This window comes from Tachysurus fulvidraco, chromosome 17, assembly GCF_022655615.1.
Source record: "Tachysurus fulvidraco isolate hzauxx_2018 chromosome 17, HZAU_PFXX_2.0, whole genome shotgun sequence".
Classification (NCBI taxonomy): domain Eukaryota; kingdom Metazoa; phylum Chordata; class Actinopteri; order Siluriformes; family Bagridae; genus Tachysurus; species Tachysurus fulvidraco.
In genome coordinates, this window is record NC_062534.1 from 23,040,216 (window position 1) to 23,184,394 (window position 144,179).

The 144,179-nt window shown below is 42.5% G+C and overlaps 6 protein-coding genes and 2 long non-coding RNA genes across 19 annotated transcripts in view; 5 read left to right on the top strand and 3 right to left on the bottom strand.

The window, feature by feature from the left end:
- Positions 1-26,696: 26,696 nt before the first annotated feature.
- kdm7ab (lysine (K)-specific demethylase 7Ab) lies at positions 26,697-60,289 on the top strand. 2 transcript variants are annotated; one of them, XM_027135096.2, is made up of 20 exons: positions 26,697-26,869; positions 35,558-35,643; positions 36,813-36,930; positions 37,677-37,837; positions 41,086-41,227; positions 41,312-41,498; positions 41,654-41,816; positions 49,155-49,242; positions 49,777-49,883; positions 50,002-50,093; positions 50,439-50,525; positions 52,390-52,632; positions 52,731-52,849; positions 53,732-53,910; positions 54,016-54,113; positions 54,540-54,721; positions 54,948-55,090; positions 56,701-56,768; positions 56,854-57,130; positions 57,523-60,289. In XM_027135096.2, the coding sequence occupies exons 1-20, from the start codon at positions 26,772-26,774 to the stop codon at positions 57,609-57,611; spliced, it is 2,727 nt and encodes a 908-aa protein (XP_026990897.2). In that variant the 5' UTR covers positions 26,697-26,771; the 3' UTR covers positions 57,612-60,289. The 2 variants fall into 2 exon arrangements, with proteins under 2 accessions (XP_026990897.2, XP_026990905.2); XM_027135104.2 differs by lacking the exon at positions 26,697-26,869 and adding an exon at positions 32,420-32,443.
- A 6,873-nt stretch (positions 60,290-67,162) lies between these two features.
- Positions 67,163-89,828, top strand: cnot1 (CCR4-NOT transcription complex, subunit 1). 7 transcript variants are annotated; one of them, XM_047802213.1, is made up of 48 exons: positions 67,163-67,362; positions 68,532-68,639; positions 69,116-69,214; positions 69,298-69,366; positions 69,461-69,515; positions 69,639-69,842; positions 70,016-70,184; positions 70,282-70,408; positions 70,540-70,650; positions 70,759-70,929; positions 71,208-71,335; positions 71,459-71,699; positions 72,023-72,142; positions 72,230-72,352; positions 72,435-72,586; positions 73,034-73,178; positions 73,282-73,483; positions 75,695-75,835; positions 76,186-76,310; positions 76,460-76,746; positions 77,135-77,219; positions 77,363-77,593; positions 78,217-78,357; positions 78,468-78,647; positions 78,748-78,864; positions 78,997-79,107; positions 80,023-80,100; positions 80,191-80,368; positions 80,580-80,710; positions 81,611-81,907; positions 81,993-82,133; positions 82,236-82,340; positions 82,435-82,554; positions 82,846-83,049; positions 83,146-83,288; positions 83,585-83,693; positions 83,828-83,997; positions 84,819-85,050; positions 85,270-85,518; positions 85,649-85,812; positions 86,131-86,248; positions 86,327-86,428; positions 86,515-86,688; positions 87,593-87,742; positions 87,913-88,093; positions 88,361-88,493; positions 88,627-88,761; positions 88,844-89,828. In XM_047802213.1, the coding sequence occupies exons 1-48, from the start codon at positions 67,261-67,263 to the stop codon at positions 88,920-88,922; spliced, it is 7,137 nt and encodes a 2,378-aa protein (XP_047658169.1). In that variant the 5' UTR covers positions 67,163-67,260; the 3' UTR covers positions 88,923-89,828. The 7 variants fall into 7 exon arrangements, with proteins under 7 accessions (XP_047658169.1, XP_047658170.1, XP_047658174.1 ...); XM_047802214.1 differs by having other exon boundaries at positions 82,849-83,049; XM_047802218.1 differs by having other exon boundaries at positions 77,363-77,569.
- Positions 89,829-90,833: 1,005 nt separating this feature from the next.
- setd6 (SET domain containing 6, protein lysine methyltransferase) lies at positions 90,834-95,876 on the bottom strand. The gene is made up of 9 exons (XM_027134689.2): positions 95,595-95,876; positions 95,406-95,492; positions 94,254-94,398; positions 94,032-94,173; positions 93,015-93,209; positions 92,797-92,923; positions 92,417-92,597; positions 91,837-91,979; positions 90,834-91,465 (listed from the first exon to the last, which is right to left on the bottom strand). Exons 1-9 carry the CDS (start codon positions 95,619-95,621, stop codon positions 91,109-91,111), a joined length of 1,404 nt encoding a protein of 467 aa, XP_026990490.2. The 5' UTR covers positions 95,622-95,876; the 3' UTR covers positions 90,834-91,108.
- Positions 95,877-101,559: 5,683 nt separating this feature from the next.
- On the bottom strand, positions 101,560-109,890 carry LOC113635605 (cytochrome P450 2F2-like). Its single transcript, XM_027135135.2, has 9 exons — positions 109,698-109,890; positions 105,164-105,323; positions 104,729-104,881; positions 104,459-104,619; positions 103,534-103,707; positions 103,308-103,443; positions 102,994-103,181; positions 102,768-102,909; positions 101,560-102,684 (listed from the first exon to the last, which is right to left on the bottom strand). Exons 1-9 carry the CDS (start codon positions 109,857-109,859, stop codon positions 102,488-102,490), a joined length of 1,473 nt encoding a protein of 490 aa, XP_026990936.1. The 5' UTR covers positions 109,860-109,890; the 3' UTR covers positions 101,560-102,487.
- A 1,582-nt stretch (positions 109,891-111,472) lies between these two features.
- LOC125139178 lies at positions 111,473-115,869 on the top strand. The gene is made up of 2 exons (XR_007138275.1): positions 111,473-113,678; positions 115,472-115,869. It is a non-coding gene; the product is annotated as an uncharacterized LOC125139178 (long non-coding RNA).
- Positions 115,870-121,947: 6,078 nt separating this feature from the next.
- LOC113635630 (cytochrome P450 2F2-like) lies at positions 121,948-131,345 on the top strand. 2 transcript variants are annotated; one of them, XM_047802240.1, is made up of 9 exons: positions 121,948-122,144; positions 127,875-128,034; positions 128,318-128,470; positions 128,580-128,740; positions 129,808-129,981; positions 130,074-130,209; positions 130,335-130,522; positions 130,600-130,741; positions 130,825-131,345. In XM_047802240.1, exons 1-9 carry the CDS (start codon positions 121,983-121,985, stop codon positions 131,019-131,021), a joined length of 1,473 nt encoding a protein of 490 aa, XP_047658196.1. In that variant the 5' UTR covers positions 121,948-121,982; the 3' UTR covers positions 131,022-131,345. The 2 variants fall into 2 exon arrangements, with proteins under 2 accessions (XP_047658196.1, XP_026990975.2); XM_027135174.2 differs by lacking the exon at positions 121,948-122,144 and adding an exon at positions 125,736-125,916.
- Positions 131,346-137,185: 5,840 nt separating this feature from the next.
- On the bottom strand, positions 137,186-138,633 carry LOC113635636. Its single transcript, XR_003438877.2, has 2 exons — positions 138,258-138,633; positions 137,186-137,713 (listed from the first exon to the last, which is right to left on the bottom strand). It is a non-coding gene; the product is annotated as an uncharacterized LOC113635636 (long non-coding RNA).
- A 190-nt stretch (positions 138,634-138,823) lies between these two features.
- Positions 138,824-144,179, top strand: part of LOC113635610 (cytochrome P450 2F2-like) — a 9,289-nt gene continuing 3,933 nt past the window's right edge. The window contains exons 1-5 of one of the 4 annotated variants that reach the window (XM_047802239.1): positions 138,824-139,006; positions 139,337-139,582; positions 142,611-142,770; positions 143,031-143,183; positions 143,293-143,453. In XM_047802239.1, the coding sequence (XP_047658195.1) occupies positions 139,421-139,582; positions 142,611-142,770; positions 143,031-143,183; positions 143,293-143,453 (636 nt within the window). In that variant the 5' untranslated portion in view covers positions 138,824-139,006; positions 139,337-139,420. Of the gene's footprint in view, positions 139,007-139,081; positions 139,583-142,610; positions 142,771-143,030; positions 143,184-143,292; positions 143,454-144,179 lie in introns of those variants that run through there. The other 3 variants (XM_027135155.2, XM_027135163.2, XM_027135148.2) reach the window with 3 other exon arrangements.

Consider the following 144,179-nt stretch of genomic DNA (forward strand, 5'->3'; position numbering starts at 1 on the left):
GAGGCCTGGGGGTTCTTCACATGGGGACAGGTGTCATTAATGACCTGAAATGTTCGCTAACGCAAACTGACTGAAAATGTAATCAAATATACAGCGCTCAGCTGGATTACAAAAAAAAAAAAAAAGTGCACTGATGTCAGTTCAGAAAATTTGCATTATAAATAATAATATATTATATTTGAATTATTTGACTTTTATTCATTTTTGTATTATTTAAATTATTCTGCTTTTTATTCCATTTTTCATCATTTAATTTATATTTTAAATCTCTGAAATCAGTGAATCGGTGACTCAGAGAGTTGACTTATTTGGAATCAACTCCTAGGACCTTCGATATGAACAAAAAGAAAGATGATGGATGACTTTATAGACTTTATATTTGTTTAATTCCAACTATTCAGCTATATGTTTTCCAACAATTCAATTCAAATTAAACACTAAATTCCTCACCGAAACCCTCAATTAATTCTTGTTTGTCGTGTTTACATGAGACAGATTAACTTTCTGAGTGTGGAATCGATTCCAAGCTTCGGGGACGACTCTTAATTTACAATTTAATGGAATCGACTCCCAGCACTTTTTATTTGAACTGAAAGCAAGATGAGAACTTTATGCAATTGCATTTGTTTAATTCCAACCAATTCATTTCAAAATAAAGGGCAACATTCACAATATCTCCCTAAATGGAACACTCAGATCCTATTTGGATCCGAGCCGTTTGCGTGAGGTGAATCATATTCTGTGAATGGAATCAAATTCAAAGCTTCAGAGACTTGGATTTTATTGCTTGGAATCGATCAGAGAGTCGAATTTTTAACCAACTTACTGGACCTTTAATATGAGCTGAAATCAAGATGTTGTCATAGCCCTGATTTGTTAAACACCAAACCGATTCCATTCATAATTAAAGCCAATGTCAGCTTTCCCGCTAACTGAAATAGTTGTTTTCCAAGTTGAAATGAGGTGAATCATGTTTTTCATGTACAATTGACACATGATTTGGTTTTGAGATTTAGTTTTCGATGCATAGAATCAGTGAATCAGACTCTTTACAACTGACACGTCTTGTCATCGGTACTGTTCGGGTAATGAATGACGAAATGTATTTCTACCGTAGTACAGATTTAGCCATCAGCCGATTGTCATTTACGTTTATTCGTTCATTCATTTTCTACCACTTATCTGAACTTCTCGGGTCACGGGGAGCCTGTGCCTGTCTCAGGCGTCATCGGGCATCGAGGCAGGATACACCCTGGACGGAGTGCCAACCCATCGCAGGGCACACACACACTCTCATTCACTCACACACTCACACACTACGGACAATTTTCCAGAGATGCCAATGTGGTAGCTCTGTGGTTAAGGTGTTGGGCTATTGATCGGTAGGTCATGGGTTCGAACCCCAGGTCCACCAAGCTGCCACTGCTGGGCCCCTGAGCAAGGCCCTTAACCCTCAGTTGTAAGTCACTCTGGATAAGGGTGTCTGCTAAATGCTGTAAAAGTAAATGGACCGGGGGAGGAAACCGGAGTACCTGGAGGAAACCTCCGAGGCATGGAAAGAACATGCAAACTCCACACACACAAGGCGGCGGTGGGAATCGAACCACCAACCCTGGAGGTGTGAGGCGAACGCGCTAAACACTAAGCCACCGTGCCCTTGTCATTTACCTTTTAAGGTAAAATTGTGACATGTAGAATCTCTCTAACGTAATTTCCGACACCTCGTGTGACATTTTAATCCTACCGGACCCAGACACCGTCGAGTCCTCCATCACGTTGGTTTAAATACGATAATAATTCACCTTCTCGTGAATATTTTCAGGCTGAAATGAGACGAAATGATTCATTTCCTGAGTTTATTATTACACCCAGGCTCAATCCGAGGAGAGCGATCTTGTGCGATTTGGTGTCAAAGCGAGCAGAGAAGGCCTTATGAATAGAAAAGGCGTTTCCGTGTCTCGTAATCTCAGCGGTCACTAATCGGAGCCATCGGGCTAACAGTCTTGTCACATTTCATTAGCCTCAGAGGTTAATCAGTGATAACAGGAAAAACGTGTTAGAAGAAGGATAAAAGGATGGAAGTATGGAAGCTCTTGTATTAACAGAAGCTTCTTAGTTTAGGTGAGGAGACAGAAAAGGGTTTCCTCATACAGACCGGCGGAGACGAGGAGGCCGGGCTTTCCTGTCACCACCAGCTAAGTGTTTGCTGAGTAATACGCATGCTTGACGAAGCAGCATCCGGGCATAAAGCCAGAGTCGATCTGCTGAATAAAAAGGGGATTTTCCGACATTAAACATCAGATGCCTAAGATAAACATCGTTTCTCATCTCGTAGATGATTCTCGCCTTTAAAGAGCGGTTTCATAAATTATACTTCTTCACTGGAGCAATAAAGAATAAGGAACAATGGAGCTCTATTGGAGTGAGCTCACCCAAACACGGCAGACTTGCAGCAGGCTGCATCCAAGAATCATACACCTTTAGCCTGCATGCTGCTACGACGCGAAACACAGAGAAGGCAATGGTACTTCGCTTCGAATTCTCCCTGCTGGGAGACGAGGAACAACATTACAATCCCTTCCAGACTTCACAGCATCTGTTAGAAATTACAGCCCCTTTACGTTCCATACGGCTATCAGGCGTTATAGAGCAGGATATATAACGGAACCGCGCGTTGCATGCCGTGACATCAGCTCTGTAAGCACGCCGTCTCTATAAACCTAGTAATAGCTGTGGTTGCTTTGGCAACAGTTTGGGATTGGGATTAAATCTCTGTAGTTCAAGTAGAGCTGAGTGTAGAAAGGAAAAGAAGTAGAAACCACACCAACGCTGAATTATAGTTATGATAATAACAACAACACAACGTATATACATGGGTTATAATCTCACCGGGTGACACCCTGCGACATGAGAGACGGTGACAGAATGTGGGTGAGAAGAGAAGAGAAGAGAAGAGAAGAGAAGAGAAGAGAAGAGAAGAGGAGAGAAGAGGAGGAGAGGAAGAGAATGAGGAGAAAGAGAATAAGAGAAGAAGAGAAAGCACACCGAGATAAGACTCTCTCTCTCTTCTCTTCTCTTCTCTCCTCTTCTCTCTCTCCTCTTCTCTCCTCCTCTCTCCTCTCCTTCTCTCCTCTCTCTTCTCTCTACTCATTCTCCCCTCATCTCTCCTCTCCTCTTCTCTGCCTCTTTCTCCCCTTTCCTCTTCTCCCTCCCGCATCTCCTCTCCTCTTCTCTCCTCTCTCTTCTACCCTCTCCTCTTCTCCACTCTTCTCCCCTCCCCTCTCCTTCTCCTCTCCTCTCCCCTCTCCGCTTCTCGCCTCCTCCTCTTCTCCCCCTCTCATCTCCTCTCCTCTCCCTTCTCTCCCCCTCCTCTCCTCTTCTCTCCCCTCCTTCCTCTCCCCCTCCTCTCCTCTCCTCGCCTCTCCTCACCGCTCCTCTCCTCTCCGCTCCTCTCCTCTCCCTCTCCCCTTCTCTCCCCTCTCTCCTCTTCTCTCCATCCTCTCCTCTCCCCTCCTCTCCTCTCCTCTCCTCTCCTCTCCTCTTCTCTCCCCTCCCTCTCCTCTTCTCCCCTCCTCTACTCTCCTCTTTCTCTGTCACCTCCTCTCCTTCTCCTTCTAGAGAAGAGAAGAGACTCATGCTCGCTAAGTGTTTTAGTGAAGCACTTATGATGAATGAAGGACTGCAGCTCTTAAATGTTTCGTTTTCAAGTCGCAAGAAAACAATCCCATCGTCGCCCGCTGCTGAACACAGTTACCGTGGCAACCAGCGTAGTAGGACAGGAACCGCTACTGGAGACGTCATAATACAGCGAGTCAGACGAAGAGCGGGAACTTTTTTGATAAAAACGTTGTATGGAGCTTAGAACCTGATATGTGAATAAAAATGTTGTTATTCGATTAAAAAATGTGTTCAAAAATTTCTTTTTTTTTGTCATTGAACCGAACTTCAATTCATGGGTTACGATTTCGAGATTTAAACAAACAAACAATAAATAAATAAATAAATAAATAAATAAATAAATAAATAAATACACCTGAATCCTAAATGCAAATCTAAAAAAAAATATGTAGCTAAAATAATAAATAAATATGCAACATTGTAAATTGCCACTAATTCCCAGTTCCCAAGAAACAGCTGATGTTATGTTATAAAAAATGCCTTTCTTTCTAAGTAATTTGAATAGAAGCAAACGTCCTAAAGGTAACTGTAAAGGGATAAAAAAAAAGAATGACGTATTGCTTCCTAAATAAAAAAAAGGTGTAAGGAATAAAACACTGAAAGGAATAAAGGAATACAACACTCGTTTTGGAACAGAATCATCCCAACATTTATTTAATTATTTCAAACACTTTTTAACATTTAAGAGTCTCTCTCTCTCTCTCTCTCTCTCTCTCTCTCTCTCACTCACTCTCTCTCTCTCGCTCTCTCTCTCTCGCTCTCACTCTCTCTCTCAATCTCTCTCAAGCGCTCTCTCACCCTCTCTCTCACTCTCTCTCTTGCTCTCTCTCTCTCACTCTCTATCTCTCTCTCTCGCACACTCTCTCTCGCTCTCTTTTTCTCTCACTCTTGCTCTCTCGCTCTCTCTCACACTCTCTCTCTCAATCTCTCTCTCACTCTCGCTCTCTCTCTCTCATGCTCTCTCTTGCTCTCTCGCTCTCTCTCTCTCTCTCTCTCGCTCTCTCTCACTCTCTCTCTCGCTCTCTCACACTCTCTCTGACGTGCTTGGCACCTACTATAATGATGAAAACCCAGACAAATGAATGCAAGTTGGAGTAAAAAAAACTAAGCTTTCCTTGGCGATGCTTCCTTTTTTATTTATTTTTTATGAAGTTTGATCACTACACGGTTTGAACCCTGGACTCAGCGAGATTCGTTCAGTAGTCACGTAAGTGAAAGGAAGAAAACATAATCGTATGGAGCTGCAGGGTTTGTAGTGCAAACGATACGTCTGGAGATCTCCTGGATCGCGGATGTGACTTTTTCTAGGCGTCTCGGAGCGCTCAGGATAAATATGTAGCGGAAACTCGGCCAGCGTTCCTGCGAGGCATTATTCATCCCGCGGCATGGGAAGTTCTGGGAAGCTTTTGGAGAGTTATTCATTTGTGTAGATGCTGAGCGATGAAACCTGAATTGTGGAGCTTTGAATTTAACACTCAGATGGTCAAATTTGACAATTCCTAATTGAATTGGGAACACAATTATTTTTTATTCATGCTAACACGTAAATTCTAAAATGCTCCCATTTGGAGGCCAAAAGAAGAAAAAACGCTCCTTCAAGTCCAAAAATTTCTATTCAGGAATTTGGTTTAGTCTCCACTCCGAGTTCAGGAAATGACGTCAAATCAACCTGGACGCTCACTTTCACTAAAATTCTATACCTTGTATATTATTATTATTATTATTATTATTATTATTATTCATTCATTCATTCATTTTCTACCGCTTATCCGAACTTCTCAGGTCACTGGGAGCCTGTGCCTATCTCAGGCGTCATCGGGCATCGAGGCAGGATACACCCTGGACGGAGTGCCAACCCGTTTATTCACTCACACACTACGGACAATTTTCCAGAGATGCCAGTCAACCTACCATGCATGTCTTTGGACCGGGGGAGGAAACCGGAGTACCCGGAGGAAACCCCCGAGGCACGGGGAGAACATGCAAACTCCACAAACACAAGGCGGTGGCAGGACTCGAACCCCCAACCCTGGAGGTGTGAGGCGAACGTGCTAACCACTAAGCCACCGTGCGCCCCTATATTATTATTATTATTATTATTATTATTATTATTATTATATTTTTCCACCATGATAAATATTATGTTTATTGTAAACTCTATTCTTCTTTTATTGTAATATCATTGAAATTCTGTTCTTAGTATGTTTTTGTTCTTTTTTATTTTGTTATCATTATTATTATTATTATTATTATTATTATTATTATTATTATTATTCATCAAATGGTAAATATTAATTTTTATTGTAAACTCTATTTTTTTAATATCATTTCAATGAAATTCTATTCTTAGTATACATTTTATTATTATTATTATTAATAATAATAATAATAAAAATATTTTATTATAATGTCATTTAAATTCTATTCTTAGTATACTTTTATTATTATTATTATTGTTGTTATTAATAACAACAATAATAATAATAATAATAAAAGTATACTAAGAATAGAATTTTAATGACATTAAAATAAAATAATAATTATTATTATCATTAATAATGATAATAATTATTATTATTATCATTATTATTATTATTATTATTATTATTATTTTATTATAATGTCATTGAAATTCTATTCTTAGTATATTTGTGTTGATTTTTTGGACTGTTTCTTTCTACTCTATTCCTAGACGGATGGAGACGAGGGTAAAAAGAAAAGCTAAAGGAAGATGCCGAGAGGAGGCGAGTTTCCTTTGCTTTAGTTTGGACTCTGTGTGACATCACATCCTTCTTTTCATGGCCTTGACCTCTTCCTCTGTGTGTGGGAGGCCCATGGGGCGGCAGAGCTGCTACGTCTTTTCTTCCCACTGTTATGATTTTAAGGATTGGGCGAGTGTGTGGTGTGTGTGTGTGGTTTGTGTGTGTGTGTGTGTGTGTTTGTGTGTGTGGTGTGTGTATATGTGAAGGCCTCCATTCGATAAAAGCTTATATGGTCTTTAAGTATAAGCAGACTTCTTTGTCTGGCTGCCAGAAGTCATTTATATCTCACGGATTAGAGGGAGTGAGAGTGAAGCCACCAGATCCGCCGTTTTTCCAAACACAGCGCCGGTGAAACAGAGCGTCGTTCTGAAACGGCTCCTGTGTGATCGGATGGAACCGAGGATGAGGGAAAAAAAAAAAGACACGATTTATTTTTATTTTAAGAAACGTCAAGTCGAGACGTCTGTCGCTGTCACGAATTACTGTACTGAAATGAACTAACCACAAACACACAACACATGAGAGACAGCTTTGATGTTTCTCAGACATTCAGATGCATTTGTGCAGAAGAGGTGTGAGAGTGTGTGTGGGTGTGTGTGTGTGTGTGTGTGTGTGGGTGTGTGTGTGTGTGCTGGAGGACATAAGTGTGTGAGGCAGTTCATGTCTGCTGCCTAGTGTAAGCTACACTACAGTCACACTTTCACATCCCCTCTAGATTTCATTCACAGATCTAAAAACTTCTTCTGTCTGATAAAACGTCATCACACATCAGACTCTTCGGTGCTAAAGTCTATTTTTAAATCGGATTCTTTTGTCCGGTCGAGTGCCGACGACTGAAGACTGAGAAGAAGAACTGAAGCTCGGGCTGAAGTCTTTTAAGCCGGGATTGTAGCTTCATGTAGCCAATCGGTGAGAGTTTAGTACTAGGATTATTGTTGGCTCAATTTGCCCGATCGGGTTTTTCTGAACATCAGCTAGTTTCTGTTAATGTAGTATCGTCAGATGATGTTTTTGTGAGCGATTTGGAATCTTCTGGGAACAGAGAGACAGTAGAGACAAGAGACAGTGATGAGACAGTGATGAGATGATTACAATTAAGATATCCTGTCAACTATACTGTACACTCCGACATCAACACCACAGTGAAGCTGATGATGATGATGAGCGACTCCAATTTATTAACAACCCTACGGCAAAAGACCTCAGGTATCTCATATCCCGATGAGCTTTGGTGAGATCTTGCTTCACAACTCTTGGAGATATGGAAATTTCAAGTACTTTTTTCTTTAATCCCGAGCGAACACATACAGATGGTCTGTATTCGACTTCCTGATGGTAGACTGACGACAGGTATCAGAGAAGTGTGTAAAGATGCAGTGGATTCTTACTCCACCTTGTACACTGCAGAAAACTGGGATTCTACATGGACTTCCTCACGTGGATGCTGAATCAATCACAGATCTGGAATGTGACATCACACTGGAGGAGCTCACCACTGCAGTGAGTCAGCCTGCTCAGGCCGGTCACCAGGGGTTGATGGGGTACGATCGGACCTTTATAAGATTCAACCACCTGCAGGACTTGTGCAAGAAGTACAGCGAACGTTAGTCAGTCTCTTCTGGTCAGGTCAGCACTGGTTCAGAACGTCTGTACTCGGGCAGTGGTGGCTCAACTGGTTAAGGCTCTGGGTTGTTGATCGGAGGATCGGGGTTCAAGGCCCAGCACAGCCAAGCTGCCACTGCTGGGCCCTTGAGCAAGGCACTCAACCCTCCCTGCTCCAGGGGCGCTGTATCATAGCTGCCCCCGCACTCTGACCCCAACCTCCTCCCTCATGCCCCGTTCTACTCTATTTACCAGTACAAGAAGTTTAGGGCCTGGTGGACATCAGATCCAGGATAATGACTTTTAGACTCTAGGCTGTTCAGAGACTCTTATACCAGAGAAACTATGCCTACAAATTCTACAGATCCTTGCTGGAGGCATGAAGGGAGCTCTTTTTCTCAAAGACGCCTGACACAGCAGCTGGTGCATGGCTCCTGGATGAGCCTTTGTTCAACAAATCCCTTTTGCTTTGCATTCAAGGCTGTTTTCTTCAGCAAGCCTGCGCTCATGTATAAGGACTCTAGATGCATGAAGCTGGGCCACCTGGACGGCATCGACCCAGGGATTAGATCACACCGAGTACCGCATCGACCCAGCAGCTCTTGCAGAAAGTACTGGGATTAGATCACGCCGAGTACCGGGCCGAGCAGCAGAGATATGGAGATCACTGCTTGTAGGCTATCCAGAGTTCCTGAATGGAGCACATGCTATTGTTCTGAGGATTAAAGGAGGCCATTATGACTTCCCTACAGTTGTCATCAGGGCTGCTGTGGAGGAGTGAGTAGAGGAGGAAGAGAGACTTTTGCTATCTTTTGCCACTCCAGCATTGGGCACCTTTTGAAATGGCTGGGAAAAAAGTGTGAAGGTGTGTCACGCATGGTCTTCTGTGGGGGGTCTATCCAGCAGATGGACTGAGATTTTGACAAAGACTCTGGAGGATAGTACATGAAGCTACAGCCACGAACAGACATCAGATGCGTCTCGAGTCTACGAGTCACTTCTTTACCTCTTTGCTGAGTTTAATTAAGCAGCATGAAAATCTTTTCACGTTGTTAGAGCACTGGCTTTCTGCCCTAATTATCAGCCTTCAGAAGAAGACCACCGAGCTAGAGAACTGGCACACTCTGGGCGCATGTTGTTTATTTTTCCGTCACACACACACACGTACACACACACGCACACACACACACACGCAGCAGTGACGGCCACACACGCGAGCGTCGTCTCTCTGAGCCTAGTCGTTCTCCGTCAGCTCCGCTCGGCTAACTGGCACGGATTATTAGCGATGATGCTGCACACATACTAAACATGGAGAGTTTAACTTAATGCTCACTGACTGCAGCTTCCTCAAAGCTAAAAAAAAAAACAACACAAACACACTGAAGCCTTTTATTCGGAAAACGTCGAGACAGATGTCAGGACGAGGTCGAGAGTTTCACGTTTCCGAATAAATAAACGTTATGCGTGTCGTGATGTCATGATATAATACCGTATGTCTCTTTTCTGTAGAAATAAATTCTGTTCAATAAATGTTCAATAAAAAAATGCACAATGTATTATATATAAATTGTAAATAAACATTATTATTAATTAATTATCTATTAATTTTTTTTTTTTTTTTTTTTCTTTTTACAGAATATTTTCTCTTTCAGAAACCCAGGTTTGTTCTGCACACCCAGATGTTTAGGAACTTTAGGTTGGATTTAAATACATAAATCTCACAATAAAGGAATACAGTGAATTAAATGTACGACTGGTTTTCATTTTAGCTTTTATCTCCATCATCTCGATCGTCTCCGTCTTCTCCATCATATCCAACGTCTTTGTCGTTTCCAGAAACTCCAACATCTCCACCACCTCCATCATCCCTATAATCTGCAAAATCTCCATCATTTCCATAACCTCCATCATCTCCATAATCCCCACCATCTCCATTATCCCATTCATCCATCATCCCTATAATCTGTGAAATCTCCATCATTTCCATAACCTTCTGACATCTCAATTATATCCAACACCTCTATCATCTCTATCATTTCCAGCATCTCCATCATTACCATAACCACCAACGACTATCTGTAATCTTCATCACTTCCACCATCTCCAACATGTCCTTCAATTTCATGGATTGCTGTAAGATTTTAATGATCTTTCATTTCCCTGCTCCATCTAACAACACCAACTGAGATGATCGACAACATGAGAATGACAACATGAGACTGGAAGCTCTGGTGAACCTCAGCATGAGACTGGAACCTCTGGTGAACTTCAGCATGAGACTGGAAGCTCAGGTGAACCTCAGCATGAGACTGGAACCTCTGGTGAACCTCAGCATGAGACTGGAACCTCTGGTGAACCTCAGCATGAGACTGGAACCTCTGGTGAACTTCAGCATGAGACTGGAAGCTCAGGTGAACCTCAGCATGAGACTGGAACCTCTGGTGAACCTCAGCATGAGACTGGAACCTCTGGTGAACCTCAGCATGAGACTGGAAGCTCAGGTGAACTTCAGCATGAGACTGGAAGCTCAGGTGAACCTCAGCATGAGACTGGAAGCTCAGGTGAACCTCATCATGAGACTGGAAGCTCAGGTGAACCTCATCATGAGACTGGAAGCTCAGGTGAACCTCATCATGAGACTGGAAGCTCAGGTGAACCTCAGCATGAGACTGGAAGCTCAGGTGAACCTCATCATGAGACTGGAAGCTCAGGTGAACCTCAGCATGAGACTGGAAGCTCAGGTGAACCTCAGCATGAGACTGGAACCTCTGGTGAACCTCAGCATGAGACTGGAACCTCTGGTGAACCTCAGCATGAGACTGGAAGCTCTGGTGAACCTCAGCATGAGACTGGAAGCTCTGGTGAACTTCAGCTGCAGGAGGGTTTAAAAAAAGTTCTTGCTATATCTATAACTCCAGTGTCCTGACTCAGACATACAGGCTGCTCCTGTCATATACGATTCATCCCTTGCCCTCATCCATCACTCCAAACACGACAGGAGCACAACAGAGCATGGCCGGTCTCCATAGCAACAGACCACGCCGTCTCCTGCACGCATTCATTAGCATAATCATTTTTTTGCCCGTCAGGGTGATGTGACAGCAGCGACAGGCTGGAGAAAGTCACACCGGGACGCTGAATGAGTTTGTTCTTTTCTCTTGCTGCATCTGCACAGCGTATCCTGCATGACCGGAGCCTTTATTTATCAATCAGGGGCCTTGTTCAAATACACACGCCGCCTGCCGTGGATCATGTTCCATGTTCGCGCTGCTCGTGACGCGTCGGTCCGCAAGCGACTCCGTGTCACCTGCGTCTGAAACCGATGACCGAGTAGAGATGTTTACACGGGGACGTACGATACGGATCCTACAGCTGCTTAGCTGCGTAGTAGAGTCATGTAGTTTAAATAAATAAATAAATAAATAAATAACACATATAATATTGTGGTTTGTCAAAATAACGTTATAAGTCATTTTGTCAGAGCTACTTTTGAAAATTAGTGACGTGACATAAGTGACGTGACGTACGGTTAAGTACGGTGACCCATACACAGAATTCGTTCTTTGCGTTTAACCCATCCAAAGTGCACACACACACACACACACACACACACACACACAGCAGTGAACACACACACACACACACACCGTGAACACACACCCGGAGCAGTGGGTAGCCATTAATGCTGCGGCGCCCGGGGAGCAGTTGGGGGGGTTCGGTGCCTTGCTCAAGAGCACCTCAGTCGGTGTATTGCCGGCCCGAGACTCGAACCCACAACCTTAGGGATTACGAGTCAGACTCTCTAACCATTAGGCCACGACTTCCCCCAGAATTACAAACAAAATAAAATCTGAAAAAAAAAATAATAATTTTTTTAATCTTTTTAAAAATTCCACATTTTTCCAAATGCCCTCTGTTATGCCGACCGTTTCTTGTATCGTGATGTGATTTTTTTTTTTGCTAAATCGTCATTTCCTAGTCATGATTTGTTTTGCGTGACTGCTGTAGTGTTTCCCAGGCTGTATAATCGAGTGGCCTTCACTACGGCTCACTAGTTTGTGTCCTTGTGTATCTGTGCTTTCACACCTATTAATCCAGATGTCGGTCCCGATTCAGAGCGGAAATGATGGAGAGGGTGGCGTCGCGTCACAAGGTAACATCGCACACACTCACAGAGAATTTAAAGAGGTCGCTCACACACACACACACACACACACACACACACACACACACACACACACACACACACACACAGATGAGGGAAAACCAAAGAAACCAGAAGAAGCCCTGAGGAAAAAGAGGAAAAATCACCAAGGTGCCGATCAATCAGCCATCGTTTGCGAAACCTTTATAGCTTTTTGCAAAAAAAACAACCAACAGAACCAGCAGGTTGTTCTTCGGCAGGTTGGAACTCATTTTAGCTTCTTCTAATACACTGATTCCTGGATCTGGCTTCTAGTATCGACACAATAAAAAAGCTTCAGTTGTTTCGGCGTTTTTTTAAAGCGCAAACCGGTCCTTCGCCATCGAAGGACGAGATGAACGAGGTCATGACATGTATACCAGGCCAATGGGACACCACACTGTCTGTGGCTATCGGGGCGAGCGGCTTCGCTCGAAATCGTGCCGCTGGAAAAAAAAAAAATTCGACTTTCCATGACCTCATTAAAAGTGCGTTTAACAAAACCGCCTCTGAGAAAAGAAGGTGATCTGGGACGTGTTCGACTGTTTTTAGATCATTAATGGTGCGCCGATCGGTCCGGATCAGAGGCCCGGCGTAGAGCGGCGTTCTGCTAGACGTGTCCCAGCCTATCTCTGAAAATCTCCAGCCGCACAAAACCGCATTGTGTGTGGATTCGAGAGTAGCGGCTCGGGGCATTGACGAGAACAAGGCGTCCTCTGAGAGAGGCGGAACGGAGGCGTCTCATCTCCACGGCGCTCCCGAGTCAAAGACAGCTCCGGAGAGACGGAGACAGAGAGAGACAGAGGGAAAGAAGAGACGGGTGAAATCAGTAAATGATGACACAAGTATGTGGAGGAAAGAGATCTGGGCTGAGAAGCTGTTTGATTGAAGATGCTGGGAGACGCCGAGGAAGAAAGGATCGTTAGATGAAGGATATGGATTTGTACCGTGCTAACTCAATTATTCTTCATTGACCGCTTTATCCTGAGAGCACTGGGACACACACACACACACACACATCACACACACACACACGTATTACACTAACAAACCTTTTCACCAGGAGCAATATTGCGATCTCGCAGACAATCGACGTGTTTAAATAAGGCAGAAGAACCAAGAAGAAACTCATACAAAAACACGCCGAGAACGCGTAAGCTTCCACAGAGACGATAAGCTGAGCTCAGGGTCGAACCACAACCAGGAAACAGAGATCGGGTGGAGTCGACGTCACGTCGTGATGGCGGAGCGTCTTGCTCGTTCTTTCTCATCTCTTATGTTGAAGCGTCGAAGCTCCGGCTTTAGTTCCTCTGGACAATAGTAGTGTTCTTGTGATGTACAGAATGAAGGTGACTGGATATCAGGGCCCCATGCTACACATACACACACTCACACACACACACACACACACATATATATACACCCACACGTATATCCACACACAGCAGACGCTTTTCCATTCGGTCAGCGTCGAGCAGCACACTGGTCCCTTCCAAACTCAGCGCCACTTCATTAAATGACTTCAGACTCCTGGCAGAGGCAGTGGGAAAAGTTGATATTAACTGTGTGTGAGATCCACAGGGCAGCCAACAAAGGCTTCAGTTGTTCTCCCGCCTCCTTTCTTACAGCACGGCCGTAGCTCTACCTGAGAACCGTACAGGAGCCTACAGGGAGAAAGTGCCCAGATCTTTTGTTAGAGGTTTCTAAGCCCCGCGTAGCTCGAAGGAGGAGGGAAGGATGTCATGATGATGTCATCTGATGTCATCGGCGATCGGGTTCGGTGCGATATGAAGCGGATAGGTGACCGACTACGCCGAAGCATGAGATCATTGCTTTAGGTAAGCTGCAAAAACAGCTGACTAACAAGACAGGTACAGTTCGAGTTAGCTGCAACAAACAGGTCCACCTTTGTCCAGACAGAGCACCTGGCTGACGGCCGGATAGAAACCATAAAATTTTGAATTCTTTCATTGCAAAAGAATAAATAACTGTGAAAAAGCCTTTCCAGACATGGATAAAGAGCAAATATGAGAACTCAGGGTTGGACAGAATAGTAAACAAGCTAACAAAGATAAACATCATTATTAAGGTTATAAACAGTGTTTCTAATGTTTAAAGCAGTGGTCCCCAATCCCCTAATCCCCTAATCCCTATCGCCATTTCCGACATGCTATCTGTGTGAAGCGGGGATTTCTGCAGTGACGGCAACCGAAACAAAACAACGGAATAAACTGGACATAAGCAACACACTTCGGGTGTCATTGTCTCCTGTTACCCCAGATGGAACCGTCTCGTTGTAAAGAAACAAGCTCAGGGTTCTCATTGATTTAGCGTTGTAGTGAGTTAAAAAGGCATGTTTAAATACAATTAAATTAAAATTATTCATTTTCATTTAATCGTATAGCCGCCACCCCCCACCCCCAGCGGGCCGCGGTAAAATGATCAAACATTGACCGGTCCGTGGCGAAAAAAAGGTTGGGGATGACTGATTTATACAACGTTCATGTTTAGGGCTTATAACGTTTATATAATGTTTGGATCGAGGTGGATTATTTTACGGAACAAGAGACTCGATCGTAGGAAGAAGCACGCGGTTGAGCTCAGGCTGATTTCTTTTGGACCCAGACTGTAGATTCATGCAGCCAATCAGTGGAAGTCGTATCCGGTGATTCCACAGAGTGACACGCCCACTAGGTTTGATCTGTCAGCTGATTGCTGAACTGCTGGTGAAGTGAACGGTGATGTGAGCAGAGCTGAAACGACGCTGAATCAGACGTGTGATGGCTGCAGATTTTCTGACTCGACTCAAACACCTCTCGGCTTTGGGCTCTCGGCCGCGTCGGACCAGACGTGCACCGGTGCCGTTATCAGACTCCGGGCACCAGAAAGTACGAGCTCCATTACACTCCTGGAATCGGTGTTTACAGCAGTGGAACCCAGACGCGGCTCTCACAATCGGCCTGCGCATAAATCTCTGGATTGGTCTGATTACTCAGTTTGGGTGCACTTTTGCTCCCTCTCTGGTTTCATGGTCATTTCTGATGTAGCGAGGTAGCAAAAACAAGCCGGGGCTTCAGCGGCCTCCAGCTCCTGCACAATGGCTGCCTTTTACAGCAACGCCGCAGACACATTTGGGTGAACGCGGAAAGCTGCAGCCGCCACGAGCCATGATGTCATCACTCAGGGGTTGTCTCATCACTCAGGGGTTGTCTGATGAGAAATGGCCCGATAGAGAGAGAGAGAGAGAGAGAGAGAGAGAGAGAGAGAGAGAGAGAGAGAGAGAGAGAGACTAGAGAGAAAGAGAGTAATGAAGAGATGGAAAGACTGACAGATATAAAGAGAGAAAAGCCAGAGAGGAGAGATGGAGAGAGAAAGGGACAGAGAGACAGACAGATAGACAGACAGACAGACAGACAGAGACTGAAAGAGTATGAGAAGAAGAGAGAGACAAACAGACAGACAGACAGACAGACAGACACTCGCTGTGGTCTTTCACACAAACAAGCACACAGTGGAAAAATCTGCATGACTAATATATATATATGTATATTCTCTCTCTCTCTCTCTCTCTCTCTCTCTCTCTCTCTCTCTCTCTCTGCTAGCCTGCTTTAGTGTTTTTCTGCATTTCCTCTTGATATTTGTGTATTAATGATCCCACGCCACCGTAAACCTGGTGACCGAAGCGGACTCGGCTGCAGCGCTGCACCCTTCGCCTCCACGTTCCCATCACACCGCAGCTGAACGGTAGTGAATTAACACACAGTTATAGTACAACACTGACACACTAACACAACTCCTACACAACTACTTACTCCTGATTAGCATTGAACAGAAATCATCTACATAAAACTCTTCAGAAAACACCAAACACTTCTACTTTACTCAGTAATCGCGCAGAATTCCTTAAACGTACAGTCGTATGTTAGAACATTTCGCTACACGTTCGAGACATGTTTTAGTTTAGTTAAAGAAAGTCACATTTTCTCCCTTTACAGCTCAGGTCAATGCTGTGAAACATGTTGTTATCATTTTCACTACAGCAGCTGTAAACCTTCGGCTCCTTGCCAGATCCTCCATTTTTACTTCTCTTAAAGAAGGACAAGTAAAAACTCACTGTATCGATGTTACTGAGAAAATCACAACACGTACAGTAAACGCGTCGTTCCTGAAGACTCGCAAAACAAAAGCTAACGTCATTATTTGATAATAATAATAAAAAAAATCTTTGTTATTTGTCTTAGATTATATGACATTCGTATGATATTTATTTTATAATAATGATGCATGACCTATTGGGATGTAAGTTAAAATAAATCAGTTCCTCCTGAAGATCAGAGTTTTTTTTCAAATGTTTTGGCAAAGATGCTCGACTTTGTTGCTGCTTTTTACATTTGTGGCTTACAAAAAAAAAAAAAAAAAAACCTTCAGCGTTTTTTTTTTTTTTTTACTTTTTTGTGCTTTTTTAAGGAAAACTACTTAAATCTGTGAAATCACCAGCACAGGATTGTTCTTGTTAGCAAAGACACATACATCATGATTTGAGTTGTAGTCATGTTCCACACAGGTGAGCTTGGAAGAGAGACACGACACGCGACACGTCTCGGATCGAATCTGAAGAAAATCATTCTGCAGGATTTTTTTTTTTTTTTTTTATTAAATCGCAAACTTGGCTGAAATATATACAGTTTGCTTATCACTGTGTTCATTTCTGGAGGATTGACGGGAAACGAATCCACACCTTCTGGCCAATCAGAATTGAGGATTCAGTGGCGCTGAAGTGGTATAACAATTTTATGTGTGTGTGTGTGTGAGTGTGTGTTTGCACAATGTGTGATCTATCAGTGCTAAGACTCCTGACCTTCCGCTTCAGATCAGCTCTCAGCTCAAGGGACCGACTCTTTCTTCTTCTTCTCACGGCTGTGGACTTGCACGCTAAGATAAATGGCTTCATTAGGACCAGCATTCTGCGCTGGGCCGCTTTAATTAGAACAAACAAACCGAGTTGAATCAGAGAGGCCATGTGCAGGAGCTGCTGTCACTTTACCCCTTTAAAGAGCGTCCGCTTTGACCTGCTGGAAATGACTACGTGTTTGTCCTTTCGCTCTGCTTTCACTTAACACACACACACACACACACACACACACACACACACACACACACACATTATCCACAGTTTAATCACATTCACATACACACTACATCACTTCCTTTCCTGCACTTCACACTGCATTCATGATCCCAGATACAGCATTTATCCCCAAAACCACATGTCAGGGCATCATCTCAGCCATCTTCTCTCTCTATAAAGGAAGAAAATCCACAGATAAAACGTTTCTCTTTAAACAAAAAACTGTTCTGACTTAATATCGTGCATGAATTTGTCGTTTTTAACACGTTTTCCTAATTTTATTACTTTTATCAGGTCTTATGATGGCGCTCTGCTGCCCCCTTGTGGTCACATACAGGAACGTAAAAAAAATCCAAAAGAGGAACTATCAATACTTTTTCAATCTAATCATCCAACCCATACACCATCATGATCACAACATGTACAAGTACAAACAAATACTGGTGTGTATGGGAGTCATGGTTTCGGGTTCGGGTTTCGGGAAAATCCTGCACAGAAACTTCCTAAGTTTTGTACAGAGAGGAATTTCAGACATCACAAAGGTCAAGCAAACAAATCAATGTTTTCGATTAAAAAAAAAATTAAATGCAGAAAGAAATAAAAAAAGAACAATTTAGCTACAAAAAATACAAGATTGTGACAAATATAATAATAAGATAACATTATACACTAGATGGCAGCATTTGAAAATTAATCACTTTGTCAAGAAGAAGTGTGAGTTGAGCACGAGCTCATGCATGCTCACACACACATGTACACACACACACACACACACACACACACACACACACACTCAAGCTAAGCTAAGAAGACTGTCATATGACTGTAACATCAGCACCAATAAACTTAACTCTGTTTAGTCTTAATTAAAATCATGTTCCCTGGTTACACACACACACACACACACACACACACACACACACACAGTTAGAGGAGTTGAGGAGTTAGATGAGTAAAAGTGTGTAGTAGTAGTAGTAGTAGTAGTAGTAGTGTAGTAGTAGTAGAGGCGTGTCCCACACATCAGCCTGTTCACATCACGAGCAACTTATTCAAGAGACGTAAAAGAGAAAGACAGACTGAGAGACAGACAGACAGACTGACAGAAACACAGAGAGACAGACAGAAAAACAGAGAGACAGACTGACAGAAAAATAGAGAGACAGACAGACGGACAGATAGACAGACACACAAAGAGACAGACAGAAAAACAGATAGACAGACAGACGGACAGATAGACAGACACACAGAGAGAAAAACAGAGAGACAGACAGACAGACAGATAGAAAGACAGAGAGACAGACAGAAAAACAAATAGACAGACAGACAGAGAGACAGACAGAGAGAGACAGAGGGACAGACAGGCAGACAGAAAGACAGAGAGACACACTGACAGACAGACAGACAGACAGACAGACAGACAGAGAGACAGACAGACAGACAGACACACTGACAGACAGACAGACAGAGACAGACAGACAGACAGACAGACAGAGAGAGACAGACAGACACACTGACAGACAGACAGACAGACAGACAGACAGAGAGAGAGAGACAGACGGACAGACAGAGAGAGAGACAGACGGACAGACAGAGAGACAGACAGACAGAAAAGCAAGTAGATAGACAGAGGTGCAGAAGCTACGTGTAAAAGTGAAGCTACATGATGGTGTACACTTGCTGTATGTGGTGTCATCACTTCTAGTGAAGGGAGGAAATGATGACGTTTATTTGAGCCCAAATGTGTCTCTTATCTCTTACACCCGGATGATTAACAGCTGCTGATGAGAAACGCCTTCACTTCCTGCTCAACCTCACGGTAAACAACAACAAAGAAACAAGAGCGCTCGTGTCACGGGCGAGTAGTAAAAATCTGCGTCTTCACCACACCCGTGATGCTACGATTTCAGTCGCTTCAAACATCAGATGCTTTTAGTAAAACAAAATAAAATGCAGCCGCAAAATCCTCCGTCCTGAAGACTTTCCTGTGGCATCAACATGACAAAACAACAACATGAACCGCCGCAGAGATGAGCGAGAGTCAATGACGCATTTCATCCTGCTGCCATTTTCATCACAGCTCTCGACAGTTTCAAGCCACAATTAACCCTTTTTACAGTCTGCTTTCCAATCAGTATAAAAAATGACTCATTATATCATGAGCTCACACACACACACACACACACACACACACACACACACTCAGATACACCATCACACAAACTCACAAACCATCAAACAGACAAACCTCACACACTCACATACCCTCAAACACACACATACATACACAATCACATACACACTCACAAATGTACATACCCTAGAACACACACACACCATCACACTCTCACATACATACCATCACACATACAATCAAAGAAACACACACACACACACACACACACACACACACACACACACAGGGATAAAAGGAAAACGGAGAACCGCCGCATACTGTAGATGTGCAGAGTCAATGACTCATTTCATCCTTTAGATCAGACTCATGATGACTCATTTTATTGTCCTGAGTCAGGAAAAGTTGTTGTGAGTCGTTCTTTCGGTGTCTTTTAGACGCGCGTTTTTCCTTCTGTTGATGATCTTACGCTGAATTTTAGTGTTGAAGAGAAATCTGAGCCGCTTTTTTTTAGATGAACAAACACTCGGAGCTTCTCAGAGAGCAGAAATGTGAACTATTTATATCTAAAAATAATCTAGAATTTTTTTTATTCTGTCAACTCTTTTACTTTTATTATTCGTTATTTCCTTTATCATTAATTATGTTTACCTTCTGCTCTATGTTTATGTTCTGTAAAGCAGCTTTGAGACAATGTCTATTGTAAAAAAGTGCTATACAAATAAACTTGAATTGAATTGAATTGAATCGGGTTTGATATCTGTGTGGAAACATCTGTGTGGAAATAATGAATCTAATCACCTCTGGTTTTGTAGAGAAAAACAGAAATACTAATGAAACTGAGTCCTGAGTGTCTACTTTCATATGAGCTTCATATTAACACCACTGTTTGTTTTATCACCTTTTAACGTAGTTAAATATTAGTAATAAGACTTAGTTTACATATAAATTAAATACTTTTTGTTTTACTGGATTGAAATATGAATATTCATGAATTCATTCATTCATTAACGAGACATTTTTTCATGCTGTTTTTTCTAAGGAACGGCAAAAAAAAGTCCTCAAGACTTTCCTGTGGCATCGCTATGACAACAGAAAAAAACACCTGCTGAATTACATCTAAAACAAACATTATGAAAGAAACAGCTGGTTCTCATGTGTCTTGTGTGTGCTTGTGTGTGTGTGTGTGTGTGTGTGTGTGTGTGTGTGTGTGTGTGTGTGTGTGTGTGTGTGTGTGCGTGTGTGTGTGTATGTGCATGTGTGTGTGTGGTGTGCGTGTGTGTGTGTTTCTGTGAATGTGTGTTTGTTTGTGTGTATGTGTGTTTGTGCGTGAGTGTGCTTGTGTGTGGTGTGTGTGTGTGTGTGTGTGTGTGTGTGTGTGTGTGTGTGTGTGTGTGTGTGTGTTTGTGTGCGTGTGTGTGTGTATGTGCATTTGTGTGTGTGGTGTGCGTGTGTGTGTGTTTCTGTGAATGTGTGTTTGTTTGTGTGTATGTGTGTTTGTGCGTGAGCGTGCTTGTGTGTGGTGTGTGTGTGTGTGTGTGTGTGTGTGTGTGTGGTGTGTGGTGTGTGTGTAACATATAGAGGCAGCAAATTATCACAAAATGAGAACTTGCGATTTCAATTTGCACAAAATTTCCTTTTATATTAGGTGTAAATTCCAGTCAGTGACAGAAAACGACAGATGTAATTTCTGAGAAGTGGTCTAAAAACCACAGCAGGTGACAGAGCGCTTCTCGGCTAACTCAACCACAAGCCAACAGCCGTTTCATTTGCTGCATGATTAGAAGGGGCGGAGCTTCGGGGGAAGTCTGACAAAACCTGACAAAGATCAGGACCCATTAAGACTGAATGGATGTGCTGACCACACACACACACACACACTCGCACAGACAGACACTTGCACAGACAGACACTCGCACACACAGTCACACAGACTGTCACACAGACTGTCACACAGACTGTCACACAGACTGTCACACAGACACTCGCACAGACAGTCACACAGACTGTCACACAGACACTCGCACAGACAGACACTTGCACAGACAGACACTCGCACACACAGTCACACAGACTGTCACACAGACAGTCACACAGACAGTCACACAGACTGTCACACAGACACTCGCACAGACAGTCACACACACAGTCACACAGTCACACAGACACTCGCACAGACAGTCACACAGACAGTCACACAGACACTCACACACAGTCACACAGACTGTCACACAGACACTCGCACAGACAGTCACACACACAGTCACACAGACTGTCACACAGACACTCGCACAGACAGTCACACACACAGTCACACAGACACTCGCACAGACAGTCACACAGACACTCACACAGACAGTCACACACACAGTCACACAGACAGTCACACAGACACTCGCACAGACAGTCACACAGACACTCACACAGTCACACAGACAGTCACACAGACACTCACACAGACACTGACACAGACACTGACACAGTCACACAGACACTCACACAGACACTCACACAGACACTCACACAGACACTCACACAGACACTCACACAGACACTCACACAGACACTGACACAGTCACACAGACACTCACACGGACAGTCACACGGACAGTCACACAGACACTCGCACAGACACTCGCACAGACACTCGCACAGACACTCACACAGACACTCACTCAGACACTCACACAGACACTCGCACAGACACTCGCACAGACACTCACTCAGACACTCACTCAGACACTCACACAGACACTCACACAGACACTCACACAGACACTCACACAGACACTCACACAGACACTCACACAGACACTCACACAGACACTCGCACAGACACTCACTCAGACAAGGAGCCAACGAGGACAGGAAGTTGTTTCCTCCTCCTCCTCCTCCTCCTCCTCATGCAGGTATAGACGAGCGTTTGTCAATACAGCACAGAGCGCACACACACACACACACACACACACACACACATATACATACATACACACACACATACACATACACATCCTGTGCTGCTTTGCATTACATTTTTTTTTCTACCTTGTTGTTGTCACGCTGGAGGAAACGTATAGAAGAAATATGTTCCAAAGCAGACTTGGTTGTTGCGTTCACCAGTAAACACAAACCACTTGCTTTTCACACACAGTCAGTGTGTCTAACACTAACATTCAGTTCTGTGTACGACAAACAAAACACCTCGGAATCACACGACCCTGTCATGTTTTATTGTTTTATTATTACATATAATTATATAGTTTTAAATTAGAATTTTTTTTATTTCTTTTATTTATTTTAAATAGTTTTTTAAGGGGGTTTTAAAATGAGTGTCTGAAGATCATTTTACAGTTTAAAAATGTGAGAAAGAAAAAGAAAGAAAGAAAGAAAGAAAGAAAGAAAGAAAGAAAGAAAGATAGAAAGAAAGAAAAAAAGAAAGAAAGAAAGAAAGAACCCCAGGTGTTGTTAGTATCTCAGAATTGCGCAATAACATTTACGCTGATGGAAGTTTTTTTCTTTGTGTTTAAAAATACAGAGAGAGAGAGAGAGAGAGAGAGAGAGAGAGAGAGAGAGAGAGAGAGAGAGAGAGAGAGAGAGAGAGAGAGAGAGAGAGAGAGAACTAAGGCACGTGCCAGAAACAGAACGTTACCCAAACCATGTTAAATTAACTGCGGTTACTATGGTGACGTGTAGCATTGTGCGCGTTTTCTGACTGTTTGTTCGTTACAGAGTTAAGAGTGTAAACGGACAAGTACAAGTAACAAGTGTGTGTGTGTGTGTGTGTGTGTGTGTGTGTGTGTGTGTGTGTGTGTGTGTGTGTGTGTGTGTGCGTGTGTGTGCGTGTGTGTGCGTGTGTATGTGTGTGTGTGTGTGTGTATGTGTGCGTGTGTATGTGTGCGTGTGTGTGTGTGTGTGTGTGTGTGTGTGTGTGTGTGTGTGTGTGTGTGTGTGTGTGTGCGTGTGTGTGCGTGTGTATGTGTGTGTGTGTGTGTGTATGTGTGCGTGTGTATCTGTGTGTGTGTGTATGTGTGTGTGTTTAAGGATTAAATCCCAGCTCACCTACCTGAGAGAAGTGAAGTGACGCGTCCATGACTTGTAGTGCAGTGTTTATAACAACAACGTGCAGCGTGTAATCGAGTTGTTTATACAAGTGCGAAAACACTATTCTGATTGGCTCAGTAAAAAACAAGGCGACGCCCCGAAACCCCAGTCCTCTGGCGTGGAGAACGTCTCTACTGTTTTTGTCTTTTCACTGCACTTCCTGCAGGTGCTCAGTCTTTACACCTGGTGGCGCTGTCCTCCAAATTTAAAGGGCTGAAAGTTGCCAGATTGTGAATAAATCATACAAATGATGGAAGACCCTGAAAAACCCAGAAGAGCAACACAGGTTTAAAAATAAAAAAAATCCAGGTTATTAATAAAATGCAAGAAAGATACATTTATTTTCAGTCATAGGTTTTACACATGTTTACACACTTATTCACATCTAAAGTTTAGATGACAGACTACGAGACAATGGACCCCTAGATAATGGACCACTAAAGCCTTCAGACTTCACAAAGCAACCAGGGCTCAATGTTACACGGCACAATTCTTAGATAATTCAATTAAATAACGCACAGGATTCAAATGTATACTCTTAAGTCAAGTCAACCATATATAGCTGTTACAGTACATAGTGAACTGAGACAACGTTTCTCCAGGATCAGGGAGCTACATAACACAAAGACAGGGCTATAAGGACTTAGTAAGTTAGTCCTAGATACATAAAGTGCATCTGTGTGACCTGGTGCAAACTGTGCAGGACAAGACAAACAAGACTGTGCAGGACAAATGACAAAAAGACAGTGCAGGACAGAAGACAAAAAGACAGTGCAGGACAAAAGACAGTGCAGGACAAAAGACAGAAAGACAGTGCAGGACAAAAGAGAGAAAGACAGTGCAGGACGGAAGACAAAAAGACAGAAAGACAGTGCAGGACAAAAGACAAAAAGACAGTGCAGGACAAATGACAAAAAGACAGAAAGACAGTGCAGGACAGAAGACAAAAAGACAGTGCAGGACAAAAGAGAGAAAGACAGAAAGACAGTACAGGACAAAAGACAGTGCAGGACAAAAGACTTTACACAAAATACAATACACAAACACAGAGCAATAATACTAGAATGAACACATTAGTATAATATTATATACTGATGATTCTGTATGAAATGAGGTTTATTCAACAAAATACAGAAAGTCCAATAGTGAGAAACACTCGCTTAGAAGGTTTACTGATGGTTTGTCAGACGTTTAAAAAATAAAATTAATAATAATAATAATAATAATAATAATAATAATAATAATAATAACAATAATAATAATAATAATAATAATAATAATAATAATAATAATGATGATGATGATGATGATGATGATGATCTTGACCCCCTGGGTGCCTCGTGGTCTTGTTCCTCGTAATCCAGGTCCGTTTCATAATCTATGCTTGGTCTCCAATCCACCCACAGGGAAAGTGTTAGTAACCTAGAGAACCTGGAGGAGCACCACATGCAGACACAGATAGGAACAGACCCTGGAGGCTGCAATGCTACCCAAATGACCTGCTTTTATTTACAATCAAAAATACTTCATCAGCTCATTGAGATCAGGAGTCAATCTTTAACATTAAATATAATTATTAACTTACATTATACAGTATTCTGTCATTCTTTATTCGGAGAGATTAGATGTCAGTGTGAATGAACTAAATCTGTGTGTGTGTGTGTGTGTGTGTGTGTGTGTGTGTGTGTGTGTGTGTGTGTGTGTGTGTGTGTGTGTGTGTGTATAACATAATCCAGTCGTGCTGTTATAGAGCAGTAATGCACACATTCTGACCAATGAGAGTCGAGTAATAAAATATTAATAATTAAAGTATATGAAACAAAGGAAAATGTAATTTTCCACTGCACAGTTACATTTTCAAATCTGATTAGGCTAAGGGTCTTGATTAATTTTCTTTATTCCACAGGATGGTTAATATCGTGACCCTAACATTGCCACCCAGTTCAATCCTGATCTCGGTCTGCTGTTTGTGTGGAATTCTGTGGAATGTTCTCCATGTGGAATTTCTCTGGCTTCTCCGGTTTCCTCACATCTCTCAAAAATATCCTGGTAGATGGATTAGCTGTCCTGGGAAGGCTTTACACTAGATGTTGGAGTGTGGCTGTGGGGATTTGTGTACATTCAGCTTCAAGAGTTCTACTAAGGTCAGGTAGTGATGTTGGGATGTTGAGGAGGTCTGCGTTTCAGTTCAGAGTTCCAGTTCACCCCAAAGGTAATCACTTGGGTTGAGTCATAATCAGGGATGTTCTTCCGACCCCAGCATTGGCAAACCACAGCCGTGTCCCAATTCATTTACTTATACTATGGACTTAAAATTTCAGACACATTGAAATTTTTTAATGGATCTGGCTTTGTGCATAGGCACCTTGTCATGCTAGAACAGATTTACACTTTTAAATTGTAATGCTACATCATACAAAGATCCTATACAACTTTGGTTAAGATGTACATTTGGCTATGATAGTCATCAGTCCACATCATTTTCAGCCATGTAGTATATTTACCCTGTGGAATTATTGTGCTTAGTAATAGGTTCTTCTCTTGTCTTCTACATTAATTCATTTTTAAATAAATAAATAATCAAATAATAATAATAATGATAAAAAATAATAATAATAATCATCATAATAATAATAATACTAATAATATAATAATAGTAATAGTATTATTATTATTATTACAATGATGATAATAATAATAACAATAATAATAATAGTGATAATAATCATAATAATAATAGTAATAATAATAACGATAACAACACTAATAATAATAATAATAATAATAATAATAATAATAATAATAATAACAACAATAATAATATTAACAATAACATCAACAACAACCATAATAATAATAATAACAATAATAACAATTATATTTTAATAATAATAATAACAACCATAATAACAACAACAACAACAACAACAACAACAACAATAATAATAATAATAATAATAATAATAATAATAATAATAATAAAGGGTATTATTTGAGTTATTTGGACGTTTCTTTCTTATTACGTCAGAGCTACATAGAAGCCACGTTCATTTCGTGTCGCGTGGTTTATTTATTTATTTTTAAAAGACCACTTCCGCATAATTAAGGCGAAACTCCGCCCACTTCTCCTCGAGCCTCGGCGTTGTTTGGGGACCGTCAGTCAGTCGGTCGGTCGGTGGGAGGAAGATGGCGGCGGCTCCGCTGTATTGTGTCTGCCGGCAGCCGTACGACGTGAGCCGGTTTATGATCGAGTGCGACATTTGTAACGACTGGTTTCACGGCAGGTAAAAGATCCAGACGTTTTACTATGTGTCCGGTTTCCTGGTGTCAGAAGTGTGTGTGAGTGTGAGTGTGTGTGTGTGTGTGTGTGTGTGTGTGTGTGAGAGAGAGAGAGAGAGAGAGAGAGAGACTGAGCTCGAGCGCTGCCTTCACGTGTGTTGTTATTGTTGTTAGACTCTTATTAACCGTTAACAACAAGCACCGTTATCCTCGTGCACGACTCGTACGTCACGTCACGTCGTTTTCGCCGTTGTTTATGTGGATATTGTTGACTTTTTCCTGTTCCTCCCCTTTAAGTAACAGTGCACTGGGTTCTGTACAGAGCTCCTGTAGCTAAGCGGCTAATCCAGCATCTAGCACGTTAGCTTTGTGACCAGAAGCGGATTAAACGTGTCCGAGTTGTTTATAGTCATCACTAGGATGCGTTTCTTATTAAACCTGTTTGTGTTGCTGCTTGTTGTGTGAACACGAGACACCGGTTACACACAATCATCACATTCGCTTTTATTTTACATCCCGAATCGATGCAACTTAAAAATTTATTTGACTTTATTGATGAAACTCGTTTTGACTTTGGATGCGTTTGGCACGTCGTCCTGCTTGTTTGTTCCCGTGTGATGTTGACGCTTTTCTGAGCTCTTTATTGCGCGGTGCCAAAAGTTCCACACATGGTGTCGTTGTTGGAGACCCGGAGGAGAGGAGACAGTAAACAAAGGGCAGGTTTACTGAAGCAGCTCAGCATGTGTGTCGTGTTTCTCTCTCTCTCTCTCTCTCTCTCTCTCTCTCTCTCTCTCTCTCTCTCTCTCTCTCTCTCTTTATATATATCACTCTGTCTGTATCTCTCTCTCTCTCTGTTTCTCTCTCTCTATATATATCTTTCTCTGTCTCTCTCTCTTCTCTGTCTCTCTCTGTTTCTCTCTCTCTATCTTTCTCCTCTTTCTCTCTCTGTCTCTCTCTCTCTCTTCCCTATTGCTGAGTGTTTAGTCCTTTTGATTGGCAGCTGGGTTTGGAGAGGGGAGGGGGTATTGGGGGGTGAGTGTTTGTGTGTGAGGGGATTTAAATACTCCTTTTTTTTTGCAAATATGGGCACGTGGTAGGAGCCGCTTAGAGGTCGGGATCAAGCCACGCCCCTTAAAGGGCCACGCACCTTGTATTTGGAGTATTAAACAGGAGAAATCTGGAAAACCTGTATTTTATTCATCACTCGTTGGTCAGCAATGTGACTAAGTTTAAATTATTAACACGTTGCACATTAAGTGTCTTCTGTACAGATTTGTGGTTGGGAATAAACAATAAAAACCATAAATAAATAAACACCATGGCATGGTGCATGGAGCCGCACTGAATGTTACTCGGTTCTAGTTTTTCTTGTTTGTTTTTCTTTATTTGTCAAAATCTGGGTCGATTCAGGACCGAATCACTTCGTCTCTGTAGCCGAATTGCGTTAAAGTTCTGAAATGCACAAACGGGAGACAGATTCAGGGTTCGATTCGACCAGGCCGAACACCGTGTGTGTGATTTATGGTACATAAAAATATATACAGACTTAAAACTTGCTTCTAAAACTCAGTCAGACTTTACCTCAGACGTTTATTTATTGGTCAGAAATACAGAAAAGTAAACAAACCTTTTATTAAGTGCCCACAGGAATCATACCTTCACCTTTAGCGACTTGCTCTCCACAAAGTTAGACACACTTTAGACCGTTCTCGGTTTAAGACTCGTCCAAGTCTACGTTTCTTTTCCTTTCGCCTTCTAAGTTGACGTGAGGTGGTTTTCCAGCTCAAGTTGCTTGTTTTGCAAAACAGGGAAAAGAAAAAACCCCAAGCAAGCTGACTGCTGCTTTGTTTACGACTGATGTCGTATGCAGGAACGTTAAATTGACCTAGAGGAATGCAAGTCGCGTCCTCCAGTCGAATGCATGCAAAGTTGTGTTTGAGTGACCTTAGAAAACCAGGACAGGAAACAGCGGCTAATCGGCTACGTTTATATAATAAGATAATTGTATAAACGACTCATTTTAAACGTTTCCTCGGTGCAACATCGAGAACCTGCTGCATTACTACAGCTCTGCCTTTTGGCTCATTTTGCAGATCACTCCTCAGTACAGCAGTTTACGGCTGCATAAAACACAAGGGTTTGAAACAGATCACTTCGGCCCTCGGATCGTCTCGGCCCGGTAGTTCTTATCCACACCGAACGTGAGCTCTGTGTCCTTCCTCTCCTCTCCTTTGTCGTTTCAGGAAAGCGGATAGAGATTAGGGAGATATCTGCCAGAGCGCTGCTTTAAGACAGCGGTTTCGTGTCTCGACCAGAAGGATTAGGTTGTCTAGCCAGAAGCTGAGGCCAGTCTGTTATCTGACTGCATTCACTGACTCACGAGGCAGAGGCAGAGCAGCCTCCGGGGAGACGAGCTGAGAGGATTACCAGCCTTTTCGCTATTCATGTCTGACAGTGACAAGGGACTCGGCCTAATGTCTGTTTTACAGTACAGCGGTGCAGACTTCATCTGTCTGCGTGAGCGCACGAGCTAGACGACCATTTTATACGCGGTTTAGTCCGCCGACGTGTCTCTTAGCCTCGTGTATTCACCCGAACGGTATCCTGGTTAGGAGTGTAAGATGAAAATATGAGCACAATCATTTCATGTATTAGTGTTTTCTCTGTCTGTGTGTGTGTGGTGGAGGAGAAGAAGATTGATGGAGGCTTCATCAGCCCGAGGCAACATCAAAGCTTCATCTATCACTGTCCCTGGGTGATGAAAACGCAGACTCACAACGTTTAGCTTATCAGTCATAAATATGGATCACCTCACACACAGGAAGAGAATAATAATGCAATCTATTCAGAAGCTTTTAGCGCGATGCATCGCCTCAGAACCGCGGTTACCACACACAATTCCTTTATTCACGGACCAGCTTTTATGAGCACGTTTTTAAATGCGGCCTATTTTAATTAAAAAAAGGGCAATAAGCTGCCGTATACTGTACACTCGTGTGTACGAATAACAACAATACAGTTCTCTTCATGTAGTTCAGAGAACAGGGATACATCACTAAAAAAAACACGTATTCATTGACTGATGGAAGTCATGATGCGATAAATGATGTTTCTCCATTCTTGTTTCGGAGACTTCAATTAATAAATTAAAAGTTTTATTTTGTATATATTTTTTTTCATCCCTTCCAACAGCATGCTTCTGAATCCTTTTGAGACCCGAGTGTTGACTTACACCACAAGTTTAACTCGTATTTCAAAAGCGGTAGACATCAGAAAGTGCTGGTGTAAGCAGGAGCTCACGTAAGGGTTCGTCAGATGGTTAGAGAACGTAAGGTCATTCGAAATGAAAGCGGGATGCTGTGAATTGCGCTTTGTCTCAGCGAGTCTCAGTGCTCGCCGAACTGAACTGATCTGCTCTCAGTCTTGTCGAAGCTTTTACATGTAAATGATTTTAATAACCGTTCTCATTACGGTACTCGGCTCACTCTCTCTGATGAACAATCCTGACTAAATGCAGCGCACTTGAGCTCGGTCTGGAAACACAGCCGGACGAGGAGAAGTGTACTGCATCACTGAGCATCATGCCATGCGGTGTCTAATTTGACTGTATGAGGAATTTGTGTGGAACACGAGTAAGGAACAAAGCAGGGACAACACGAACACACACACTCATACACACAATTTTTGAGACGCTAGTGCTACTAACAACTGGTAATATTACTGCACGCTCCAGTATCCCAGAAATGGTGGAAAAGCTGATCTTCCTGACTCCCTTTAGTCCTCACACTGTCGAACCTTCAGTGTGGGTCAATGTTTCCCCCACACACACGTCGCAGAGGAAGGCCGCCGTCGGACGTCTCTGGCTAGCGCAACTAATGACCTGCACTTCCTCCACTCGTTACCTCAAGAAGCGTAAATAGTTTCAGTCAGGATGAGCGGAAAACCTCGCTTTATCTCTCCTGCCATCTTTCATTATGCTCCACTTCCTGCTTTTCTTGACTATGTGACGAAAGAGCGCTCCCCCCCCCCCCCCAGACATGTTCCTCCCAGGCTTCCTTGAACAAAGCCGGATTTAGCCTGTAGGAGCAGCCATACATCAAGTGGGGATCTGTGGCACTGCTCTAGGCAGGACAGTGATGGATGCACTCACGAGGACATTGTCAGGTTCTGCTCGGGTTTCACAAACTCTCGAGGCGACGGAAGAAACCTTACACCTCCATTTAATAAGGTGTGTGTGTGTGTGTGAGTGTGTGAAAGAGAGACTGGAGTGAAGGAGCTGACCTTGGTCACCACCACCACCGGGTTTATGCTCCGTCAGCAGTGATGACCGGCGATGACATCTCATGTATCTGTGGAGGGATTTCTCTCCGTTTTATCATCTCGTCATTGTGTTCGCTCTTCCCTCAGATGCAGAAGACCAAGACGGTCTCGTTCCTCAGACACCGAGCCACGACCTCGGCGGCAAGCACCGGTGCTCAACTCGCCATTAACAAAAACATCACCACACAATTGTTTAAATCCTCCAGCGCAGGTTTTAAACCTTTTCTCTTCTCCCTGACTTCTAGTCCATGATCAACTCAATTTGGTGCTCAGATATGTAAGTTTCTCCCAGACCCAAAATGTCCAGGGTTTAACAAATATAACATCATTATTATTACAGGGAAGGAAACCCAAAATTCAGCTCTGTTACAGGTTTCATACAGATTTAGACACAGACAGACAGACAGACAGAGACCGAGAGAGACAGACAGACCGACAGACAGAGACCGAGAGAGACAAACAGACAGACAGACAGAGACCGAGAGAGACAAACAGATAGATACAGACACACACAGACAGACACTGACAGAATGAGATCGAGAGAGACAAACAAACAGACAGACAAACAGAAAGATAGACAGACAGACACAGACAGACAGAGAGAGAGAGAGAGACAGACAGACAGAGAGAGAGAGACAGTGAGTGAGTGTCTTGGGAAACATTTTTTATGAATTGATGAAGTATTTGCGTTTAAAATCTAGTCCAGTTTGCCATTTAAAAAAAAAAGCACACAAAGGGTCGTGTCTGATACAAAGGGTGCGTTCGAGACGTATCACGTAATATAGAGCGTAAAGAGTATTTTATGACGGTCTGTTTTATTGAGCTTTATAACTTTTGTATAGAGTCGAGAGCTTCGTTTCGAACAATCGCGTGTTTTTTTTTTGTTGTCGTTTGTTTTCCAAAGTAAACATAAAAGTCAACAGCATGTCATTTCAGCAACAGGAATCACACTATAGTCTGTATGTAACAGACAGGACTGCGAGAACCAAACACCAAGCAACACTATGAAGCAATAATATCAAGTCACATGTCAAAGATAGAGAGAGCGAGAGAGAGAGCGAGAGAGAGAGCGAGAGAGAGAGCGAGAGAGAGAGAGAGAGAGAGAGAATCTATAGCTGATATTCCAAGAATTCTGCCTCTCTACCTGTCATCACTATGGAGACACGTTTCTCCTTCAGTCACCCGAGGGGAACCATTGGATGGATCAGTAGGAACGTTATTGGTGGAAATGTTCTCCTGCTTTACTGAGGATGACAAGTGTAAGGATCTGGGATGTGTTTGTGTGTGTAGTGTAAGTGTTGTGCGTGTGTATGTATATATATATATGTGTAGTGGTGTGTATGTGTGTGTATACTGTATGTGTGTGTGTGGTGTGTGGTGTGTGTGTGTGTGTGTGTATATATGTGTGTGTGTATATATATATATATATATATATATATATATATATGTGTGTGTGTGTTTGTGTTTGTGCATGTGTGTGTATATGTGTGCGGTGTGTGTGTGTAGTGTTTTGTGTGTGTGCGGTGTGTGCAGTGTTGTGTGTGTGTGTGTGGGGGGGGTAGTGTTGTGTGTGTGTGTGTGTGTGTGTGTGTGTGTGTTTGTGTGTTCACCCCGGTCACTCAGTTTATCTCTAGCAGAAATCTACCAGGCTGCTGATGGAGCACCTCGAGGCCTTCATTCCTTTCATTATTCTGCCTGCACTCGTTCCTCCTTTCAGTCCCCCAAACCAAATCCACTAACGAGTTGCTCGGCTCGGGTCAGAAGATCACCAGACACGGAGTTTGGCCTCGGTAGACGTTTCTCCAGCTGTTCTTATTCCAAGAGGTCCGAGCTTGTTGCTCATTGAGTTTCACAGCACTGACCTACTGACCTTGTGATCTTCGAGATGGAATGAAACAGAACGGAGGGATTAGTGAGATCTGTGAGATTCGCCTGCTGCTATTTGTTTTGTTTGTATATCTCTTCAATTAACCATCGAAGAAACACGTTGTGTAAAACGTATAAAAGCTCGTAGGGTCGAAGCCAATAAAGCATCGATGTTTCATTCGTTTTGCGTCATGATAAGCAGCACGCAATCCCGGTGCAATAACAGCCTCATGCAATCACCAGGCAAGATGGAACACGACCTGCTGCAGGCTGGAGCAGGATCATGGGAAGGGTTTTATACAGAACGTTTGGGGAACGTTTTCCTACAAGATGACATCATGGATCTCTCGGAGCCCGAGCGGAACCGAGCGCCACGGCGTTACTCTCGTCGTTACGGGTGTCAGTCTGCGTCAAAGCTGAGGTGTAGAATCGAGTAACGAGCTTCAGACGCAGCTTTTGTCTTCCCGTCACAGTGTGCGTACGATTCGCCGCCGCCTCCTGCAGAGTCTCCGCCGGTTTCTTTGTGCTCAGACGACACGCTTTCAGAGCCTGTTGCATCACCCTGCCTTTCTGCTGGAGAACTTCTAGAGGCAGCAAAACAAGGATGATGCAAGCAGGACTTCAGTATCTCAGAGAGTCAGAGATGATATGAGAGAAATGGCGAGAGAGAACGAGAAAGGATGAGAGGCAGAAAGAAAGAGAGTGCGAGAGAGACAGAAAGGATGAGAGAGGCAGAAAGTGAGAGAAAGGATGAGGGGCAGAAAGAGAGAGAGAGACAGAAAGGATGTGTGTGAGACAGAGAGACAGAGAAAGGATGAGAGGCAGAAAGAAAGAGTGTGAGATATAGACAGAGAAAGGATGAGAGAGGCAGAAAGAGAGAGACAGGATGAGAGAGAGACAGAGAAAGGATGTGTGTGAGAGAGACAGCGAGACAGAGAAAGGATGTGAGAGAGACGGAGAAAGATTGTGAGAGAGAGAGAGAGAGAGAGAGAGAGAGAGAGAGAGAGAGAAAGGATGAGAGGCAGAGAGACAGAGAAAGAGGGAGAGTTAAAAAGGATGAGAGAAACACGCACTCATCCTTTCTCTCTCTTTCTGTTTCTCTCATCCTTTCTAACTCTCCCTCTTTCTCTGTCTCTCTCTCTCATCCTTTCTCTCTTTCTCTCTCTCTCATCCTTTCTCTCTCTCTCTCTCTCTCTCTCTCTCTCTCATCCTTTCTCTCTCTCTCTCTGTGTATGTGAGAGAGAGATAGAGAGAGGGGGGGGAATGAGAGAAAGAACAAGTGTGTTTTAGATTTCAGTCTCCTTCCTCCCCAGTTGTATAGTTTGACCAGTGAAAGTTTCCCGTCTTACACTTTTTCCCCGTCTCCTCGACGCGCTCCACGTGTCCCACATCCATCAGCCTGTCTTTAGCAGCACTTTCCTCACAGCCGTGTCCTTTTTTTTTTCCTCCCCTTCTCCATTCTTTCCCTCAGCATGAAACTGCGCATTAGGTCAGCGTGACATAACCGTCGCTCTGAGTCACATCCTGAGCGCTCGCCTCGTTACGTCAGGACTGCGAGAGCGGCGCTTTTCTGTCAGCGTCGGACGCCCATGCAGCAGGAGGGATTTGGCAGGAAGTCAGGATCCACAGCTCGCCCTGACGAAGGAAGTCGACCGAAAGGGAATGCGGATGTGGGACGGTTCCAGTCACTTCCCATCTCTCCGTCAGAGCCAGATTTTTTTATCTCCGTGCCTTCGGAATTTTTCTTCACGCAGCAAGGATCGCGTTTATAAAGACGTCTCCGGGGTGTTTCGAGGTAGCTGTGGAAATTTTACGGGTTTACAAGTCGGGGCTTTTTTCTCATGAGGCATCAGACACTGTCCTGACCACCATCCCCCATCTCTCTCTCACACACACACACACACACACACACACACACACACACACACACACACACACACACACGCTGCTTAGCAGGAGGGCCGGACCACAGCTTTGATGTGGACACCCCCGCCGCCCCGTCGAACCACATGCACGCTCACCCCCCGCACTTCCCCACTTCCTCCCCCCGGAGCAACCCAAATACAAGCCCCACATCTGGAGCGCTGACTGAATTCACACAGTAAGAAAGGAAGAGGAGAAAAGAAAAGTTGGTTTGATTTCCATAACGTCATTCACCTCGAATGTCCCCGAGTGTTAGAAACCGGCTTTGTTTGAGTTTCACTCGCTCACGTCTCGTCAGCACAACAAGCTTTATTACAGATCCTGCGACGCCGCTTCCATAAACACGTCTTGAGAAGGTTTACGGTGAGACTCGGTTAGGCCGGCGTTAGGCCGTCTCTAAGCGTCGCTCCGGTCCAGTCCTCAGAGCTCGCCGTGAACACGTCGGGATCTAAAGGTCGTCTGTAAAAGCTCTGTGTTTACAGGTTTCTGAGCGGTGGCTGAGCGACACGTCCTGACCTGTATCTCACCTGGAGCTGCTGTTCCACTCACCTTCTCTAACCGTACTGTTATGTGTTCTGTTCCAGCTGTGTTCAAGTCGAAGAACATCATGCAGTGGACATCGACGTTTATCACTGCCCTAACTGTGAAGTTCCACACGGACCCTCCCTGAGTAAGACTCCTCTCCTCTCCTCTCCTCTTCTTCTCCTCTTCTCTTCCTCTCCTCTTCCTCTCCTCTTTCTCTCCTCTTCTCTTCCTCTCCTCTTCCTCTCCTCTCCTCTTCGTCTCCTCTCCTCTTACGCTCCTCTTCGTCTCCTCTCCTCTTACGCTCCTCTTCGTCTCCTCTCCTCTTACGCTCCTCTTCGTCTCCTCTCCTCTTACGCTCCTCTCCTCTTACACTCCTCTTCGTCTCCTCTCCTCTTACGCTCCTCTTCGTCTCCTCTCCTGTTCTGCTCCTCTTCCTCTTCGTCTCCTCTTCTGCTCCTCTCCTCTTACACTCCTCTCCGTCTTCTCTTCCTCTCCGTCTCCTCTTCCTCTTTGTCTCCTCTTCCTCTCCTCTCACGCTCCTCTTCCTCTTCGTCTCCCCTTCGTCTCCTTTTCCTCTTCCTCTTCCTCTCCTCTTCTTTCTCTTCCACTCCTCTTCCTCTCCTCTTCGCTCCATTCCTCTCGTATTCCGCTCCTCTTCTCTCCGTCTCCTTTTCCTCTTCCGCTCCTCTCCTCTCCGCTCGTCTTCCTCTTCATCTTTTTTCCTCTTCCTCTATGTCTCCTTTTCCTCTTCCTCTCCTCTCTTCTTCCACTCCTCTCTTCTCTACCTTTCTTTACTCCTCTTTCCTCCCCCACTCTTCTTTTCTTTTCCCCCTTCTCCTTAGTTCTCCTCTCTTCCTTCTTCTCTTCTCTTCCCTCCTCCCTCTTGATTTCCTCTTTTTGATTTAAGCACCAGTCATTTCCCAGTCCCCCTGGGAGACGGACATTATTAGGCTAATTAACCAGCGTAATCATCAAATGGGGGTTGAACCCGGACCCTTGTTGGTCGAGAAGGTTGAGGGTTTTATGGTCCTTTGAAGTGCTCCACTCAAGTGCCCTCATAATTCACTGACACTCCAGCGCTCGCCGTCCCATTCAGCTGATAACATCTGACGGTGTGTCAAAGCTACACTGGGAAATCTCTCTCTCTCTCTCTCTCTCTCTCTATCTATCTCTCTATCTCTCCGTTTTATTGGCGAATGACCACAAACACGACACCGCCACAGTAGGGTTAACAGACTATGCTGAATTTTTAAAATACTGACAAATAAATCACACAAAGTGGCCTAAGATTTTTCCGTCCCTCCGACTTCACAGTGAAGAAGCGAAAGAATTGGCACAGGCACGACTACACGGAGCCGGACGACGACAGCAAGCCCGTGCAGGCCGGGACCCTGGTGTTCGTGCGCCAGCTGCAGGCCAGGACCTTCGCCAGGTAAGTGAATAAAGCCGTAGCGGTCGAACACCCCCGCAGACGAACCCCGTAGCCATCAGCTTCGTCACAAGAGCCACTTGTGAATACAGGAAGCGTCTGTCTGCAGGAGAATCGGCTGTTTTACAGACAACCTTTTAAAAATGATCTGTATTAAAATTCCGTTTTGGAAGCAGATCACTTAAAGAAGCGAACTTAACTTATGTGAAATTAACACGGAAGTCGGTGTCAATATTTGCAGCTGACAAAGAAATCAATTTAATAAAAGAAACTTTTTCTATTTCTTACTGGTTTAGATTAAGTTTATTCTCCAGCCGTTTTTTGTCGGCATTCGCACAATACCGACTTTGATCCGTCTCTCGTGGCAACAATTGCTGTCGCATGCTCTTCGAGACCCTGTTAGCCCCGCCCCCTTCCCTGGCTTTTCACACCTGTCGCATTTTTCCCCCCTCTTGGTCTTGATTTGATTTCCCCGATTGAACCTCAGTTTCTCTCAGTTAGGATCAGTTCAGCTCTTCCGCCGGTGGAAACACGGGTCCGATGTATCTCGGGAAGGTTTTGTGGCGATCCCACCACTCACCTTTGAGAGCTTCTTTTACCTTTTTGAAGTATTTTAAAGCGTGTTTCTGTTTCAGCGGTCGATAACGTGAAGGACGTCTACACCAATAAGTGTCGAGTTCTACTTGAATCTGTGTGTGTTCGTGTGTGTTCGTGTGTGCCCTGATTGTGCTTGATGTGTCCTGCTACAGCGCTCATGAGGTTTTGATGAAGATGCACGGGACTCAGGTGACGCAGCGCTACCTGGAGAGACACGGCTTCCGTTACCCCATCGCAGTGCCTCAGAAAGATGGGCTCGGGCTCCAGCTTCCCTCTTCAGACTTCTCTGTCAATGATGTGGAACGATACGTTGGTAAGAGGAGTGTGTGTGTGTGTGTGAGACTTGTGCGGTCAGTCTGTCAGCAGTTTCTCTCTTACATTAAATCTAACGATGTGTTATTCATCCACCTGACATGTAATTACCAGCAGTTTAAATATTCATTGTGTGTAATGGAGCTTTGGGGCTCGGTGCCGTAACAGTATATGCGCGTCGTCACCGAGCCTCTCTGTGAGCCGTAATGAAATAAGCGTGCGGATGGAGGCGGCGCGGCGGTTCCTCGCCTCCTCACCTCTTCACCACGCTCGGAGAAACTCCAGGTGTCTGCTTACACACTCACCACCTTTTACAAGACAGCTTAGGTTTCGTCTGTGGCTGACCGGGGGATCTTAACTCTTAGGTCTTTTGAGGAAATGATTCAAAAAGATTTGACTCCGAATCGACTCAGTGAATCAAATGCATGTCTAGTGCCCAAGACATGCATTTGATTCACTGAGTCGATTTGGGCACTAGACATGCATTTGATTTGACAAGGGCACTAGACATGCATTTGACAGGGCACTACACATGCATTTGATTCACTGAGTCGATTCAGTGAATCGACTCAGTGAATCAATTGTATGTCTAGGGCACTAGAAACCACAGGACAGCGCTGTAGTGCTGCAGAAACATCATACATTCGGGGGATTTGGACCAACAAACATCAGCGTGATAAAATAGTTCCTCATGTCATTAAGGTTCTAGCAGGTAGGAACCACTTGAAAAACCACAAAAAAAGACGTCTTCCATAAACGCCAGCTTCACGTCTTTATATAACGACTCCACTTGTTTTTCTTCACATCTGTCGCTAATGTTGTTTTTTAAAGAAGTCATTTATATCCAATCCGATTCCTCTCCACGATTCCGTCCGATACGTTCCATAGAAATCTAATATTACTGTTCATCCGAATACATCAGCAATGAAACGTCTCCATCACGGAGATCAGTAACTGACGCTCCATCAACCCCCCACGCTGACGTGATGTCTGCGGACAGCTTTGAAAGCCCCCAGCTCAGCGAGAGATCGAGGGCGAGGGCACATTAGCTACCTGGCTAATTCAGTTAGCACAGCAGGATTCCCGCCAGAGTAGCTCTTTTTTTGTCTCCTGCTCAACAAAATGCTGTTTCCAGAATTGTCACACTGTATTAGGCAGAAAGGAATAGTGTGTGAACTATATTAGTATAATGTTGGGGTGTGTGTGTTTGTGTGTGTTTTTTGTATGTTTTTTGTGTGCATTTGTTTGTGTGTGTTTGTGCGTGTTCTTTTGTGTGCATGTGTGTTTGTTTGTGTCTGTACATTTGTGTTTGTGCGTGTGTGTGCATTTGTGTTTGTGCATGTTTGTGCATGTGTGTTTGTGCATGTGTGTGGTGTGTGTTTGTGTGGTGTGTGTTTTGTGTGTGCGCGCGTGTTTGTGCATGTTTGTGTGTGTGGTTTGTGCATGTGTGTGGTGTGTGTGTTTTGTGTGTGTGCGCGTGTTTGTGCATGTTTGTGTGTGTGGTTTGTGCATGTGTGTGGTGTGTGTGTTTTGTGTGTGCGCGCGTTTGTGCATGTTTGTGTGTGTGGTTTGTGCATGTGTGTGTTGTGTGTGTGCGCGTGTTTGTGCATGTGTGGTGTGTGCGGTGTGTGCATTTGTTTGTGCATGTTTGTGCATATTTGTGTTTGTGCATGTGTGTGTTTGTGCATGTGTGTGCGCGTGTGTGGTGTGTGTTTGTGCGTGTGTGTGGTGTGTGTTTGTATGGTGTGTGTGTTTTGTGTGTGTGTGCGCGCGCATTTGTGTTTGTGCATGTTTGTGTGTGGTTTGTGCATTTGTGTGTGTGTGTGTGTGTGTGTGTTTGTTTGTGCATGTGTGTGCATATGTGTGTTTGTGCATGTGTGTGTGTGTGTGTGATTGGCTGTTAAATGAACTGCTAGTCTTTGTGCTGTACGTCTCCTGAACTGCTCAGACTTTTTTTGTAGGGAGAAATCAGTTTCTTTTTTGTAAGTTAAATATAATTTATTAAAGATCCCAATGTTTAATTTAGTAAAGAACGTCACGTCACACGTTTTACACGTCACACGTTTTACACGTCACACGTTTTACACGTTTTACACATTACCCGTCACACGTTTTACCCGTCACACGTTTTACCCGTCACACGTTTTAACATGATGTGGATCGTCCAAGACACTCCAACAAGTCTCTCTCTCTCTCTCTCTCTCTCTCTCTCTCTCTCTCTTTTATTATTCATTACTTATTAATGACTTTATTCTGTACTTCTGTCCTTTATCACCTTATTACACATGATTTCTTTACCTTTTATTTTTTATTTTTGTTTATTCATTACTTAAATATTTCTCACTATTTACTTATTACTTTTTTATTTGCATGTTAATTATTGCTCATGAATTAATTATTATTCATTTACTTCTGACTCACTTCTCCTTTCTTTAGTCATCTTAGTAAGTTTTCTAATTATCTTCCATATTATTTATCATTTAACACTGCACGCATCAGAAGTGACACGTTTTTTTGTCGTCCTTTCCATCCGAGGTCGGCGGTAATAAACATGCCCCTGAAGAGAGGCGAGGCGAGGCGAGGTGAGCGCAGCACTGACGGACGTCTCGCCCCTGCCAGCCGTCTCTAAGATCTTTAAGCTCGTGTGTCCACCAGCTGCTCGGCAGGGGCCCTTCTTTCACACCGTCTCCCTGATGGGGTTGATTTGTTATCTGCCAGCTGCTGCTTCTTTCCTCGTAGTCGCTGCTTCAGCCGAAACCTTCTGTTTTATTACGCGGAAACGTTAAAGATTCAGGATCGCGCTGTAACACGAGTCGGTCGGCTCGTCCGGGGTCTTTTTTTTTCCTACAGAGGATCGTTTTGATTGTTCGGGACTGTCTACAGCGGTAATACAAATGTGTATTTTGCCGTATGATTAGTAGAAACGTGTGTGTGTGTGTGTGTGTGTGTGTGTCTGTGTGCGGGGCATTCTTATTTGTGGTACGCAAATCTGGTATCTCTCTGGTATCTATTATCAGGTATCAGATACAAAGGAATTAGCAGTACAGAAACATTGACACAGTACAGACTGACGAGAATGATGTGAATCTGAATGTGGTGATGTGTCTTTAGTATAAACTCTTCACTCTCTCTGTCTCTCTGTCCTGCGACACCAGCGACTCCTTCCGCGATCGTTCACTACGCTCCGGATAAAGAAAGGCGGTGAAACAATAACCGAGCCGATAAGAAGGACTTTGTTTTTCTCCACAGGCGGTGACAAAGTGATAGACGTGATCGACGTCGCGAGGCAAGCCGACAGCAAGATGAAGCTGAAAGAGTTTGTCAAGTATTACTGCGGCCGCCAACGACCCAAAGTGCTCAACGTCATCAGCCTCGAGTTCTCCGACACCAGGTACGTATCCGTGAACGTCACCGAGTCCTTAGACGTGGCTACGGCACGGCCAAAGATTTAACTGAGGCTTCTGTCGTTTGTCAGGATGTCCGAGCTAGTGGTGGTCCCTGACATTGCCCAGAAGATGTCCTGGGTGGAGAACTACTGGCCTGATGACTCGTACTTCCCCAAACCCTTCGTACAGAAGTACTGCCTCATGGGGGTGAAGGGCAGCTACACGGATTTCCACATAGACTTCGGGGGCACGTCCGTGTGGTACCACGTGCTCTGGGTAGGTCACGTCACGGTTTCCGATCGGATGCTCCGATGGGGTCTGTAGCACGTTCTGGTGGATATTTACAGGACTTATGGCTTTTAGACGCCTTTGGAATAAAATAAGCAGCTTATTTTGCATCTTTCATGTGGTGGTGTGTTTTGTTTATGCAGGGGGAGAAAATATTTTACCTGATCAAGCCTACTCCAAACAACCTGGCTCTGTATGAGGAGTGGAGCTCATCACACAACCAGAGTGAGGTGTTCTTCGGTGAGAAAGTGGACAAGTGCTACAAGTGCGTCGTCCGGCCGGGGACCACCCTGTTCATCCCAACAGGTACAGAGGATGTCTCTCTGTACTGCTTGTGTGAGCTGTCTTAGGCACACACACACTACACACTTGGGACACAGAACACACACTTACTACACAGAACACACACTTACTACACACTTGGTACACAGAACACACACTTACTACACAGAACACACACTTACTACACACTTGGTACACAGAACACACACTTACTACACAGAACACACACTTACTACACACTTGGTACACAGAACACACACTTACTACACAGAACACACACTTACTACACAGAACACACACTTACTACACACTTGGTACACAGAACACACACTTACTACACAGAACACACACTTACTACACAGAACACACACTTACTACACAGAACACACACTTACTACACACTTGGTACACAGAACACACACTTACTACACACTTGGTACACAGAACACACACTTACTACACAGAACACACACTTACTACACACTTGGTACACAGAACACACACTTACTACACACTTGGTACACAGAACACACACTTACTACACAGAACACACACACTACACACTTGGTACACAGAACACACACTTACTACACTTAACACACACTTACTACACACTTGGTACACAGAACACACACTTACTACACAGAACACACACACTACACACTTGGGACACAGAACACACACACTTACTACACACTTGGGACACAGAACACACACACTTACTACACACTTGGGACACAGAACACACACACTACACACTTGGGACACAGAACACACACACTTACTACACACTTGGGACACAGAACACACACTTACTACACTTAACACACACTTACTACACACTTGGTACACAGAACACACACTTACTACACAGAACACACACACTACACACTTGGGACACAGAACACACACACTTACTACACACTTGGGACACAGAACACACACACTTACTACACACTTGGGACACAGAACACGCACTTGGTAGTGGATACTCACGATAAGCCAAAATATTAATGGTAAAATATATACCTATTTAAAAACTAAAATAAATAACAGGCTACATACACGATGTCCGTGTGATTAACAATACGAAATGATGCGTACGATAAGCGACTGTGTTGTTCATCTCATCTTACTAGTGAAAATGGAGTGAAATCCAGTCCCTGGGGAAAGTGTGTTTACTGCTGACTGTGACATCAGGTCTGTGTAGAACACCACAGGCCCTGGGTCAGGGTGGAGGATGATAGGTGGAGGATGATCCATAGAAAGGTCGTCCCCCAGAAGTCGGTGATAAAGCGCGACAGTTATATTTTGGATTTTCTCGAGCAGGGTTTAAAGCTCGGCTGCGGAGGCGAGAGAAAGCTCTGCTTTTCTACTTAAAGTCGAGCAGCTGCCCTTTGTGGCCTCCACAGGAAGCTCTGGAGGGCTTTTCTCTCGGGGTCTTTAACACCGTGGGAGTCAGCAATCACCACCTCCAAAACACAAGGAGAGAGAGAGAGAGAGAGGGAGTGTGAGAGAGCGAAAGAGAGAGAGGGTGGGAGTGAGCAAGAGAGTGAAAGAGAGACTGTGGGAGAGAGAGAGAGAGAGGGAGTGCGAGAGAGCGAAAGAGAGAGAGGGTGGGAGCGAGCGAGAGAGAGTGAAAGAGAGACTGTGGGAGAGAGAGAGAGAGAGGGAGTGCGAGAGAGCGAAAGAGAGAGAGGGTGGGAGCGAGCGAGAGAGAGAGTGGGAGCGAGCGAGAGAGAGAGTGGGAGCGAGCGAGAGAGAGAGTGGGAGCGAGAGAGAGAGTGGGAGCGAGCGAGAGAGAGAGTGGGAGCGAGCGAGAGAGAGAGTGGGAGCGAGCGAGAGAGAGAGTGGGAGCGAGCGAGAGAGAGAGTGGGAGCGAGCGAGAGAGAGAGCAAAAGAGAGAGAGAGGGTGGGAGCGAGCAAGAGAGGGAGTGTGAGAGAGCGAAAGAGAGAGAGGGTGGGAGCGAGCAAGAGAGAGTGAAAGAGAGACTGTGGGAGAGAGAGAGAGAGGGAGTGCGAGAGAGCGAAAGAGAGAGAGGGTGGGAGCGAGCGAGAGAGAGTGAAAGAGAGACTGTGGGAGAGAGAGAGGGAGTGCGAGAGAGCGAAAGAGAGAGAGGGTGGGAGCGAGCGAGAGAGAGTGAAAGAGAGACTGTGGGAGAGAGAGAGAGGGAGTGCGAGAGAGCGAAAGAGAGAGAGGGTGGGAGCGAGCGAGAGAGAGAGTGCGAGCGAGAGAGAGAGTGCGAGCGAGCGAGAGAGAGTGTGGGAGCGAGCGAGAGAGAGAGGGGGAGCGAGCGAGCAAGAGAGAGAGAGAGAGAGGGTGGAGCGAGCGAGCAAGAGAGAGGGGGACGAGACGAGAGAGAGGAGAGAGTGGGAGAGAGAGAGGAGAGGAGGTGGGAGAGAGCGAGAGAGAGAGAGGTGAGGAGCGCGAGAGAGAGACAGAGGAGCGCGAGAGAGAGAGAGGGAGGTGGGAGCGGCGAGAGAGAGGAGAGCGAGAGGCGGCGAGAGAGCGAGAGGAGGAGTGGGAGCGAGCAAGAGAGAGAGAGAGAGTGGGAGCGTGGGATAGAGAGAGAGAGGGTGGAGCGAGGAGAGAGAGAGAGAGGGTGGGAGCGAGCGAAAGAGAGAGAGGGTGGGAGCGAGCGAAAGAGAGAGAGAGAGAGAGGGAGCGAGCGAGAAGAGAGGAGGAGGTGGGAGGAGCGAAAGAGAGAGAGAGGGGGTGGGAGCGAGCGAAAGAGAGAGAGAGGTGGGAGAGAGCGAGAGAGAGAGGAGATGTGAGAGAGCAGAGAGAGAGAGAGAGAGATGGGTGGGAGCGAGAGAGAGAGAGAGGGTGGGAGCGAGCAAGAGAGAGAGAGAGAGAGAGAGAGGGTGGGAGCGAGCGAAAGAGAGAGAGAGAGGGTGGGAGCGAGCGAAAGAGAGAGAGAGAGAGGGTGGGAGCGAGCGAGAGAGAGAGAGAGAGGGTGGGAGCGAGCGAAAGAGAGAGAGAGAGAGAGGGTGGGAGCGAGCGAAAGAGAAAGAGAGAGTGGGTGGGAGCGAGAGAGAGAGTGAGAGTGGGTGGGAGAGAGAGAGAGAGAGATAGAGAGTGGGTGGGAGCGAGAGAGAGAGAGAGTGGGTGGGAGCGAGCGAAAGAGAAAGAGAGAGAGTGTGTGAGAGCGAGAGAGAGAGAGAGTGGGTGGGAGCGAGCGAAAGAGAAAGAGAGAGAGTGGGTGGGAGCGAGCGAAAGAGAAAGAGAGAGAGAGAGAGGGTGGGAGCGAGCGAAAGAGAGAGAGAGAGAGGGTGGGAGCGAGCGAAAGAGAGAGAGAGTGGGTGGGAGCGAGCGAAAGCGAAAGAGAGTGTGGGTGGGAGCGAGAGAGAGAGAGAGAGAGAGAGAGTGGGTGGGAGCGAGAGAGAGAGAGAGAGAGTGGGTGGGAGCGAGCGAAAGAGAAAGAGAGAGAGTGGGTGGGAGCGAGCGAAAGAGAAAGAGAGAGAGTGGGTGGGAGCGAGCGAAAGAGAAAGAGAGAGAGTGGGTGGGAGCGAGCGAAAGAGAAAGAGAGAGTGGGTGGGAGCGAGCGAAAGAGAAAGAGAGAGAGAGTGGGTGGGAGCGAGCGAAAGAGAAAGAGAGAGAGAGTGGGTGGGAGCGAGCGAAAGAGAGAGAGAGTGGGTGGGAGCGAGCGAAAGAGAAAGAGAGAGAGAGTGGGTGGGAGCGAGCGAAAGAGAAAGAGAGAGAGAGTGGGTGGGAGCGAAAGAGAGAGAGAGAGAGTGGGTGGGAGCGAGCGAAAGAGAAAGAGAGTGTGGCAGGGAACGAGCGAAAGCGAAAGAGAGTGTGGCAGGGAACGAGCGAAAGCGAGAGTGTGGGTGGGAGCGAGCGACAGCGAGAGAGAGAGTGGGTGGGAGCGAGCGAAAGCGAGAGAGAGTGTGGGTGGGAGCGAGCGAAAGCGAAAGAGAGTGTGGCAGGGAACGAGCGAAAGCGAGAGTGTGGCAGGGAACGAGCGAAAGCGAGAGTGTGGGTGGGAGGGAACGAGCGAAAGCGAGAGTGTGGGTGGGAGGGAACGAGCGAAAGCGAGAGTGTGGGTGGGAGGGAACGAGCGAGAAGCGAGAGTGTGGGTGGGAGGGAACGAGCGAAAGCGAGAGTGTGGGTGGAGGGAACGAGCGAAAGCGAGAGTGTGGGTGGGAGGGAACGAGCGAAAAGCGAAGAGTGTGTGTGGCAGGGAACGAGCGAAAGCGATAGTGTGGGTGGCAGGGAACGAGCGAAAGAGAGTGTGGGTGGGAGGGAACGAGCGAAAGCGAGAGTGTGGGTGGGAGGGAACGAGCGAAAGCGAGAGTGTGGGTGGGAGGGAACGAGCGAAAGCGAGAGTGTCGGTGGGAGGGAACGAGCGAAAGAGAGAGTGACGGAGGGAGGGAACGAGCGAAAGAGAGTGTGGGTGGGAGGGAACGAGCGAAAGCGGAGAGTGTGGGTGGGAGGGAACGAGCGAAAGCGAGAGTGGGGGTGGGAGGGAACGAGCGAAAGCGAGAGTGGTGGGTGGGAGGGAACGAGCGAAAGAGAGTGTTGGGTGGGAGGGGAACGAGCGAAAGCGTGAGTGTGGGTGGGAGGGAACGAGCGAAAGCGAGAGTGTGGGTGGGAGGGAACGAGCGAAAGCGAGAGTGTGGGTGGGAGGGAACGAGCGAAAGCGAAAGTGAGTGTGGGAGGGAACGAGCGAAAGAGAGAGTGTGGGGTGGGAGGGGAACGAGCGAAAGCGAGAGTGTGGGTGGGAGGGAACGAGCGAAAGAGAGAGTGTGGGTGGGAGGGAACGAGCGAAAGCGAGAGTGTGGGTGGGAGGGAACGAGCGAAAGCGAAAGAGAGTGTGGGTGGGAGGGAACGAGCGAAAGCGAAAGAGAGTGTGGGTGGGAGGGAACGAGCGAAAGCGAAAGAGAGTGTGGGTGGGAGGGAACGAGCGAAAGCGAAAGAGAGTGTGGGTGGGAGGGAACGAGCGAAAGCGAAAGAGAGTGTGGGTGGGAGGGAACGAGCGAAAGCGAAAGAGAGTGTGGGTGGGAGGGAACGAGCGAAAGAGAGTGTGGCAGGGAACGAGCGAAAGCGAGAGTGTGGGTGGGAGGGAACGAGCGAAAGCGAAAGAGAGTGTGGGTGGGAGGGAACGAGCGAAAGCGAAAGAGAGTGTGGCAGGGAACGAGCGAAAGCGAGAGTGTGGGTGGGAGGGAACGAGCGAAAGCGAGAGTGAGAGAGGGAGGGAACGAGCGAAAGCGAGAGTGTGGGTGGGAGGGAACGAGCGAAAGCGAGAGTGTGGCAGGGAACGAGCGAAAGCGAGAGTGTGGGTGGGAGGGAACGAGCGAAAGAGAGAGTGTGGGTGGGAGGGAACGAGCGAAAGCGAGAGAGAGAGATTGGATGGGAGGGAGCGAGCGAGAGTGAAAGAGCGCACACACACACAGAGCGCACACACACACAGAGCGCACACACACACAGAGCGCACACACACACAGAGCGCACACACACACAGAGCGCACACACACACACACACACACACACACAGAGCGCACACACACACACACACACACACACACACAGAGCGCACACACACACACACAGAGCGCACACACACACACACAGAGCGCACACACACACAGAGCGCACACACACACACACACACACACACAGAGCACACACACACAGAGCGCACACACACACACACACACACACACACACACAGAGCGCACACACACACACACACACACACACACACACAGAGCGCACACACACACACACACACACACACACAGAGCGCACACACACACACACACACACACACACACACACACACACACACAGAGCGCACACACACACACACACACACACTGCTCTATGTGTCTATTTCTGTATTTATTATTGTTAGAATATCCATCAACTCAAAAAGGGATGGATTTAGTTTTGGCTCCTTGTAGGATATTAATGACTGACAGCTGGAAAAGTAGGGACACCTGCGGTATATTCAGAAAAGTGTGTGTGTGCGCGTGTGTGTACTGTATATGTGCGTGTGTGTATTGTATATATGTGTGTGTGTGCACTGTGTGTGTGTGTGCGTGTGTGTATTGTGTATATATATGTGTGTGTGTGTGTGTGTGTGTGTGTGTGCACTGTGTGTGTGTGTGCGTGTTGTCGGAACTCAGAGCCGGTCTCCAAGTCGACACATCACAGGGTGATCTCTTCTCTTAGGCCTTTAGTTAAATTTCACTGTTAACTCTATAATTCCTACAAAAATACTGAGAAAACTCCTCAGACCTGGATGAGAATGAGCAAACTTCTTTATTATGGTCAATCAGCCAACAAATTATAATTTGCCATATTCAAAGTATCAAATTGCCAAATTAAAAGTAACAAATTGCCAAATTAAAAGTAACAAATTGCCAAATTAAAAGTAACAAATTGCCAAATTAAAAGTAACAAATGAAAACCCCCAAAAAGAGCATGTCATGCAAAATCAATCAAGAAAAACAAGAACTCTCGCGACGTCCTTGCAAAAATAAAAACACCCACCTTGACCCGCGGACACGGGCATGCGCCCGCACACGCGCACGCGCACACACACCTTCGCCCCCGAAGAACCAAAAAAAAAAACCTCAGATATCTTCTCAATATATACCCTGGCACTCCTAGGAGCCCAGGTGCCATATCACCTTATTTACCGGAATCATCTCCTATGTTTTCTAAATACCCACCCATATGCCCATTTATGGATTTTCCTTCCCTTATTTTTCAGGGCCTAGGTCTGTGGACCACTGTTTTTTTTTCATTCTACATAACATGTTATTGCTATGGACCAAGGTCTGAGAACCATGGTGTTCTTCATTTTCCATAACAATTTATGAGCTAAGGTCTGGGAACAATGGTATTTTCCCTTCTACATAACAAGTTGTTATTACAAATGTGCTCAGACTGACTAGGCCTAACAGCCCCGAATCTGGTTGCAATAAACAGCTTTGGCCTACCACATCACCTACATATGTCTTATGACAGCAATTGTAATATTTTGCAAGGCCTAATACTTTACTTTGGTTATAGTATTGTAAGGAATAATATTTTAATTATTTCTACTAAGATTTTTTTCCAACAGTGTGTGTATTGTGTGTATATATATGTGTGTGTGTGTGTGTGTGTGTGTGCACTGTGTGTGTGTGCGTGTGTGTATTGTATATATGTGTGTGTGCACTGTGTGTATTGTGTATATGTGTGTGTGTGTGCGTGTGTGTATTGTATATATGTGTGTGTGTGTGTGTGCACTGTGTGTGTGCGTGTGTGTATTGTGTATATATATGTGTGTGTGTGTGTGTGCACTGTGTGTGTGTGCGTGTGCACGCAAATATCATTTGCTCGCTGATGTTTTGCGTCTCTTTCACCAGGATGGATCCATGCAGTTCTGACCTCGGAGGACTGCATGGCCTTCGGAGGGAACTTTCTTCATAACCTTAACATCGGCATGCAGCTCAGGTGAGAAGGTCCACGTGTAAACTCTTTTTAAACAGCGTTCCATTTGAGACGTAAGGAAGCGCTAACCGACGGTATGTGTAGTCATGGTGATATCCCGCATTCCTCCGGAACCCATGGAATCGTTCGGTTGGTTGTTTGTTTTAAACCTGAGCTCGGAGTCAAACCCCAGACCGGTTATGACGAAGCCCCCGAGCTCCACGAGGACGCGGTGTGCAGATCAATGTCCGAGTAGAAGAACTCGAGTGACTCTGACTCGTCCCCATTGAACACCTTCAGGACGAGCTGGAACCGGCGTCTCCTCGACATCCTGAACATCAGAGTCTGATCTCACGAACGCTCTCGGATCGAATCCCCACAGCTTCGCTTCAACATCGAGTGGAAAGCTTCCCAGACGAGAAGCGTGATGCTGACTGTGAAACAATCACAGATGGATGCGATGCTCATGTAGTGTAGACTGGATGATGAATTGTAGTACAGTTTGTAACGTGTGTGTGTGTGTGTGTATGTGTGTGTGTGTGTGTGTGTTTCTATCAGGTGTTATGAGATGGAGAGGCGACTAAAGACTCCAGACCTCTTTAAGTTTCCTTATTTTGAAGCTATATGCTGGTATGTGGCCAAGAACCTGCTGGAGACCCTCAAAGGTGGGTAACTTCTTGTCTAACTCTTTTGTGGAGATCTGACCCCGAGCTAAACAGGAGCGGGACGCGAGCGAACTTTAACGTACTGGTGTCCGATTCATATTGTTGTTTTCTTCCTCAGAGCTGCGAGAAGATAATTGTCTGCCTCCTAATTACTTGGCTAAAGGAGTAAAAGCTTTAATTAGCGCACTGAAGACCTGGCTGAGGAGAGAGGTAAGACATCGCTAATAACGTATCATCACCGATGACCTCAAACTAGCGCACGTCACACGTTTGGCCCGTTCGAACCGCGAGCGAACTTATGCCCCTCCCACTAATGATGTAACAATTGCAATATCAATGCCACAGCTACCTGTAGATTGGAGACGAGAGAGTAAACATGGCCATGTTCTCTGTATGTGTGGGAGGGGCATAGGTTCGGTTCCATGTCAAACATGGAGCACGTCACACGTTTGGCCCGTTCGAACCGTGAGCTCTGTGATTATCTCAGTAACGTAGACGAAGGGCATCGGTCAAAACCCATCATCGTCGTCCTCCTTTTCTGCTCTTCCGGTCCAGGTCACTGAGCCTGCCAGCGAAGTCCCCGATCATATCAGACCCAACCATCTCATTAAGGAGCTCGCCAAGGAAATACGGCACTTAGAGGTAAGTAGAAAATGCTCCTCTGTTTACACACTCACTTCAGTTTCAGGACCGATTTTGGCTGCAATCGAATCTTGTTCTTTAAAGCATCTACATTTACTGTCCAATTTATTTTAACACCTGCACTTTGATGTACTTGTCTAATCAGCCAATCATGTGGCAGAAGCACAGTCTGTAAATCCATGCAGATGCAGGTCAAGAGATTCAGGCACACACATGCACACGCACATGCACACGCACATACACACGCACATGCACACGCACATACACACGCACATACACACGCACATGCACACGCGCACACATACACACGCACATACACGCACACATACACACGCACACATACACACGCACATACACACGCACATGCACACGCGCACACATACACACGCGCACACATACACACGCACGCACACACATACACACGCGCACACATACACGCGCACACATACACACGCACGCACACACATACACACGCACACACATACACACGCACACACATACACACGCACACACATACACACGCACGCACACACATACACACGCACACACATACACACGCACACACATACACACGCACACACATACACACGCACACACATACACACGCACACACATACACACGCACACACATACACACGCACACACATACACACGCACACGCGCACATACACACGCACACGCGCACATACACGCGTGCACATACACGCGCACATACACACGCACACATACACACGCACACATACACACATACACACGCACACATACACACGCACACATACACACACGCGCACACACACGCGCACACACACACGCGCACACACACGTGCACACACATACACACGCACACGCACACACATACACACGCACACACATACACACGCACACACATACACACGCACACACACACACGCACACACATACACATGCATACATGCACACACATACACACGCATACACGCACACACATACACACGCACACATATACACACGCACACACATACCCACACATACACACGCACACACATAATTCAAGTTTTCAATTCAAGTTTATTTGTATAGCGCTTTTTACAATAGACATTGTCTCAAAGCAGCTTTACAGAACATAAACACAGAGCAGAAGGTAAACATAATTAATGATAAAGGAAATAACGAATAATAAAAGAAATAAGAATTAACAGAATAAAAATTCTAGATTTTTATTAGATGTATATAGTTCAGTGTGTACATACATACACACGCATACACGCACACACATACACACGCGCATACACGCACACACATACGCACACACACACACATACACACACACACACATACACACGCATACACGCACACACATACGCACACACACACACATACACACACACACATACACACGCATACACGCACACACATACGCACACACACACATATACACACACGCACACACATACACACGCACACATATACACACGCACACACATACATACACGTACATACGCGCATACATACACACACACATACACACACATATGCTGTACATACATACACACGCACACACACATACACACACACACATATACTGTACATACATACAAACACATGCACACACACACACATACACGCGCACACACATACTGTACACACACACAAAATTGTCACAAGAAGCAGTTGCTTTAAGTTAATAAATGTAACCTAAAAGCCAAAAATCATTTAAGCAATTAGAGACTTTTATGTAAAAAACCTTTTTAAATTTAGACGTTCTTCTTTTCACCTTTATACTCTTTATTATTTAACTTTTGGGTCGATCTGATTGTCAGGACGACGATCTTCAATTAATTTATATGACCCAAGGCTGAAATCTTCTGTATTTTCCCTTCTGTAGGACGATGAGAACGGAAACGGTGGGAACAAGCCTATGAGATCTCAGGGAAGTTTAGCGTGTCCTACCACCAGGTCGTCTCACGAGAGAATCTCCCAGAAGCGCAAGAACGCCAGACGGCTCCGGCATCACACTGAGCACCACCACCATCACTCTCACGTGCCCAAAGCTCCATCTAACCTGGACATCTTTGAGCAGCACACGCAGGAGGTCCTGAAGAGGCTGGAGTTGAGGCCCTTTGAGGAAGTACGTCACAAACAGATCCTACAAATCTACGCTAACGCGCAGAAATAATTCGTAAGGTTTCATCTGTCTAATGATCCGCTGTTGTGTCTCCTGTTCAGGATGCCTCCGTCAGCCTGAAGGTCAAGTTCAACAAGGTGTCCACAGCCTCCGCTGCAGCAGCTGAGAGCAAGCTGGACAACCAAATGCGTCTGGTGATGTCCAACGGCCGCATTATCAGGTGAGGGACGCTTCACTTCCTGTTGTTTCTCCTCGGAGACGAGTCCTAAGTTAAAAATACAAAAACCTCTGCCACACATACACGCACACATACACACATATATACGCAAGCACACACACGTGCACACATACACATATATATACGCAAGCACACACACGTGCACACATACACACATATATACGCAAGCACACACACGTGCACACATATATACGCAAGCACACACACGTGCACACATACACACATATATACGCAAGCACACACACGTGCACACATACACACATATATACGCAAGCACACACACGTGCACACATACACACATATATACGCAAGCACACACACGTGCACACATACACACATATATACGCAAGCACGCACACGTACACACATGCGCCCACATACACACATATACACAAACATACACACACGCGTATAGTATACGCACGCACACACAAACACACACACATACACACACATACAGTATATGCACGCACGCACACAGACACACACACATACAGCATACCCAAGCATGCATACCCACACACACATACAGTATACGCACGCACATACACACACACGCATATATACGCACGCACACATACCCACGCACGCATACAGTATACGCACGCTCATACACACACACACACACGCATATATACGCACGCACACATACACGCACGCACGCATACCCACACACACACACACACACACATACATGCACGCATAGGTTCTGTTCCATGTCAATCATAGAGACACTAGCAATCGTGGGCCTCCGTTGGGTCGTGTATGCTAACGAGGGCGGCTAGCACTTCAGTGCATCATTGAGTTGTTCCTCAGTTGTGGAAAAACGTGTGTGTGTGTGTGTGTGTGTGTGTGTGCACGCAGAGACAACAGGTGGCACGTATGGAAAAAGAACCTGGCTGCCAAAGAGGAACCGGAGGATCAGAAGAGGTGCACGTTAAAGATGAAGGGTGTGGTGAAAGAGGAGGAAGAGGAGATGAAGGTGGTGATGAAGGAGAAGCAGAGCTGCATAGCAGGTCACAGGAATCCCAGCCCTCTTGGAGGTGAGACGTGTATTTGCAGTGGATACGGAGAGAAAAATAAGTGAGAGTCAGCGAGCGACAGTCCAACAACAACGACGAGGTGTGTTTTCTGTCCCGTGTTTTTAGAGCCGTGTCAGAGTGAGAGCTCAGATCTAAGGAACGGTGACGCAGGACACGCCGACGCCTCGACAGACTCCGAGTCAGAGCAACGCTACACTACACAGGTTCGGTTACAAAGTGCTCTGCTATGCACACACATACACACTTACTTACTTCCTGTTATCACTTACGTTACTGTAGCTATAAACAAAGTGTGAAATCTATAGTTCCTGTGAAAACCCTGTGAAATCTGTAGTTCTTTATATTTACCTGTGTGTGGGTTTGTGTGTGTGTGGGTTTGTGTGTGTGTGGGTTTGTGTGTGTGTGGGTTTGTGTGTGTGTGAATGTGTTTGTGTGTGAATGTGTTTTTGTGTGTGTGTGTGTAAATGTCTTTTTGTGTGTGTGTGCTGGTTTGTGTGTGTGTGTGTGCTGGTTTGTGTGTGTGTGTGTGTGTGTGTGTGTGTGTACTTATGTGAATTTTTTTTGTGTGTGGTGTTTTTATGTGTTTTGTGTGTGTGTGTGAATGTGTTTGTGTGTGTGTGTGAGAGCAGAAGCAGCTGCCATCAGAACACTCTGAGAGCTCGTCAAGCGACGAGGACGAAGAGCAGGAGGAGGAAGTGGTAAGAAAGATGGTTTCACCCCAGAGTACAACACACAAGTACAACTCCAGCAGCGCAGCAGATCCCACCCACCCACACCAGCCCCTCGGACACCACAACAAACCCTGGCAAAGGTCAGAGCTGGTTTCCTGTCTTTGTTTTGTTTTGTTTCCTCCACAGCACAAGCAGAAACAGCTTGTTTATCTCGCTCGTTTCCTGTTGTGGTGTTTTATATATCACCCTGTAGCTTGTGCAGACGACGACTGAGCTCAGAGGTTACAGACACAATCTTGTGTTTAATGTCTCTACAACTGAAATGTGTGTGTGTGTGTGTGTGTGTGTGTGTGTGTGTGTCCACAGAGACCCTTCTACCTCACCAAGCGCAGAGGAGGACGCTATCCAGGGCATGCTGTGTATGGCAGGGCTGCTGTACCCTTATCCGTCAGAGGAGGGCGCCAGCTCACAGGAGTCCTGGTGGTCCAGTCATCCTTCCCCTGATTACAGTAAGGCTTTATACATCATCAATACACTCAGGCCCTGATTTACTTAAAGGTCTGTGAGCGGCAAAAAAAAAAAACCGGCACCGGCGCAAGCTGAACCTGATTTTATACCACACATATCCGGTTTGTACGATTTAGCTTCGTCAGTTGATAGTGAATTTAAATCGATTCTTAATTTGATTAAAATCACACTTCAAAATCATAACGTTATTAGATATTAAGCGCACGACCGGATGCGGATTTAACGTCCGAACGCCTTGCGTACGTCATAAATTGTATAATAAAGCTTCCGTCTGAAACGTTCAGGACAAAAAAAAAAACGTCGCTTCCGGATTTTTGATACCGATACTTTCTCTTTATTTATTGTGTTATTCTTAATAAATCCGATTCACGTTGGTCAGCTTTGTGCTCAGGACTTCGACAGGAAGGAATCAGTGTTAAGTCTGTAATGAACTCAGAAACGACGCTGACCCATTAGTTCCTCAGGAGCTCTCGGTCACACTACACAATTCCACTCGACTACACGGCGTTGTAGAAAGGACATTATTTACATTTACTTATTATTATTTCCTGTCCATATGAAGATGAGGTTCACTTCTGAGTCTGGTTCCTCTCAAGGTTCCTCATCCTCATATCATCTCGGGGAGTTTATCCCCACCGTCGTCACCTCAGGCTTGAACATCAGTGATAAAATGTTAGAGATAAATACAAATTTCTGTAAAGCTGCTTTGAGACATTGTTAATGTTCATTGTTGATTGGCTAGGATTTGGTATGATTGACAGGGGAGAGAGATTAAGCTCCTCCCACCCCGGACACACGGCCAGGGATGCTCCTTAAAACACGTCCCTAACCCAAATGGGTCCCACCCCTGTATCGATAGCTCCTCCCACAAGTACATACGTAACCCAGGCGACTAACAGAAAGAAACGTGTCTTTATCATAGCTGAAGGGAAGAACAATACGTTAGTAGATAAACAAACAAGCAAAAATGCCACACAAGCATAATCATGTAAAGGACAAAGGCATATATTAGTTCTGTGTAACAAAGCAAAACCAACGTTACTCACCTATCGAGAAGGAAAAAAGCGCCTCGGCGTCTTAAGTAAAGTCGGCCACATATTCACAGGTCGGAGTTTCCCGAGTCGATAACTCCTGAGCTAAACGCTGTTACTACACAAAACGCGGTTGTAGCTGCCTCTATATTACTACGATAGAAAAGAGGTGTTATTTGTGTAGTAACAGCGTTTAGCTCAGGAGTTATTGACTCGGGAAACTCCAACCTGTGAATATGTGGCCAACTTCCTGCTCCTTCAGTTCTCTCCAGCGCTGGAAAGCTGATCCTATATTAACACGTCCTACTTCTTGCCTTATCGTAAGTCTTTCTTCTCTTTCTTTCTTTGTTTTTATCCTCCATGTCGATGTTAAAACCGCTTTCTGCTAATGTCACACGTGCACACTGAACACTCTCTCCGCCCATATCGATAAGCCCCGCCCCAGTTTTCTGAAGCATTTCTTAAACAACAAAGACCCCACCTTTAAGACGTACGTAGCACATCGACGTACTACGATGGCGGATATGTTGAGCGTAGTGTTTGTTTCCTGTTTTCCACAGCCGGAAAGGAAGCTGCGTCTGGAGAGGAGAACCCTGATTCAGACAGTAACTCCACAATCAGCAGTCAGGTAACGTCCCACTCCCACATGTCAACATTACAGGTGTTCACTCCTGATCTTCTGACTCATGATGTACGCCATCGTGTCCGAGCAGGACGAGCGGCAGGCGCCGGAGCACCACGGCAGGGAGAACCGGACCGAGCGGAACCAGAGGTTACAGGTTAAGCATCGCTTCATGGACAGTCAGGGCAGTGGGAACAGCAGCAGCAGCAGCAGCAGCGAGGCCTGGGGCAGCCACACACACTCACCTCAGGGTGAGGAAAGCCTCGAGTCGCGCTATCAGTACTGCGAGACGCCACTTTCCCCGATCCTGCACCCAACCAAAAGACCTGCTACAAACCCCCCACCCATCAGCAACCAGGCCACCAAAGGTAGCCATTTCTCTTTAAAACATTATTATTTTTTAATTATTCATTTTGTTTTTTTGTTTTTGTCTCTTTTTGTGTTTTGTCATAATTATCGCTTAATATATTTTATTTTAATAGCTTTTTTAATATTATATACGATTAGTTTTTATATAATCTGTAATATCGTATGTTTTTGTAAATTGAATTTAAATCAAATTTATTAATATTTATAAGTAATGTTTAAAAATTTTTTGTTAATGTAAATGATTTAAAATACTTTTTGGGTTATTTGTCTGTAGGTCCGCTTTAATTTTTATTTCTTTATTTTTTACATTCTCTTCAAAACAATTTGTTTTAAATATTTAAAGCTTTTTTTTTTTTTGCTTTTTTTTTTCTCCCCCCCTTGTCTTTCTCAGGGAAACGGCCGAAGAAAGGCATGGCCACGGCCAAACAAAGACTGGGAAAAATTCTCAAGCTCAACAGACATAAAACGTTCTTCGTATAGCGGAGAGAGAGAGAGAGAGACAGAGAGAGAGAGAGACAGAGATGGAGAGAGAGACGGAGGTTTTTAAGTCACAGACCCGTGTGCTGTGAGGATAAACAGGGTATTTCAAGCACAGTTTTTAAACACTGAACATGTCGGAGGTATGATGACGGCTGATGAGCGGGTGGACTTTGTTTCAGCTTTATTTTTTTTACTTAAACGTATCACAAGCATTTCCCAGAACCGGAGCCGAGGTCATGTCGACGATGAGGAACGTCCCTTTAAGGCTCCTCTCCGGGCGATGGCGGCGCTCACCCGAGTGCGATGAACCGATTTTCTAAAATGGTGCTTGACTTGCGTCAGGGAGGTCTGAGACTCGACCCTCGACTTTCTCTTTCCTCCGTCTCCTCGGCTTCTAAAATCTTCCCTGTTCAGACCACCCTGATCTCTTCAGCTCCTCTCCGAGCAGGGATGCCAAGGCGGCTTCAATCAGCCAATCAGGTTCTCACGTATTTGTTTTTTTTTTGTTTTTTTTTATTTTATAAAAGGAAAAGGTATTTTTCTGGAGAATTTTTTTTTTTACACCTACTGATTCCATAATTAGTCAGTAATAAGCTTTCTGGCGCCCCCTCGTGGCGGCTGGAGATAAAATCACAAGGAACAAGTTTCGGCAGGTGATTACGGGGACGTTTAAGAGATTTCCCACCTAATTTATTACAATTTGTAAACAATTTGTTCTTTCTGTTTGTTCGTTTGGTTTTGTTTGACTTACCACTTTGTTTGACTTTTCCTATTGCTTGTTAAATGGTGTATTTATTATTGCGTGAACGATCGTTTTATTCCGATGTGAAATGCCGTTCGAGTTTTCTACAGGAGCGATGACGCGGATGTCGCAGCAGCGTGGCTAAAGTCTCGTGAACTACGGCTTCATCAAATTTCTCTTCAGACTGTAAGCTTCGGAAACAGAAAATTATCCTAGAGCTGCGTAAGAGAGAACGTTCTCTAAAAATAAAATGTCACATTTCGGGGAGTGACGATCCTGTAGCTACGCTCATAATGCAGACTTCTAGTTCAGGACGTGGCACAGCATACCCAGGGGTGCCAATAATTACGCTTCAGCTGTCAAACTTCTGCAGAGAAATACTTTCATCGTTCTTTATGATGGTATAACTCAGAGGTCACTGTTAGGCCCCAGAATTGGTTACCATGGTGATTCAGAGGCACTTCGCAACGTAACCGTTCATGGAACAGAGAAACGTCACAATGCTTTAAGACAAATATTTAGAGAATAAAGCTTTCTCCAGGTTCAGTTGTGGCTAAAAACGTGCCATTTGAAGCTCCACCATGTTGCTTAGAACATAATACTGTTCTCTAATTATAGTTTCTTGACAGAAGTTTTGGCACCCAAGCGTATGTTCTGGGCGGTGTGATTCAGCTCCAATTATTAAAGCTACTTAACAACGCTCGCTCATTTTCTCCGCTCTCTACAGTCAGAGCTTTGTTGCCTCTCCAGTCAACAGAGTCTGAACCGGTGCTGAATATTATACAAAAAAAGGAGAAGAAGAAGAAGAAGACTAGCTTTTTTTTTTATTGGTGTATAAATGCAGGGAGATCTTTGATGCTTTTGACATCGAGTTGAATTTGGCTCCTCATCTTTTTACACAGAATCGAAAGAGTATTTATTTTTCTACGTCCGAATTTGTGCGAGGAGAAAAAAACACAACACTGCAACCAACAACGTGTGGATTTTGTTTGAAAGCTTGCGTGACGTGTGTGTGTGTGTGTGTGTGTGTGTGTGTGTGTGTGTGTGTTTCCATACAATCTGAACAAACTCGGGTAATTGTCAGGTTAAAGCTCAAGGCCCCTTTTTCTCGAATGCCAAATAAGGTCGCCGAGTCCATTTCTGCTGTAAAGCTCTGCTCTGCCCCGACACCGTCTCAGAGACTCGAGTCAGCGTGTCTTCTGTCTGCGTTCAACACAAACCGTCCTCCAATTCAACCGTCTTCGTTTGATCAGTATTCATCAGGGGGGAAAAAACCAAAACACTTCTTCTCCAGGCAATAAGACAAGCTTCCAGGCTCAGGGCTTATGTGACTGTTTTTAAACAGTGCAGCTTTTGAGATTTTGAGCACAAAGCGGTCGGATCTCAGAGGCGAGATCTCGAAAACGACGCAAGGGATTCCCTCCAGGACGGAGTCTCTCAAGTCATCGAGCATGCTCGTCAACAATCCTTTATTTATTACGGTGCTAATTTGTCCGATCAGTACTCCAGCCAAAGTGTGTGTGTTTCCTGTACTGTTGGGATGAGGATTTGTTTGACAGTATGCATGAACTTTGAATCGTTTCCTCTAACACGCTACCGAGCACTACACACACCCACCTTCCTCTTCACGTACTTCCTGTCACGTCCGTAACATTACCATAATCATCATCATGCAGTACTTTTGCTTGTACAGTATTTATTCATCGTTCTCTTTTATTTTTCAATATCCTTTTGTTCTACTCAGTTTTATGCCGAATAAAAGGTTTGTTGGTTCCTTCGTTAGTTTTGATACCGAAAAGTTTTTTTTTTGTTGTTGTTGTTTATTTAAATTTTGTTTGTCGAATCGTTTGTCACACTGTAAGAAGTCGGGTTGGAGTTTTCAAGATGTTTCAGTCGTACAATGTGGCCTGTACATATTAAAAGATTTATGAGTGAACACGTGTGTGTTTGTGTGTGTGTTTGTCATGTCAAGAAGCTTTTATTGTCATTTTAACCACATACAGCTGAGGCAGTACCACAGTGTAATGAGACGACGTTCCTCCGGGACCGTGATGGTGCTACATAGAACAACACAGAGTTAAGGACTGAAAGTAAGTTAGTCCTAGCAACATAAAGTGCAACCTAGGGTCACGAGACGAGAGGCAGTGCAGACAGACAAAACAAAACACTACAGGTCAAAAAAACACAAGGTATGTTGTACAAAACATTTTGCAAAAGTATAGAGTTGTAAAGCGGGGTTCTGTCTGACAATCTGTTAAAGCAGCAGTTGGGCGAGTTATTAAAATGTGGTGTGCAAAAGAACAATTTAATAAATGTGCAAAACAGTGTTTGTGTGTGTGTGTGTGTGTGTGTGTGTTCGGCAACAGTTCAGTTATGAGTTGAGAAGCCTGATGGCTTGAGGGAAGAAACTGTTACACAGTCTGGTTGTGAGAGCCAGAATGCTACGGTACCTTTTCCTACCAGATCTCTTCTGAAGAGTCCCTCTGTAAAACCATGGTCAGGATGGGGGTGTACGTGTGTATGTGCGTACGTGTGTGTTGAGACAAACACGATTGTAAGTTACATGTTAAGGCAGATAAAAGTGTGTTTTTCAGATGACGCATTAACGGATCTCTGGACACTGACCGACAGATGTCAACGTTTCTAGCTAACCAAAATCAGGCTTTTTACAATAAGGTCTTTGTAACATAAACAGGAAAGAATCTAGTGAATGTGTTCAATTGAATCAATTAAAGATGTTTGACCTTTCTAATCTGATCAATTCATCTGGTTACAATGGTAATTCTACATGGCTTACAAACCATGGCCTCAGGACCGAAATTCACACAATGTTCTGCTCTCCATCAGTGAAGAACTGATCACTTCAAGACTGACTTCATGTTACAACAGTTCTACAAGGGAAATGATTCAGAACCCCAGATGAGGATGGGTTTCCTTTTCAGTCTAATAAACGTTCGGCCACTTGTTCGGCACAAGAATCACGGACAGATGGACATACTTCCTGAAATAGTAACAGAAGCATAAAGATTCTGCCTCAAGCTTCAACTCTTAACGTTTAAGAGGTTCTAGACAAGGTTCTAGAAGTACTAGAACCTCTAGAATCTAGGTCCTTGGCGAGAGCCACCGCCGTTAAAGTGTCCTGAAATGTTGCAATCATTTTGTACCACAGCATTTTTTTTTTAACCAACGCTAACAGCTTTCAAATAACGACGTACTTTCATCCGTTTACAGGGATGCTGATCATGCCAGAGTCATCGTGCCAACGTCGATTACACACTTTCCTTCATATAGACCTATTTAGGTTGAAACCTTTAACTTAAAGAATTCATGCAAAACTCCGATCTGAAGCCGGAACTAAGGTCGGAGCTGCTGTTATAGAAAACGAATTAAAACCTTCTGACCGTTCAGAATGAGGAATTCATTCAAAAGCACCGTGATACAGAAGATGGCACTCGTATACTGATGATGATGATGATGATGATCTTTATATAAGGAACACATATTGCCTGGGTTACATCTGCTGAGTATTTAGCTTTTTTTTTTTTTAAATATACACTTGCTCAAAAAAATTAAAGGAACACTTTTTAATCAGAGAATAGCATCAAGTCATTTAAATTTATGGGATTTTGGTCAGTTTAGAAGCACAGGGGGTTGTTAATCGGTTTCAGATGCTTTGGTGTTAATGAAATTGACAACAGGTTCACTCGAGGGGCAACAATGAGAAGACCCCCATTGATGTGTGAAGGATGGCACATCAATACGTGCCATTTTCAGAAGGTTTTCTGTGTCTCGCAGTCTCACGGGTATGGAGGAGATGCCAGGGGAAAGGCAGTTACTGTAGGAGATATGGACAAGGCTGTAGAAGGTCCTTAACCCATACTTTAATTTTAAGCAGTGTGTATATTCTAATGATCTACAGTAGTGAATTAAAGGTGGTAAACAAACAAACAAACAAAATAGGCATTATTTCCAGATGTCACGTGGTGGTTTGTATGGGCAATTTTTACCATCTGGAAATCTCTGATCGTGCTCATATCTGTGTAGGTTTCCTCCGGGTTCTCCGGTTTCATCTCACCTCACAAAATACGTGCTAGTAGGTGTATTGGTAAGAGAAGAAATGTCCCTGTACATGAGTGTGTGTGTGTTTGACTGACTTCACATCCATGGTGAATTTCTGCCTCGTGCTCCACATTCCCAGGATAGACTCCGGATACATGGCAGCCCTGATCAGGATAAAGTGGTTACAGACAAGTGTGAGTCATGACAGATCCAGGATCTGGTCAAATCTGAAATCAACCAATGCAACCAATAATAAATGTTGTTTGGGTGATACAGTGACATCATTTTGTTCACGTGATATATTGCATCACTGCACATTCTGAGATTCAGTGCATTTTTTCCCCTGGGATCATAGCAGATAGCTTGGTTTGCATTGAAATGACTTAGCAACACTCTAGCAACCAACTGGGTTAACATAGCAACCACTAAGCGAAACATTAGCAACCAACTGGAATATGATTTCAACCAATCGGGTTAGCATAGCAACCATTTAATCACACCCTAGCAACCAGCTAAGATATAATTGCAATCATTTAACACCCTAGCAACCAACTGAGATATAATTGCAACCACCAAACAACACCCTAGCAACCAACTGGGTTAGCATAGCAACTGCTAAGCAACACACTAGCAGCCATCTGAAATATGACTTCAACCAATCGGATTAGCATAGCAAACACTTAACCACTCCCTAGCAACCAGCTGAGATATAATTGCAACCACCTAACAACACCCTCGCAACCAACTGGGTTAGCATAGCAATTGCTAAGCAACATACTAGCAACCAACTGAAATATGACTTCAACCAATCGGATTAGCATAGCAACCACTTAACCACTCCCTAGCAACCAGCTGAGATATAATTGCAACCACCTAACAACACCCTAGCAACCAACTGGAATGTCATAGCAACCATCTAGCAAAAACCATACAAACTAACTGGATCACTTAGTAATACCCTGGAAACTAGCTGGGATACCATAGCAACAGTTAGCGAATTTTAACATACTAACATATTAAACTTTACATGCTTAAAACCTTTATTTTTTACACTTTCTAGCCCTTTTATACTACACTTTTAAGCGTTTCATCATTTTAAACAGAATTATATTTTTAAACACAACATTTTAAATATCTCTCTAAAAGGGATCCAATTAAAATTTGGACCTATCGTGTTATTAGTAGTACTTTTTGTTTATTTTAAGCCGATTGCAATCATCCGTATACGTTACACACACTGCTGTATATTGCACAAATGCATAATATTACACAACACTGTTATCTGCACTTCTCACACTTTATGTACATAACCGATCAGTTATATATTCTTTATTTATATTTAATACTCATACTGTCTATATTGTAGCACATCTGTATAGTCTGTATTATCTTGTATAGTATAGTGTTATTTATGCCCTTCTGATAATTCACAAACAGTTGGAACCGAATTCCTCGTGAGTGTAAACACACAATAAACCTGATTCTGATTCTGATTAAATCCGACGTGTGCGTGTGCTCGCTCAGGAAGGGGGGAGGAGGAGGAGGAGGAGGAGGAGGAGAGGGGGGTAAACGAACGAGCGAGAGAGCGCATCATTTGATAGGTTGCTGTGTCACGGCGTTCGGGAGCGCGCATAAGAGGACTGCTGCACTCGGGTACGCGCGAGCCTGTGACACAGACGCCATTTTATTTTTGAAAAATCAAACAGAAACTCGGGGAGGCTAAAAAAAAAACCCGACTTTTTTTTTTTTAAAAAAAGAAAACCTTTTCAAATCTTTTTTTCTTTTCTTTTTTGGACACGAGAAATCTCGGAGAAATGATCACCAAGCCGTAATTTTGTATGCTTTGGAGGTAATCTGTGTGTTTGAGCTGTCTTGTAAAACATTTCGGTTCCTTACGTTAGCGTTAGCTCATGGCGTTGCTAAAGCTAGCTTGTTGGCTGGATGACCGGTTAGCCAGCTAGCTTGCTAACTAGCTAACTATCTCGCGCGAGCCTAGCGTGTAGCTTAGCTTCCTGTGTAGCCTAGCCTAGCACAGCCTTACTGTACTCTACAAAAACAGCTTCCATACTTTTTAAACACACAGAAGCGTCTACGACAAGATGACTTCAAATCCGTGTCTATTTTCCTTAACGATTTATTTATTTGTTTGCACTTCGCTAGTTGGCGTTGCTAGTCAGTTCTGTAGGCCCGAACGCTAGCCTTTTTTAGCTATACTATCTTTCTAAATGTTTTATTTATTTATTTTTACTTGAACGTTTACTTCAGCTTTCTAACCGAAGCTCACGCACGTTTGTGTACTTAAATGTAATATTTCGTATCACTTATTATGGCAGAACCGAAGTTAGAATAATTTCTGATAACATTTATCTCAGCCACCTGGCCTAGCCGGCTAGCTAACTTGGCTAACTTAGCTACCTTGTAAGCAAGGTAAGCCAAGTTAGCTAAACAGGCTAAGGTTCGAACAATAGACTTTAATGCTAGCTTTAACATCTTTTCTTTATTTCCCCAAATACTACACTAACCTGCAATGTCGTGAGGCGTTTATACGCTCTCTTATTGTTTTACTTTTAGCATAGGAATATTAATTTGTTTGTCAGTGAGTGCTGTTTCAGGGCTGTGTTTTGTTACCTGTTATTACCAGTGCTGTGCATTGGCATCACTGTTTAAAACTTATTCACCCACAAATGTACGTTTTTAATTCTTCCTTCTCTTAAACTGAGACGAGCTATAAAGAGTCTGGGTTTTATCATGCGTTTATAGGATTCTTGTGTTATTTGGTAGTCTAGCAGATGAGCGACCTAAAGTCCTATTTAATGGCTGTTGTTTTATCAGTAGGAAGCCTATAACACATCTCCAGTGATTTTAAAAAGAACTTGCACCTGGACAGCAGTGAAATAACCACAGGATAGCTCAAAAATAACAATATGAAAACACATTACGACAATAATTTTGTCATTTCAGAGTGGTAGGGGAAAGACGCTTGACTGTGCTTACTCGGTGTAATTAGTTCTATAGCCTGTGTATCAGGGACCTTCCCTCCTGATATTAAACTCTTCTCTGAACCGCAAAACAAAAAAAATGGAAGAGTCTCGTATACAACGTGATTGAGTTGTTTTTAAATCGAAGCCCAAACTATAATTCTCCAGATGCACACGTTCGTGGTTGCACGACAAGAACTTCCAGGTCTGTAGAAACGCAACCTGCTGCAAAGTTTATCCTGCTGTTTTGGATTTATCGCTGTCCACTTGCGAACGTTTTATCACCGACTAGATGTGTTATCAACTTAATCCTGTTCGAATAGGGCTTAAGTGTGCAGAGCAGTGTTGCCATGTCGTGGCTATTAAAAACGAGTACAAGGTGTTGACCTTGAAAGAAATTGCACGTCTCTTTGCTCAGTGCTCGCTTCACTGCAACAATCTCACAAATACCTTGTATTCACAGATGCTGACCTACACACCCGGTTTGTTAGACCGCATGTTATTTTTTTATTAAAGATGCGCTAAACCCGTTGTTTTGTTGTTTTTCCCCCCACTTTCTTGTTTTGTAGGAAGATGATGGAATTTGTCCCCTTGAGATTTTTTTTTTTTAATTTTTATAAAGAGGTTGTAGTCCAAGTTGCTTTGCTTTGATGAGCAGCGGTAATTTAGTATGACACTGCACACTTGGATTACATTGTGTAGTGCTTATTACACCTGAAAGAGCACAGTATTGGACAGACTCCCAATTCCTGTATTGGAACTGAAGCATCTCTAATCGATGCGGAGACGTTATGGTCGATCCCCAAAAATCCTCTATAGACAGTGACAGTAATTGAACCTTGTGTAACAGCTGGTAACAGTCATGAGCATAGATTAGCGGTTTGCTGAGGTTTAATTTGTTTCCATTGAGCCCAAAACAAGTTGACCAATGCGTTCTGTCAGCGTCCAAAATATTTTGTGTGTCTGATGCACACAAAAATATGGTAGTGGGAATAGGCTGGAAAAATACGACCGTTACCTCTTACCGTTAACGTTACTCCGTCATGAAGCAAGACGAGTCATTTTCTTTCGGTCACTCGTTAGAAGAGCGTATAATCTGACCGATGTTATGCAGCGTGTTCTAGAATTTGGCTGAGATTTAATCGAGATCATGTCATCCTGTTGAGATGGCTAGTAATTCTAAAAAGGCTTAAATCACGCTGCTTTAGAAGCCTGTGCAGAGTCAGCATTATTACGCAATTATGCAAAACATCATCTCTGCAATTCTTATTTTCATTACACCAATTTATGTTTCTGGGATCAAATTGACATAAAAGGCACGTCCTTATAATTTATAGAGCTTTACTTGACTGGAGAAGGGCTTATTAAAAAGAGCCAGGTTTTGTACGTTATTGTAGTGTCAAAAAATTTCATGTCCTTTTTGTGTCGTTCATCATCGCTTCTCTTTTTCTAATTTTAACTTCATGGGAAATTTATCATGGTTTCCTGTTCACAACTTTTGAGTCGCATTTCTTAGTAAACCGTGTATTGTCTATTCTTTCAACTTACTTGAAATATAATAATATATATAATTTCAAATTTCTTGAAATATATTTACTGCCTTGTTTTGTATTCAGTCTTTTTTTTTTTTTTTTTTCCTTTCCTTCTTCTTTTCTCTCCTTCAAATTCACACAGATGTCCAACCTGCACTCGCACTGAGGGACCGCACACTGAATCACGACCCGCTGACACGGACCTTACCGGAAAGCACCAACACTTTGACACCTGTGGGGGGGGAGGGGAGCAGAAGTAGCCTATCACTGAAGTGACTAAAGGGGAATAATGGTGATTTTGCGCCGGGCTCGGCCGCCTGCTTCCGCCCCGACCAGCAATGAATCTTGACTCGCTCTCGCTGGCTTTGTCTCAAATCAGCTATCTGGTGGACAATTTAACCAAGAAAAACTACAGAGCCAGCCAGCAAGAAATACAGCATGTGAGTTTGTGACATACGCACCGGGCACTGGCTCAGTGCAACGTTTTTATTCCTCACCTCAATGTGAACACAAATCAAATCGTATCTCGTTCCTTTTATTTCAGTACTGTCTGTACACGCGTAAACAAATAACCATAAAGAATTATTCCCTTCCACACAGGCACCGTAAATCAAACACCTCAGTATTAACATACTGCACACTAGAGAGGGAGAAAATGTGGAACTTGGCGCTCAGGTCTTACCTTGAATTTGTTCTCTGTGCACGGTTACACAGTTATACTATATAATACTATGCAACACGTGAAATTAAATTGCAGACGGTTTACAGAACACAGTGGTTTTCAGGGAGACGCACGCTGCGCACCCATGGAAGTCGATATACCTTTCTTAATCCTTCTCATTTTCTCTGCCGTCTCTCGTGTCTCGGACGAACTCGATACATAGTCTAGGCTAATTTCACTAGGAAAAAAAACTTTCACTTTGACGCGGTTTTAGATGTAGTCATTAACACAAGTAGTCCTAGAGGTTATTACCACACGCCAGCGTTATGTCCAGGGATTTTTTGCAATGAGAAATAAATACAGGCCGTTGCGCAATACAGATTTATTACAGGAGTGTCGTGTGTTTGTTAGAGACCGACAGCTTTTTATATAAACTTCAGGACACTTCAGATTAGCGTTAGTTATTTACATGCAGACTTTTTTTTTTTTTACTGCTTGTTACTGTGCTTTGGATTAAAACACACAGTGATCATTTATAAATGTTAAATAATTTTTGGATAATAGATCAGTGTCTTGCGTTTATTTAATAAAATCTATAAATCCATCGGAGTATTCGCACCATCGGAGAACCACTAATGTGTTCGCCTTAAATATGAACCACTGTGTTAAAGATTCAACTAACTAGCCGGTTATCAGCGAATAAACTTCCTTACGTCTGTTTTTAGAAGTAAGAATACTGCAAAAATAGCTTTGAGTTATTTACTTTTATTAAACAGAGATACTCGTGACATTCCAGGTCCAGCGTAGTGTCATGCTCGGGTCATCTCTTTTCGAATAAGATGTTTTAAAGCACAAGTTTTATTTTGTGAGGTCTTGTGTACCCGAATACAAATAAAATAATCTGTGCCGGTTGTGATCAAACGTCTAACGAGGAACTTTTTCTTTTAGATTGTGAATCGTCACGGCCCTGAGGCAGACAGGCATCTATTACGCTGTCTCTTTTCCCATGTGGATTTCAGTGGCGATGGTAAAAGCAGTGGCAAAGATTTCCACCAGGTAACCTGTTTTGTGACCCGTTCAGAGTTCAGACAAAAGTATAAAAAAAATAAAGGGAATAAATACATTTTTATTTTTTTTTTACATTAAACATAACTTTAAAAACCTTTCTGCACTGAGATTTGCTTCCCATCATCCGTGATTTGTTTAACGTTGCCAGATTATGCAGGATCCCTTGTGATTTTATTTTTAACTTTGGGTTATATAATAAGTTTTGTTTCAGGGCTTGTGCCCGGGTGCCACTTTGTGGTAAAATGTTACATAATGTAAGCAGTTGATTTGACTTCTGTTTTTAAATTTGGATGTACGTCATGATGAGCATTCTGTAGTTCACACGATCACTTACCTTATCGATTGATTGAGCCAGAAGCCAAAAATAAGAGAAGAATGTTGTACTAGTATAAGTGTAGTACTTATTGTATAAATGTTCTTCTCATCTCGAATCTCATGTTCTTTGTTTTTGTTTGTCTCCGAAGACACAATTTCTGATCCAGGAGTGCGTGTTCCTTATTACGAAGCCAAATTTTATTTCAACGCTCTGCTACGCTATTGACAATCCTCTGCACTATCAGAAGGTACGAGCATCCGTCTTTACGCTAGCGGCTCCAGTTGACTTACCGATCACGTCGATCTGAACAGTTGTTTTCTGTCTTTTCAGAGTTTGAAACCTTCGCCACATTTGTTTCCTCAACTAAGTAAAGTTCTTAAACTAAGCAAGGTCCAGGAGGTAAGATGTTTTATATGTAGTATAGTTTTAAGCTTTTTAATATACACGTCTCATTCAGATAGCTTGGATAAAAACGCCTTCTGTTTTGTACCAGGTGATCTTTGGCCTTGCTCTTCTGAACTCGAGTAACACAGACCTTCGAGGGTTCGGTAGGTGTTCACTTTATTTCATTTTGTTCTAGTCTTTTTTTTTTTCTAATAATACGTTGTGCTTAGTTAACAAATTTGCTCCAGTGGTTTAAATTGTAACCTTTTCGCTGTGGTACATTGTAGCGGCTCAGTTTGTAAAGCAGAAGCTGCCTGACCTCCTGCGCTCGTACGTGGACGCCGACCTCGGAGGTAGCCAGGAAGGTGGCTTCCAGGACATTGCTATAGAGGCTCTGCACCTGCTGCTCTCTCACCTCCTGTTTGGGCAGAAAGGCTCCAGCGGAGTCGGGCAAGAACAGATCGACGCCTTCCTCAAAACACTGTGCAGAGGTACGCTGAGTTTTAATCCGCTAACGTTAAACATTGTGCTTTCCTTAAACCGTGCGTTAAAAGAGGACATGAAGTTAATTGGTGTATAACGGACCATTAGCTGTCATGCCCCCCGAAAGTATGAGAGAAGATGGAGAAGCTTTTCCTTAAACCACGTTCCCGTCTTATTTCAGATTTCCCGCAGGAGCGCTGCCCTGTGGTGCTTGCACCACTGCTGTACCCTGAGAAACGGGACATTCTCATGGACAGGATCCTACCAGACTCTGGGGAGTTAGCCAAGACCATGATGGAGAGTTCCCTCGCAGAGTTTATGCAGGAAGTTGGCTATGGCTTTTGTGCAAGGTGCTTTTTCTTCGACTTTAACAAGATCATGTATCTGGCTATGTAAGTGTTTGTTGCCGAAGGTGTGTAACGTGTGTGTGTGTGTGCGCGCACTCAGTGTCGACGAATGCAGGAACATAATCCTGCAGTATGGAGTGCGAGAGGTGACCGCCAGCCAAGTGGCCAGAGTGCTCGGCATGATGGCTCGCACTCACTCTGGCCTTTCTGATGGAATTGCGCTACAGGTACCTTTTTAAAAAAACAAACAAAAAAAAAAAAAAAACCTCCACACTGCAGTGTGTAACAGGTCACAGAGTTTGTTTTACTACTAATTGTCTTTTTTTTTTTTCTTTTCTTCTTCTTCTCCCTGCCGCAGTCCATCTCTGCTCCGGGTAGCGGCATCTGGAGTGACGGGAAAGACAAAAGTGACAGCTCTCAACTGCACACCTGGAACGTAGAAGTTCTGATCGATGTCGTTAAAGAGCTCGTAAGATCAGTTCTACGCTCCCTTTGTACAAACGATTATACAAACTGTAATACTTTGATTTAGGGTCAAGTCTCTTCAATTATTCGTCATCACTCTCTGTTCCGCCAGAACCCCAATCTGAACTTCAAAGAGGTCACATACGAGCTGGACCATGCAGGCTTCATGATCCGGGACAGTAAAGGGCTGCAGATCGTAGTGTATGGTATTCAGAGAGGTCTGGGTATGGAGGTCTTCCCTGTCGACCTCATCTACAGACCATGGAAGCATGCAGAGGGACAGGTAGGAGGTTGTGACTATCAGTTTTTACATTTTTCTTTTTTGTAAGGAGTCATTTAAATAAAAACATCGTGTGCCCTGAAGCGTATAGTTTACGTCCGTGGGGCACTTTATTCTCTCGTTCGCCTCATGTCGAAAAGACCGCATTATACGCCTTGTTAATATGACGAACTCGAACCAAGTTAGGTGGCATGGACCGAAACTTTAATGATGCCATTAACACGAAAGTTGTAATATATTTTTCACATGCATTTCAGCCGCTTTGTACTTGTTCTTTCCAGCTTTCATTCATCCAGCAATCCTTGATGAGCCCAGAGGTCTTCTGCTTCGCCGATTACCCATGTCACGCCGTCGTCATAGACATCCTCAAAGCTCCGCCGGAGGACGACAACAGGGAGATCGCTACGTGGTCTGTACCCGCAGCTAGTTCTGCAGTCTTTTTTTTTTCTTCTGCAAATTAGTTTTCTTGGTGTAACGGTATAAATTTGACCGCCCGTTTTTTTTTTTTTTTTTTTTTTATGGCTCTCCGCAGGAAGAGCCTGGACCTGGTGGAGAGTCTGCTGCGACTGTCTGAGGTGGGCCAGTACGAGCAGGTGAAACAACTTTTCAGCTTCCCCATCAAGCACTGTCCGGACATGCTGGTGCTGGCACTGCTGCAGATCAGCACATCCTGGCACACGCTGCGCCATGAGCTCATCTCGACGCTCATGCCCATTTTCCTGGGCAACCACCCCAACTCGGCCATCATCCTACATTACGCCTGGCACGGGCAGGTACGAGCACCGTTGAGTTCTGGGATTATTTCTTCTGCTCGCTTTACCTCAAGATTAATGTCTTCATCCCACATTGATTGTAAAAAAAAAAAAAAATTTAAAGGCAAAATAAGAATCACGAGTACCTTTTAAAATGACAAATTTGGCTTCATGTGCCTTGCTGATTTACCCTCATATACACAAGCATACTAACACGTGCAGGGTGGGAAGAACGGACAACCTATAGGCTTGTTTGTTGCGTTATTTTCTAACTGTCTTTTGCAATAGATAAAAAGATGCGTATTTGTCCATGAAGGCTTCATTTGCGCTCTTGTGACTTTTAGGGCCAGTCACCATCTATTCGGCAGCTCATCATGCACTCGATGGCAGAGTGGTACATGAGGGGGGAGCAGTATGACCAGGCCAAGCTCTCTCGTATCCTGGACGTGGCTCAGGACTTGAAGGTGCAGTCACCGCTTCCTCGTACGCTTAAATTATTAACCTAGATTTTTTCGCCTGCTTTACTCACTGCTTTTATTTTTGCCTTCCAGTCTCTGTCTATGCTGCTAAACGGTACTCCGTTCGCCTTCGTTATTGATCTCGCTGCACTCGCTTCTCGCCGTGAATACCTCAAACTAGACAAATGGCTGACCGATAAAATCCGAGAGCACGGGGTAAGTGTTCACCGACACGCCTACTACGAGCAGCGCCGGGTCGAGGTGACTTTAAGGGAAATATGTCTCTGCCGTCTTGTAGGAGCCGTTCATTCAGGCTTGCGTAACCTTTCTGAAGAGGCGATGTCCTACCATCATGGGAGGTCTGGCTCCGGAAAAAGACCAGCCAAAGAGTGCACAACTGCCTCCAGAAACTTTGGCTACTATGCTGGCCTGTTTGCAGTCCTGTGCAGGGTGAGGAATACAGCATCTTCTTAATAAATGTCTCCTGCAAGAACGAACACGCGCTACACAGTTTCCCTTTAACAGACTAGGTTTGTCGCTCTGTGCATAGGTCACCTAATTATTTGGGAACAAAGCATGTCATTACTGGTCCTGCAATTAACTTTTACTTCTCCTTTTAATGCTCAGAGTTCTTGTTGTAGTATCTTCTACAACCTGGACTTCCTCCTACATTTTTTTCTCATGAATGAAGTCAGATGATTTACAGCATTTGTGTTAATTCATGAGGGGTTAGGATGCCTAGTTAGGAATCTGAAAGATGTGAGATCCGTCTGTAATCACGTGTAGTGTGAATTAATACGTTCACAAAGCGGCTAATCGCAGGCGATGAACCAATACAATGACCGGGTTTAAGTGTTTGATCCGTGTTTCTTGTGTGTCTTGTAATCGATGTGTCAGGAGTGTGTCACAAGAGCTGTCCGAGACAATCCTGACCATGGTGGCCAACTGTAGCAATGTGATGAACAAGGCTCGCCAGCCTCCTCCAGGTGTCATGCCAAAGGCCCGGGCAACCAGCGCCAGCAATTTGGACGCTATTTCCCCGGTAAGTTTTTGCGGTGAAAGAATATCAGCCTCGTGTTTATACCGTTTAAAAATGTAATGTTTGCCGCGAAGGTTGCTGAGTGTCAGCCGCATTGTGTGTTCAGGTGGACCCTCTCACTGCGATGGGCTCTCTCAATCTGGGCGGCTCAGCCACTTCTCACACTCAGAACATTCAAGGCTTCCCCACGCCTCTGAGCTCGGCCTTCAGCAACCCTCAGTCCCCTGCCAAGGCCTTCCCCCCTCTCACAACCCCTAACCCTAGCACGGCATTCGGGGGCATCAGCAGCCTCTCCTCACAGCTCCCAGGTAAACGATGTACCACACTAAATTATTTTATCCTTACGCTTCAAAGAACTGTGTTAAATTACATACTTGGTGGTGTCGGGTTAGTCAGAAAACCTTCATTTGAAAGTACCACGGTTTTAGTCTCGTTTTAGATTTAAACTCGTGTAGTGTTATTTCTTTACTCAAGTCCATACTTAATAAAAAGTTGAAGTATAGGGGTAATGGCCTTGCTTAGGGGCCCAGGAGTGGCAGCTTGGTGGCCTGAGGATTCAAACTCATGACCTTCCGATTTTTACACCTGGTCACTTCATGCGTTTTCTGTGATCCGATAGCTACCCGATGGTAAAAACACCAGGTCTAAATGCCCTCAAACGGTTTCGAGATGGATATAAATCCGATGGAACAAACCCCTTCAGGAGGAGGTCTGGGACGCATTTCAGATGAAACTGGACAGGTGTAAATGAATGTGGTTGTTTAAGCCACATGCGTCAGTGCTATACTCCTCCCAAACGGAACTACGTCACTCGCAGGTGATCTTTCTCCCAGGCGTCTCGTCGGGTCTTAAAACGCGCTGCTGCCGCCAGCAGAAATGCAGTAAACGGTGTTTTTTGTAACATAAGTCATAAGTTTTTTTTCTTCTTCTTCTTTTTGATCGCGTTCTGAAAACCGCGTACACCAAAGCGTGTTCCATTTCAGTTACCCTGGAAACGAGGTAACATGTATTAGCATTTTAAATGGAACAGTTTTAACTAATCAGATAGCTATCGGATCAGAGAAAACACATGAAGTGACCAGGTGTAAAAAGGCTTCGGATAGGATTAAATTTATACCAGTTCTTGGGGCAGTTTCATATTTAACATTTCCAAGCGGTGTCATTGTATTTCCATCCAGATTGACCACGGCAGGACTTCTCTGTCCTCCTCTGAGACAAATACAAGCCAAATTGTGTAACGTTTGCCTCCACCCATCATTAGGTTTGGGTATCGAGAGATTTTCCAATTACGGTTCCAGTACTGCCTTACGCTTCCCGGTTCTGATTCCGATTCCATAATAAAAGAAATGTGAAAAATATAATGCACAATACTTAAACGATTCCATATGTTTATTAATCACTCTTTAAATATTAATTTAACAGAGCATTTCAATTCATATCAATTTTAAATTGAAATAAATCCAACATCAAATTTTACATCCAGAATTACAATTTGGCAAAACAGTCAGCAATTTTTCTGAGGAAAAATGAACATGTCCGCTTTCTCTGGGAGAAGACGAGACCTTGCCTGGCTTATTGTATCTCCAGCTGTGGAGAAAACCCTCTCAGAGGGGGGTAGATTTGCTTCATTGTTGTAGCTTTGGAAATGGATCCACACTTTAGACCTTTTTAGCTGCGTTAATTTGGTTGTGTGACCGTAAACAGTGTAAACAATTAATATTGATGAGGTAAGACATGGCTATTTAAAGTGACCGCTCCCAGCGCTTTGCCAGTCATCGCTTTGGAACCGAAACTTGAAAATTCTACACGGTTCCGGTTCCTGTTATTAAACAGAACCGGTTCTGAATAACAACCTCGGTTCCCAACCCCACTCATCATACGTTCTGAGATTTTGACTGCTGCATCTCGCTGTCTTTAGACTTGTCAAATCGCAAAAAAATGGACGTTTTTAGAGCATGTTAGTCTGGACAGTAAAACCTCGACACTGCACGCTACCTGGGAAAACTTTTCATGAAAACGCACGATCATGTTAATAGAGAACTACGGATCTGAGCCAGGACGGTTGAATACATGCCAAACAAGATACCAGTTCAGCTCGTATTTGCTAATCCTGTGTCTGGAGAACAGATTTCATGTTGTAAAAACAAACAATCGTGGTGCCAAAACCATAAGAACAACAAGCGTACAATTTAACGCCGTCACAATTTTTCCGTCACGCAAGTCTTCGCAGAAACAGCCGAAAGCATCCGATGACTACTTTTTTTTTTTTTTTTTTTTTTTTCCCCCCTTCAATAATCTAATTTTGTTCATTTATTAACTCTGCATCAGTTTCAGTGTAGACATGTCGAACACTTGACAAACCTTTACTGGCAGTAAGCTACTAGTTTATTTAATAGTATTTCTAAGCATCTCACTTTTAAAGTCTGCATGATTTACAGAGTCACCAGTATTTCATTGTCTGTCTGTCTGTTTGTTTTTTTGGCTTGTTTTTGTTTAACGGGTGATCTGTGTGTGAGCAGGTCCGTTGAGTTCAGGCAGCTTAAGCGGGATTGGATCGGGCTTGGGCATGCCAGCAGTGAGCAGTGATCCGTTTGGCCCAAGGAAGATGAGCACGCCAGGGCTGAACCCACCCACCTTCCAGCATTGTAGGTTTAAGAACTGTAAGTGGTGGTGGTGGGACTGAGAGAGCCTGGAGCTTCAGCTGTGTTTCCTCATAATTTTATAATCACCCATCAACATCATAATCAGGCATGTTTTTAAGAGGAAACACAGATCAGTCTACATTACTGCTGTATTTTTCTTGGCAAGCAGCTTCGGTTAAAGTCCAAAACTGGATTTTTTTATTTTATTTTTTAATTTTTGTACTTTTTTTTTTTCTCCTAGTCTGAAAGCTGTTTGTTGGGAATCAGTCGCTAGCTTACACGTGTCGTCTGCTTGTACGTTTATTTATGACTGTTGCTAAATCTAAAGATGGTATTGAAAAGGCCTTCTGTGCTCTCTGTGCTGCTAGCTGACCTCTCTCAGGTGTGGCCCGAGGCTAACCAGCACTTCAGTAAGGAGATCGACGACGAGGCCAACAGCTACTTCCAGCGAATCTACAACCACCCCCCTCACCCAACCATGTCTGTAGACGAGGTGAGGCAGCATGCAGAAGATTCCCATCGAGATTTTGTGGCATAACGTTCAAACGAGTTAACTAACCTTACGAGTCCATTAAACCGAGGATCAAACGCTTTTCTGCCTGACGAGACACACAATATTATGAAACGTTTTTTGTGTGTCAGGTGCTGGAGATGCTGCAGAGGTTTAAGGACTCCAACATCAAGCGGGAGCGGGAGGTGTTTAACTGCATGCTTCGCAACCTTTTCGAGGAGTACCGTTTCTTTCCTCAGTACCCAGACAAAGAGCTACACATCACAGCCTGCCTGTTTGGGGGCATTATCGAGAAGGGTCTGGTTACCTACATGGCCCTTGGTCTCGCCCTACGATACGTCCTGGAAGCCTTGCGCAAACCATACGGCTCCAAAATGTATTACTTCGGCATCGCGGCGCTGGACAGGTTCAAGAACAGGTGAACGTTCTGTTTATTTTTTTGCCCCATTTAGGTAATTACAGAGAGCGCTGCTGTTAAGCTCTCGAATCCGATTAGCTCGTTCGTTTTCTATAACGCCGTCTCCGACAGCGGTGCAGCAGAGGTTTAGATTAGAGCTATAGATTTAAACCTGTCTGTAATTTGCAGAACCCTACATAAATAATGCATCCGTTTTAATGAATGTTAATGGATTTAACCCGGGAGTATAACAGTAACTCTAAATTCAGCTTACCTCAAGTGTTTAATTCCTTAATTAAGGGCACCCTCGTGTACGTTAAGCTTAGCGGCATGCTATGATATTCAGTTGGTAAAATGGCACACATCAGGTTCCTTCACTAATTTACGACTGCTCACTTTTCCTTCATAGATTGAAGGACTACCCACAGTATTGTCAGCACTTGGCCTCCATAGGCCATTTTCTGCAGTTTCCTCACCATCTGCAGGAGGTAATGGTGAATATTTACTTTTATTTATTTACTCTAAATACAAAATCAGATTCTGTTTAATTTCTGTGGGTAAAATGTCATTTAAAGCCAGTTCTTGCGTCGCGAACGTACTTGCTGTTAATTCTTGTTCGTGGTGTTCACGTGTACAGTACATCGAGTACGGCCAGCAGTCCCGTGACCCTCCAGTGAAGATGCAGGGCTCCATTACTACACCAGGCAGCCTGGCTTTGGCTCAAGCTCAGGCTCAGTCCCAGCCCCCTAAAGCCCCTCAGCCTGGCCAAGCCAGCACCCTGGTGACAACCACAACAACCACCACCACCGTGGCCAAAACCTCCACCATCACCAGGCCCACTGCAGTAGGTTTTAAGAAGGATATGCCAGTGAGTAGTCTTCATTGGGACGTGCGGATTTAAGAATAAGGCTGAATATGTACACATGTATATGGATGTTTTTGGAAACCTAGCGTGTTTATTTTTCTACATTCCGGTCCACACAAGAACAAACGGCGTACTCATCCGAGCGCGCCAAGCTTTTACTGTATACAAGCTGTTCGTGGCAAATAACGTACAATTTAACATTACACGCGCGTTTTGAGCTGTAGAGGAGGACTAACGCTAAAAATAATCACCACTAATGATGGACGAACGATGAACCGATGGCTGCACGAGGGTGCGAACCCGATACCAAATAGAACGCTCGACAGCCAAGAAGACAGGCAAGAGTCCCAGCCCATAAATGCATACCTGTTGTGTGCAACGTGCAAGTTTTACATTAGTCTTTACCTTAAAGTGAAGAAAAGACTGCACAGAGAGACACGCACAACTACGTTTTCAGAAATATCCATATACGTGCAGACATGGCCTAAATGAATGGATTTGTTCATTCAGAACTTTTGTGCCTTTGGGTGAGAGAAGGGGACACGGCGAAGAACCAAATTCTCACCATGAATCTTACATTAATGACTGCTTAAATTATGAGAAATATTTTTGCTTTTGTTCTGCAGCCATCAATAAACACCACGAACATAGACACGCTACTGGTGGCTACGGACCAAACGGAAAGGATCGTGGAGCCTCCGGAGAACATTCAGGAGAAGATAGCTTTCATTTTTAACAACCTGTCCCAATCCAACATGACTCAAAAGGTAGAACGATCGCTCGTCTATTTATTTATTTATTTAGTTATTTATTTTTAAATTGCTCCTTGCTATCTGATGTGCTGCGATTCAAGACAAGTTTGCGTGGATGTGTGCAGGTCGAAGAGCTGAAGGAGACCGTAAAGGAGGAGTTTATGCCCTGGGTGTCTCAGTACCTCGTGATGAAGCGAGTCAGTATCGAGCCGAACTTCCACAGCCTTTACTCGAACTTCCTCGACACTCTGAAGAATCCAGAGTTTGTTAAAATGGTTCTGAACGAAACCTACAGAAACATTAAGGTAACCTACAGACAGAGACATGTTGATTACGAGCATGTGTAGGTTTGTGCAATAAAGTCTTTTGCCCAATGCTTGCATAATCTGTGCACTTCTTATTTAGGTTCTCCTGACCTCCGACAAGGCAGCTGCTAACTTCTCTGATCGATCCCTGCTGAAGAACTTGGGCCACTGGCTTGGCATGATCACCCTGGCAAAGAACAAACCCATTCTTTATACCGTGAGTTCTTTTCTATTAAGTCAGTAAAATTTCTACTACATTGTCCATCTTTACTATATATATATATATATATATATATATCGGTTCACACAGCATGTCTGGATTTAACATCTTAACCTTGATGTCGTGTAGGATTTGGAGTTAAAGTCTCTGTTGCTGGAGGCCTACGTGAAAGGCCAACAAGAGCTGCTATATGTGGTCCCGTTTGTGGCTAAAGTCCTGGAGTCCAGTCTGCGTAGTGTGGTATTTATATCTCAATTTTTTTTTGGATATTTTGTTTTTTTCTGTATATCCTGTGGGTCGTTCTGTTTGAGACGGCTATGGTTCTGTCGTAGGAACAAAACAACTCGCACCACCCTAGTCGCAGAGGATTGATCTTTCTCTTACGTTAACCTTTTAGTTTATTTAAAGGCGGGGTTTCCGTCGTTTGAGAAATGCTTCAGAAAACTGAGTTGGGACGACAAGCTAAATCAAAACAAACGTGTAGCCAATGAGCAGAAAGGGGTGGGGCTTGTCAATATGGGCGGAGAGAGTGTTCAGTGCACATGTGTGACATTAGCAGAAAGCAGTTTTAACATTGACATGGAAGATAAAAACAAAGAAAGGCTTACGATAAGGCAAGAAGTAGGACATGTTTAATATAGGATCAGCTTTCCAGCGCTGGAGAGAACTGAATGAGCAGGAAGTTGGCCACATTTTCACAGATTGGAGTTTCCCGAGTCAATAACTCCTGAGCTAAACGCTGTTACTACACAAATAACACCTCTCTTCTATCATAGTAATGTAGAGAGGCAGCTACAACCGCGTTTTGTGTAGTAACAGCGTTTAGCTCAGGAGTTATTGACTCAGGGGAAACTCCGATCTGTGAATATGCGCACTGAACACAAGACCCGCCTTTTTCTGCTCACTGGCTTACACGTCTGTTTTGTTTGGTGGCCTAATGCAGTTTTCAGAAGCATTTCTCAAGTATCAGACCCCACCTTTTAACTGTTATAATTATGTAGTTGGAGACTTGTTCCATGAGTATTAGACCTTTCTACAAAAATGTCTCCTAAGTACCCACTGACCAGCGCTGTGGTGTAAAATGCTAGAATTTCTCGACCAGTTACAGGTATTTTCAGACGACTCGCTAAACCCGAAATCTCTCGTTTTCTGAAGGTTTTCAGACCACAGAACCCTTGGACCATGGCCATCATGAACGTCTTGGCCGAGCTCCATCAGGAGCACGATCTGAAGGTCTGTAAATTTATACGTACTCGAGCGTTATCCTTCACCGCGAATTCAGTCTAAAACTAATGGCAGCAACTTTTTTTGCTCACTTCACAGCTGAACCTGAAGTTTGAGATCGAGGTGCTTTGTAAGAACCTGTCTCTAGACATTAATGACCTGAAACCTGGGAACCTGCTGAAAGACAAAGAAAAGCTGAAAAATCTGGAGGAGCAGCTGTCTGCACCAAAGAAGGAAACCAAACCTCCTGAAGAAATGTTGCCTGTAGTCTCTTCAGGTACAAAGAACAATCCTAACTGTTTGCTGCTTGTGCCTGGTTTTAAACTTGGTCCGTCGGTTCATAACTGTTCCCCGAGTCTGATTTTGTGTTGCTTGGCCTGAACTGTTCACATTTTCCACATTTATTTATCTATCTATCTATCTATCTATCTATCTATCTATCTATCTATCTATCTATCTATCTATCTATTCCCCCCCTTCCATCACAGCTGCTCCTTCGGCTCCTGCTGCCACAGCGACCGCCGCCACCACGGGGCCGCCAACACCACAGTTCAGCTACCATGACATCAATGTGTATGCGTTAGCAGGCCTGGCCCCCCACATCAACATCAACAGCACTGTAAGCTAATTACTGTCCTTTTTAAACGTAGATTATTCACCGTCAGACCATTTGATAAACTTAATCGCTCAGATTAAGGTCGTGATCATCCCATAGTATGGATGTCAAAGTTGGACAGGATTTTAATGCTTATATGATGTTAAAATGATGCTAAAGTGCCTTCTGTTTAGGTTTAGCTTGCATTAATGTTGTAACTAAGAGCTCAAGGTGGTGGTTTGCCTAAAGCAAGGCTCAGCCATCGCACTCATCGTGACCCTGCACTCTGGTCCCAACTTTCATAGATTGGACATGTGAAGGAAAGAATTCGAACGTGTGGCAAAAATAGAAAAGGCTTCATTTTGTTAAGGAATATCAACAGTGCCACATTTTGGCAGTCGTAGCCTAATGGTTAGAGAGTCTGACTCCTAACCCGAAGGTGGGTTCGAATCTCGGGCCGGCGATACCACCGAACCACCCCACCCCCCCAACTGCCCCTCAGGTGCTGCAGCACCTGAGGGGCAGTTGGGGGGGTGGGGTGGCTGCCCACTGCTCCGGGTGTGTGTTCACTGCTGTGTGTGTGCACTTTGGATAGGTTAAATGCAGAGAACAAATTCTGAGTATGAGTCACCGTACCTAGCCGTAGGTCACTTCACTTTTATCTAGAACTCTTGGGATGGCCTACAAAAAGGGCGTAATGTTAAAACCTATTTCCACATTCCAGGTTACTGTTGTGTAACTAGGACAGTATCGTGCAGCTGAAATTAGATTTTTGCTCGTCGGTCAGTTTTGTGCCGTGTGGGTGGAAGATTTATATAGTATAGGTTCTACAAATTTGTGTCTGTTTTCTTGACAATTAATTGTAAAAGAGGTTTTTCCTTTTGGATTGTTTTTGAGTTATTCCTGTTTTGTCATCCCGAGCAGATCCCGCTGCTGCAGGCACATCCCCAGTTGAAGCAGTGCGTGAGGCAGGCGATCGAGCGCGCCGTGCAGGAACTCGTTCACCCTGTGGTGGACCGTTCCATCAAGATCGCAATGACCACATGCGAGCAGATCGTCAGGAAGGACTTTGCTCTGGACTCGGAGGAATCGCACATGCGCGTCGCTGCTCACCACATGATGCGCAATTTGACTGCCGGAATGGCCATGATCACCTGCAGGGAGCCGCTTATTAATAACATCACCGCCAACCTGAAAAACACCTTCGCTGCTGCCCTCAGGGTACGCTTATCATCTAACTCGCACGATCTAACGTGTACCGTAGTGTTTTAGAGGTAAAATGTGTGCATCTGACAATGTTGTACAGGCTCCCACACCCCAGCAGAGGGAAATGATGGAAGAGGCAGCTAACCGCATCGCTCAGGATAACTGTGAGCTGGCCTGCTGCTTCATTCAGAAGACTGCTGTGGAGAAGGCTGGACCAGAGATGGATAAGAGATTGGCCACCGTAAGACTCGAGCTCCGTTTTAAAATACTACTGGTTTACAGGTTCGTGTTCCTAACGTGTAATGTAACCTGTGCTGCTGCTTTGCACCCGTGTTCGCTGTAGGAGTTCGAGCTGAGGAAACACGCTCGTCAGGAGGGCCGGCGCTACTGCGACCCCATGGTGCTCACTTACCAAGCAGAGCGTATGCCAGAGCAGATCCGCCTTAAGGTGCGACCTCTAATTACAGAATTAATATCTGTACATTTCTCAATATTTGGTGAGTCGTGATCATAATTGTCTGAACATTCACCGTGTTCTGCAGGTGGGCGGTGTGGATCCTAAGCAGCTGGCTGTTTATGAAGAGTTCGCCCGCAATGTGCCAGGCTTCCTGCCAAGCAACGATCTTTCTCAGCCCACTGGATTTCTGGCACAGCCTATGAAGGTACGTATAAAATCAAGCTGCGTCATTGAAATTATTTTGAAGTTCAAGTACTGTGTATTCGTTTTTTATGCCATTTAAGCATTTGAGTGTGTGTGTGTGTACATGCGCGCCTGGTTCTAGTTGTAGTCAGTTACCAAATAAATGCTTGTCGTTTTACATTTGTTCACATACTTCTGAATTGATTCTCATACACGTAACAAACGATGCTTAAAATATCATACTATATCAGTCAAGTTTAAATGGATTGAGGTACATCTTTACATTTTTTTTTGTTTTGTTTTTAATATGCAGCAGCAGCAGCAGCAGGTTTGGCCTACGGACGACATGGCGCACATCTACGATAAGTGCATCTCTGACTTAGAACAGCACTTGCATGCCATTCCTCCAGCTTTGGCCATGAACCCACAAGCCCAGGCCCTGCGCAGCCTGTTAGAGGCTGTGGTAATGGCACGTAACTCCCGCGATGGCATCACCGCATTGGGTCTGCTGCAGAAAGTAAGTTGTTGGACCGCCATATTTCACATCATTTCTTCATTTTTTTTTTTTTAGTTGCTCGGTTTCTCATTTTTCTCCCGTTTTTATCTCTCTCAGGCTGTCGAGGGTCTGTTGGATGCCACTAGCGGCGCAGACGCCGAACTGCTGCTGAGCTACAGAGAGTGCCATTTGCTGGTTCTGAAGGCTCTGCAGGACAGCCGTGCCTATGGACCACAATGGTGCAACAAGCAAATCACCAGGTTTGTTCTAATCGAGCATTAGTGTGTAAGACCTTATCTCAAGCTTCATGAGTTAAGATTAAAGGTGTAAGGTGTTTCGGTGGTGACTGAAAAATGAAGGAAACCAATTTTTTTTTTTTCTTTTTTTTTTTTTTCGAAAAAATCGAATTCATATATTTCCCATTTTTACATTTTGATTAAAGATGGTGTTTTTAGAATTCCTCTCAGAAAGGATTAAGCTAAAGTGGGACCAAATCTTGATTAGGATAAAGAATCAGTATATTCTTACATGTGGAACATGCCGTTAAATGCCGCAGGTGCCTGATCGAGTGCCGTGACGAGTACAAGTACAACGTGGAGGCAGTCGAGCTCTTGATCCGAAACCACCTTGTCAACATGCAGCAATATGACCTGCACCTTGCTCAGGTAAGGCTACGGACGTCTCCGGCTCTGAGAAACCGTCCCGAACGATTCCGCCGGAATCGAATTCTACGAAACTGCCATTTACTTCTGTATCAGAAGAGGCGTATTTATCTTTCAACATCTGTTTCTTTTTCCAGTCCATGGAAAACGGTCTGCACTACATGGCGGTGGCTTTTGCTATGCAGCTCGTGAAGTTGCTGCTGGTGGATGAGCGCAGCGTGAGTCACATCACTGAAGCAGATCTGTTCCACACCATCGAGACTCTCATGAGGACATGCGCACACTCCAGAGCTAATGCACCTGAAGGGTTAGAACACACTTTTCTAGCTAACTTTAAAGGAGGGGTCTCCGTTGTTTAAGAAATGCTTCAGAAAACTGAGTCGGGACAAAAATCAAAACAGACCTGTAGCCAATGTGCAGAAAGGGGCGGGGCTTGTCAATATGGGCGGAGAGTGTTCAGTGCGCATGTGTGACATTAGCAGAAAGCGGTTTTAACATTGACATGGAGGATAAAAACAAAGAAAGAAAGTGAAGAAAGGCTTACGATAAGGCAAGAAGTAGGACGTGTTAATATAGGATCAGCTTTCCAGCGCTGGAGAGAACTGAAGGAGCAGGAAGTTGGTCACAGGTTGGAGATTCCCGAGTCAATAACTCCTGAGCTAAACACTGTTACTAAACAAAAATGTGTGTGTATATATATATATATATATATATGGCCGACTTTACTTAAGATGCCGAGGCGCTTTTTTCCTTCTCGATAGGTGAGTAACGTTGGTTTTGCTTTGTTACACAGAACTAATATATGCCTTTGTCCTTTACATGATTATGCTTGTGTGGCATTTTTGCTTGTTTGTCTGGAATCGTATTCTTCCCTTCAGCTATGATAGACACATTTCTTTCCATTAGTTGCCTGGGTTATGTATGTGTGGGTGGAGCTATCAATACAGGGGTGGGACCCATTTGGGTTAGGGGCGTGTTTGTTTTGGTGATTTCAAATGTCATCATTGGCTTTCAAACAACAGAGACCCTGCCTTTAAACAGTACAAACTTGCTATGAAGATCATGCCTTTGTTCTCAGAATCAAACACTGCTAAGAAAGCATGAAGCTATAATGCTGTCTTTTTCTAGCCTGCCCCAGCTGATGGACGTGGTCCGGTCCAATTACGAGGCCATGATCGACCGGCACCACGGAGGACCCAATTTCATGATGCATTCTGGGATCTCGCAAGCATCAGAGTACGATGATCCTCCAGGCCTGCGTGAGAAAGCAGAGTATCTGCTGAGAGAGTGGGTTAATCTGTACCACTCAGCTGCTGCTGGCAGGGACAGCACCAAAGCCTTTTCTGCCTTTGTGGGCCAGGTGAGTGCAACCTCGAACAATAATATTGTTTATTGAACAAGATCTCTAACACAAATGTACACGCGTTCATCTGTGAATGAGACAATATTCTTTTGTCATCACTGAGATTTTGTAGTGAGAGAAATATATATATATATATATATATATATATATATATATATATATATATATATATATATATATATATATATATATATATTTTTTTTTTTTAATTTGCAGATGCATCAGCAAGGCATACTGAAAACTGACGACCTCATCACTCGTTTCTTCCGGCTGTGCACGGAGATGTGTGTTGAAATAAGCTACCGTGCTCAGGCTGAGCAGCAGCACAACCCAGCCGCAAGCGCCGCCATCATTCGCGCCAAATGCTACCACAACCTGGATGCTTTCGTCCGCCTCATCGCGCTGCTCGTTAAGCACTCCGGAGAAGCCACGAACACGGTCACCAAGATCAACCTGCTAAACAAGGTGAGGGACGAAGGATCAAAACACAACATGCTTCAGCTGGAGTTTAATTAGATTTAGACTTTACCAGATATCGATGTAATGAAGAATTTAGATTTGCTTTGCTAAGGCTTTGGACTGACCGTGTGTGCAGGTATTGGGCATTGTAGTGGGTGTGCTGATCCAGGACCACGATGTGAGGCAGGCAGATTTTCAGCAGTTGCCGTACCACCGCATCTTCATCATGCTGCTGCTGGAGCTTAATGCCCCTGAGCATGTGTTGGAGACCATCAACTTCCAGACCCTCACCGCCTTTTGGTAACATTTTTAATGTTTTAAATCTAATGCTGATGTTCACTTGCTTTCAAATTAAAATCCAGATATCGATTCATAAAATAACCACATTTCGTTCTTGTAGTAATACAAGATGAAATATAATAAATTTGCTTTATTGCATGATAAAATGTGCTTACTGTGATTTGGCCTGTTTAAAATATTTGTATCCTCCAGCTCATGTACTTGATGATAAACTGCAACATTCTGTATGATTGTGGATTAACTCATTAAACAATGTTCTAGCTGTTTGTGCTGTTTGCAATTATAAACCTGATGTTTTTTTTTTTTGGTAAATTAAAGCAACACCTTTCACATCTTGAGACCAACTAAAGCACCTGGTTTTGTATACGCCTGGCTGGAGCTCATCTCACATCGAATCTTCATCGCCAGAATGCTGGCGCACACGCCGCAGCAGAAGGTACGTGTTTACTGAGCGGGCAAAACATGCTGCGAGTGCCTACTACCATGTTTCTGATTTGTTTACGTCTCGGTACAGGGATGGCCCATGTACGCCCAGCTGCTGATCGACTTGTTTAAGTTCCTGGCCCCCTTTCTGAGGAACGTAGAGCTCAACAAACCTATGCAAATCCTCTATAAGGTACAAATCTTTAATCTCAGGAGAATTGAAGTTGAAATCAAAAAGCCCTGTATTTGTAGATCATCTACATGTCGTAAATACTTTAGGGCACCTTGCGGGTTCTTCTGGTCCTGCTGCACGATTTCCCGGAGTTCCTGTGCGATTATCACTATGGCTTCTGCGACGTGATTCCACCCAACTGCATCCAGCTGAGAAACCTGATCCTGAGTGCCTTTCCCCGCAACATGAGGCTTCCGGACCCGTTCACTCCCAACCTCAAGGTAGCACGCACCCCGTCGGTCTACGTACCCTCTATATACATGCGTTGGAGGTTCTACCTTTTTATAGTACTTTGTAGAAGGGGTCGTTTGTATACACGCACGCACGTCATGGTCTCGTTGCTTTTTGTCGGGTATTGTGGTTAGGGCTGCGTGATAAAACAATGTGTATCGCGATAGACACGTGATCGATATCAATAAAAAATGTGTTCGATAAAACGTTCGCTATTTTTTATGCTTTGTCGGAAGAAAACCGAGGTTGTGAAGCAAGTTTGGTTGCATTAACAAAGGCACTCACTCTCGGGTAACCTAACAACATAGGGAGCGACACGCTAACAGCCAATCATGTAACAGTATCACGTTTGGTTGTGCCATATCGTTGTCTCGTGCTGGTCTGCTGGATTCCTCTTCAGTAACCGGCGACTGATGAGCAGAAAATGAGCCGCAGCGAGCGAGAACTGTAAATAAAAGAGGAAAAGTCAGCTCGCCAGTATGGCAGTGTTTTTGGATACAAGTCTGACCGTAGTCGCACCAATGTCGTCTGCTAATTATGCAAGACCGTCGTCCCCATTTATATTTAACACTATTAAGCTTTTCTTACATTTTCTGTCATTTTGCACCTTAAATATTAAGAGATAATTAAGTGTTCATTGTAACTTTAGACTTGTTTACATTTTAATTATTTGAGTTTTCCTGATTGACATTTCTGTCTTAATAACTAGGGATTCTGATCAGAGGAAGGTCAAGTTTAAAATAATGTTTACATGTAATATATTTTCTCCTGGTCCTTATTTTAAATGGGTCATAAAATATCAATTATCGATATCTACCGATATGAAACACTATCAGTTTTCAGCCATATCGCCCAGCCTTAATTGTGGTGAACATTTTCTTTCTCTTTAACCAGGTGGACATGTTGAGTGAGATTAACATCGCTCCACGCATTCTTACCAACTTCACCAGCGTGATGCCCAACCAATTCAAGAAGGATCTGGACTCATACCTGAAGACCCGCTCGCCAGTCACGTTCCTCTCAGAGCTGCGCAGCAACCTGCAGGTACCAGATCTCAGTTTGATTAATTCTGTTATGTCTTTGTGTGTGTTTTACATGTTTCCTGTATATATGGATTATATAGTTGTAACATCAGAACAAACACGGGTTTGCCGACACTTGTGGCATGTGATAGTTTCTCAGCTGTTGAGATTGGATTTTGTTTTTTATATCAGGTGTCCAATGAGCCAGGCAACCGTTACAACATCCAGCTGATCAACGCTCTGGTGCTGTATGTAGGCACACAGGCCATCGCTCACATCCACAACAAGGGTAGCACCCCCTCTATGAGCACCATCACTCACTCCGCACACATGGACATCTTCCAGAACCTCGCTGTGGACCTGGACACTGAGGGTGAGACACGTGTGCACTGCAACAACGGTGCTTGATCTTTAATACTTAATAGCCAAACTAATGCTATTTGTGTGGCACTTCAGTGGAGAAAAGTTAAGGTTTAGGTCTCAGTTTTGTCTTTGTGCAGCTTAAGTCCAATATTGTTAATTAGTATTTAAAACAGCAAGTCAGGAATTTTGTTGCTCTAACGATCGGTTAGTGACTACTACTCGTGTATAATACAGTCCTTGACATTTTTTCTTTTCCCTCCGCTTCTCTTTCAATCAGGTCGCTATCTGTTCCTCAATGCTATTGCTAATCAGCTGCGTTACCCAAACAGCCACACGCACTACTTCAGCTGCACCATGCTCTACCTGTTCGCTGAAGCTAACGCAGAGGCCATTCAGGAGCAGATCACTCGGTAGGAAAAACTGTCACTTCAGCCATGCACAAAATCTGGGTTTCATGGGGTTTCCACCATGAAAATGGCTTGGCGCTTATGCACAAATTTTAAAGGCTCAATAAGCATTTTCTGGCATGTTTTCGTGACACAGGGTACTACTGGAACGCTTGATCGTGAACAGGCCACACCCCTGGGGATTGCTCATCACCTTCATCGAGCTGATCAAGAATCCTGCCTTTAAATTCTGGAGCCATGACTTTGTGCACTGCGCACCGGAGATAGAGAAGTGAGTCCTTTTTGTTTCCTTTCTGAAGCTTTGGTGTGTGTGTGTGAGACTTATGATAACATGATCTTGTCTCTTGGTGCAGGCTGTTCCAGTCTGTTGCTCAGTGTTGCATGGGACAGAAGCAGGCTCAGCAGGTGATGGAGGGCACGGGTGCCACTTAGGCTGCAGGAACCGTCCTTCCTGTGTCCAGCAAGAGAAATGCCTCTCCAGTCTTCCCTTCAGCCCTCCACCGACTCCCTGCTCCTTATCCGTTCATCTCATCCAGCACTGGACTACCTTCACCTTTAACAGGGACTGCTGCTCGCCCACACTAAACTATTTAGGGATGATCTTAGCAAAGGGGGGGGGGGGGACTGTTAAACAGTCTATAAACAGACTTTCATTGTAAATATTTAGATAATGGACGAGCAGATTGTCACCTTTCCCTCTTGCTAGCCAAAGCTGAGCTCTGACAACAAGCATGAACACATGCTTTAACTTTTTTTTTTCTTTCTTTTTTCCCCCACTTTTGGTGCACTCTGCTCTTTTATTTTCTTTTTGTTTCCCCCCCTCAAGCTTCCTTGAGCTTTTTTTCTTTTTCTTTTTGGGAAGCCTAAATCTAGTGACTTACACAGAGGCTGTCTTTAGTTTTTCCTGATTATTTTATTTTATTTTTTTTTGTTTCGTTTTAAAAGGGAGATCTATCGGTGTGGAGAGCTGATGGGCTCGGCACACACGCTGTCCTCGGCACACACGCCGTCCTAGAGTGCAGCAGCGCTTTTTGGAGTCACTGGTTTTTGCACCGATTTAAGACCGTGGGTAGGAGGTTCTCCCTGGCACTTGTAAAATTGTGGAAATATTCAGAAATTTGATGGTAATTTGAATCTTTACAGTTTGTACAAAGATCCAAATTGCAGAACACAAAGGAGGACCAATACAGCCCATTTTGTAAGGATTTTGAATGTTTTGTAAATGTATTGGTCCGTGTGTTGTATTTTGTAGTTATTTCTAGTTGCCTTTAGTTCTTGCTACTTATTTCCTGTATGTATGCATTCAGTAGTTGGCTGCAATTAAACACTTGATCTGCAGACTGGTGAGTGTTTATTGATCTGGTTCTGTGTGGGTTTTGCTTTTTTTTTCTCCTTCCAACTGTAGATGGAAATCAGGCTGAAAAGGTGTTTAATCAACATCTCTGTATATGAAGTGTATCTTTTGTTTATCTTCATCTGTAATTGTTTGCTCAATATCTCGCTTCCGTCCTGTTCAAATGTTCTAGAGCTCAAGGCTCATTTGGGCCGTGCATGTCGGAGATTCTCTTTTTAGCGTAACCTCAGGAACCTGTTTTTACAATAATAGGATACTTGCTTGTTTATGCAATTATCTGATCAGCCAATCATGTAGCAGTAACAATGATCACAGCTAACACACAAATGGAGAAAGTGTTATTTCTCTGGCTTTCACTGTGGTATTGTGAATCGGTAAGAATATTTCAGAAGCTGCTGATCATCCGAGGTTTCACGGAATGGTACAAAGAACATCCCACGAGCAAGCAGAGGGTTTGCTGGCTAAAATGCCTTGTTGCTAAAGCTCTGGAGGGAAATGACCAGTCTGTTGTACGTTCTGTGCAATCAGTCTCTTCCTCTATTCTGGTTAATTAGATCACGTGTGCATGTATACAGGTGTGTTTAATAAAGTGGACATTGAGTGTATTATCACTGAAGCAATTAAGTCTGAAATGTATATTAAGCGTCTTTCTGCTGTACCTTTTTAGAAGCCTTTATTATCGCCACATATACATTACAGCACAGTGGAATTCTTTTCTTCACATACCCCGACTGAGGAGGTTTGTGTCAGAGTGCAGGGGCAGCTATGATACAGTGCCCCTAGAGCAGGAGGGTTGAGGGCCTTGCTCAAGGGCCCAGCAGTGGCAGCTTGGCTGTGCTGGGCCTTGAACCCTGATCCTCTGGTCAACAACAACTGAGAGCCTTAACCAGTTGAGCCACCACTGCACTTAAATAAAAAAAAGTCAGAGGATGGGAGTAGATTTGGTGGTGGTGGTGGCATCCCTGTTAAAACTTATTTATTTTTAATTCAGATTGGGAGTAATGGATGTACACCAGTATCTGTTGTTGACAGGTTTTCATGACCCCTCCACAATTCTTACACACAGTCGAGGAGTAAAAAGTCGATGTGACCCGTTTATTGTTTATCACAAGGCTGTAGGTTTAAAAGCTTGCACTGTTACTCTGACGACGTTACGGACGGGTGAATTCCACTGAATCGCTTCAGACAGTTTGCACATCCGGTTTAAATCTATTACAAATCTCTAATATTTCTATTTAACATTTAAGACGACGTTACAGATTGATTATCTCTGTTGGTTGAGTGTTGCTGCTGTACTGTTCTCCGTTAGCTGCTGAAGCTTTCGGATGATGCTCTTCTGGCCGAGCCGGACGTGCAGCGCTCTCCTCTCTCTGTGACTCAGTTTCGCCAGAGCTTTTGGTTCCTCCATCACCCTGAGATCTGACTCCAAGTCCTCGGCGTACAGGTTCAGCGTGAAGCCTGCAGCCGTGTGCAGCAGTCGCTTCCACTGTGAAATCAAAGCCGAAATTCCCTCAAAACTCAGAGCCTGGGCTGCTCTGGAATCCTCCTCCTCGCCCTCGTCTTCCTCCCAGCCTTCGTTCTCCTGGAAGTCTTGGAACTCCTCTTTGCTCATTCCTATCACCTGAAGACAGATGAGTACAATGTCTGAGTGGATATTAAATTCTCCAGGCTGTGCAGATTTATTCTGCCTGTTCACTCAAAAAAAAAAAAAAAAACCTGCATTCCTTGTTCTAATACCTCCTTCTGTCACTCGTGGTAAAGGGTGTGTGTGGGGGGGAGAACAAACATTTGTTGGACTTCATTAAGCCTGCCTTTTTTGTAAGCTAGAAAGTATTTCTGGTACCTCAGTAACTTGGGGGGGAAAAAGATTTTCTGCTTAAAAACTACATAAGTTACTAACGTGTACTGTGAGATCTGACCGCAGCTGGTAAATCAGACCGATACGTTTCCTGTTATGCAGCAGGTGTGTGACTATCAGACTCGTCTCGTTACCTTCAGGGTCGTGTACAGCTCCGTGTCCGTCAGCGAACCGTTCTTCCCAAAAACAAACACGCCCTTCTCCTCCACTACGTCCATTTCACGCAGTAATTTCCATTTGTCCACCAGGAGGCGCTGTTCGGCTTCGTTTTGTGTTGCTGTGAAAAACGGAAAGGGGAAAAAAGTGAATCGGTTGATGTCTAATCTAACACCTGTGGGAAATCCTGCTCTGTGAAAATTAATCCGTTATGGGGTTGTGCGATGAAAGATGTTAGTGTGAACATGTCAGCGTTTAAGCTGATGAATTTCCTATAATGTGACCCAAAGATTTTTACTGTTTAAAAATCTTTGGGTCACGTTACAGCCATAAATTTTAACACTCAGATTTCTGGTCATATTTCCCCCCCATTGTTTTTGGAATTATTCAGACTAACAGCTTGTAGCCTGTGATTTCAGGGTGTGATACAGGTTTAGAAACTCAACCATTTTGAATCAAGAGTATTTTTGTTTAACGGATTTGTTTCGTATCCATCAATCCGGCGTCTATTAGTGTGAGTGCAGTGCTATTAGAGTGAGCGTCGGAACGAACGGGCACCTTGTTGAGCCGCTTTATACACGGCGGTCACGTGGACGTCGGCCGTGTCGTTGGCATTGGAGGGAAAAGGCTCTGTGAAGCCGTACATGTGCAGCAGCTGCCAGTTGGCCATTTGACCATACGTGTTGAAGATCTCCTCACCCTTCCTGATTGGCCGAACTGCCACCATCTTCAAACGGTCCTGCAGGAGAGGAGAGAGAGAACATTCAATCTTAAGCCTATTTCAATATCTTGATAAATGTTTCTTTGTGATGATCACAGCTGGAAAAAATGTTGCAACAGTTAATAATTAGAGCATTAAATAAGATCGTAACACTAACAGCTCAAAAGCTTGTCAAAGGGGTGTTAGGGAACGTCTAGAAAGTGTACATCAGGCTTACTGGTGTGTACTCTAAATTAGCGTTGTGATTGGACACATGGTTGAGCATATCTGCCATTGGCACCATCATCGGGGGGTTGGGATCTTTATCTTCATCCTCATCATCCTCCTCAACCGGCTCCTGGAAGCTGGAATAAAATCAGAAGGCTTTCAATACGGGCCTGAATTCAGCTGTGTTATCGATCAAACATTGTATACGGCGTCTGATCTCCGGCTCACCTGTAGGCCATGACGAAAGCTACGAGACTCCGATAGAGCTCCAGAGTGTGCTGCTCAGGGTCCCACAGCTCCGGGTGAGAGCGCATGAACGGCAAAACCGTGTCGTTGTACTCCTTCTGGATGTTGGTCAGATCCATGTCCACCGCCTCAGGAATACCCGTTCCCTTCAACAGCTTCTCCCGTTCCTCCTTGGACCTTAGACATTCCAAATGGGAGAAATAGGAGATTTTTTTTTCACCAGTAGAAGAAACGCCACCAGTAGAAGAAAACGGATTTCTCCGATTGTCACGTTTGTCTAAAGTTCTGTTTTCCTTTATAGATTTATGTATATTTATAGATTCATTTCAAAGATTTACCTCAGATATTACCTCAGATATCATCTAGGATTATCTCTGATTTATCCTGGATTAAGACAGCCATACATTTTTCATATTTTTTTTTTAACACTTTCTCAGATTCTTCAGTGTTTTAACAAGTTTTTTTCCCCCTCACAGATTTGCCTCAGATTTTACCTCAGATATCATTTTAGGATTAAGACAGCCATAAATTTTAACACTCTCTGATTCTTCAGTGTTTTAACAAGTTTTTTCCCCCCTCACAGATTTACCTCAGATTTATAAGGTTTCTTCACACGTGTTTCTTGGATGTACCGTAGATTTGTTACAGACGTTTCTATCGGTAATTTAGAGTTTTCCAGATATCTTCACAGGTTTTTCCTCATAATTTACATAAATTTCTCTCCAATATATTCCTTCCTCCACATCCCCAAGCTCACTGATGCCTCCGACTCACGAGCATCGCTGGTTTGCACAGATTTTACCTCAGACATGTGACTCGACAAATAAAATCATGCTACGGGTGATGATACAACTGATTGAAATAAGACGTTTTAGTAGAATTCACACTTAAGACCTGTAAAGGGTTAAATACATAAATATTGGCATCCTTATTGCTGTTATCACACATTGTGTGATACGACTGAGATAATTTGCTTAATAATAATTCAAAGCTCTCTACCAGAACATGGGGTGATCCAGCTTCCTGAAATCGGACCAGAGGCTCAGATAGGGCTTCCAGTGCGACTCGGCTAAGGTGTATTCGTACATCAGCGAAAGGAGGAGTGGAACCCAGCCAGATGGGCTCTCCAAACAGCTCTGTCCTGAAAATGAAGCCAGTTAAAAAGTAGAACATGACTATTACATGACTATGAACCTGAGAAGAGTCAACCCAGTGCTCTACCTTCTTCAAGAACCTTCTTGAGTTTGGAAGTTCCAGGATGTAAAAGAGCACATCTGGGGATGGAGAAGAGGATGTGGCCTTCCTCTATGTCTTCTTTAGCAAGCATGCCATAGTCTGCTACTGTGCCTTCTTTACTGAGGTACACCTACAGCAACATAACAGTGTTAGTATCAGCGTCAGTTCACAGCACGTGTGTTATATTACAAGCGTACTTGTTTTTGTTATTGTATTGTGATGAATTTAAGGACAATGAGAGCTCATTAACTGCAACAAAATTCCTATTCCACTTTGTCAATACATCACAATTCAGATATAAATTTGCTCTAATCATTTCTGCATCTTTTAACATTTAATCTGAACAGTTGTTGGATCCTTAAGAGTCATGTACTATACTATACATGATGTACATCTTTATTTACAATTAAACACTCTTCCATTATACATCCATAAAACTGTTTACATGCTGTTTCACACACTGTTTTTGCTCTTTGCTGTTTCACATTTCAGTTGATTGCTGTTTTGCACACTACTTTTCATTACCTCATGTGACTGCTGCTATAATACTAATGTATTCATTCCATTATTTCTGCACAGACAATATATTTTGAATATACAGTATTTACACTGATCGGTGCTGCTTTTGTGTATTGTCTCTTGTCCTTCACTATCTTTCTGTCTTTTTGTCTTGTCCTGCACTGTCTTTTTTTTTGTCTTGTCCTGCACTGTCTTTTTTTTGTCTTGTCCTGCACTGTCTTTTTTTTTGTCTTGTCTTGCACTGTCTTTTTTTTTGTCTTGTCCTGCACTGTCTTTTTTTTTGTCTTGTCCTGCACTGTCTTTTTTTTTGTCTTGTCCTGCACTGTCTTTTTTTTTGGTCTTTGGTCACTGTCTGCACCAGGTCACACAGACACTTTATGTATCTAGGACTAACTTACTAAGTCCTTATAGCTCTGTCTTTGTGTTATGTAACACCCTAATCCTTGAGAAACGTTGTCTCATTTTATTGGGTACTGTAACAGCTATATATGGTTGTTGAAACTTGATTACATTACACACACACACACACACACACACACACACACACACACACACACACACACACGGTTTCTGTTACCAAACGGATCACTAATGAGAGCATAAACATGTCCAACTCGCCTTGTTGCTGAGGTTCAGCTTCACTTCATCACACCACAGTAAGAAGTTGTTCAGAGACTCATCCAGGTCTGAGCTTCCATCCTCCTGCTAAACACCACACACGCCATTACACTTAAATAACACCTTTACTGTCATAACACGTACAATTCAGTGTAAACATTAACGCACTTTGACCTCGTGTGTTTATACCTTTGGTCTTTTCGCGTCTGTCGCCATGTCGTTCGAACAAAAACGAAGTAATTAAACGCAAATAAATCTAGCACACTGATATAAACTGGTTTATCTTACTGGGAGACTCAACGACGCACTTTCTTCTCCATGTGAGTTTAATGTGTCGCGTGTTGTTGACGTCACGCCGCATTCATTTTTCTGACGACACGTGTTTGGTTTTCTTTAGCGCCATCTTCAGGGCAGTTCAAGGCTGTTGCTAACTGGTGACCTGCCTGTTAAGAGATCAGATCATGTTCTTCAATGCTCCTGTGTCCTAGACTTGACAATCTGTTCTTTATATAAACGGTGTAAACATGGACTGGGATGTTGTAATGATCGGAAGGTCATGGATTCGAATCCCCTGTCCACTAAGCTGCCAGTTAACCCTCAGTTGTGCTCAGTTGTATAAAAAATGACAAATAATGAGTCACTCTGGATAAAGGTGTCTGATAAATGACAGAATTGGGGCACACACAAATAGGGCATTGCATATCATTATGCCTCCAGAAAAAAAAGCCAAACATTTGTAAATATTTCACACTTTTGATATGCCTTTGCCTAGCAGAGGGCAAAATATGATCTACCGAAATGATGCTACACACACACACACACAAAAGCATTGGGCATTGCAATTCATTAGGCCTCCAGAAAAAACAAAAGCTACTCATTTGTAAATATTTCACACTTGTTATTTGCATTTGTCCAGCTGGGGGCAAAATCTGATCTACGAACAAGCTTCACACACACGCACGCACACACACACACACACACACACGCACGCACGCACACACACGCACGCACGCACACACACACACACACACACACACACACACACACACACACACACACACACACACACACACACATTCATATTTCTATAAAGAAGTTTAAAAATAAAATACGTGTTTTGCAAATCATATTTGTTTCCTCTCTTATTTATAAATTTAGTTGCATCAGTCAGCTTTGGCCTGGAGATATGCTGAGTAATGATTATTTTCAGATTTTTAATTTCTGCTTATTTTACTCAAAACATGGCATAATTTCATAAGGTTTATCATTCATAAATTAAGTTTAATAAAAAAAAACGTATGAATTGTAAAAGAAATTTTATTCACATCAAATTATGGCATGTTTTTGAGTGGTGTGTGTGTGTGTGTGTGTGTGTGTGTGTGTGTGGCCTGTTGTTGGTTGATCAGACATCAGGTGGGCAAAATAGATATTACAAGTGTAAAATAGATATTACACACAGAATGGTGATCATTGTAGAATTTTTGATTCATAAGCATTCAAGTCAATTTGGCCTGTAAAAAAAACAGGTTAAAAAATGGTTAAAATGGTCAAAATGGTTTCAAAACAATCTCCTGCCTTTGAAATATACCAACCTGTAATTGTGCAATTAACTGTAATTTTGTGCCTCTATAGTGAAAATAATTCAGAATTTATGTTTTTTTTTACTAAGAAATGAGGCATTTTTGTATATAAATAAGGTTTATTATACAATATATTGCAAAATATATGTTAATATGTTGGAAACAAGTTAGACTAAAAAGGTGAAAAAAAAATGGCTATCATATATACTTCATTTTTTATAAGCAGTCAAAACAGACGAAGTCAAGTATTTGTATTGCTCCTAATTTGTATAAGAGGACAATAGGAGGGTTAAACCACATTGTAATGTACTTCAATCTGCTCTAATCTAATCTTGCAATAAAGCAGTGAGGAATCTGATAATGTTCCGTGCTGAAATTCCACCCAAGACTAATATTGAATATTATAATGGACGTTGTCTCAAAGCAGCTTTACAGAACATAAAAAAACATAATACAAAAAGATAATTATACAAAGATTAATATAATGCAAAAATTCCAGATTACTTTTACACTGACTGAGGTGACTGTAAGGTTATGCTGAGGTTGTATTTGCCTGTCTGGATTGGGTCCAGGAACGTCTTGTTATCAGTTATCACTTGTTATCACTGATGTTATCAGTGGTGTCAAAGACCTTCAGCAATGTTCAGAAAATGTTCCAATTCTTGCAATCAACAGAGTGACCCTTGTTTTTGAGGTATATGTAGATCTACTTATTTACCAGGCTTTCTGCTGGTGAGATCTCAGGATGGTGAGTCGTACCAAAAAAATCCAAACGCTTTCAACATCTTCTAAGGCTAAGTTTGGTGACCCATACTCAGAATGGTCCCTAAGTATGGTCCCCATACTCAGAATTTGTTCTCTGCCATTTAACCCATCCAGAGTTGCCGTCGTCACCTCGAACTTGCTCATTAGGGATATGGATATATATAGTATCATGAATTTAAAAAATGATTTTTAAAATGATTTTTAAACTTTGTGTGTATTTATTTACTGATTTATTTATATCCTCATTTTTTTCTTATTATTATTATATATTTATTTCTTTTTTTCTCTCTCTTCTGTTTCAATACATCTGTAAAGCTGAGGATGTGGATGAGGATGAGGTTCCCTTCTGAGTCTGGTTCCTCTCAAGGTTTCTTCCTCATATCATCTCAGGGTGTTTTTCCCCAGCACCATCACCTCAGTCTTGCTCATTAGGGATATAAGTTAGAGATAAACAGTAACTTAATTTTAAACCTTAAACTTACATTTTTTTTAAATATATTTTTTATATATTTTTATATTTATGTAAAGCTACTTTGAGACAATGTGAATTGGTATAAAATAAAAGTGTTATACAAATAAATTGAACTGAATTTAATTGAATGTACCCGAATATATGTTATTAAAATTTAACGGAAAAATTAAAATAAATACAGATGCAAACATCGGTGGAATATATTTATATATTTACAGACTTAGTGTGCGCATCAAGACTGGGTTCCTGCAAGACTAAATTAACAATTCTTCTTGTATTAGTATTTCAGTACAGTGTGTTTACAAGATTCGAACCGGTTCAAATGTAATAAGGTGGAAATTTGACTTGTTTAACCTTTGTTGGCCCTGGTTTCTGTTCACTGTTTTATAGAATCACAAAAAATGTATAATATTTTTACATATACACCAGTAGTGTAGTCGGGGCCATACGCATGTATGCTTACTTTTTCCCCAGCTGTTTGCGTATAACGACTTCTATGGCTTATTATTAGCGTATACCCTCGGTATACCAACTTGTTTTGCTGCTTAAAACATCCATAATTTACCCTCATCTTTTCTTCCCCTTTAACTGCATTGCATTTTTAAGTCGCAAAACTTTTGTAATTGCTTCATTTTTATTTGGATTCCGCCCCTTTCCCCGCCCCCGACAGCTGTCATGTACCGACTTCACCAAGCCTTTACAGGGAGGAGAGTTTACTTCATCAACAGAAGCTGGTGTCATGCTGAAGCAGACTTAAGCAAAGTTGGTCACATATTCACAGATTGGAGTTTCCTGAATCAATAACTCCTGAGCTAAACGCTGTTACTACACAAATAACACCTCTTTTCTATCGTAGTAATGTAGAGAGGCAGCTACAACACAATTCTATTCAAAATCAGCTTTCCTCCGCTGTGGACAAAATACACAAGTCTCTATGTGCAGACGGCTGAGAGACAGATTCCAAGGGACCGTGCAAAGTGCAAAGTGCAAAGTGCAAAACCCGAAAAGCGAATACTAAAAAACAGTCAATAACTTCACTGTAATACCCTGTACTGTCACCAGCTCACACATCTTGATAGTTATACTACAACCCTTACTGGGTGTGAGTGAATGAGAGTGTGTGTGTGCCCTGCGATGAGTTGGCACTCCATCCAGGGTGTATCCTGCCTTGATGCCCTTGATGCCCGATGACGCCTGGGATACAGATACAGACTCAGCCTCCCCGTGACCCGAGAATAGTTCGGATAAGTGGTAGAAAAATAAATGAAATGAATTGAATTGAATTGAATTTAATTGAATTGAACTGAAAGTGTCCAGATCCAGATGTCCCTGAGGTCTTATGGTCAGTAAACGATGTCCCTGAGGAAAATGAAATTGTACAAAACAAACCATTGGCAGCAACTTTCTGAGGTGTCTAGAAACAACTCAAGATCATGAATATGTCTCCAAACTCAATGGACGGTGCGTCATCCTCCAACAAAGGAATGTTCAAGGCTAAAAACCTGGAACTTATAAAGTTAAAGTTAGTCTCTTGATCTGCTGATTAAAATGTTGGCGATTAAAACCACCGAAACATGATTACCACTGTACAAGACTGACAGGGCATCACATGAGAAGATACCTACTGTAACACCTAGTGATGTCTAGTAATCACTGCAAAGGATAGGCAACAAAATACTAAATATCTCTAAGAAATAGCAACTGAGACTCAAAATGATGTGCTAAAAGCCTGTTGTGAGTGTGTCTGTCCCTTTAAAACACATTGTAATGTAATTCAATCTGCTGTAATCTAATCTTGTGATAAAGCAGTGAGGAATCTGATAATGTTCCGTGTTGAAATTCCACCCAAGACTAACATTGAATATCATAATGGACGTTGTCTCAAAGCAGCTTTACAGAACATAAAAAAACATAATACAAAAAGATAATTATACAAAGATTAATATAATGTAATATTATGTAATAATATAAAAATTCCAGATTACTTTTACACTGACTGAGGTGACTGTAAGGTTATGCTGAGGTTGTATTTGCCTGTCTGGATTGGGTACAGGAACATCTTGTATTTATGTTATCAGTGGTGTCAAAGACCTTCAGCAATGTTTTCAAAAAATGATCCAATTCTTGCAATCAACAGAGTGACCCTTGTTTTTGAGGTATATGTAGATCTACTTATTTACCAGGCTTTCTGCTGGTGAGATCTCAGGATGGTGAGTCGTACTAAAATAATCCAAACGCTTTCAACATCTTCTAAGGCTAACTTTGGTGACCCATACTCAGAATGGCCCCTAAGTATGGTCCCCATACTCAGAATTTGTTCTCTGCCATTTAACCCATCCAAAGTGCACACATACAGCAGTGAACACACACACACCATGACCACACACACAGCAGTGTACACACACACACACACACACACACCCGGAGCTGTGGGCAGCCATTGTACAACTTCATTCATCTTCCTACATGTATAACTTCATCAGCCCTTTACTAAACTTGACTATATGAATAGAATTATTTCCTTGCTACAGGGTTTACACTTCATATACGGTGTTACTTTTGTATGAATAATGTAAATCACTGGATTGAACTTGAATTCTGAATGGGATTTTCAACTGAAACAAACATCACTGTTAATATGTATCTTTGATACTTACAAGACTGTCATGGCCGGCCCGAGACTCGAACCCACAACCTTAGGGTTAGGAGTCAGATTGTCTAACCATTAGGCCACGACTTCCCCAGTTTTTGCATTTCCCAGGTTATGAGGTCAGAGCGCAGGGGCAAACCCATAGTATGGCACCCCTGGAGCAGGTGAGGTCAAGGAGCTTGCTCAAGGACCCAACGTTGATGTTTCACAAGCATTTCACAACAATACCTCCTGAGCTAAACGCTGTTACTACACACATAACACCTCTTTTCTATCGTAGTAATGTAGAGAGGCAGCTACAACCCAATTTTCCTCAAAATCAGCTTTCCTCCGCGGTGGACAAAATACACAAGTCTCTACGTGCAGAAGGCTGAGAGACAGAATACTAAAAAACAGTCAATAACTTCACTGTAATACACTGTACTGTCACCAGCTCACACACCACTGATAGTTATACTACAACACTTACTTTGGAGAAATGTCTTTTTTTCATTATAAAAAAATGCGGAAATGTCTTTTTGTGTAATTTTTATGATTTTTTTTAAAATATGAAAATAATTCCATAACTTCACTATTATGGAAACTATATTCAATAACTTCACTGTACTACACTGTACTGTCACCAAATTCAGCTCTCACATCACTGATGTCCTGATAGTTATCCTACAACACTTAATTTGAGAAACCTTGCTTTTTGATTATTTTTTATTGTTTGCATTATAAACAATATACATTTCACTGTGATGGAAACTTCAATGTGTAAATCAGATTTTGTCAAACATATGTAATCCTGCTGCTTATATAAGAGCTATTACAGATATTGTTAATCTCTGTGGTCTCTGTACTTGCTTTAGCTCAATGCACAATGCACAATACCAAGGGATATATCCTCTCGGTATTTGCGCTTCTGTCATCCCAAGGCATTTTATGTGGAACCATTTTGTGCAGGTTCCACACTGAATCTGTAAGAGGGGAAATATGTAAATTATATCTATAAAATATTTGCTTTAGGAATCCTGTAATGCATAAACATATTGAAATATTTAATTACTTTAAATTTATCCATACACTCCCCTGACAAAGTCTTGTCCCCTATCCAAGTTGTAGGAACAACAGATAGTAACTGTTACAATATATAGAAAAAAATGTTCCGAACATACTGTACTTGAACAAACAATGCATAATTGAATGACAAAATAGTTTTTATATAAGTGTATGAGTGCATTATGGTAGAGCAATATGTTAGCATCGCAAAGGTTGTAGGTTCGATTCCCAGGGAACACAGATACTGATAAAATGTATGTAACTCAAATGCACTGAGTTTCTTTGGATAAAATTGTCTGCTAAAGGCATGGATGTTAATGTCATGTAACTGCAAACATTGACTTCTGTGTGTTGTTTTTGCTTTTCTTGTTTTGGCAGCTTGGCAGGGAACAGGGGGTTTAAGAGGTGGGCAGGGGTAGTAGTATACCACTTTTTTTTTGAGGACTACACCATTGATATACGCCCATGTGATACTAGATACTAGAAGAACTTTCACCAGTCAACAAGTCAAAACACTCTCATTTCTTCCTGAGCCATAACGAAATTTTCAATATCTTCACATTTAACTGTTCTACATTTCTCTAGCTTGCTTTCTAAGCCTGACTTCCATCCGGTATGGTTTGGGTGTAAGTGTTATTCCAAACACAGGAGTGAAATCTGGTTCTCCTGCATCTTCAGGCCAAAGGAACTCATAGCGGCGCAGGAGAGTCACCAAGAAAAGAAAGAGCTCCATGCGAGCCAGACCTTCTCCGAGACACACACGAGGCCCTGCACACATAGATTCAAATAAATGAACCTTTGGTTTTGGATAAATGAGGTTTGAACAAAATTTGCAGTGTCTTTTCTCTCACCTGCAGAAAACGGCATGAAGGCTTCAGACTTCTCGAACTGTCCTTGCTCATTGAGGAAGTTTGATGGGTTGAACTCTTGAGGAAATTTCCACTGGCCTTCCTGACTCAGCACTGAGGACAAGTTGGGGATGATCATAGTTCCCTGGAACACAGAGAAATAAATAAATGAATAAAAGAATAGGGATTAACGTGTGTTGTAGAACAGCGAAACCATTAAAGTCGTCACCTTTGGGATGCTGTAGCCCATAATATCAGTATCTCTTGTGGTACAGTGGAAGACACTCAGAGGAACGGTATTGGCGATGCGCTGAGTCTCATGAATCATAGCCTGTGTGTACGGCATGTTGTGTCTGTCCTCGAAAGAGGGCTGTGGTTTATTCCCCAGAACTTCATCGATCTCCTGCTGGCATCTCTCTAGCAACAAAGCATGCAACACTTTTGTTTGAATTTTTCAACCATGGGCAATAATATAAACATTTCCACATTGATTTAATAACCAGATTTCAAATATAATGTAAAGGATCATTTTAAAGTTCAGACTCTGGATGTCCGGATGAACCATGAGGTAAAGAATCGCCGTAAGGAGCGTGTTGGATGTGGTGTCAGTTCCAGCTATATGCAGATTCATAATATACACCACAAGTTGGTCTTCACTGAATGTGGATTTGCTGTCTTTCTAATAAAAACAAACGATAAAAAAAACAGTTCAGCATGATTTCTCATCAAGAATCAACAACAGATGAGACTTCATCACGCAAATACAAACCTTATCAAGCTCATCCAGATAGCAGTCGACAAAATCTCTTGGTTGTCCTTGGACTCTTGATGTCTTGTGCTTGTTGATCATATTCAAAGTCAAGGTTTTAAGCGTTCTGTAATTGTCAAAGGCTTTTTTGAAGGGAAGGGGCAAGGACCTGACCATAGGAAGTGCATCATAGATCTACAAGAACACAAGACATTTGGCTGTTGTAGTACAAGTTTTCTTCCCTTCTTATTTTAAAGCAACAAGAACAAAAAAGATGCTTTTCTTAGAAAAAACCTTTATTATTACCACATACACATTACAGCGGAAATCTTTTCTTCAGAGATTGTGGTCAGAACACAGGGGCAGTCATGATAACCCTGGTGTAGGGGTGGTTAAGGGCTTTGCTCAATTGCCCAACAAAGGCAGCTTGTGCTGGGGCTTGAACCCTGACCTTCCAGTCAACAACCCAATGCCTTAACCATTTAAACCACCACTGCCCCTACTTACACCAAGGGGCTCACAAACCTTTGCACGCCGAGAGCCATTTAAGTAAACATTAACTGCACTGTGTACAGATTTATAAACCTGATCCAACAGCACAAATATCTGACTGAGACACAGAACATTTTATTCCTGAACTTTCCAAAATGACAAAACATTTATACAAAGTTGCTTATTGCTATTTGTTGCTAAGTAATAAATACAGTCATTTGACGGGTTGTGGTATGATGGGTTGTGATCTCTACAACTTTACTGGTGATCTTCTGTCTGTGGGCTCCTTTTTAAATCTGGTTCCTCTCAAAATTTCTTCCTCATGTTGTCTCAGGGGTATTTTTTTCTCTGGGTTTTTCATGAGAGATCTATAAATCTACCTGATTTCTGTCAGGCTGCTACATAACAGTGTCTCTAATTAAAAGAAAATGAAACAGAATTCACTCGCACTTACCATTGCCCAAGTTCCATTCGCAAGCTTTGTGTTTTCGGTATACAGCCGAACGTACACTTTGAGTATTTCGTCACCGTAGTCATAGCGAGTGCCAAACAAAACCAGGTAGATTATATTTGATGCTGCATCATGAAACAAGGTCTGAGGATACAAGGAACTTCCTACGAATAGAAAAGTTCTGTTGATGTTTCGTTTTTTTGACATGCTTTGTACTTTACAGAAGACTTTTATTGGGCAGCTATAAGAATGAATCAAGAAACATGTTTATACCTGCATATTTTTCCAATTTTGCAACAAGGTGTTCAATTTCTCCCAGAATCCTCTTCTCCATAGACTGCTTTCCCAAGCCAAAGTTCCTCAAGGTCATGAGAGCAAAGCGCCGATGCTCCTTCCACTGAGGACCGTAATCAGCCATTATGATTCCTGTTGATGAAGCGTTTAATTTGTCACATAGAGGTTACAGCAGCGTGAAACATATTATGAAGAAGTTAGGGTCAGAGCACAGTGTCAGTTATTTTATGCCAGAGAGAAGGCAAGCAGTAACAGCTGGGCTTGAACCCTCAACCTTCTGATCAGTAACCTAGAGCTCATTTTATTCATCTCAGTAACACACTTTAGAGTTGCTCTAACGTTGCTTGTATAATAGAAACATGATACACTCATGACAGTCTGGTGGGACTTGTATTTGTTAGTCACAGATCTCACCTTTTCCTTGAGTTACATCCTTAATCATGTTGTGTGGACGTCCTGAAAAATCTGCAGCCTTGTTCACCAGAGCTTCTCTTATTGCTTTTAAACCGGTTAAAACGATGGCCGGTTTCGTCCCAATATACAGGCTGTAAACGTTTCCATATTGCTCAGCAAACTAAATATAAGATATACAGCATGCGTTATTCAGATAAAAAATATATACACATGCATACGCATTGAAAAGTGTTGCTTGTTTTTTTTGCTTGGTTAAAGAATTTCAACTCCATTTTGCTGTCATAGAAATTAAAGTTAATTCTACTGAAAAACACCAGCAGGAGGACAGAAACACGTCAACCTTGGTTAAAAAAAAGTCCCCTCTAATGTGCTACTAAGAAATTGGGGTCATAAAAACCTTTATTATCACCACATACACATTACAGCACAGTGTAATTCTTTGCATAGCATATGCCAACTGAGGAGATTGAGACTCAGAGCACAAGGGAAGCCATGATACAGCACCCCTGTAGCATGGCAGGTTAATGGCCGTGTTCAATTGCCGAACAGTGGCAGCTTGGCAGTGCTAGGGCTTGACCTTCTGATCAACAACTCAGACCCTTAACCACTTGAGCCTCCACTGCAGTACACACAATGTGATAAAGTGCTTTCAAAGGTGCCATACAATGTAGAAATATGCCGCAGATCCCTAATGGCTGGCCTTCGAGTAGACAAACAGGATGAAATGCTCTCTACGGTGCTGCTATGAATGTGAAAACAGTATGAAATGCTCTCTAGGGTATAGAACATGAGATAGATTGCCCTGTAAGCCACTTCTACAGTGTAAAAGTATAGCTTAGTGCCCTACAGGTGCTCCTTTGACAGCCTGAGTCCACCGAGGGCAGAACAGGATAGCCTGAAAGTCATTGGCCAACTACATTAATTTAGTGTCAATGGTGAAGAGACAAAAGGATCAAACTCAACACCATCGTTTTCTTTAATTGGGGATCTATCAATCTGTCATCTATGTGCCAAAGACCCAAACACATTACAGTCAAATGTTTCTTGATACCATCACCTCGGGCTTGCTCATTAGGGATAAATTTTAGACTAAATAGAAACTTAATTTTAAATTTTAGATTTTCTTTGTATACTTCGTTTCTTTGTAAGCTGTGTCGAGGAAATGCCAATTTTTAAAAGCGCTATCCAAATAAACTGAACTGAATTGTGTTTTCAACTCAAATCTTCACAAATATTATTACGGTTAATTGTAAGGTACTGTTATCTATGTTAGAAAGTTTTATATATATATATATATATATATATATATATATATATATATATATATATATACATATATATATATATGTATATTATGGCATGCCGTTTAGGAAATTATTCATGAGAGAATTGAATGAAAAATCTGAATATATTGAATGGATTCTGAAGTCATCAAGATGCACCCGATATCACTTGAGTAAAGTTGGCCACATATTCACAGATTCGAGTTTCCCGAGTCAATAACTCCTGAACTAAAGGGTGTTATTACACAAATAACACCTCTTTTTTATTGTAGTAATGTAGAGCGGCAGCTATAACGCAGCTACAACCCAATTTTCCTACAACACTTGTTTGGGAGAAATGTCTTTTTGTTTCATTTTTATGATTTTTCATATAAAAAATCATACAAATTATACAAAATTATACAAAAAGAAACAGATGCCCGAGCCACCTCAGCTGACTCTTCTCGATGTGGAGGAGCAGCGGCTCTACTCTGAGCTCCTCCCGAGTGACCGAGCTCTTCACCCTATGTCTAAGGGAGCGCCCAGCCACCCTACGGAAGAAACTCATTTCGGCCGCCTGTATCCGGGATCTTAGAAAAAAGCTCATGACCATAGGTGAGGGTAGGAATGTAGATCGACCGGTAAATAGGGAGCTTCACCTTGTGGCTCAGCTCTTTCTTCACCACAACAGACCGGTATATCGACCGCATCACTGCAGAAGATACACCGATCCGCCTGTCGATCTCCCGCTCCATCCTTCCTTCACTCGTGAACAAGACCCCAAGATACTTAAACTCTTCCACTTGAGGCAGGAGCTCTCCGCCAACCAGAAGGTGACAAGCCACTCTTTTCCGGCTGAGAACCATGGCCATGGACTTGGAGGTGCTAATTCTCATCACTGCCGCTTCACACTCGGCTGCAAACCGTCCCAGTGCACACTGTAGGTCCTGATTTGAGGAAGCAAACAGGGCAACATCATCTGCAAAAAGCAGAGATGTAATCCTGTGGTCCCCAAAACGGACTCCCTCCAGCCTCTGACTGCGCCTAGAAATCCTGTCCATATAAATAATAAACAGGACCGGTGACAAAGGGCAGTCCTGTCGGAGTCCAACATGCACTGTGAACAAGTCTGACTTACTGCTGGCTATGCGTACCAAACTCCGGCTCCGGTCATATCGGGACCGGACAGCCCTTAGCAGAGGGCCCCCGGACCCCATACTCCCAGAGCACCCCCCACAGGTCACCACGAGGGACACAGTTGAATGCCTTCTCCAAATCCACAAAGCACATGTGGACAGGTTGGGCAAACTCCCATGCACCCTCCAGCAACCTCGCGAGGGTATAGAGATGGTCCAGTGTTTCACGACCGGGACGAAACCCACATTGTTCCTCCTGAATCCGAGGTTTGACTATCGGCCGAATTCTCCTCTCCAGTACCCTGGCATAGACTTTTCCGGGGAGGCTGAGGAGTGTGATCCCCTTGTAGTTGGAACACACACTCCAGTCCATCTTCTTAAACAGAGGGACCACGACCCCAGTCTGCCAGTCCAGAGGCACTGTCCCCAGCTGTCCCGGTGCCTTGCCACTGAGGAGCTTCTCAACTACCTCAGTGACCTCAGCTTGGGGAATCGACGAGTCCACAACCGAACCCTCGGCCTCTGCTTCCTCAGTGGAAGACATGTCGGTGGGGTTGAGGAGATATATTACTCAAGGTTAAAGGTAAGGTACTGTTATCTATGTTAGAAAGTTATTTAACCCTCCTATTGTCCTCCTATACAAATTAGGAGCACTGAGTCAACTTGACTTTGTCTGTTTTGACTGCTTTTAAAAAATGAAGTATATATGATAGCCATTTTTTTTTCACCTTTTAAGTCTAAATTGTTTCCAACATATTAACATATATTTTGCTAAAAAAAAATTATATTTGGTATAATAAATTTGACCATTTTTAATGTCAGCAAATAATAAAACCTGTTTTTTTTTTCCAGGCCAAATTCTACAATGATCACCATTCTGTGTGTAATATCTATTTTAGACTTGTAATATCTATTTTGCCCACCTGATGTCATCTGATCAACCAACAACAGGCCACACACACACACACACACACACACACACACACACACACACACACACACACACACACACACACACACACACACACACACACACCAAACACACACCCCACTCAAAATCATGGAATAATTTCATGTGAATAAATCTTTGTTTACACTCCTTATGTTTTTTTTTTTATTATACTTCATTTATGAACGATAAACCTTATGAAATTATGCCATGTTTTTGAGTAAAATAAGCAGAAATGATTAAATATTATTTTGGATAACCACCGACTGATAAATGTCAAACATTACTCAGCATATCTCCAGGCCAAAGCTGACTGATGCAACTAAATTTATAAATAAGAGAGGAAACAAATATGATTTGCAAAACACATGTATTTAATTTTTTAACTTCTTTATAGAAATATGAATGTGTGTGCATGTGTGTGTGTGTGTGTGTGTGTGTGTGTGTGTGTGTGTGTGTGTGTGTGTGTGTGTGTGTGTGCATATGTGTGTGTGTGTGAAGCTTGTTGGTAGATCAGATTTTGCCCCCAGCTGGACAAATGCATATAACAAGTGTGAAATATTTACAAATGAGCTTTTGAAAAAAGTACCTTTTGTTTTTTCTGGAGGCCTAATGAATTGCAATGCCCAATGCTTGTGTGTGTGTGTGCGTGTGCGTAGCATAATTTCAGTAGATCATATTTTGCCCTCTGCTAGGCAAATGCATATCAAAAGTGTGAAATATTTACAAATGTTTGGCTTTTTTTTCTGGAGGCCTAATGAATTGCAATGCCCTATTTGTGTGTGTTTGTGTGTGTCTGTGTGCATATGTGTGTGTGTGTGTGTGTGTGGTGTGTGAGTGTGTGTTTTGCGTGCGTGTGTTTGTTCATTGTGCTGAAAAGGGCAAAAGTGTGACCTATTGCCCCACTAAATGTGGCCCGGTCAAAATTACAACGCATATTATATACGTAAAACGCATATTATATACTGGTCTGAACACATAGTTCAACGAAAATAGACAAAATTAATTTTACTTGCAAAGTTCATAATTTGGAACAATCCTGGTAAATTTTAGGCAAATATGTGGAAGAAAACCCAAGTTTTGACACATTAAAACCTTCCAGCCAGGTCAAATAGACCCAGGGGAAATAGGAAGTTTTACTGCTTACACAAATAATCCCATATATAAACCATAATATGATACTTTACCTTCTCAAAGTCTTTCAGAGGATTTTTGATGTTAAACTGAAACAAGTTCCCAAATATAGGGATGGGTCGTGGTCCAGGAGGGAAATCCTTGGGCCTCTTGATACTGATGAAGAGGTAGAGGAGGCAGACACACAACACAAGTAGGATCCAGGAGCCCAGCATGATGACTGCTGCTATGCTGCTCTACACACCTCAAACCTTTGGAATATAAATGCTTACAGCATACAGTGCTTGTTAATCATTGACCTGGGAAATTTACAGAACAAATGATTTTTCACTCTATTCTGTCCTTTGTTATGTTTTGTGGATAGACCTTTATTACACCTTGTAAAAAATTTTAAACTCACTCATTAGTGATTAAAGAGATTTTTTGATTGTTGCAGAAAAAAATGCTTGACTTGGATAAAGCTTTTATTAAAATTTGTGATGCAATTTGTTTTTTGTGCTTGTCTCAATTTGTGATAGCACTTTCACCAGCAGAGGTCCTCATCGAGCTCTGATTTGAAAAGCTTTGAGTAATGAACCTTTTTCCGATACAATTGGGTTGAAAGCTTCACTGCTTCAAGAAAGCTTCACTTCGCCATCACTAATTGAGGGTTAAGGGCCTTGCTCAGGGGCCCTATAGTGGCAACTTGGTGGACCTGGGATTCGAACCAATGACCTTCAGATCAGTAGTCGAACACCTTAAGCACTGAGCAACCACATCCCAGTTATCAGACTGTATTTTTATAATCACACCCTCCAGTGTCACCCATATGAGGATGAGGTTCCCCTTTGAGTCTCGTTCCTCTCAAGGTTTCTTCCTTCACCATCTAAGGGAGTTTTTCCTCACCCCAGTCACCCGAGTCACCTCAGACTTGCTCATTTGGATAAATACAAACACATTTAAATACATCTAATATTAATCTTTATATTAACCTTTTGTTTTATGTTTATGTTCTGTAAAGCTGCTTTGAGACAATGTCAATTGTTAAAAGTGCTATACAAATAATTCTGAAATGAATTGAAAGTGTCCAGATCCAGATGTGTGTTTGAAACAAACAAAAACAGTTCCTAAAGTTTGGGCTTCTGAACATTAGATCGCTTGCACCCAAAGCACTTATTGTAAATGAAATCATCTCAGAAAATAGCCTTACTGCACTCTGCCTTACCGAAATTTGGATTAAACCTAATGAGTACATCAGTCTAAATGAGTCTACACCATCAGGATATATCTATAAGCATGAGCCTCGTCAGTCTGGTCATAGAGGTGGTGTTGCCACTATCTTTAGTGATTACCTTACTGTTACCCAGAGAACACAGTATAGATTTAATTCTTTTGAAGTGCTTGTCCTTAATGTTACACTATCGCACATGCACATGAAGAAATCCCTGATGTCTCTTGCTCTAGTGACTGTGTACAGACCCCCGGGCCCTACACCAATTTTCTTAGATAATTCATAGACTTTCTTTTAGACCTATTGGTTAACTTTGATAAAGCACTAATTGTAGGAGACTTTAACATTCATATTGACGACACAAACGATGCGCTAAGACTCACATTTTTGGACTTACTATACTCACTTGGGCTTAAACAAAACAATAATAATAATACTAATAATACTAATAATAAAAATAATAATAATAGTAATAATAATAATAAAAGTAATAATATCACACAGAATAGATGTCACTGATATAGATATCATACCTCAAAGTGATGACATCACAGACCATTATCTCATAATGTACACACTACCTGTAGAAAAGACTAACTGTGTCTCACCACGTTATCGACTGTAACAGAAAAATGTTGTGAATAACAAAAATGAACATTGAACATTCTTTATCAATACACTCACACACCTGAAATTAAGAACAGCAAGGATAACAAAGGGGGATTGAACTGTTTTCCAAACTGCACCCTAAGTCTAAAAGATAAGAACTTTGCAGATGTATAGGAAATGACAGTGTGACCATTGCAAAGCCTGTGAAATGACAAGATTAGAGGATGACAAGATCAGTGGAAGAGGCCACACGGACACATTATTATGAACCTTGGGTCCAGCATCTAGTATAAATAGAGAACTGCTTTTCAAGCAAACTAACTCACTCTGTTCAGACTTAGGTCGGGACAGACTGACTTCACACTTGCAAGTGTATTGAATAAAGAAGTTTGATACGCCACAGGATTCTGCTACGTTCTTCTCTGCAACTTAGGAAAAGTTTACTTGAACTATTATTTCTGATTAATGGAATAGAATTTCCTCCACATTTTCTGGGTGCTCGTCCGGGATAGTTTGTTCGTTCACAGGACCACCTGAGAGGCGACGGACTGCTGCAGAAGTCACGTCAAGTTGTTAACAACCTCCTGTCTGACCCAAAGGACAGCGGGACTCAGAGTGTGACTGGGACGACACTACTATCCTATAGGGAAAAAGAACCTTGCAGAGAGAAAGAACGAGCAGACTCCAGAGGGGTTTTTTAAACGACGATTGACGTAAGTACAGTTTTTGGTGCACATAGTGAAAGGGAAACTGGGTTTCCGCTCACTTGACTGACGAGCAGTGAGAACATAATGAAAGGGAAACTGGGTTTCCGCTCATGTGCTGACGGGCCGTGAGAGCATATTATTGTTAATCATGGGGTCCTGTCGTACTAAGAGTGTGTATAAGGAAGAGAAGGATTAGGAAAATGTTTTGCAGAGTCTGGGACTCAGCTAATATGACAAGGGATGTCTAAGAGAGATGTATAGGCTTATGGAATCAAAGTCTGAAAACTGGGAGAATTTAGGGCTTTGAATGGCTAGTAGACACGGCACCCCTGATGTAACAATATACTGTACATAGAGAGGAAAGGTTTGACAATTTTTAAGGGCCTGTAAACATCCTAATGTTCAATTTATGATAACTAATTATGGACCTGGTTCTATATCACAATATTGTAAGTGGGTAATGGACTGTGTATTTCCAGAAAAAGGTAGTGATACTGAAAGGCATTTAAGAAAAAAGAAGTTGAGGGAAAAGTTAAGAGAAAAGTTGCAGGAGCATGAGGCTTCAATGAAAACATACAAGAAGTAAAACAGCATGCAAATCACACACACAAACTTAATCGCAATCTGATTCTGTTCAGTGTTTTGAACATGCAAATCACACACAAACTTATTCACAATCTTCTTCTCTTTAGTGTTTTAAATCTTTTGTAGACCCAGACATGGATGGCTGCCTTCTCAGACCGCCACCTCAGGCACCCCCGCAGACGAACAATAACCAACCACCAGCTGTTATACTGATTCCTACTGCTACTACTTCTACATCCAATCAGCGGACAGTTTACTTTCCAGCAGGATGTTACACACACAGATGTGCGCAAAGGAATGCAGCTCTCAGAAGTGTGAGACAAGATGATCCTCTTTCCAACACACTCAGGGAACATGATCTTTCTACTTTCCAGTAAAAATGGACATGACAAAATCTGTATGTGTAGATATGAGGACGATGAAACAGTCTCCAGATATCTTGCACTATTGACAGTAGTACATGATGCACACAGTGGCCTTGAATGCCCTGATAACATGGCGGAAGCTGCTGACATAACTCCATATGAGGCTCATCTGAGAAACAGTTTCATAAATGGATTAAGAGAGGACATTACAAGAAACATCAAGCAAACTTGCTTTACCTGGGACACTGAAAAACTGTCTATGATTGAACAGCATTTCATCCATGCAAAAAAGCTGCTAAAGGCCGAGAGACAAAAAAGAAAAAAGACGAAAGGTTAAAAATGAAACACCGTCTCAACATGGTTCAGTTATCTGAGGTCGGAGGAGATTCCATCAGAGGAAGAGGATTTTAACAGGATTTCAGATTGGATTTCAGAATGGATGTTTTATATGTGGAAGTTCAGATCACTGGGCACAGTATTGCCCTAAGAAATATTGAGGGGAAACCAAGAGGCCTGAGGTTATGGACGAATCTGGGACGGGTGAGCACCCAGGGATGGGTAAGTCTGACTCTTTTATGCAATGCAAGGAAGAAAAGCTTAAACTAACTGTTCTATTTCCACTTGTTACTAATTCAATGTCTAGCTAAGAATCAGAGTTTTCTATTATATCTGTGAGTGAAATCTATGCTAAAAATAATGAGCCCAGGTTTAAAGAAATGCCTGTGATTACATTACTTGTCGAACAAATACCGATACAGTTTCTATTTGACTCAGGAGCAGCACTCTGTGATACGATTGTGTGAATTTTCTATTTCACCTAATATGAGCAATCACTCCCTGTTTACTGCGTGAGCATCAGGAATGTCAGTCAATGAGACATTCTCAGTGCCCTTAAGGTGTGAAACTACACAGAAACAATTTGGATTTTTCTTTTTGATTTCTGAGTATTGCCCAATAAATCTGTTGGGTCGAGATTTGATGTGAAAATTAAATTTATATCTAATCAGCACATCACTAGGGCTTAAGATAGAATGGGGAGATGACTCCTGCTTTGTAAAACGTTATCCCAGATCTCTGCTGTATGATACATTCTTTTACTGATGACACACATACTCTTGTGGGAAGAAAAAAAAATTCACACCTCTTCTTCTCACACAGACTACATACAAAACTTTACATTGCACTGCACACATACACAGATGTGAATAGGATGAGAGCTATGAGAAAGATTGATATAGGAAATTAGATAAGGTAGATGTACTAATGTTGAAACCTTTTATATGGAGTGAGCACAGATGTGCAGGAGAGGTAGACTTATCTCGATTTGGTTATCCACACCCATTCCAAATGAATCATGCATCTCCGCATCTCTCTTTGGTCAAATCTGCCAATGATGAGTGGAAAAACTTGGGAATATGGATGTTACAGGTTGCTCGGACTCATTAAAGGGAGCAAAATGAGCAGATTTACATAATATACATAATAGATTTACATATATAATGGACTGATTTACAGGTGACACCACTGACCAACTCTGATCTGGAATTATTTGTGGGAGGATCAGCATCCAGGAACTCAGAAACAGGTCAAAACTGTGTGGGGTTTGCAGTAGGACGAAAGGACGAAATTTTAATTTCAGGGTATGAGTGATCGTAAGGAGAAACAACGCTGAAGGAAGGTGGGAAGTGTCCAAAGGCAAGGTGTTTGGTCTGATCCCTTAGGGAAATTGGTTTTACCAAAAAGATTGTTTTCTTTTTATGCTAAATTGACACATGGTAAAGACCATGTGTCAAAAGGGATGATGTACTGTATACTGAAATAATAAAAGACCTGGTACACTAAGGGATTCCAAAATTACTCTAAAATTTTTTGATTGATGTTTAATCTGTAAGAAACACAATGTGGGAAGGGGATTGGAGGTGCATCCAGGCATCCCATTCCAGCCATAAGCACCTTTCCAATACCTCCAGATGGACTTTATTGAACTTACTCTATCAGCAAGCAAAAAATAATGTCTAGTAGTAGTTGACATGTTCTCTAAATTGGTAGAAGTTTTCCAGACAGCAAAATAAGATTCTACGGCAGTGGCAAAGGCACTGCTTACAGAAATCATACCTAGGTGGGGAATCCCTGAGCGCATCAGTAGTGATAATGGCACACCATTTGTAAACGAGGCACTGACCAGAGTCAGTGAACTCATGGGTTTCCAGTTAAGAACTCATTTTGCTTATCACCCTGAAAGTAAATTGGCCAAATGCAAGAAACTGGATTGCCATGGCCCAAAGCACTACCATTGGTATTACATTACATGAGAACACGCATGAGAACAACATGCTGTTGTTCCTAAGCAGGTTGTCAAGGAACAGGAGAAAGGCAAGTTCGAGAGTAAGCTGAAACCTGGAGAGTGGATTCTGGTCAAGGACTTCTGGAGGAGAAACTGGTCATCCCCAAGGTGGAGAGGACCATTCCAAGTCCTAATGGTTACACCGACAGCGTGTAAGGTAGACGGAGGAGTGTCCTGGATCCATCAAAGCCACACAAGGAAGGTTCCAGCACCACCGACAGACACTCGTGACGTGCACTAGATCACTGGACACCCAATAGTCTGCAGGGCGGGCCAGGTGTGTAAGTGAATACGAAAACGTATTTTACCTGAAGCGCCATCACGTAGACTCAAGAAGTTGGGTTAATCTTAGTGACTAGGGGTACGGGAAAAGGGTGTGCCAGGTGCTACAGAGGGAAAATGAGAGTCATCTTGATCCTGTCAGCACTGCTGATCATATGGAGTGACCCAACTTCGTCACATCCACATGACAACGAATTCTGGAAATTCACCAACTGGATGGCCAGACAACATACTAATGAGTCCTGTTATGTGTGCCACATGTTCCCCACAGCAGCAGCTGGGTCAGCAATGAAGCCAAAGCTAGAACCGAGCGACAATGAGGACAACTATGATGATACAGAGGTCGTTTGAATATTTCCCTCATAAATGAAGGGACAAGGGTAAACCCATACAGAGTGGAGCCATTGGCCTGGAAGAGAGAGAGTGGAAAAGACCTATTTCCTGTTTGTCATCACTGTTTCAGATAAAACTTGCTTAAGCCCTATTCAAACCATATCTTAGCATAAAAGTGCATGATTAAGTCTAATTTATGTGTATAAAGACAGATTCACAAATAACCTGCCTGATCTGTCTGAACTTCTTACTGTACCCTTCAACACAAACGACCTAGATATAATGACTAACAGCATAGGCGCTACATTCACTAGCACATTAGACACTGTTTCCCCGATCCGAATACAGAAGGTTAGAGATAAAACACTTGCACCATAGTATAATAGTCACACCCACACCCTCAAGAGAGAAACCCATAACCTCGAGCGAAAGTGGAGAAAAACTAAATTAGAGGTTTTTAGAATTGCGTATAAGGACAGTATGTCCAGCTATAGACAGGCTCTAAAAGCTGCCAGGGCTGAGCACCTAAGCAGATTCATAGAAAATAACCAGAACAACCCAAGGTTTTGATTTAACACAGTGGCTAGATTAACAAAAAAACATACATCTGAACACACTATGCCATCAAAGTTTAGTAGTGAGGATTTTATGAGATTCTTCACTGATAAAATCGAAAGTATCAGGAACAAAATAGGTGATGTTCAACATATGAGAGCAACTAGTAACCCAGTCTCACCTAAAGTGCTACACTCACAACAAGTACAGGACAGGAAGAGCTAGATAAGCTCATTACTACAGCTAAATGAACAACTTGTTCACTAGACCCCATTCCAACTAAATTACTGAAACCAGTGCACAGAAACTCTCACGATTTAACTTCCATTTCGAGGGATGTTCTGTAACTAGTAGGTCGACAGTGAAAGACCTGGGTATTATACTAGACAGCAACCTTCTTCTTCTTCTTCTACCGCTTATCCGGGGCCGGGTCGCGGGGGCAGCAGTCTAAGCAGGAATGCCCAGACTTCCCTCTCCCCAGACACTTCCTCCAGCTCTTCCAGGGGAATACCGAGGCGTTCCCAGGCCAGCCGAGAGACATAGTCCCTCCAGCGTGTCCTAGGTCTTCCCCGGGGCCTCTTCCCGGTTGGACATGCCCGGAACACCTCCCCAGGGAGGCGTCCAGGAGGCATCCGAAACAGATGCCCGAGCCACCTCAGCTCATTCCTCTCGATGTGGAGGAGCAGTGGCTCTACTCTGAGCTCCTCCTGAGTGACCGAGCTCCTCACCCTATCTCTAAGGGAGCGCCCAGCCACCCTGCGGAGGAAACTCATTTCGGCCGCCTGTATCTGGGATCTCGTCCTTTCGGTCATGACCCAAAGCTCATGACCATAGGTGAGGGTAGGAACGTAGATCGACCGGTAAATAGAGAGCTTCGCCTTGTGGCTCAGCTCTTTCTTCACCACAACAGATCGGTATATCGACCGCATCACTGCAGAAGATACACCAATCCGCCTGTCGATCTCCCGCTCCATCCTTCCCTCACTCGTAAACGAGACCCCAAGATACTTAAACTCCTCCAATTGAGGCAGGAGCTCTCCACCAACCTGAAAGGGGCAAGCCACCCTTTTCCGACTGAGAACCATGGCCTCGGACTTGGAGGTGCTGATTCTCATCCCCGCTGCTTCACACTCGGCTGCAAACCGTCCCAGTGCACGCTGAAGGTCCTGGTTTGAGGAAGCCAACAGGACAACATCATCTGCAAAAAGCAGAGACGAAATCCTGTGGTCCCCAAACTGGACCCCCTCCAGCCCCATACTGCGAAATCCTGTCCATATAAGTAATGAACAGGACCGGTGACAAAGGGCAGCCCTGCCGGAGTCCAACATGCACCGGGAACAAGTCTGACTTACTGCCGGCAATGCGAACCAAACTCCTGCTCCGGTCATATAGGGACCGGACAGCCCTTAACAGAGGGCCACGGACCCCATACTCCCAGAGCACCCCCCACAGGTGACTACGAGGGACACAGTCGAAAGCCTTCTCCAAATCCACAAAACACATGTGAACTGGTTGGGCAAACTCCCATGAACCCTCCAGCAACCTGGTGAGGGTATAGAGAATCCGAGGTTCGACTATCGGCCGAATTCTCCTCTCCAGTACCCTGGCATAGACTTTTCCGGGGAGGCTGAGGAGTGTGATCCCCCTATAGTTGGAACACACCCTCCGGTCCCCCTTCTTAAATAGAGGGACCACTACCCCAGTCTGCCAGTCCAGAGGTACTGTCCCCAACCTCCATGCGATGTTGCAGAGGCGTGTCAACCAAGACAGCCCCACAACATCCAGAGACTTGAGGTACTCAGGGCGGATCTCATCTACCCCCGGTGCCTTGCCACTGAGGAGCTTCTCAACTACCTCAGTGACCTCAGCTTGGGGAATCGAAGAGTCCACAACTGAGCCCCCGCCCTCTGCTCTAGACAGCAACCTGTCTTTTGAAAATCATATCACCCATATCACAAAAACAGCCTTCTTCCACCTTAGAAACATTGCCAAGCTGAGAAATATCCTGTCTGTATCTGATGCTAGGAAGCTAGTTCATGCATTCATGACCTCTAGACTGGACTATTGTAATGCATTACTAGGTGGTTGTCCTGCATCTTTAATAAATAGGTTACAATTAGTCCAAAACGCAACTGCCAGAGTTCTCACTAGGACAAGAAAGTATGATCATATAACCCCAATTTTATCATCTCTACAATGGCTACCTGTTAAGCTTTGAATTGATTACAAACTGCTGCTACTGACGTACAAGGCTCTTAATGGTTTAGCTCCCATGTATCTAACTAGTCTTCTAACACGTTACAATCCTTCACGCTCTCTGAGATCACAAAACTCAGGACTTCTGGTAGTTCCCAGAATATCTAAGTCTATTAAAGGTGGTAGAGCGTTTTTCTTACTTAGCTCCCAAACTTTGGAATAGACTTCCTGATATTGTACGGGGCTCAGACACACTTTCCCAGTTCAAAAGCAGATTAAAAACTCATCTCTTTAGTCAGGCATACACACACACATAATACATCCCATTTTTATGAACAGCAGATATGTTAATCCCTCTACACTGCTTTTCTCTTTCACACCCATCCCGAGGCATCCAGACATTGTACCAGCTCCGATCATCTTCCATGCGATGAAGATTCTGGACCTCCACTGAGATGAGGCTGACTCTGAGAATCCTGAGACATCTACAGATCTACCAGCTCCAGTTGGACTCTATGATACCAAGAGGAGATCTGAACTCCATGTAACCTTTACACCAATTCAACATTTGTTTGACTGTATATTTGTAATCACACCCTCTAGTGTCACCCATATGAGGATGGGTTCCCCTTTGAGTCTGGTTCCTCTCAAGGTTTCTTCCTTACCAATTTAAGGGAGATTTTCCTTGCCACTGCTGCCTAAGTTACCTCAGACTTGCTCATTGGGGATAAATACATATACATACATACATACATACATACATACATACACACTGTGAACTATATATATCTTGAATTTCTACTATATTAATTCTCTATATTTCTCCTTATGTTTACCTTCTGTTCTATGTTTATGTTCTGTAAAGCTGCTTTGAGACAAAGCCCATTGTAAAAAGTGCTATACTGTACAAATAAACTTGAATTGAATTGAACTGAATGTGTCTGAGGTCTTCTCATGGTCAGTAAACGATGTCCCTGAGGAAAATGAAATGGTCCAAAACAAACCATTGGCAGCAACTTTCTAGAAACAACTCAACATCATGAAAATGTCTCCAAACTTAAAGGACGGTGCATCATCCTCCAACAAAGGAATGTTCAAGGCTAAAAACCTGGAACTTAAAAAGTTAAAGTTAGTCTATTGATCTGCTGAAGAAAATGTTACCGATTAAAACCACTGAAACATGATTACCACTGTACAAGACTGACAGGGCATAACATGAGAAGATACCTACTGTAACACCTAGTGATGTCTAGTATTTACTGCAAAGGATAGGAAACAAAATACTAAATATCTAAGTCTCTAGTGTTCTAGTCTCTAAGAAATAGCAACTGAGACTCAAAATGATGTGCTAAAAGGCTGTTGTGAGTGTGTCTGTCCATTTAAAATTCAATCTGCTCTAATCTAATCTTGTGATAAAGCAGTGAGGAATCTGATAATGTTCCGTGCTGAAATTCCACCAAAACTAACATTGAATATCATAATGGACGTTGTCTCAAAGCAGCTTTACAGAACATAAGAAACATAATACAAAAAGATAATTATACAAAGATTAATATAATGCAAAAATTCCAGATTACTTTTACACTGACTGAGGTGACTGTAAGGTTATGCTGAGGTTGTATTTGCCTGTCTGGATTGGGTACAGGAACATCTTGTATTTATGTTATCAGTGGTGTCAAAGACCTTCAGCAATGTTTTAAAAAAAATGTTCCAATTCTTGCAATCAACAGAGTGACCCTTGTTTTTGAGGTATACTTATTTACCAGGCTTTCTGCTGGTGAGATCTCAGGATGGTGAATCGTACCAAAAAAATCCAAACGCTTTCAACATCTTTTCACAGAACACTGTCACGAAAGTGAAAGTGACATGACATTCGGCTAAGTATGGTGACCCATACACACACAGCGGGCAGTGGGCAGCCACTTGGGGAGCAGTTGCTCAAGCGCACCTCAGTCGTGGCCGGCCCGAGACTCGAACCCACAACCTTAGGGTTAGGAGTCAGACTCTCTAACCATTATGCCCCTTTTCCACCGAGGCAGTTCGAGTGCTGGTTCGGAGCCAGAGCCTAATTTAGAACCAGTTCTTTCTGTTTCGACCGCCAAAGCACCGGCTCCGAACCAGGAAAAGTGGTTCTTAAGTAGCACCAAAATGTTGCTGGTCTAGACTTAAGAACCGCTTGCATCAGGAGCTGGGGGCGGGGCTACTGTTAGATACATTTGATAATGTACCTCAAGTATACTAATGTTTAATACATTTTTACTTTACCGCGATATGATACATTATCAGCACACATGATAGTAGGTAGCTACATGCTAAGGCTATGTTTTTTTCTGTGTTAAGGATAAAATAACATTATGTACTTTATCGATTACAACCTCCATTTATACAGATTACATGGAGCCGCACGTACACGTTTTATTCGCCGTGTTTGGATGCCAATGTAGGTTCGCAAAGCCATGAGCATTGACAGTAAAGCGACATCCGCCATTGTTGTTGTGTTTGTGTTTACCGCTGCTGCACTAACGTTGCTGGGACACATGACACGTATACAGTGAAGTCACACTCGGCGCTGTGATGACTCTCTAGCCGGTGGAAAGGCAAACCGGTTCTTAGAAGGTTCGCCAGTGGAACCAACTTTGAACCAGCACCAGCGCTAGCTCTGAACCAGCACCTGGTTCTTTCCGGTGGAAAAGAGGCATAAGAGGCCACGACTTTCCCAGTTTTCGCATATCCCAGGTTATCGGGTCAGAGCGCAGGGTCAAAGCCATAGTACGGTGCCCCTGGAGCAGGTGAGGTCAAAGAGCTTGCTCAAGGACCAACGTTGATGTTTCACAAGCAGCTTGTGGGCTCGAACCCCGAACTCCTGATCGAGAGGTAGAGGAGGCAGACACACAACACAAGTAGGATCCAGGAGCCCAGCATGATGACTGCTCAAAAAAATCAAAAAATCTCTTTAATCACTAATGAGTGAGTTTAAAATTTTTTGCAAAGTGTAATAAAGGTCTATCCACAAAACACAACAAAGAACAGAATAGAGTGAAAAATCATTTGCTCTGTAAATTTCACAGGTCAATGATTAACAAGCGCTGTTTGCTATAAGCGTTTATATTCCAAGGGTTTGTAGTGGGTAGAGCAGCATAGCAGCAGTCATCATGCTGGGCTCCTGGATCCTACTTGTGTTGTGTGTCTGCCTCCTCTACCACTTCATCAATATCAAGAGGCCCAAGGATTTCCCTCCTGGACCACAACCCATCCCTATATTCGGGAACTTGTTTCAGTTTAACATAAAAAATCCTCTGAAAGACTTTGAGAAGGTAAAATATCATATTATGGTTTATAAATGGGATTATTTGTGTAAGCAGTTAATGGATGCCTTTCAAATAATTCAGATAACTTTCAGGTATAAATTACAAATAAGCCATGTGTTTATTGTTTCTTTCTTTCTTTTTTTAAAAATATTTTTATGCCTTTAAATAACTTTCTGCTCCAGGTCCCATATTCATATAACATTTAAGGCTAAATGTTGATATTTGCTGATAAGATGATATTTTGAAAAATTTTGGTAATCAGAAAGGTGACAGCACCCATTGATTTTCATAGTCTATAATTTTTACTACTGTGAAAATCAGTGTCTGATTACTAACATTTTTCAAAATATCATCTTTTGTGTTAAACAGAAGAAAGAAACTCATACAGTTTTGGAACAAATTGAGGGTGAGAAAATAACACAGTTTTCATTTTTGTGTGAACTATACCTTTAAGAGCTACATTTAGCCTTAAATGTTATATGAATATGGGACCACAGGTTTTATCAGCTGTCAATTTTCAATGTACATTTAAGAGTGAACAATAAACATTTGTTCAGTTCTATCACCAAAACTTTTTCATTGCAGAATATTATGAACTGAATGAACTGGTAGTTTACAAAGCTTTCCAAATACATTTGTACTCGAGCTTTGGGTGAAATGTCACCCAAAGCTGCTGTAGCTTTAGGCGCAGGCTTTCCAGAAAACACTCAGAGTGTAGTTTGACTATGCTTTAGTTTCAGATCTTCTTTTTCATTACTTAGTTCATTTCAAATTTGTGCCAAAAAAGACAGAAAAGCAACTGATTTTCCTCCTTGGTAGGTGACGTCAGATCAGGTCACAGGCCACGGAAGCCCCAATGGTCCAAAAATGTAAGTGGTTCACAATTGCAACCACAGTCTGTGTTCGCAACACAGAGTGGGGTGAATTTATGAATGATAGTTCTATCACAAAACGATATTGTTATGTATCCTCACGTTTTTTAAGTGGGTATACGGAAATCCTTGGCCTTTCCTAGTAGGTATACGGCGTATACCTGCGTATCACGTCGTAGACTACACCAGTGGTTGTAGCTGCCTATCACATAGCATATAACATATATATATAAGAAACAATAAACATATATCTTATTTGAAATTTATACCTGAAAGTTATCTGAATTATTTGAAAAGCATCCATTAACCCTCCTATTGTCCTCCTATACAAATTAGGAGCTCTGAGTCTACTTGACCTTGTCTCTTTTGACTGCTTATGAAAAATGAAGTATATATGATAGCCATTTTTATTCACCTTTTTAGTCTAACTTGTTTCCAACATATTAACATATATTTAGCAAAAAATATATATTTGGTATGATCAACCTTATTTATATAGAAAAATGCCATTTTTAGTAAAAAAAAAAAAACAGAAATTTTGAAATATTTTCACTACATAGGCACAAAAGTTGATGCACAATTACAGCCTGGTATATTTCATGGGCAGGAGATTGTTTTGAAACCATTTTGTATAAAACCTGTCTTTTTTTTCCAGGCCAAATTGACTTGAATGCTTATAAATCAAAAATTCTACAATGATCACCATTCTGTGTGTAATATCTATTTTACACTTGTAATATCTATTTTGCCCACCTGATGTCATCTGATCAACCAACAACAGGCTACACACACACACACACACACACACACACACACACACACACACACACACACACTCAAAAACATGGAATAATTTCACGTGAATAAAACTTTGTTTACACTCCTTATGTTTTTTATTATACTTAATTTATGAACAATAAACATTATGAAATTATGCCATGTTTTGAGTAAAATAAGCAGAAATTATAAATAGTATAATAAATAAATAAATAAATATTATTTTGGATAACCACTGACTGATAAATGTCAAACATTACTCAGCATATCTCCAGGCAAAAGCTGACTGATGCAACTAAATTTATAAATAAGAGAGGAAACAAATATGATTTGCAAAACATATGTATTTTATTTTTTAACTTCTTTATAGAAATATGAATGTGTGTGTGTGTGTGTGTGTGTGTGTGTGTGTGTGTGTGTGTGTGTGTGTGTGTGTGCGTGTGTGTGTTTGTGTGTGTGTGTGTGTGTGTGTGTGTGTGCGTGTGTGTGTTTGTGTGAAGCTTGTTCGTAGATCAGATTTTGCCCCCAGCTGGACAAATGCATATAACAAGTGTGAAATACGTACAAATGAGTAACTTTTGTTTTTTCTGGAGGCCTAATGAATTGCAATGTCCAATGCTTGTGTGTGTGTGTGTATGTGTGTGTGTGTTGTGTGTGAGTGTGTGTTTTGGGTGCGGGTGTTTGTTCATTGTGCTGACAAGGGCAAAAGTGTGACCTATTGCCCCACTAAATGTGGCCCGGTCAAAATTACCCAAGTGGATCTAAAACGCATATTATATATTGGTCTGAACACATAGTTCAATGAAAATAGACAAAATTAATTTTACTTGCGAAGTTCATAATTTGGAACAATCCTGGTAAATTTCAGGCAAATATGTGGAAGAAAACCCAAGTTATGACACACTAAAACCTTCCAGCCAGGCCAAATAGACCCAGGGGAAATAGGAAGTTTTACTGCTTACACAAATAATCCCATTTATAAACCATAATATGATACTTTACCTTCTCAAAGTCTTTCAGAGGATTTTGATGTTAAACTGAAACAAGTTCCCGAATATAGGGATGGGTTGTGGTCCAGGAGGGAAATCCTTGGGCCTCTTGATACTGATGAAGAGGTAGAGGAGGCAGACACACAACACAAGTAGGATGCATGGGGGCCAACATGATGACTGTTGCTATGCTGCTCTATACACTACAAACCTTTGGAATATAAACGCTTACAGCAAACAGCGCTTGTTAATCATTGACCTGGGAAATTTACAGAACAAATGATTTTTCACTCTATTCTGTCCTTTGTTATGTTTTGTGGATAGACCTTTATTACACTTTGCAAAAAATTAAAAACTCATTCATTAGTGATTAAAGAGATTTTTGATTGTTGCAAGAAAAAAATGCTTGATTTTGATAAAGCTTTTATTAAAATTTGTGATGCAATTTGTTTTTTGTGCTTTTTGGGGTGAAAGTTGATAGCAGCGGTGTCTCGGATCAAATCTACTTAGAATACATCAGAGTTAGACTTGATTTTGTGGTGATTTGGTCGGAGACGCCGCTTTATTCAACATACTGTAAATCCCTCTTTGAGCAAAAAGCCATATATTTTTCTACATTGGTTGGAGATTAAAAAAAGAAACCTGTCTTCCATGCAATTGTTTCCAATTTTGCTATCAAGTTTCCCCAATAAAAGCACAAAAAACAAATTGCATCACAAATTTTAATAAAAGCTTTATCAAAATCAAGCATTTTTTTCTGCAACAATCAAAAAATCTCTTTAATCACTAATGAATGAGTTTTTAATTTTTTGCAAAGTGTAATAAAGGTCTATACGGAAAACACAACAAAGCACAGAATAGAGTGAAAAATCATTTGCTCTGTAAATTTCCCAGGTCAATGATTAACAAGCGCTGTTTGCTATAAGCGTTTATATTCCAAAGGATTGTAGTGTATAGAGCAGCATAGCAGAAGTCATCATGCTGGGCTCCTGGATCCTACTTGTGTTGTGTGTCTGCCTCCTCTACCTCTTCATCAGTATCAAGAGGCCCAAGGATTTCCCTCCTGGACCACAACCCATCCCTATATTCGGGAACTTGTTTCACTTTAACATCAAAAATCCTCTGAAAGACTTTGAGAAGGTAAAGTATCATTATGGTTTATAAATGGGATTATTTGTGTAAGCAGTTAATGGATGCCTTTCAAATAATTCAGATAACCTCGGTGGACTCAGGCTGTCTACGGAGAACCTGTAGGGCACTAAGCGATACTTTTACACTGTAGAAGTGGCTTACAGGGCAGTCTATCTCATGTTCTATACCCTAGAGAGCATTTCATACTGTTTTCACATTCATAGCACCACCTTAGAGAGCACCTACTATATTTCTCCATCGTATGGCACCTTTGAAGGCACTTTATCACATTTTGTGTACTGCAGTGGAGGCTCAAGTGGTTAAGGGCAGGGGAGGTTCTAGGATTTCATCTTTAGGCGGTTTAGCCTTCAGTGAGAATTTAAAACAAGAAGAGTTATATATATTATTTATTATAGGACTACATAGTAAGCCAAAATTTATGTTATTTAAAATGGCAAAGGTTGACACCAAAATTTTATGCATTATGTAATGATGCCAGGCTTGAATCTAATCAGTTCATGTACAGTATGTGTGCTTTCTCTACGAGCAGTGTGTCCAATGAATGCAGTCATTAATAAAAAAAATATTCACAAGACATTTTGCATCTTTCCGCCGATTAACGTGAAAGATAAATGCCTCCAGCTCTGACTGCTCTGAATGGAAACTTACCGATCATCGGACAAAACACCTGTCATTCACCTGTATATCTTGAATGACAGGTGTCTTGTACAATGATCGGTAAGTTTCCATTCACAAACTATACCTACCTTTTCCAGGTTGTCTGAGTCGTTGCACGAAACAAATTAACAAATCCAAAAACACAAAGACAATTCAGAAGAGGTTGGTATAGTTTGTGATTGGAACACTTAGCGATCATTGGACAACATTTACAGCATTTAGCAGACACCCTTATCCAGAGTGACATACACCTGAGCAACTGATGGTTAAGAGCCTTGCTCAGGAGCCCAGCAGTGGCAGCTTGGTGGACCTGGGGTTCAAACCCATGACCTTCCGTTCAGTAGCCCAACACCTTAACCACAGAGCTACCGCATCCCAAGACACCTGTCACTCAAGGTATACATGAGGTTCAACAGTCTGCCACAGGGAAAAGTTGGAAGGAATGGATGGAATGGATTACTGTGGATTAATTCTGTTATTTTCTTATATTTAAACGGAGAACTTTACAAATTACACATAAGATTCCATACCTATATATCGGTAAGTTTCCATTCACTTCATTCCATTCACCGATCATTGTACAAGAGACCTGTCATTCAAGATACACAGGTGAATGACAGGTGTCTTGTCCGATGATCAGTAAGTTTCCATTCGCAAACTATACCTACCGTTTCCGGGTTGTCTGAATTGTCGTTGTGTTTTCGGATTTGTTGATGTTTTTTTCGGATTTGTTGATGTGTATTCGGATTTGTTAATGTGTTTTGCACTTCTCGGACACCGTACAGGGGGGCTGGAGTCACCCTAAAAAAGGTCTAGACCCACCCCTGGTTAAGGGTCTGAGTTGTTGATCAGAAGGTCAGGGTTCAAGCCCTAGCACTGACAAACTGCCACTGTTGGGCAATTGAACAAGGCCATTAACCCGCCCTGCTACAGGGGTGCTGTATCATGGCTTCCCTTGTGCTCTGACACCAACCTCCTCAATTGGCATATGCTATGCAAAGAATTACACTGTGCTGTATTGTGTATGTGGTGATAATAAAGGCTTTTATGACCCCAATTTCTTAGTAGCACATTAGAGGGGACTTTTTTTAACCAAGGTTGACATGTTGAGGATGACTGTCCTCCTGCTGGTGTATTTCAATAGAATTAACTTTAATTTCTATGACAGCAAAATGGAGTTGAAATTCTTTAACCAAGCAAAAAAAACAAAACAAGCAACACTTTTCAATGCGTATGCATGTGTATATATTTTTTATCTGAATAACGAATGCTGTATATCTTATGTTTAGTTTGCTGAGCAATATGGAAACGTTTACAGCCTGTATATTGGGACGAAACCGGCCGTCGTTTTAACCGGTTTAAAAGCAATAAGAGAAGCTCTGGTGAACAAGGCTGCAGATTTTTCAGGACGTCCACACAACATATTTAAGGATGTAACTAAAGGAAAAGGTGAGATCTGTGACTAAGAAATACACGTCCCACCAGACTGTCATGAGTGTATCATGTTTCTATTATACAAGCAATGTTAGAGCAACTCTAAAGTGTGTTACTGAGATGAATAAAATGAGCTCTAGGTTACTGATCAGAAGGTTGAGGGTTCAAGCCCCAGCTGTTACTGCTGGCCCTCTCTCTGGCATAAAATAACTGACACTGTGCTCTGACCCTAACTTCTTCATAATATGTTTCACGCTGCTGTAACCTCTATGTGACAAATTAAACGCTTCATCAACAGGAATCATAATGGCTGATTACGGTCCTCAGTGGAAGGAGCATCGGCGCTTTGCTCTCATGACCTTAAGGAACTTTGGCTTGGGAAAGCAGTCTATGGAGAAGAGGATTCTGGGAGAAATTGAACACCTTGTTGCAAAATTGGAGAAATATGCAGGTATAAACATGTTTCTTGATTCATTCTTCTAGCTGCCCAATAAAAGTCTTCTGTAAAGTACAAAGCATGTCAAAAAAACGAAACATCAACAAAACTTTTCTATTTGCAGGAAGTTCCTTGTATCCTCAGACATTGTTCCATGATGCGGCATCAAATATAATCTACCTGGTTTTGTTTGGCACTCGCTATGACTACGGTGACGAAATACTTAAAGTGTACGTTCGGCTGTATACCGAAAACACAAAGATTGCGAATGGAGCTTGGTCAATGGTAAGTGCAAGTGAATTCTGTTTCATTTTCTTTTAAATAGAGACACTGTTACGTAGCAGCCTGACAGAAATCAGGTAGATTCATAGATCTCTCATGAAAAACCCAGAGAAAAAAATACCCCTGAGACAACATGAGGAAGAAACCTTGAGAGGAACCAGATTTAAAAAGGAGCCTACAGACAGAAGATCACCAGTAAAGTTGTAGAGATCACAACATTTACATTTACAGCATTTGGCAGACGCCCTTATCCAGAGCGACGTACATAAGTGCTTAAATCTCTAACATTGAATACATTAATGCTCTTGAGGGTGGATAAGAGAGTCTTGTGGTTGACCGTATCAAATGCTGCTGAAAGGTCAAGGAGGATAAGGATGGATGACAGTTTGGCTGATCTACTAGTATGTAGCTTCTCAGAGACATCCAAAAGGGCTGTCTCTGTAGAGTGAGCTGCTTTAAAGCCAGACTGGTTGGGGTCTTGAGGGTTGTTCTGTGAGAAATAGACAGACCCATCATACCACAACCCGTCTATATACCACAACCCGTCTGACTATATTTATTACTTAGCAACAAATAGCAATAAGCAACTTTGTATAAATGTTTTGTCATTTTGGAAAGTTCAGGAATAAAATGTTCTGTGTCTCAGTCAGATATTTGTGCTGTTGGATTAGGTTTGTAAATCTGTACACAGTGCAGTTAATGTTTACTTAAATGGCTCTCGGCATGCAAAGGTGTAAGTAGGGGCAGTGGTGGTTTAAATGGTTAAGGCATTGGGTTGTTGAGTGGAAGGTCAGGGTTCAAGCCCCAGCACAAGCTGCCTTTGTTGGGCAATTGAGCAAAGCCCTTAACCACCCCTACATCAGGGTTACTGTATCATGACTGCCCCTGTGTTCTGACCCCAACCTCTGAAGAAAAGAATTCCGCTGTAATGTGTATGTGGTAATAATAAAGGCTTTTTCTACTGTAAGTTTTTCTTAAGAAAAGCATTTTTTTTGGCCTTTTTGCTTTAAAATAAGAAGTGAAGAAAATTGTACTACAACAGCCAAATCTCTTGTGTTCTTATACTGTAGATCTATGATGCATTTCCTATGGTCAGGTCCTTGCCCCTTCCCTTCAAAAAAGCCTTTGACAATTATAGAACACTTAAAACCTTGACTTTGAATATGATCAACAATCACAAGACATCAAGAGTCCCAGGACAACCAAGAGATTTTGTCGACTGCTATCTGGATGAGCTTGATAAGGTTTGTATTTGCGTGATGAAGTCTCATCTGTTGTTGATTCTTGATGAGAAATCATGCTGAACTGTTTTTTTTTAATCGTTTGTTTTTTTTAGAAAGACAGCAAATCCACATTCAGTGAAAACCAACTTGTGGTGTATATTATGGATCTGCATATAGCTGGAACTGACACCACATCCAACACGCTCCTTACGGCGATTCTTTACCTCATGGTTCATCCGGACATCCAGAGTCTGAACTTTAAAATGATCCTTTACATTATATTTGAAGTCTGGTTATTAAATCAATGTGGAAATGTTTATATTATTGCCCAGGTTGAAAAATTCAAACAAAAGTGTTACATGCTTTGTTGCTAGAGAGATGCCAGCAGGAGATCGATGAAGTTCTGGGGAATAAACCACAGCCCTCTTTCGAGGACAGACACGACATGCCGTACACACAGGCTATGATTCACGAGATTCAGCGCATCGCCAATACCGTTCCTCTGAGTGTCTTCCACTGTACCACAAGAGATACTGATCTTATGGGCTACAGCATCCCAAAGGTGACGACTTTAATGGTTTCGCTGTTCTACAACACTCTCTCTTCTTTTATTAATTTATTTATTTCTCTGTGTTCCAGGGAACTATGATCATCCCCAACTTGTCCTCAGTGCTGGGTCAGGAAGGCCAGTGGAAATTTCCTCAAGAGTTCAACCCATCAAACTTCCTCAATGAGCAAGGACAGTTCGAGAAGTCTGAAGCCTTCATACCGTTTTCTGCAGGTGAGAGAAAAGACACTGCAAATTTTGTTCAAACCTCATTTATCCAAAACCAAAGGTTCATTTTTTTTAATCTATGTGTGCAGGGCCTCGTGTGTGTCTCGGAGAAGGTCTGGCTCGCATGGAGCTCTTTCTTTTCTTGGTGACTCTCCTGCGCCGCTATGAGTTCCTTTGGCCTGAAGATGCAGGAGAACCAGATTTCTCTCCTGTGTTTGGAATAACACTTACACCCAAACCATACAGGATGGAAGTCAGGCTTAGAAAGCAAGCTGGGGAAATGTAGAACAGTTAAATGTGAAAATATTGAAAATTTCTTTGTGGCTCAGTTCGAATCAGTTTGAATCAAGTAAACATAATTAAATACTAATACAAAAAGAAGTGAAAAAAAAAGTTTAGGATGTAGAAATAATAATAGCTAGAGGTCAAATTATTGATTTGATTCCTGACCGAAAGCTTAACTAACCATGGATACGACCATGGTCCATTTAAAGTCGTGGCCTCACCTGCTTGCCCCACTTTGGACATTTCCAACCCTCCTTGCCCCACCTAAAACACCTCTAACCCTCCTTGCTCCACTCTGAACATCTCTCACCCTTCTTGTCTCAACTCAAACATCTCCAACCCTCTTTTACACATTAAAAACAGGCAATGATGAAAAATGACACTTCTTTGGTGACCCAGCAGGAATATGCCGGGTCAATGTGCAATGTCTACATGAGCTCCATGAAGCCACGGCTCAAACTATGAAAGCTTTTTTTTTACAGAAATATAGAATTTGTACGTACTATATTAATGAATTTCTATGTTCTAAATTAAAAAATATTCCCCACCAAAGACTAAACAAAAGTTAAATAATAATAACTAAACAAAAATAATAATAATTCAAAGCTCTCTACCAGAACATGGGGTGATCCAGCTTCCTGAAATCGGACCAGAGGCTCAGATAGGGCTTCCAGTGCGACTCGGCTAAGGTGTACTCGTACATCAGCAAAAGGAGGAGTGAAACCCAGCTGGACGGGCTCTCTAAACAGCTCTGTCCTTAAAATGAAGCCAGTTAAAAAGTAGAACATGACTATTACATGACTATGAACCTGAGAAGAGTCAACCCAGTGCTCTACCTTCTTTAAGAACCTTCTTGAGTTTGGAAGTTCCAGGATGTAAAAGAGCACATCTGGGGATGGAGAAGAGGATGTGGCCTTCCTCTAAGTCTTCTTTAGCAAGCATGCCATAGTCTGCTACTGTGCCTTCTTTACTGAGGTACACCTACAGCAACATAACAGTGTTAGTATCAGCGTCAGTTCACAGCACGTGTTAAATTGTGTATGTGTTATACGTCCTTGTTTGTTATTGTATTGTGATGAATATAAGGACAATGAGAGCTCGTTAACTGCAACAAAATTTCTATTCCACTTTGTCAATACATCACAATTCAGATATAAATTTGCTCTAATCATTTCTGCATCTTTTAATGTTTAATCTGAACAGTTGTTGGATCCTTAAGAGTCATGTACTATACTATACATGATGTACATCTTTTAAACACTTAATCATTAAACACTCTTCCATTATACATCCATAAAACTGTTTACATGCTGTTTTACACACCGTTTTTGCTCTTTGCACTCTTTGCTGTTTCACATTTCAGTTGATTGCTGTTTTGCACAATACTTTTCATTACCTCATGTGACTGCTGCTATAATACTAATGTATTCATTCCATTATTTCTGCACAGACAATATATTATGAACATACAGTATTTACACTGATCGGTGCTGCTTTTGTGTATTGTCTCTTGTCCTGCACTATCTTTCTGTATTTTTGTCTTGTGCTGCACTGTCTTTCTCCATTGTCCTGCACTGTCTTTCTATCTTTTTGTCTTGTGCTGCACTGTCTCTCTGTCTTTTTGTCTTGTCCTGTCCTGTCTTTCTATCCTGCATTGTCTTTCTGTCTTGTCCTGCACTGCCTTTCTGGTCTTGTCCTGTCCTGCCTTTCTGGTCTTTTCCTGTCCTGCCTTTCTGGTCTTGTCCTGCACTGTCTTTTTTGTCTTGTCCTGCACTGTCTTTTTTTGTCTTTTCCTGCACTGTCTTTTTTGTCTTGACCTGCACTGTTTGCACCAGGTCACACAGACACACTTTATGTATCTAGGACTTACTAAGTCCTTATAGCTCTGTCTTTGTGTTATGTAGCACCCTAATCCTTGAGAAACGTTGTCTCATTTCATCGTGTACTGTAACAGCTATATATGGTTGAAACTTGATTACATTACACACACACACACACACACACACACACACACACACACACACACACACACACACACACACACACACACACGTGCGCGCAAACACCGTTTCTCTTACCAAACGGATCACTAATGAGAGCATAAACATGTCCAACTTGCCTTGTTGCTGAGGTTCAGCTTCACTTCATCACACCACAGTAAGAAGTTGTTCAGAGACTCATCCAGGTCTGAGCTTCCATCCTCCTGCTAAACACCACACACGCCATTACACTTAAATAACACCTTTACTGTCATAACACGTACAATTCAGTGTAAACATTAACGCACTGTAGCGTCTGGTACAGGTCATTTAGATTTCAGGTCCCAGGCACCCTAAACTTCTTCATCTAATCTTCAATCAACCGATGAGCAACCCAGTTTTACACACACACAACTGGCTCCAGAATGACTGGAGCCTACACAAAGACCAGATAACCCCATGCCGCTTCTCTGATTGAACGATTGAACTCATAGGGGCCCTCAACCAGAACACACACACACACACACACACACACACACACACACACACACACACACACACACACACACACACACAACACAATGAGACATTCCTTTAACTAATAAAACAAGTAGATAAGATACTCTAAGGTTCTAATTCTTATAACCCTTTTGTAATGTGTCTCTTCTTTTAAGTCCTGACTTAAAATTATTTGCTCCTTACTTTCCTGACAAGGGTGTATTTTATTCATGTGTCAGAAAACAACATTGTATTTAACATCAGTTATACTCTAATTACTGATCATGGCATGTTAATGTATACCTGTTCTGATGCCATATGCCCCTTTAAGGTCTGATGTCAGAATGTATACGAAGCTATCGTTTTCTTTTTACTTCCCTAATGAAAGTGCATTTTGTTTTGTGTTTCATTTTTGTTTCTTTGCCTTTATAAGAACAAAATATCGTATTAACATCAGTTACCCTTCGATTACTGATCTGTGTATGTAATGTACCACTGCCCTTATACCGTCATTACCCTTCATGTTTAGTATCCAAATGACCACAAAATTATCGGTTAAACTATCGGTTTTTCAAACAATGGTGTATTTTATTTGAGCACGAAAGGTGCCATACTGTCTTAATACACCTTGGATAAAACTTTAAAGTCATCTAAAAGTTTGATAGCTAAAACACGCCCACAGACACCTGAAACAAAGGGAGTTTTTCCCTCCAAAATCTTGGCCGCATTATTGGCCATCTCCCCAAAGATGGGTGGAGTTTGCGACCTTTAAATTGTCAGAAACACCACTAATCCGTGGTCAGACTTTCGGAACAGCTTGGAGACGACTCCATCTTCCTTCAAAGAAGTTCCAGCAAGCTTCACTTCCAAGAACGACAACTGCTCTGATCTTCAGGAGAACTTGGAAGAACGTCTGACCCCACCCTAACTGACTCTTCAGAGTTTTCTCTGTTGCATCTGGACTCTTGTGCAGTAAGCCAATGCAAGTAACCGTTTCCTCTACCAATCAATTTAGATGCGTAATTTTAAGTAGGAATCTTTCATTGAATCATAAGGTGAATTTAAGTTTCTGTGAAGATTTCCCAGTTAGGGTGTGATTAATTTTTGAGTTTAATCTTGCCATTCCTTTCCTTCCTTTCTCTAGTTTCTTCTTTCCAGTCTCTTCCTCCCTTTCCCCAATTTTAATTTCTTTTGTGTATTTTTTTTTCATCTTCATTTTCTCTATTTCTTTTGTTTGTTTGTGTAGTTAGTTTTATGTTGTGTTTGTCTCATTCATTAAATGCCATATTTTTGTGCCACAAGTGATTGTCTCTGAGTATCACTAACAAAAAATTAAGGTACCTGCAACATCTGGTCTGAACTACATGCTCTATTATGTTAATTTAATTTAAATTACAGTTCAAAGAAAAAGGGGGAGTGAACCTTTCTAGCCCAGGAAGATACCTCCTTCATAGAATTAATAAAGGTTACATGGACTGTTTGCCGGACGTGAACATGTTTTTGCTTGTTATGGATTTCCCATGGAATGCGCACTTTCCATCTTGGTCATATTTCATGTTTTAATAAGCAGTCATTATCGAGTATTTATTTTCTTAGGGGGTGTGGAAAGCAAACCTGTTGGTACACTATTTCTTCAGGTTTTCTCAGCTACCGTACCTCCTGCTTCGGCAAGAACGAAAGACAAGTCACGTGTATGGAGATGTAAGGATAAACAAAGGCAAAGTGTACTCTTCCCACCCAGTTAAGGATTAGTAAGGTTTTTCAGAAGGACAATGGAGTCAATGGAAATGGAGACAGCTCCCTTGAAAACAAACGGTCGGCTTAACGCATCAATTTGACAAGGTCAAAGTCAGTTGTGCGTGAACCTGAAGAACGGATCTCAATCTGCTAGTTTTTTTTTCAGTGCTGAAGAAGTGTATTTATTTTATACAGACGGAGTTTCCATATTTCCTTAGGAGACACAGTGGTGCTTAGAGTTCCCTATACATCCGTCATGCGGCTCGTCGGCAGAGGTGTGCATGAATGGCGTGTACTGTATACCGTGGTGCAGCCACTTAAGAACTTTATGTGTATTCAGGAAGAGCAAGAAAGAGAAAAGGAGAGATGCCAAGCTAAAGTATGGGAATGTCACTTGAACTCACCAGGTAATAGAAAACGGTGGAAGCTGCATCCTTAGAGAGACAGTTGCTGTGATGGTAGCCATTCAGGGAGCAGGAAATGCTTGGCCTAACACCCAGAGACCTTTGAACAGCAGCCTGCTTGTGTTAAAGCTGTAATTGGGCATTATTAGGGTTTGGCAGGTCGCCCCCCTATTTTCATGATTTTCGTTAGATGACATACCCACCTAAAAAGTGGTACAGCTCCCATATACTTTGACACACAGAGGTGAGCCTGGTCTCATTGGAAAGAAGAGAGTCTCTAGTTTCTGATACAAGTATCAGCGTGATTCTAGGCCTTACTGACACAAAGTTATAGAGGCTAGAATGTAGGGTTTTTATTTCTGTCTGAGTTGTTTACCTGATAAACTGATTACATACATTGTTGTATTTAATGATGGTAGGTAAACAACTGAGGGTCATAGCCACATGTCTTGGCTTTCACCAAAAAAATGAAGTCAAAAGACTCAAAAATGGATTTTATATGAATATTTTTCTACGGACATATCTGTCCGTTCATGTTTTTCTTCATTTGTTTACTGTATAACTTTGTATAAAAAGACTGCATGCTTAGTTTAAAAGTCCTATAACAAAGAGAACCCCTCTGCCTAGAAGCCGTGAAAAAAGGCCTGTAACCGGACACCCTGAGGAAGTAGGGGTTCAGCGAAAAATTGGCAGCTGGCAGCTGCCATTGGCAGCAGGAAGTCGCTAATAACCGGCAGCAGGAAGTAGCTGTCGCTAATAACCGGAAGTCGGGGGTGGATGACGCTTTTAGCAAGGCAAATAAATTATTAATAAGTTATCAATTTATATTTAATTTTAGTACTTATTTAAAATACTTAAATGTGCAATTATTTTGTATTTGAAAAGGCAAATAAATTAAGTTAGCAATTTATATAAAAGGCAAATAAATTAATAAATTATTAATTTAGATTTAATTTTAGTTCTTATTTAAAATACTTAAATGTGTAATTATTTATTTGATTTAAAAATTTATCAAATATGAATCAAGTAATGAAGATCATAGACATAATACAAAAAACAAACATTAAGCTACACTTGAAATTATGAATTTGTACATGTATAAATATAATTTATGAAGGAGTGTACATGTTTGTTAAATAATGAAATATATACATACATGAATGCCTATATAATCATGTTGTATATTTATTAAATGTACATAAACATTCATTAATAAAGTAATGTCTAAAAGAAAAAAAAAGAACATTGTCTCAATGGCCTTTATTTAAAATCATATTTTGCTATCGTTTTTCATAAAACAGCTGTAACCTTTGAAAGAGGCTTTATATTTGTTGTTCTGAAATTAGAATGATCAACAACAATTCTAACAAGATTGTAAAGTTCGTAGAAAAACTAAGTTGGCTTGAAAAAGCCTAGCCAGAAAATTTGAAAAAGTTTTACAATGTTCTAGCATGGTTTAACATGATTTAAAATGTTTCTAGTGTTAGGGGATAACGGCTTAAAGACACCGGACCAGATATGATGAAAGAAGACCAGGAGTCATGAGGTACAATCAAATAAGTAAAAATTTATTGAAGAATAGTTTCATCGGTGAAGCCAGGCATCAAAGTCTCACGGGGTCGCAGGCCAGAGACTCTACCGTACACAATCTCACACCAGTTATAACGTTTAAGGGCATGAATGACATCAGTACATACACGTTGGCTACTTGTCATTTGCAAGAGAACAAAGTTATAACAATTCTACACTTATGGATAGATAGGAGGGTAGGAGATTAGTAAGAAAAGCAATTTCTTTGTTTTTCTTACTAATCTCCTACCCTCCTATCTATCCATAAAAGGTAGAATGGTTATAACTTTATGAATAGTTAGAAAGAAAAAAAACTTTATTTGTTTCTAATTTAAGTTAAAGGTTTGTTAGGAAAAAAAAGAAAGAAAGATTAGTTAGATTAACTAAGCTTTTAGATTGGAACTGGTTGATTGAACGGCAGACCACTCTCCAGTCGCTGGCACCAATCACTGCAAAACCCTGGATGGGTGTTTTCATTTCTCCTCGTTTTCCTCTTCCAAAATAACCTAGAGAATTCATAAGAAAATTGTGACACTAATATCAAAATGACCTTATTAACAGTACACATGGATGCAGCCACATGAATGACTATTAAGCAGCTAGCAGTGATCACATTTTCATTCATAATTTATACACCTGGTAAGCAGGTCTTATAAATTTCATTGCAGCGTCTGCAGGGCTGCAGTGTGTACATCTGGTAGTATTCTTGACATGTCACAAACCGATATGGTTAGTGTTGTACGTGTATCATCAAGGCTGAGCTTGTCAATAATTCAAATTAATCAGTATGAGCTTTATTCTAATCAATAGATTACATTAACATGTTAACAAACGCTCATATTTAATGGTAATGGTAACGTAAGTTAGTATTTGAAGTTAATGATCGCCCCTCACAAACCAGGACCACACGGTGCACAAGCTGCGTTTCTACAAATGATTAAATTAACCAATTCAAGTAGTCACAGATTCACTGTCTCTAACATAAAAGTTAAAATCCAACTTACAGAGCAACAGTTATGTATTAATCTGATAATTGATATACAAACTTACCGAGCCAAATACCGCCGCCATTACTGAAGATTAGCCGGTGCTGCTGTCGCTTGCCTTCCAGTTAAATGTGATTGGTTGCTACTACGTTGGACGATACTGATTGGCTGCCACGAAATAGTAGGTCCCTCCTAATATGGCAGGACTTTCTGCTGCTAGCTGCCGATTTTTTGCTGAACCCCCTCTCCCCTGAGGCGTGAGAGTGTGAAAAGTTCGAGAATTGTGCAATAAAGTTGAAAAAAAAAATAATAATAATAATATTCGCAGGCTCCACTGCACAGCCCGCCCTCACCAGATGTATCATGTTGCATCCCGTTGGAATCGTCTCCTTATTGGCTAAAGAGCTATGATGCTCGCGAAACATCAAATCGCTACTGGAGGGAGCAATTGTCAGTCAATAGGAGGGTGTCCCCACATAGGATGGAGAGACATCATTGGCTTCTTAGCTGCCTATCTCTGCACCACAGGCACCGATTGGCTCATGAGAGGGCTTGTTTGATTCGTTAGACCCTGGACTACAAATCTGACGCCCAAGTGTAGTTTTATAAGCCTCCAATGAGAAGTGAGAGCCGAAAGAAAGGATGGACGTGAACGGCTGTTTACAGTTTCGGTCAGAAACGAGCAAAGCGTTTTGGATTAAAAGGCTTACATATTCCAGTTCCTTGGACTCGGGGATTTTTTTTACAAGCATTTATTTTGGAAAATACATTAACATTAGTGACAACGGGAATAAAGGGAAATTGCGTTTAAAAGTAAGTAAACAAACCGAACTAGCGCGAGTGTGTATAATAATAATAATAATAATAATGTTTAATAAAATCCTGAGAGTCTAAGCTTTCAAACGGTATATAATTTAACCGTGTATTTAAGCGATTTAATGCTTAAAAGTTACAATGAAGTTACAATGATGTTGATGCAGCCTCGCCTCCTAGCGGTGATGGATCGTTCTCCCAACGGTGGTCACATATTAATCCCTAATGAATGAGTTTTTAATTTTTTGCAAAGTGTAATAAAGGTCTGTACAGATAACACAACAAAAGAAAGTATAGAGTGAGAAATCATTTGTTCTGTAAATTTCCCAGGTCAATGATTAACATGCGCTGTTTGCTGTAAGCGTTTATATTCCAAAGGTTTGTAGTGCATAGAGCAGCATAACAGAAGTCATCATGCTGGGCTCCTGGATCCTACTTGTGTTGTGTGTCTGCCTCCTCTACCTCTTCATCAGTATCAAGAGGCCCAAGGATTTCCCTCCTGGACCACAACCCATCCCTATATTCGGGAACTTGTTTCAGTTTAACATCAAAAATCCTCTGAAAGACTTTGAGAAGGTAAAGTATCATTATGGTTTATAAATGGGATTATTTGTGTAAGCAGTTAATGGATGCCTTTCAAATAATTCAGATAACCTTGGTGGACTCAGGCTGTCTACGAAGCACCTGTAGGGCACTAAGCGATACTTTTACACTGTAGAAGTGGCTTACAGGGCAGTCTATCTCACGTTCTATACCCTAGAGAGCATTTCATACTGTTTTCACATTCATAGCAGCACCTTAGAGAGCACCTACTATATTGCTCCGTCGTATGGCACCTTTGAAGGCACTTTATCACATGCAGTACGGCATACTGCAGTGGAGGCTCAAGTGGTTAAGGGCAGGGGAGGTTCTAGGATTTCATCTTTAGGGGGTTTAGCCTTATATATATATATATATATGTGTGTGTGTGTATGTATATAATTTTGGAGTGTGCTGATGGATATTTGTGTTCATCAGCCACGAGTGTTACGAAAGGCAGGCACTGAGGTAGGGTGGAGTCAGCGTTCACATTCATCCCAAAGGTGTTCAGTAGAGATTAGAACAGAAAACAACCACATATAGCAGGAAAGGTCAGGTGACCCAATACTTTTGGAAATATAATGTATACCAGGTGTATCACCAAGGCCATATACCAAACTGTAGGGAGATTCCAGCTCTGTCCTTTAAAACAACTCAAAATTATTGTGATGTTTTACAAATGACAAAATTAATGTTAATTAAATTAAGCACTTCGTGTTTTTTGGGTTGACACCAGGGGCGGTTCTAGGATTTCATCTGTAGGGGGGCTTAACCCTCAGTGAGAATTTAAAACAAGAAGAGTTCTATATTATATATTATATGACAACTCTGGTAATAAGAATAGTGAAATTTAACTGCTTTTGGTTGCCGTCTTTGCGTCTTTCCGCGATTAACGTTATGGATAAACGCCTCCCGCTCTGACTGCGCGTGCACGCTGTGCGTACCTGTGCTTTTCTGTTCAAATAAAGCAGACAGCTGATGACGCACTTTTGAAAGACTACAACACACGCGTGTAAAAGCAAAGTAAATAAAAAATCGCTCTTGGATCAAAATGATAAATAATTTTCTTTCCCATCGATGACACGTCCTGCATTTTAACGTAATTTTTATTGTTTATTTATGAAAGTAGAAATTATCCTTATAGTTTTAGGGTGGCTGAGATTACAGACGGGGCTGAAGCCACCCTATAAAGGGCTAGAACCGCCCCTGGGTGACACAATTCGCAACGCATTCGCCAGGAATCCTTTTTGATGCCGATTATTTCAAACATCTCCCTCATATATGGCCATGTGTGTTCAGGAATGTCCTCGTTGTTAGTTATTTTAACATCGGTGACTCCCTCTGAATTAACATTAGCCATTCCTTTTGTAGGCGTGCTGCTCATTGTTAGCTCCGCTATCCTTAGTCTATGTCTGATAGCCAGTAAATAATACAGTACACCAGTCACATGGGGAAAAAGCCGCACAATGATAGGATGATAGGCTGGAAACAGCGCTCAATGAGAAGGAATAATACTAAAAGTAACGAGTCCGTTTTAAAAATGTAAGAAGTAAAAAGTACAGATATTTGTGTAAAAATGTAATGAGTAAAAATAAAAAGTTGTCCGAAAAATAAGTAGTGGAGTAAAGTACTGATACCAGAAAAATGTACTTAAGTACAGTAACAAAGTATTTTTACTCCGTTACTTCCCACCTCTGATGCTAATGGAAACTTACCGATCATCGGACAAAACACCTGTCATTCGCCTGTATATCTTGAATGACAGATGTCTTGTAAAATGATCGGTAAGTTTCCATTCACAAACTATACCTACCTTTTCCAGGTTGTCTGAGTCGTTGCATGAAACACATTAACAAATCCGAAAACACAAAGACAATTCAGAAGAGGTTGGTATAGTTTGTGATTGGAACACTTAGCGATCATTGGACAACATTTGGGTAGTTGACAAATGACCGAGAAAAAGTACTTTTTTGGAAAGCTTTTAAGAAAAAATACATATATTTGTGGAGTATGAAAACTGCAGTTTCAGAAAATAGTACTGGTCACTCATTTTGTCAATGACTTCACATATTTTTTTCACTTTTTCACTCAACAATACTGTAAATGTGTCCTATGGTGTGACATTTAAAAAGTACTAAGAAATTATATTAAATAACATAAAATAAATACTTGAGACAGAATTGTTCACATTTATTAAAACATTATTTTCTTAAAGTGATATTTATTTTACATGAAAGTACTAATTAGAATAATTTTCACCATGAATAGATGAATGGTGTCACACCAAAGGACAAAAAAACTTAACTTCAGTGGTCTTAAAACATAGTTAAATATTTCAACAATTCTGAGAGAAATACTTACCATGTGCACTTCTCATGGCCTTCATAGGGGTCTTTCAATTAAATGTAGTTGTCCATGATATTGCCCAAATTAAAATTAGGTTTTTGCATAACACCAAAGGACATTTGTTTCTGTGACAAACTTTATGAAATTCCTACACTTTTAGAAATGTATGTATATGAAAAGTGATGGCCACTTAGTGAAATGGGCACTTGCACAATTATGCCAGGAGTGTTCATTAAGATTTTTAAAGATTATTTTCTTTATTTATAAAATGTAATATTTATGAAATAATGTTGTCTACCGTCACACCATAGGACAATTTTGAGATTTGGCTCAAAGTTCTAAAAAACTAACAATAACTTGGGTATTAAAACAACAAATTCATATAAAACAAGAAAATGTTTAACCATTTACAGTATTCTAAATTATGAAAATGTGAAATAAATTATGTTTTATCTTCTGTGACAGTGAAAAGCCATGTCACGTCAACTACCCATTTACATTACAGTTTCTGTCCTCCTGCTGGTGTATTTCAATAGAATTAACTTTAATTTCTATGACAGCAAAATGGAGTTGAAATCCTTTAATCAAGCAAAAAAAAAAACAAGCAACACTTTTCAATGCGTATGCATGTGTATATATTTTTTATCTGAATAACGCATGCTGTATATCTTATGTTTAGTTTGCTGAGCAATATGGAAACGTTTACAGCCTGTATATTGGGACGAAACCGGCCGTCGTTTTAACCGGTTTAAAAGCAATAAGAGAAGCTCTGGTGAACAAGGCTGCAGATTTTTCAGGACGTCCAAACAACATGTATAAGGATGCAAATAAAGGAAAAGGTGAGATCTGTGACTAACAAATACACGTCCCACCAGACTGTCATGAGTGTATCATGTTTCTATTATACAAGCAATGTTAGAGCAACTCTAAAGTGTGTTACTGAGATGAATAAAATGAGCCCTAGGTTACTGATCAGAAGGTTGAGGGTTCAAGCCTCTCTGGCACATAAAATAACTGACACTGTGCTCTGACCTTAACTTCTTCACATGTTTCACGCTGCTGTAATTTCTATGTGACAAATTAAACGCTTCGTCAACAGGAATCATAGTGGCAGATTACGGTCCTCGGTGGAAGGAGCATCGACGCTTTGCTCTCATGACCTTAAGGAACTTTGGCTTGGGAAAGCAGTCTATGGAGAAGAGGATTCTGGGAGAAATTGAACACCTTGTTGCAAAATTGGAGAAATATGCAGGTATAAACATGTTTCTTGATTCATTCTTCTAGCTGCCCAATAAAAGTCTTCTGTAAAGTACAAAGCATGTCAAAAAAACTAAACATCAACAAAACTTTTCTATTCGTAGGAAGTTCCTTGTATCCTCAGACCTTGTTCCATGATGCAGCATCAAATATAATCTACCTGGTTTTGTTTGGCACTCGCTATGACTACGGTGACGAAATACTTAAAGTGTACGTTCGGCTGTATACCGAAAACACAAAGATTGCGAATGGAACTTGGTCAATGGTAAGTGCGAGTGAATTCTGTTTCATTTTCTTTTAATTAGAGACACTGTTACGTAGCAGCCTGACAGAAATCAGGTAGATTTATAGATCTCTCATGAAAAACCCAGAGAAAAAAATACCCCTGAGACAACACGAGGAAGAAACCTTGAGAGGAACCAGATTTAAAAAGGAGCCTACAGACAGAAGATCACCAGTAAAGGTGTAGAGATCACAACATTTACATTTACAGTATTTGGCAGACGCCCTTATCCAGAGCGACGTACATAAGTGCTTAAATCTCTAACATTGAATACATTAATGCTGGCTCACTAGGTTACATACTTAAGATACCATGAGTTTAAAACATTTGTTCAAAGTTACAATGAAAAAGTGTCAAAGGTTTTTTTTTTTTTGTTTTTTGCAAAAGATAAGGAAAGAAGTGCTAGTTGAAGTGTTTCCTGAATAAGTAGGTCTTCAACCGCCGCTTGAAAATAGCCAGTGACTCAGCTGTCCGGACCTCTAGGGGAAGTTTGTTCCACCACCTTGGTGCCAGAACAGAGCAGAGTCTTGTAGTATACTTGCTTCTTACCCTGAGCAGTGCTGTAGATCGGAGGTTGCGGTTTGCAGTGCGAGGAATGATGAGGGCTTTGAGGTAAGAGGGAGCTGGTCCATTTTTGGCTTTGTAGGCCAGCATCAGTGTTTTGAACCAGATGCGTGCAGCTACCGGAAGCCAGTGGAGGGATCGCAG

Coding starts and splice junctions, on each gene's coding strand:
- kdm7ab (XM_027135096.2), top strand. CDS start 26,772: ATGGCGGCGGCTCCGCTGTATTGTGTCTGCCGGCAGCCGTACGACGTG. Junction 50,526..52,389: donor AGGAAATACGGCACTTAGAG/GTAAGTAGAAAA, acceptor TCCCTTCTGTAG/GACGATGAGAACGGAAACGG. Junction 52,633..52,730: donor AGTTGAGGCCCTTTGAGGAA/GTACGTCACAAA, acceptor TCTCCTGTTCAG/GATGCCTCCGTCAGCCTGAA.
- cnot1 (XM_047802213.1), top strand. CDS start 67,261: ATGAATCTTGACTCGCTCTCGCTGGCTTTGTCTCAAATCAGCTATCTG. Junction 69,516..69,638: donor CACAGACCTTCGAGGGTTCG/GTAGGTGTTCAC, acceptor GGTACATTGTAG/CGGCTCAGTTTGTAAAGCAG. Junction 83,050..83,145: donor CATTGGGTCTGCTGCAGAAA/GTAAGTTGTTGG, acceptor TATCTCTCTCAG/GCTGTCGAGGGTCTGTTGGA.
- setd6 (XM_027134689.2), bottom strand. CDS start 95,621: ATGGCGACAGACGCGAAAAGACCAAAG. Junction 94,174..94,253: donor CAAGAAGGTTCTTGAAGAAG/GTAGAGCACTGG, acceptor CTTCATTTTCAG/GACAGAGCTGTTTGGAGAGC. Junction 93,210..94,031: donor CTGGATCACCCCATGTTCTG/GTAGAGAGCTTT, acceptor GGAATGTCTAAG/GTCCAAGGAGGAACGGGAGA.
- LOC113635605 (XM_027135135.2), bottom strand. CDS start 109,859: ATGCTGGGCTCCTGGATCCTACTTGTGTTGTGTGTCTGCCTCCTCTAC. Junction 103,444..103,533: donor ATCTGGATGAGCTTGATAAG/GTTTGTATTTGC, acceptor TGTTTTTATTAG/AAAGACAGCAAATCCACATT. Junction 103,182..103,307: donor GGTTCATCCGGACATCCAGA/GTCTGAACTTTA, acceptor CTTTGTTGCTAG/AGAGATGCCAGCAGGAGATC.
- LOC113635630 (XM_047802240.1), top strand. CDS start 121,983: ATGCTGGGCTCCTGGATCCTACTTGTGTTGTGTGTCTGCCTCCTCTAC. Junction 128,471..128,579: donor AAAATTGGAGAAATATGCAG/GTATAAACATGT, acceptor TTCTATTTGCAG/GAAGTTCCTTGTATCCTCAG. Junction 130,210..130,334: donor GGTTCATCCGGACATCCAGA/GTCTGAACTTTA, acceptor CTTTGTTGCTAG/AGAGATGCCAGCAGGAGATC.